Source organism: Lissotriton helveticus, chromosome 11, assembly GCF_964261635.1.
Source record: "Lissotriton helveticus chromosome 11, aLisHel1.1, whole genome shotgun sequence".
Taxonomy (NCBI): domain Eukaryota; kingdom Metazoa; phylum Chordata; class Amphibia; order Caudata; family Salamandridae; genus Lissotriton; species Lissotriton helveticus.
Window position 1 is genome coordinate 752,700,782 of NC_136072.1, and position 144,179 is coordinate 752,844,960.

Consider the following 144,179-nt stretch of genomic DNA (forward strand, 5'->3'; position numbering starts at 1 on the left):
GGCAAGCAAGTCAGCAAAAACAGCAAGAAATTTCCGCCTCATATTTGGTCCAAACCACTTTTATCCGTTATTAGAGCTTCACAGCAATGGCCCCAGAGCCCTCAACTCACCCGCAAAGAAGTAGAACACCCCCACAAGTGCTGAGTCTTTCTTCATTGGGCGTAATCCAGCCCTCTGCTTTGAGGGAAATAGGAGTCTGGAGGAGGAGGATAGAGGAGCATGTTCTTCTGAACTTGTGAACCTGAGAAATGTACACTACGGCACCTTCAAATCAATAAGCAAACAAGTGAAGACAGTTCTGCTGATGGGCTTGTTTTTGTCATTAGGTGATTAAAGTTTGAATTAAATTAGCTGTGCAAAACAAAGAGAGACAGACACACAGGAATAAAAGTGAATAAGGACGAAAAAGAAAGTTATTGATTCATTGTCTCATTTTCAGGGCTCGGTGTCAGGGATTAATAATAAGAGTTCGTCATCATACTCTGCGAATTCAGGCAGGATGCGGTCAGTGTCACCGAACAGAGAACAAATTCCCTCATCTACGTTGCTGTCCTCCTCGTCTTCATGCGGCGTGGTTTCTCATACTTTGTAATCTGGTGGTATGAGGTGCTGATTCATCTTTATCATTGTTAACCTCTCCACATTTTTGGGCGAGAGGCGGTTCCGTTTGGGAGTTACAATGCCACCAGCAGCACTGAAAACACGTTCAGAAGACACACTTGCGAGTGGGCAAGACAAGTAGTTTATAGCCAGGTTGGAGAGCTGTGGCCACAATTGTTTTTTCCCATGCCAAGACTCCAATGGATTATCATTAAGAAAGACCTCTGTTGAGTCATTCAGATAGTCCTGCACCATCGACTCAAGGTCCTCAACGGTTCCTCCACTTTGCTTACTTTTTGCTGTGCCTGTGACCTTTTTTCGAGAACCATACCCAAGCCAAGTTAGCCAATCCTCTTCAGCAGCCAATGTTACTCTTGTGTGTGGTGCAGATGATCCGGTTGCCGGTGTCTTTAACAGCTGAGAGGTCACTTGTGCCACAGCCACAGGTGCAGAAGTGGATTCTTTTGACTGGGGATGGCCTGCTGATGCTGATGCTGATGTACTGCCTTCTCCTTCAATATCCTGCCGTTCTTTTTCAAACCTCTTGGCTGACCTGGCTAGCCAAAGTTTGTACTTTTTAACATCTTCATTAGCAAAAGGAAAGAATGCTTGGCCTGCCAGCGCCTTTTTGTAGCGTGGATCCAGAATAGTAGCACAAATGTAATGCTGTTCTGAGTTGATCATTTTAAGACGTTCATCACCACGTAGGCGCTCTAATAATTTCTCCGACAAAACAAAAGGGTCTTTGTTTTTTTCATCTTTTTCTAACTCAGAAGACACCGCCTTCACTTGGTGCTCCAGCATGCACAACAATGGGATAGCTTTTCCCAAATTACAGTCCTCCTTGCTGACTGCACGCGTGAAGACCTCAAAAGGACGAAGCATTTCTGTCATGCTTTTAACTATGTCCCATTGTGCCGCATCCATCCTCAGGTCCTTCTGATCTGTACCCTGTTTTAAGAAATAGTGATCGAGTACCGTATACTGCTAATACAGACGCTCAAGCATGTAGAAGGTTGAGTTCCAACGTGTTGACACCTCCTGGATGAGTGCTTTCACTGGCATTCGACGTTGATGTAGCAGGCTCCTCAGATGCTTCCGGGCCTTAAAAGAATGGCTGAAATGGTTGCACATTTTTCGGCAGGTGGCCATTACCTCGCACGCTGGACTGTCTTTATCACTCAAGAATTTTTGAACTACCAGGTTGATACAGTGCGCCAAACACGGCACTCTGAAATAGTCACCCAGCGCCATGGCCATAACTACATTGGCGCCATTATCCGTGGACGATTCAGAAAAGGGGGTGGTGATGAACAGAGTGTCTGAATTAAGCAGACCACTCTTACCCAGTCCAAAGATCAGGGCTTGATCCATCACCGTTATTTAGCTCACTGCCCCATCCCAGCTCAGAACCTGGCTATATGATAATTAGTCTGTCCCTGGCCCAGTGCATCATGGGAACAGGGCAGACCAAACTACCAAGCCAATTCTTCACCAGAAAGGAGACAAGCTACCGGGGACCGGTTTCTGGCATTTCAGCCTCGTCGGCCCGGCTTGCTTGAATCCTGATGGAGCAGTGAGCAAGGGACTCATGTCTGAGTATACCCTGCCACACCTATAGTGGCCAAAAACGATTCAGAAAAGGGGGTGGTGATGAACAGAGTGTCTGAATTAAGCAGACCACTCGTACCCAGTCCAAAGATCAGGGCTTGATCCATCACCGTTATTTAGCTCACTGCCCCATCCCAGCTCAGAACCTGGCTATATGCAAATTAGTCTGTCCCTGGCCCAGTGCATCATGGGAACAGGGCAGACCAATGATCATCAGGAGGAGTGGCTTCCTCAAATGATACCTCGCCTTGATTGTCGATTTCCTGATGTGCCCCTACTTCGGGAGGAACAACTATTGTGGGCACTTGTGACCCTCCATGCACCTCTGCTTGCGCATCTCCTTGCGCTGCCTCTCCTTCCACATGTACTTGGGCTTGTACTTGCACATGTGGTTTTTGTTGCGGCTGTGGTTGTTTCACACTCGTCAGATGAGTTACAACAACCTGTGTTGATTGAGGGACATTGCTGCTACTTTCTTGCGATGAGCCAACATCACTGGTCGATGGTGATTGAACAACTAGACTAAGTGCATCTGCAGCAGTGAAGGGCTTGGACTTAAGTTGGCGTGGTGCGAGAGGTACCGACGGACAGAGCGGGGCCTCATATTCCCGAGCGGATGCCGGGCGAGGTTAGGTTTTCTCCTCGCAAATGCGTGGATTGAAATAGAATATTCACCTTCAACATGGACATTGGGGCTCCAAGTTCATGGTAGATATATGCTTTCTCTTAAATTAATTTTTTCACTTTCTCACTTTTTGGTTTTGATATTCACTCATACTTGTTGTAGTAGCTTACAATCTAGGTCCTGAAGAAAGCCCTGACAAACAATGTCTAGGAGGCTGAAACATGTCGACCACCTGCACAGCGCCATAGCGTAGTCATAAGCTTCAACTACCAGGCGTGTTTTTAACATTAACACTCAGACATGTCTAAATAAATTTTGTTTTGCCTGAGTCGCTAATTTTAACTTTTTCACCACAAGCACTGCACATTCACCCCAAATACCACCCTATGAGCAGCAGTTGGCTAGAGTGTATATGGTTTCATCCATTTCCGCACCATCACTGGATGGGTTGCGCGGTAGTATTGGATGTTGTAACAACTTTCCCACATGTTGAGACTCCGCCAAAAAAATGGGTGGTTTGATGGGAATATCTCAGCCCTCTGCGACTCCACATACTTGTTGTAGCCTGCTCTCACAGTTACTTATATAGACCACTCACCCTAGACCTTTCATTCTCTTTAATTAAAATGGCTGCCGCAACTTGGGAACTTTTCTGTGCATGAGTCTGTCACACTCACGTGACATGATGTACTTTCTCCTTTGGTGGGAAAACTTTGCTTCTGCGCACAAGAACTAAAGATGGCTGCTCTATGTTCTCATGCGCTAACGCTTGCATTGCTGGTTTTACTAACTTGTTCATTCTGCCTAATCCCTAATGCTTTAGTAAAAATAAAATAATGGGAATAGAGTAGAGAGAAGTGGTATACAGTGCATTCCTTTAATCTTTGTTCTAAAACTGTTCTTCTTTGACTTTGCTATTAACTCGTGTTTGGACCAATCAAGTACAATGTTGCTCCATCTTGGGTCCCGTGACTGCACATGCTCTACATTCTCAAGAGTCCACAAGTCATGGCATTGAACTCATGCCAACTCCTGACTTGCTGGAAGATGCGCATGGGAATCTAACCTTTTGACCCTTTAGAAGGAAGCTGAACAAATTGGTATATCACATTGTAATTCTTATTGATACATTCACTGCTGGGTGGAATAAAAGTGCATGGGAAAATAAAATTATGGGAGGGAACGTACATTTTAATATTTGAATGAATTGACTTCATTCTGGTGTGATGACCTCTCCTTGGGCCCGATGTAGGTAAAAGGGAATTTCCGATTCCAAAATACCGAGGCGGGCCGATTCGGTATTCTGTAATCGGAAAACGAGATGTAGGAAACAAACAGCGAAATAATAGGGAATCGGTCGGCATCGGTAATGTGAATCGGTACGTACCGAATCAGCACGGACCGAATCGGAAAGTACCGAATCGCCTACCACCGATTCGGAACTAGCCGAATCGGCTACCACCGAATCGGAATTAGCCGACTCGGAAAAATCAGAATCGGCAATTACCGAATCGGAGGTATGAAAACACACCCATGGCCAAAAAGCCCATAGGAATGCATTGAAGAAACCGAATCGGCTATCTCCGAATCGGATGATACCGATTCGGATTTTACCGAATCGGTAATATCCGATTCGGAGATAGCCGATTCGGTAAAAGCCGCTTCAGCCAATGAGGTGGCTCCCCCTCCCCCTCCCAAACAGGGAGTGGCAACCCTGGCAGGTGCAGCCAATTAAGAACTTTCTGGAGAGCCAGCCTGAGCTGAGCAGTCACAGTTAGCAGCAGTGGGAGTAGGAGGTAGTGAACTGTTCAGACCAAGATGGCAAACCAGAGTGAGAGCCAGAAGTCCAGCCAGAAGAGGAAGCCTAAGTTCAGCAGCACCGAGCTGCAGGTGTTGGTTGAGGAGGTGGTGAGGGTGCACCGGCAGCTATTCGGAAAGCTGTCCCTCAATGTGCCAGAAAGCACCAAGAGGAGGCTCTGGAGCGATATCGGTCAGAAGGTCAACGCTGTGGGTGTCACCCCCAGGTCCCTGGATGAGCTGAAGAAGTGCTTTTACGACATCCGCAGCCTGACCAAACGGAAGATGGCAGAGATCCAGAAGCAGGCTGGAGTCACTGGTGGTGGCAGGAACCCGGCGCCACCCCTCACCGAGCTGGAGGAACTGGTCTCCAGCACCATTGAGAGGGAGAGCGTGACCGGAATTGGGACCCTGGACAGCTCAGCCAGAGCTACAGCTACAGGTAAGAGGCATGCGCATCAGGACACACCCTACCAGACACCTCCCCATTAGACACAATGCATAGCCAAACCCCAGCACAGTACTGCAACCAACATACAAGAGACAAGCATCATGGTACATCCAGTCAGCAGTAGGTATCAAAATATGGCAGTGCAGAATCACAAGACATGAAACAGTGGAACACATTCTACGGAGATGCTAGGACATGTGGAATGCTTTAATTGTACTGACTGTAATACATCGGTACTCTATTTACAAATGCTTCTTTGTACCTAGGGGCACCATCAGGCGGACAAACACTGCCAAAGGAGGCAGCAGCACCATCTACCACTGCACTCGCAGGGCCGAGCACGAGTCAGGCTGCCGAGGAGGAGGAGGAAAACACCATAGGCCTGGATATTGAGGGAGACCTGGAAATTGACTTTGATGCACTTAACTCCCCACAAATGCAAAGCACACCCTCCTTGCAATTCTCCCCAGAGAACTCCCCGACAAGGGAGCTCTTTCCACCTACACCAGCTCCTGCCACTGTGGCTCCAGTACACCCTGTCCTGGGAGCAGGGGCTCAGGCCCCGGCCAGCACCACACCCCCACCAGTGGCACCCCAGCCCACGCAGCAGGCGGGCAGCAGCAGTACCCGGCGCCGTGCCATTCCCACCACTGCAGACCCAGCACGGGAGGCCAGTGTGTTCCGGGGCCTCGAAGGCAATATGGTGAAGATCCAAAGGCAGCAGGCGAAATCCATCATGGCATGCCAACGCCAGCTCCTGCAGCACAACCTGCAGATTGGGGAAATGGTGAAAGGATTTCAGGCCTTTGTGGCTTCCAACAAGGAGGCAGTAGCAGGTTTAGGCAGGCTAACCACTGCCATCACACAGTTATGTGGCAGAATGGAGGAGCAAGAGGTGGTGCGCAGGCGGGATGCCCGGGTGCAGAACCGCTCCTTGAGCCGCCTTGCTGCAGCAACGGCACAACTCTGTCAGCGTGGTGCCAACATGGAGTCTAGTCTCGCTCAAAATACCGCAGAGTTGACAAGGGGAATGGCCCGCATCACGACAGCAATGGAGGCCTTGATCATCTCTAACACTGCCGCAAATCCTGCCCTGGACCTGGGGGATGCTGGGGACAGCAGCAGCCGCAGCAGCCCGGCCAGCGCTGCGTCAAAGCCACGCAGGAGCACCAGGCGCTCCGCAGATGCGGCTGGTCATTCTGAAGGGGGTGAGGGACACCACAGTGGGGCTGCAAAGCGCTCAAAGAAATAGCCTAGCAAGGGCGGGTGAGGCAACCTGGACCCTAGACTTTTGTTTTCATTGACATTACACCTTTTTTTTGTTGCACATCAGTGCAGTAACTGTGTAGCAACAGTATTAAAAATTGCTAATTCAACACAACCATTCACCTGTCTGTGCATTTGTACTCACTCAGAAATAGTTTGCTGTTATCTCCTCACGTCTATATCTGCCATCACTTGGCGTACACACCCCAGCTGGCTGTGTTAGTGGCACAGCTTCGTCGTCATCATGGTCCTCGTAGTCACTCAACTCCACCTCAGTGCCCTTCTTCACCGCAAGGTTGTGTAACATTGCACAGACAGCTATGATTTTGCAACAGGTGATGGGGGTGTACTGCCTTGCACCTCCACTCTTGTGCAGGCATCTAAACCTGCTTTTCCAGATGCCGAATGTCCTTTCCACAACATTCCTGGTGCTTTTGTGGGCACGGTTATACCTCCTTTGGCTGGGTGTAGAGGGGTTGAGGTAGGGGGTGAGAATGAATGAACGGAGGGCATATGCACTGTCGCCTAGAAGGAAAAGGGGTAAAATTACTTACATGCATACATGTATTTCACTTTGCTGTTTTTGGTTATGGGGGGCTGATGATGTGTCTCACCTAGGAGGTATCCTTCTCCAAATTCCCCAGCCATCAGCCGTGCATAGATGCCGCTCTGTTGGAAAATGTAGGAGTCGTGGGTACTACCCGGAAATTTTGCTACCAGGTCTGTGATGGTGCATTTCGCATTGCAGATCACCTGTACGTTGATGGTGTGAGTGGACTTCCGATTGCGGTAGATGTATTCTGTGTCAGATGGTGGGCAAATCGGAATGTGTGTGCCGTCTATGCAGCCAATGATGTGGGGGAATCTTGCCATCTGGTAAAAGTCTGCTTTGGTCTGTACAAGTTCTGCCTGGGTTGCAGGGAAGGAAATGTAGTGGGCCATCCTCTGGATCATGGCATCAAGGAACTTGTGGAAGAACCTTGACAGGCTGCTCTGGGTCACCCCTCCTGCCACAGCGACTACACTTTGGTAGCTGCCAGACGCCAGCAGGTGTAGGCAGCATAGCACCTGCACCTGCACAGGGATTGCGTGTGCCCTTGGGGTGGGGTGCTGCAACAGGGGTTGGAGGTCCCTAATGAGGTCTGTGATGGTCTCTGAGTCCAGCCTGTACCGCTGTAGGATCTCTGCATCTGTCAGCATGACCAGGGTGATACGTTGTCTGTATACCTGCTCCTCTCTTTGCCATTCCCACTCTCCTTGCTGCTGTAGCCGTAGCCGCCTCGCTATGACATAAAAAGCTGCCATCCTGCAAGTTGCAATGCATTTTGGGGCTGTTTTTATGGGTTGGAGTTGGTTACCACCTGATCGTAATCCATGGTAATTGCCGAGTGGATTCTACCGATTTTGAGCCAAAATCGGTGTTTCTGTGTCTCCCTACATCTCCCCATCTGTCCGAAGCGGGGATTTTCCCGATCGGTGAATCTACCGAATTGGTAGGTTCTCCGATTTGCCTTATGTCCGATTCGGTGTCTCTACCGAATCGGTACATGCACCGAATCGGCTTATGTCCGAATCGGTGTCTCTACCGAATCGGTACATGCACCGAATCGGCTCATGTCCGATTCGGTGTCTCTACCGAATCGGTACATGCACCGAATCGGCTTATGTCCGATTCGGTGTCACTACCGAATCGGTACATGCACCGATTCGGTGTTTGCATCCGATTCGGTGTGTTACCGATTCGTACTGTATCCGATTTTCGGTATGTACGTATCGCATTCTTTTACATTCGGTAATCATTCCGATTCGGTTTTCGCTCCGATTTGTACTTTTTTTTGTGCCCTACATCTCGATGCCAGTATACCGATCGGTAAGGGCCCAGATTCGGTATTTTCGGCCGTTACCGATCGGTAACGGCCTACCTACATCGGGCCCCTTGTCCTTTTACCACTCAAATTGAGGGCATACACACATTTGCAACATTGAGGGGTGGTACACTGCCTTGGAAAATGGTGTAACTATGGTAGGCTTAGCTAGTTAGATTGTCCAACTTGTACGAATAGCTGACCTGTCACTGACCCAACGCACTCAATAGGCGATTGAGAACAGAGGTGCTGGAGGAGCACTCTGTCAGAAGATTCTGGAGCAGAGGTGCTGGCGGAGCACTCTGTCAGAAGATTCGATAACCCAATCGGGGTTCTGGGAAGGAGTTGGATAACCCACTCTGGGTTCTGTGGGAGAAGGTTCGAAAACCCAATCGGGGTCCGACTGTTAGCTGCAGAGAGGGGTGTGATGCTGGTGTTGCACTTTAGCTGTGGGTGCCGGTCCTGACCTGCAGTGGTCCTGTCCTAATCCAATTTGGTCTGTACATGTCCTGATTCTGGTCTGCACCTGTTCTATCCTGTTGGCACCGGCACTATCAGAGGTCCTGTCCTTTATCTCAGCCCGTGGCCAGGGTTGGTCTTCACACCATTCTAGGTAAATTTAAAGTTGTGTGGGTATGTCATTGTGCCTCTTCTTACCCTTCCTATGTTTCAATGCTTAAAGAAAGTTTCATAGTATTTTCACATCATCTTGCCTTGATTATATTCTTTTTAATTGAATGTGCTCTAATCAAATTGGTAACGACTCTGACATTTAAGTATTTACATAGATAAAGTGTTAAAACTTTCCCTGAGTCTGTGGTTATTTTATAAGTGTAAATGTTATTTACTACCTATTATCTTGTCAACTCCCTTGATCCCGTAGGACTCTAGGTACCGATGACTAGGATTGGTAAGTTAAAGGTATAGGCCCTAAAAAAAAGTAAAATTAAATCACTGATTAAGCGTAGGTTTACCTGTTCAAAGTGCGTATGTTTTATGGGCCCAGGTGAGTATGGTAAAATCTCGAGCAGGTGAACCCGTGCTCTATCAGTAACACAGTAAAAACAGCAAAAAACGGACTCCACATCAGGTGTAAATAATGATAGACAATCTTTATTTAAGTAAAGATGGGACCAAACAACAAAAATTCAACCAATACTTTACACAATACACATATTTTAAGCAGGAATGCCTTTCTTGTACTTTAGAATATTTAAACACTCAGGACAGCACGAATAACAATCACTCTTGCAGCTCGTGCGCGTCTATTGAAGTAATTATGATAGCTGCAAAATCAGTGTGAGGAGCACAAAAAAGCATGTTGCAACTGCTTGTGCTTGAATAAAAGGAAATCACTTTGTCTGCAAGTATTGCAGTAATCTCAGCTAACCGCACTTGCATGTTTAGAAAGCAGATAATGTGTTCTAAAGAAATTATTTCAGAACACAAATTTCAGGCACTCCTCTTAAGGGAGTTACGGTAATGTGTCCCGTCCCTCACCCCGGCCTTCTTTACCTCAGGGATTGTGGGAGCTTGGCCGAATGGTAACCAGAATGCAACCATGTAATCCCACCCAACTGTCCTCAAGTGCGAGGGCAGGCCGTGTACTCTCTCACTGGATCAGTAACTGAGGTGGGAAGTTGCTTCTCTGGGCATCGGCAGACCACACACGGTGCCCGCGTTGTAGATTTGGCTTTGGGATGGCTTGAGGAACACAGCAGGTTGGCAATCCAGTCTCACACATGTAGCCAACAGGGATAATGGGGAATCCCTCACAGGTGTAGGAGGGCTGGGGCTCTGTCACGGACAGTGGAATCTCTGCAAATCTTTGGCCATGGGGAACCTACTGAAGGCATAACCCCCAAGTTGAGGTTGATACGCAACCGCTCAAAGCTCTCAGAGCTTGACTGTGGCTGGGGCTCATATTCTCTCTGCTTGGCCCTCATAGAAGCTCTCTTACCTGGTGCCCCGGAGCGAGGGGAGCTTGGGCAAGCAGAGGATGGTGACTACAGGCTCACTGTATGCAGAACACTGATCTTGCTGCATGGAGCTTAGTTTGGGGTAAACTATGTCCAGCAGTAGGATCACCAAGGCTGGCTTGCAGGGGGTGCACAGGCTGAGCACAGAGACATCTTTTGTGCCCTGGGACATTTTAACAGGAGGCAAGCTTGACAACCCCTTGGAGTTTCTTTAGGTACAAGTGGATGTACAGGGCAGGGCTTCTTCCTCCCTCAGTGCAGAGGCAGCAGGCCAACACTGCGATGCACAGTGCTAAGTGGTAGTTCCTCATGGTCACACATTAATCAGCTTCTAGCAGGCCAGCGGTAGAGCAGTGGCAGAGTGGCAGTCCCTCCTGGTAGTGCAGCTCCCTGTAGTTGCAGTCTCCTTGGGAAAACAAAAGTAAACAGATTTTGGGGTGTCAGAGGTCCAATACCTATATCACTTTCTGGCTCTGAAGTAGACAAACTTCAAAGGAAAGTCTTTGTAAGGAACAAGACCCTGCCTTTACCTGGCCTAGCTCCAGACACACTATAGCGGGTGGAGACAGCTTTGTGTGCGGACAGGCACAGTCCTATTCAGGTGTCAGTGACAACTCCTCTCACCACTCTAGCTCTTGAAGGCCAATCAGCCTGGTGATGGGCCATCAGTATATGCAAGCCACATCTTAGCTCCCTTGGTGTGACTGTCTAGAGTGAATGTACAAGTGCCCAACTATCAGCCAGCCCAGATGTGGAATCTACAGAGAGGCAGAGGCATAGAATGGTTAAGCAAGAAAATGAAATGCCCACTTTCTAAAAGTGGCATTTTCCAACACACAATTTAAAAACCAACTTCAGCAACAGATGTACTTTTAAATTGTGAGTTTAAAGACCCCAAACTCCAAATCTCTATCTGCTCCCAATGTGAAATTACACTTCACATATAGTTCAAGGCACTCCCCATGCTAGGGGCGAGATAGTCCATGCAATAGTGAAAAACAAAATTGTTAGTTAGTTAGTTAAAAATTGCAGTGTTTCACTTTAAGAACATGTAAAACAAACCAGTATGTGTCCTACCCTTTAAAAATACTACACCCTGCCCATGTGGCTGCCTCGCAGCTACCGTAGTGGTGACTTACATGCAGTAAAAGATGAGTTTTGGCTTGGCAAGTGGGTGCCCTTGCCAGGTTGAAATAGCACTGTAAAACTGCACTCACAGACATTGCAGTTGCAGGTCTGAGACATGTTTGCAGGGCTACATATGTGGGTGGCACAATCAGTGCTGCAGATCCAGTAGCATCATTTGATTTACAAGCCCTTAGCACACCTGGGGCCAGATGTAGGTAGGCATTTACCGGTCGGTAACGGCCGAATTTGGCCGTTACCGACCGGTAAATGGAATTTGAGATGTAGGGGGCATATTTTTACAGAATCGGTAAATTTACCGATCGGTAAATTTAGCGATTCTGTAAAATACCGAATCGGTATTTTTACCGATTCGGTAAATTTGATATGTAGGTGAGACTCTTCTGAGTCCCACAAGCCTTACCGAATCGGTATTTTACCATCAAATTCAATTTGATGGTAAAATACCGATTCCGGTGTGCATGCACATGTGTGCATGCACATCTGTGCCATATGACAGGCAGACCTGCCCTTAGGGCAGGTATGCCTGCCACATGGCACCCGAGCCTGTTTTGGGGGGGCCAGAGGGTGTCAAAGTGACACCCCCTGCACCCTTGTGAAATTCGGTATTTACCGATTCGGTAAATACCGAATCGGTAATGCCCATTCATTCCTATGGGCTTCAAAGCCCATAGGAATGAATGGGCATTACCGGTCGGTATTTACCGAATCGGTAAATACCGAATTTTACCGATTCGGTAAAAAAACATCTGGATTGTCCTACATCTCCCCCCTTCATATTTACCGACTCTTAAATACCGAATCGGTAAAATTCGGTATTTAAGAGTCGGTAAATATTATTTACCTACATCTAGCCCTTAGTGCACTTTACTAGGGACTAATTAGTAAATCAAATATGCTAATCATGGATAAAGCAATCATTAATACAATTTAGACAGAGAGCACATGCACTTCACCACTGATTAGCCATGGTAAAATTCCCAGAATACTAAAGCCAACAAATGAAGTTAAAAAAATAGGAGGAGGAAGTCAAAAAGTTTAGGGATAACTCTGCAAAAAGGGCCAGGTTCAACACAATGCCCTTCTAGCCTAAAGCCAGAGTAGACTAATCAATACATTGATGGACTTCCCTGTTTAGGGCGATAGAGCATGGAGGCTGGCCCGCAACAGCAGGGGCAAGACTGATTTGCATATAGCTGTGTCTGAACTGGGGTGGCGAAGTGAGCTAAAGGATGATGATGGATTCAACCCAGATCTGTGACTTGGGGTGAGTGTCTGAAAAGTTTCAGTGCTCCGTCCATCACCTCCTTGTGTTTGCTTTGTTTGCCCTAAGTTGGCAGGGTATGCCCAGACATGGGTCCCTTGCTAACTTTTAGACTGTCCCCGGGTCAGGCCCTGAAGGGCTTGCTGGTCTGTAGGCCACCAGGTCCTGTGGGTTCCTTTTTCGAGGATCTGCAGACTGCCGCCTCTGAGTTGGCGCTGACCACACAGCACTGCATTGTGGCCGGTGATTTTAATTTCCACTTGGATGTGGCAGATGACTCTGATGCGGCCAAACTGCTGGATGTTACATCTCCGCTTGGTCTTGTGCCATGCGTGTCAGGGCCAACACATGAGAAGGGGCATACCCTGGATCAGGTGTTTTCATCTGTTCCACCTACGGAGGTTGCTACCCGGCAGATGCTCTGGACTGACCATCGGCTGATTAGCTTTTCGGTGATGGAATGTGCGCGCCCGGATTATAGAGCGCCTACTTTGCTTAGACCGGCCTCGCGAGCGCTGTATAGAGTGACACCTGACATGCTTGAGCAGGCGCTGCTGGATCACCCTTGTCATCTTTCGGGTGATTTGGACAGCGACACGGAGACTCTGCAGCGTTGGCTTACTGATAGGCTTGACGATCTAGCCCCTAAGGCTGCCTCCCGGTCCACGGTGGCTCGGCAATCTGCCCCGTGGTTTACGGAGGCGCTCCGTGTGGCTCGCAGTCAGTGCAAGGTGGCTGAGAGGGCCTGGCGCCTTATGTACGATGGGGAGGCCAAACTTGCCTATAAGGCGGCGGTTAAGGCCTACCATCGGGACATCCTTGGTGCCAAGAGGGATTATTTGGCCAGGAGGATAGAGGCATCGGCGAACTCCTGTAAGGAGATCTTTAATATTGTGAAGGAGTTTACAACCCCCAGCTCCCATCCGCCCCCGCCAGCTTCGGCGGATGCCTGGGCACGTGATCTTGCTGGTTTCTTCACAAATAAGATCAAGGCTATTCAGGCCACCTTTGTGGAGGGACCGGATGGAGGCAGTGGTGTTAGGGCGGACTGTAGTTTTCCGCAGATATCTGCGGCGGTGCTGTCCGATTTCCCTACTGTTTCCTGTGATGTCTCCCAGACGTTACTGCCCAATCTTAAATCTGGCTCGCCACTTGACCCCTGCCCTGCCAAATTCTTGGCCGGGATGGCGGCAGTGGTGAATCCTTTGGTCAATTCTATCCTCAATACCTCTTTGAGGGAGGGAAGGGTTCCCAGCTCTTGGAAAAGAGCGATGGTGATCCCCCTCCTAAAAAAACCGGGTCTTGACACCGAGGCTCTGGCGAACTACAGGCCAATCTCGCTTTTACCAGCACTGGCGAAGATAACGGAAAAACACGCCCACGGTGTCCTGTCGAGCTTTCTGGAAGCTAATAATCTGCTCCATTCATCTCAATCGGGTTTCCGTCCTAACTTTAGTACGGAAACGGCTCTGTTGGAGGTCACTGAGATTATTAGGGAGACCCTGGATGTCGGCGGTAGGGCCATGCTGGTCATGTTAGATCTGTTGGCGGCCTTCGACACCGTCCCCCACAAGGCGCTGTTAGCGAGGCTTCATGACATCGGCCTCAGGGGGACGGTGTTCAGGTGGTTTACTTCTTTCCTTGAAGACCGCCGCCAGACAGTCTGGGTTTCCCAGAGCTCCGCCGAGATGCCGCCATTGGGAGTTGGGGTTCCACAGGGTTCTGTGTTGAGCCCCACGTTATTTAACATCTTTATGTCCCCTTTGGCGGCCTTGGTGGAGGCTTATGGGGCCCAGATCGTCTCCTATGCCGACGACACGCAACTCCTCTTCACATGCGGGAAAGACCAAGAGTTTAATGGAGAGAGAATCCGGGACTGCCTTGCGCTGGTCTTCGACTGGTTCCAACGGAACAGTCTGAGGGCCAACTCGGGCAAGTCTGAGATTTTATTTTTTGGTTGCGTCGCCGATCCGGAATGGCAGCATTGGTGGCCGTCCGACATGAATCCTCCTGCTCAGTCCTCCCTGGTTGCCAAAAATTTGGGCGTCAAGCTAGACAACCAGCTGTCGCTGCGAACTCATATTCTTGGCCTGGCCGGCACCTGTTACGGAATCCTGAAGATGCTCCGCAAATTTTTGCCTCTGTTGTCGGAGGAGCACAGGAGGATTACCGTTCAGGCTCTTGTCGGCTCGAGGCTGGATTATGCAAACGCCCTCTTTCTTGGCCTCCCCGATTACCTGGTTCAGCGCCTTCAGGTGGTGCAGAACTCTGCTGCCCGGGCGATTTTCGGTCTAGGTAGACGAGCTCGTGCTTCGGGGTTGCTTCAGACGCTTCATTGGCTCCCCATTAGGAAGCGGATCCTGTTTAAATCCCTGACCTTGATGCATAAAGCTTTGCATGGATCAGGGGCGGGATATCTGCAGCGGAGACTGAATTTCTACCGTCCAGTCCGTTCCCTCCGTTCGGAATCCCTCTTTAAAGCTGTGGTCCCACGGGTAAGGAAGGCCCACGCCGGAGGGCGATCTTTTAGCTGCAGAGCTCCCCAGCTGTGGAATCTGCTTCCACTTCCACTGCGCAGTACTGCCAATCTGCTCCAGTTTAGGAGGGGCCTGAAGCCTTGGCTTTTTAATTCTTAGTCTGTTTCTTTGCCTACTGTTTCTTTTTGCTTTTCCTTTATGTTTTCTGTTTTTAGCTGTGTTGTGTTACTTCTTATGAGCCGCTGGTGGAAAAGCGTCGGGACACTCCTTTCGAGTAGCCGTACGCTATATAAAAACTACGTAACATAACATAACATAACATAACTTTGCCACAGTATTCAAGCTAGCCTGGCTGATGAGGGCCGTTAGCCCGAAACTGGTCCCAGGATGCTTATTTCTGGTCCAGGGAAGTCATGGCTTGGCAGTTCGGTCTTGACTGTTCCCATGAGGCACAGGGTCAAGAATGATTTGCATATAGCTGTGTCTGAACTGGGGTGGCGAAGTGAGCTAAAGAATGATGATGGATTCAACCCAGATCTGTGACTGGGGGTGAGTGTCTGAAAAGTTTCAGCGCTCCGTCCATCATCTCCTTGTGTTTGCTTTGTCCAGCTCCTATGCCCAGCACTTTAGGAAGGGAGGCCAAGGAGAAGAGGCCTCGCACCAGCCCAGTCCTAGTATCAGCACACCAGGCTGTGGGAGGACAGCAATAGCAGGCCTAATAGCAGACCAAGTTCAGCACAATGCAGGTGCAGGAAGAGTTTTCATGATCAAAAAGAGGAATAACTTTCCATATTCTCCGAGGTAAACCTTGAGGTGAACACTGCAGACAGCAGTAAAGCTACCATATGCCTAGCAGCATTTAAAAATATTAAAACACATAAAACCTAACAGAAAGTGAAGGAACACTTAACACCAGTCTTTAATGTTTGAAAGAAAGTGCGCCATTGTCCGAAGCACTGTTCAGAAGCCAGCTGCTGGTGCAATTAAATGGTGGCGTGCTGAGAACCAACACTGGTAGTCTTTAATCCTCTACCAGACATTTCCTGCTCCCTTTTCTCACTTTTGCTGGTTCCTGCTTTATACCTTTGTGATGGTTTCGCCACCTTTCTCGTCCTCTATCTTTCGAGCTGTGTGCTTTTACCTCTCTGTCACTCTCTAAATATCTGATGTAGAAAAATAAATGTAGGTCACTACAAATAAGTGCCAGTGGCGCCTCCCAGAAACCACTGACTCGTGAAGTACTGGTTAGTACTACCCCCAGGGTTCAATAGTGGTCTTTGAAAACGTTGGTGATAATAGCTGTTACAACTGCAGAAATAGATTCAGATTTCCTCAAAGAGGAATTTCCCCTTATTCTCCCAAGAAAAGAATTAAAAATGGTGGTGATATAGTGCATTTTAAAACTTAGTTTTCATAAAATATTGCTAAAAAGGCCATTGGCCAAGAGAGGCCAGTCATTAGATTTTCCAGTATTTCCATGGTGTTCTAAGGAGGCCAGTCTCATCTCAGAAGTGTTACAGGCTCACTGCCCCAAGATACTTTTGAGAAAACTGCCTTAAAATTGTGCTCATGTTATGACAGTTTCCAAAAAACAGGTGATAGAGGTTTTTTATACAATGACATGTCACAAGACCTCACATTTTCCAAAGCCTCTAGGGACACTTATGCATTTCACCTGATTTAGTTTACAGATTCCAACCCCTATGTTGTGATTGAGAATCTGCTTGGAAGGGGTGGGTAAAATAAATAATTTAACAAATCTTGCAATCTGGAAGACTCACAGCCACTGAGTGAAAAAGTGTTCAAGGGTGTGACATTTGCACCAAGTGAAATTGTATTTCCTTCAGGAAGTTAGAGGTGCATCCAATGAGTAAGGCTGTACTTCAAAGTGTAGGATGCACACCAAATGAACAAGCATGCCCACTTATTCGTAAGACTTGTGTTTAATGATATTGGGTAGGCTCTAAAAATATGCCTTCTAAACAGTTAGTGAGAATGTGCTATAAGGGGTGAGACTTACAATGATTGAGTCTATTCGGGAAGAAGGGAAATACACTGTTAAAAACTGTGCAGCATGGGGCAAAACGGATTTATGTCGTTACAACGCATGTTTTTTCCACGCATGCCTTTACAACGCAGGTTTTACAACGCAAGACGTTACAACGACTTGCGTTGGGGGGCGCTGGATAGTGGAATAGTTTAATTAACTATTCCAACTCCAGGCCCCGTGGATAGTAGGGAAGGTTTTGGATAGTAAATTAAACTATTCCCTATCCTACAGCGCGCTCCAGCGCAAGTCGTTGTAATGACTTGCATTTTAATACCTGCGTTGTAAAGGATGTTTCCCGGCAAAAATCTTGAACATTGCAAGTCTTGCACCAAATAAATTAGGCTGTGATGCAAGAAGTGAAGATTATAAACATTATGCAAAACTGTGCTAAAAGTAATAGTCTTTGCCACTGTCCACCAGTGCCAAGCCTCATTTGACTCAAGGCTAATGAGTAGGGATGTGGATTTGATTTCAGGGCCTATAACTTTAAAGTGACCAGTAGCACTTTTTTTTCATTAGCCCCTGCAGTACTGTCATGTTCATAGATCTATATTCTGAAAGAGGTGGGTTATGGTGAATATATTTTGGTGCACTAGATTCTTGTGGTTTTTGATATCCAAATACTTTTGAGCACCCGCTGCTATAGCTGCACAATTACTAATTCAGCGGATATGTAGGTGTTTCATGGAACCCTTCTGACTGGATTCAAGGTTCTGAAATAATGGAAAGTTTGGCTCATCACAAGAAAATCAGACATTTCGTGCCTGGAACTTTCAGGGGGCGTCAGTCTAGGTCTTGCTACACTTTGAAACGTGTTTACAAAATCTCAGATAAATCCAGATAGCAACAAAACCCACAATGGTGAAGTTCTTAAATCCAGGTGCATGGCGGCAGTGAGGTGTGCTGTGACAAAAGATAGGAGTTTTCATGGTGGACGAGCAAAGATTTTTATGTTGGTGCAGGGGAGCAAGTTTGCTAGAGAAAGTCACTGCACCAAAACGGATTACCCTCATTTTATAGATCACTGCTGTGTTTCTACCTTGGACCACTGGATCAGCTCCATTACAATCACTTTTCTCTAGTCTGACAGCATTCACCATTTCAAAAGCATGTGTTCCTGTAAGCTTTTGTCTCATGTTGGGGATGCTTTTTTGACTTCAAACAGTTCTTTTCCAGTTCGTCAGGCAGTCCTCTTGAGCAGAACAGCCTAGCATAAGGAGGTGGATGGGTTACATAAATAGTCCTATCCTGAGAAAAGTGCAGGTGCTGCTGGTCAAGGTCAACTTATGATACAGACAAACCATGGTCCGATCGGAAAAAGCAACAAGAGGCATAGGAGAACTGAATATATCAAAAGATCTCCTACCACTATATGGAAAAGAAGAGAAACAGTCTTGTAGATTCAATCCACAGTTATGGGGTTAGGGCACCAGACAGGATTTCAAAACCAGAAGATTAAGACACATACACATATTTGCATTTCTGAAAATGTAGTCACATACAAGTCAGTCCCAAACAACATTCTAATTTACATATTATATCGAAAAATCTTTGATCCACAAATGGATAAAGTGATAAAGATGAATGCTCAGAGAAGGTGCTCATGTAGATAAGGAGTATATTATTGTACATTGAACCTGTCCGGTATACAATTTCTGATAAAAAGTCAAGTCAAATTTGCTTTATTCGAGATAAAAACTCATAAAAGCATGGTTAAAAAAAAAACATTCATTTGTTAAAACAAGATCTTTCCAATGAACAATGTTTAGACACATTTAACAATACAATTAAAAGAGATAATGTAACCATAATAATAAAAAAGCATTTTGACAGCACTAATTTAAAAAAAAACCAATAAAAAACAATCACAAAATTCATATATTTACGGGATGATGCTGGTGGGAGGCCTATAATCTCTATCAATTTGCTTCAACCACAAATTTAGTACACTTAACATTTCTAAAATCATATACATATACACACTGAGGGAGCTCAAATTAATCACACCAAAAAAATGTTTCTGATGGCCCACACCCACCCCAGGTATTTAGCAACTGCAACTGAGATAACCGGTAAAGTGCTAGTGCAAATTAATCTTAATGCCACCGCGCTATCCCTTGTGCCTAACAGCTTCCACATTGCTTTTAACCAAACTCGTCTAGGGATATTGTAGGCCATACAGGCAAAAAAGAGATGGGCAATAGTCTCTTTGTCAGTTTGGCAAGCTGGACACATATTGGTACTACCTTCAGCCCATCTACCGGTTAATTATCTTATAGCGAGTGACCCTGCTCTGAGCTGAAAATAGAGCTTCCTATCTCCGGGTTTTGTAATGCCATCCCAATAGGGCTCTAGGCTGGAAGAAGATTTGAATTCCAGGAAGCGACCCTCCATAGTAGAGGGATCAGCACCATTCCAATTCCGGTACGCAACCATTTCCCAGTACTTTTCTTTTAGGGTATCTTTAGATAGAAATGGAGCTACCTTTGGGTTCTCCCACAACCCCTGCATGCCCATTCCCACCAGAGTTTTGCAGAGTTCCTTCAGGCAGGTTATCTTATGAAAATCATAATTTCTGATTACATCCAAAAATCCCTGGGCGTAATGGGCAAGTTCAGGGGTTACCCAGATCCGTCGCCAATATAATATAGGTCGCAATCTAGCCATATATACTAGGGTCTTCCTGCCTAAGTCATATCGCAGAGGTTTCATCGGTGTACTCTTGGGAAGACCGACAAGATTGCGCAGGAATTTGTTCTCAGCAAGTGTTAATGATGTTAGCTTTTCATAGCCCCATATCTCAGCACCGTAAAGTGCAGAACTTAGGGCTTTCGCCTCATACACTTGAAGAGCTGGCTGTATCGGCTTAGTCTGGGATTTCTTGTGCTCTGTAATTATCGCTCCCGCATTTTGGCGGAGTTTTAAAGCCGCCATTTCTACATGTTTCCCCCACTTAATACCTTTTGCCACATGAATACCCAGATAGATAAAATCCGACAATATTTCCACCTTTTGCCCATTCATAAAAAAATTCCCTTTAAAACTACGGTGTGGGTTGAATGTCATGAGCTTTGTTTTTGCTACATTGACTTCCAGCCCTTGGTCAGCACAGAAATCCTTAAAAATCTTCAAGGCTCGCTGAAGGCCACCAGGAGTTTTAGATATGATAAGGGTATCATCCGCAAATAATAAAATAGGGGTTTTCACTCCAGCCAAAGTAGGGGCGTCTACACATCCCAAGAGCATGTGTTCAACTACCCCATTGATATATAATGAAAAGAGCGTGGGGGCCATAGCACAGCCTTGGCGCACCCCACGTTCTACCCGGAATTCAGGTGTAACTTGCCCATGCCATCCCCATTGAATTTTTGCATAATTCGATTCGTGCAGCCTCATAACTATTGTTAAAATTTCCGGTGGCATACCCAACTTGTTTAACACGTTCCATAGCTGAAATCGTGGCACCAAGTCAAAAGCTGCACGTAAGTAAATAAAAGCGGCATAAATGCTGCCTTTTCCTAATAGTACAGTTTTCCAGTGAAGTAAAGTAAAGCGAAATATCTGATCAGTAGTACTGGTTAATTTGCGTAAGCCAGCCTGAAAGGGGGACAAAATGTTTTCTCCTTCTACCCAATCTAATATTTTGTCTAGGGTCATTTTCCCAATCACCTTTCGTACTGTGTCAATAAGGCTAATAGGCCTATAGTTCCCAGGCTGTGTTTTATCGCCTTTCTTGTATACAGGGATTTTTACGGGCCCTTGCCGTGATTTTGGTACTGGTGCCCCTAGAGCCACGGCATTGGCCAGCTTCATAATATACAGGCCCCAGTGCATTTTATCATGGAGAAAGACGTCCGCTGGAACCCCGTCTGGCCCTGGTGCTTTTCCCTTCGAAACAAATTTAAGCGCCACTACTACATCATTAATATTATAGGGTGGGTCTGAATATAGAATAGTATTTACGGATTCTCTAGACCTATCCTCAGGGCAGCATGCATATTGGGGGCCAAAGTGATCTATCCAATTTCTCTGAGTTACATAATTTATAGGTTGTTCTGGGTAGCCTCCTTTCCCCATTTAACAATACTCCAAAAGAGTTTTGAATCCTTTGCGGTACTGGCTATTTTGAGGTCCTGCCAATGTTGTTCGTCCCAAAGTTTCTTTCCCATATACAAACTTTTCTTTTAATCCTGCCTGGCTATTCTGACAGTATTAGGGTCTCTTCTTTTAATGGCAGTTCCTAGGGATGTTTTGCAGATCTACAAGCATCGTTATACCACCCCACTCTTTTCTGGCATATTTTCCTGCCCATTGGCTTCGTTACTACCTTAATGAAGTGACCTCCTATGTTTTAAAAAAAACTGTCATGGAGTTTGGTAATTTCCCGTATCATCAATTGGTGGAGGGAGAGAGAGTATAGATCCTTTCAATCTCCTTTTAATAATTATAAATCAAGGTGGAAAGGATCACTGGTCCTGCATAACCAAGGTCTGCAGGTGGATCGGTAGGTGTCTCCCAAATAAAAGACCCTCATACACGTGTTTTTTCAGAGTCGTGTAACGGTATATGATGTGTCCCCGCTTCTTGTAACACGTGTCCGTGCGTAATCCTTGGGTCAGTTTTTGTTTGCACCCTCCGCCAGGAGGTTGTACCATTGGTTAAAACAGTAGTGATGGTGAATAAGTGAAATAGTGCTATAAAGGTGTTCTAAAATACCCGGATAGCCAGAGGTTCAACTTGTCGCTATGGAATTATTTAGGAATTCTAGCGCACTAAACTTGTGAGGTTAAAAGTGGTCGACATGTTTCAGCCTTATCTGCCTGTTGGTCAGTCGGCTTTCCCCAGGACCATAAAGTGATTAAGTGAAAAAATTCCGGGTCACCAAGGGCAGAGACAGCACAAGCTGCTAGACGGGTGTTTGAAGGCTAGAGTGAAGCCTCCCCCTAACTGCTGTGGTTCCCGAGGAGACAAGTCTTACATAATGTAGAGGTACAATGTGACCTACTACCACAAAACGAATCAGGTTACAAATTTACCTTTTCCTTTTTTTCACTTAATCACTTTATGGTCCTGAGGAAAGCCGACTGACTTCTACTGTTTTAACCAATGGTACAACCTCCTGGCGGAGGGTGCAAACAAAAACTGACCCAAGGATTACGCACGGACACGTGTTACAAGAAGCGGGGACACATCATATACCGCTACACGACTCTGAAATAACACGTGTATGAGGGTCTTTTATTTGGGAGACACCTACCGATCCACCTGCAGACCTTGGTTATGCAGGACCAGTGATCCTTTCCACATTGATTTATAGTTTGGTAATTTCCCGCAAATCATTCTCTGCCCCAGCTATCGTGTCCATGGCGGAAATGGTTTTGTCCAGCTCCTCATTAATAAGGTCCAACACCCTTTTATTCATCATGACTTGTGCCCACCTCACCCGCCTCATGTCATTAGTTAGAACAATCTCGGATAAAGCCTGCTCGACCCTGTTCGCCCCCCCTTCCTCCACCCCCCAGAAATAATGGCTTATACATAGGGGGTTATGATCACTCTCTTGCCTGGCAACTACCTTCATATCCTTCATAAAGTGCCAAATTGCCATATTACAAATAACATAGTCAATCCTGCTTTTTGAGCGGCCATTGTCAAAAGTGTTTTCACCTTGTCCGTCACTCGTAGTTCTGCCGTTCAGTGCTCTGAGCCCTCTTTCACAGCATATCGCATTAAACTGGATTATACTATCTGTCCATCTATCTATTGGTTTTAATTCCAGTTTAGGAATTCCCCACTGGGAGTCCTCTTCTTCTCCTGAGTACCAGTCACCTATTGTAAGAGGCTCAAAGGTCATGTTTAGGTCGCCGGCGATTCTCATGTTATTCTCGCTCAGCTGTAGTCCAATCAGGGAGTCCAGGGCTACCAAAACCTGAGATTTCCCTCCCCATGACCCTCTAACGTAAAGGTTATAGATGTCCAAAGTACCCAAAGAACCCATTGTTAGCCTAACCAACTGGATATCTCTATTCTTAGTAGGGAGCTCTATAACTCTATCAAAGAGTTCTTGTCGTAACCAAATAGTTAGCCCCCCTTTTGGCCGACCTTTGGGGCCCTTAAGGGCTGGCACAAAAAAATTCAAGAAACCCTGGAGAAACTGGGGCTCACACGCCCAGGTCTCTTGAAAGAGGCAGATATCAAAACCATTTATAAAACTAAGCCATTCAGGGGATTGCAATCTAGAACCCAGCCCACAATATTCCAGGAGATAATCTTCCCCCATCCCCTCTAAATTTGTGCAATAGCCCTGTAGTGGCTAAATTAGATGTACTTAAATCTTTCAGACTTAAAAATTCCGTTCCTGGAGGACGAGTTGGAATCTGGTGTCACGCCTGAGAAACTCCATGCCCTGGGTCTAAAACAGTTTGCATATAAATCTCTGGTCACTGACGCTGCAAAGGTGATGTTTCGTGAGCAGCAGGGCAGATTGTACGATGTGGGTGACAAGGCGGGCAAACTCCTAGCGTGGTTGGACAAGAAAGAAAGAGTTAATCGTGTGGTGCCCGTGATTCAGTCTGAGAGTGGTGAGAATGTGATTGATCCGACCGCCATTGTTGATCGTTTTGCGGAATATTTCCGTGTGGTATATGCTCCCGTGTCTGTGAGGGATGTTGCCGACTCCCGCCTTCTTCTGCGTGATATCACTTTGCCCTGTGTCACCGACTTGGACCGTATTGCTTTGGACTCCCCTTTTACGAATGATGAGATAGCCAATGCAGTTCGATCGCTCCGTTCGGGCAAAGCATTGGGCCCGAACGGTTTGCCTATTGAGTTGTACAAATTACGCCCCGATAAGGTGGCGCCGTATCTCCGCGCCATGTTTCTAGAATCTCGTGAGCGGAACATACTTCCTTATGATCAGCGTCTGGCGACAATCGTCGTCATTCCCAAAGAGGGTAAACCGCGTGACCTCTGTTCCTCGTATAGGCCCATATCCCTATTAAATGTTGAACCTAAGGTGTTGGCTAAACTTTTGGCGACCCGTCTCCTTTCGGTTCTTGGGGAGTTGGTCCATCCGGATCAATCTGGCTTTATCCCGCATCGCAACACTGCTCTGAATTTACGTCGCCTCCACGGCGCGCTGGCGAGGGCGGGGCTTTTGACTGAACCGGCCATTTTGGCGTCCCTGGATGCCTCCATGGCCTTTGATACTGTGGAGTGGCCCTATTTATGGGCTACACTTGAGAAATTTGGATTCGGGTGCGAGTTTATTAGCTGGGTTAGGCTGTTGTACGCGGAACCTCTGGCGCAAGTTGTAGTGAACGGTAGAGTGTCGGCCACCTTCGCCTTGGGCAGGGGTACCCGTCAGGGTTGCCCCTTGTCCCCTCTGTTGTTCGCGCTCGCTCTTGAACCGTTGGCGGCCTGGCTCCGTTGGGAACCGTCCCTTAAAGGTATTCGTTGGGCCCCGGATTTCGAAGACCGCGTCTCGCTTTATGCGGACGACATCCTCTTGTATCTTACTTCTCCTCGCAAGTCTTTATCTGTTTTATTTGACGTTCTTGCGTCCTTTGGCGCTAACTCAGGCCTCGTCATCAACTGGTCTAAATCCTGTGTATTCGTTTTATCTGGTATCTTGCCTCCGTTGCCGAGTAGACTTCCTCTTCAGGTGGTCCGGGATGGTTTCAAATACTTGGGGGTTTTTGTTACCTTGGATCCGTCCCTTCGTTTTGATCGTAATCTCCTTCCCCCGTTGCTTAGGCTCCGTTTGGACGTTGCCCGCTGGCGCAAACTTCCCCTCTCTCCACTGGGTCGGCCGGCCCTGTTTAAGATGATGTCACTACCGCGGTTTCTCTACGCTCTCCAGAATTATTATGATCCTATCCCCAAGACCTATTTTCGGGAGATTGAGAGCCTTCAGAGGCAACTTATTTGGGATGGGCGACCGCGCATTGCTCTCGCTAAACTTTCCATCCCGTGGTACGATGGAGGCATGGCGCTCCCCGATATTAAGAGATACTACTGGGCTTCCCATCTGTCCGCTATTAATCACGCTATGTTCTCGCCGGGTCGTAATCCGGCGTTTGAGATGGATAAACTTCAGCTTCCGGGAGGTGACTTTAACAGAGTGCTCTATTCTCGCTCCGCTGGGCGCCATCTTGTGGGACCTACTTTGACTGCTTTGACGGTGTGGCGTGCTGCGAATGTGAGCCTGGGCTGGGAGGATCGCTTGACGTTGGCGACGCCGCTTTATGCTTCAGAACGTCTGGGCGGTCTTTGGTCTTCCAAGGGCTTTGACCGTTGGGACTTGATTGGGATCTCTAAAGTGGGGGATGTCTACTCTAAGGGTTCTGTGCGCCCGTTTCAGGCCCTCCAGGCTGACTACGGCCTGAGTAGTCGGGAATTCTTTCGTTATTTACAGGTCAGGCACGCTTTGGTTTCGGTGTTTGCTCCTGGTGAGATTCCGCCTGACTCTTCCCCACTTGAAGACCGTATCCTTGACGAACATCTTCCTGATAGCACTATCTCCCTGATCTATAAAAAGTTGATTAACAATCGGACTGACTTATTGGCCCGACTTCGGGAACAGTGGATGGGAGATGGGTTGGAACTTGATGATGAGGATTGGCAATCGGCCCTCTCCTCTCCGAAGGAGGTGGCTATACCGGCTCGACTCCGTCTAGTCCAATTGAAGATCCTTCATCGGGTGTACGTGACGGGACCGCGACTGATGGTGATGGGCTTTTCCTCCGATGGACTGTGTAAGCGTGGATGTGGTTTGCGTGCTACTTTCCTGCATATTCTTTGGGAGTGCCCGATGGTGGCTGCTTATTGGGTGGCTGTGCTTGATTTGATGACTGTGGTGACAGGGATATCCTTGCGTCCGGAACCTCGTCGCTGTCTTTTGAATGTTTGGGAGCCCACGGACTATTCGGTGGCACAGACTAGATGGGCCACCCTGGGCTATATGATTGCGAAGCGAGATATTGCGCAACTCTGGGGGGCCTCCAGGCCCCCTGCCCTCTCGCAATGGGAGGATAACATGGATTGGTCCATGTTCCGTGAGAAAACTGTCTATGTGGCCAGGGGCAGACCCAGGGCATGGGTGAAGGTGTGGGGTCAATGGAACGAATACCGTGGCGATATTTGTACTCCTCCCCTTGTGGACACTATCGAGATTACCCTGTCTCCTTAGGCTAGCGTTCCCGGAATCTTCATATAGGGACTGAGCTGGTGTCTCCGGCTCTCCCCCCTTCTTCTTCCTGATCTCTGCCCCCCTAACCCCCCCCACTCCGCACTCCTTAGTGCTTAGGATATTGCTACTGCACTTCCGCTGCTGTTCCCCCCTTGCGTCCCTTGGGCTGACCTTCAGTGATACACTCTCGCCTTTCTGTATGTTTGTTCTTTCATATATATAAAACCTGTTTTTGTCCTGTATATAATGTGGAGTATTGCATTGTTGATTGACGGCTACCTCTGCGGGCATATATGATATGTGTCTACTCCTTTTTAGCGGCTGGCCCGTGTGGTTGTAGGCCCATCCTTGTACCTTTTTGCTTGCTCAAATAAAGGTTTATAAAAAAAAAAAAAAAAAAAAAAAAAAAAAATTCCGTTCCTGTATTTAGAGCTAACTTTTGGGGAGAGGAAACCACTCCAACAGTAGTGGTAGGCTCATCACCATTTGCGGGTTAGTCCCTTGCCTGACCCTCATTATCAGTCCCCTCACCCACTATGGGAGTGCCCTCAGGATCCCTCTCTTTCATCCCCGTATTTCATTGAACAAGTTTTCCCTCCCAGTATTTGACAGTCAATCTATTGCTTCCCACCCAGAGCTACTTTTCCTAAGCCTGTTTCTATTTAAAAACAAAGGGGAAACACGTAAGAATGGAGGGGGGGGGCACCTTCCTCAACTGTATGTCAGAATAAGTTGGCGGGCTATATCTAAACTCTAGTTGAAATAAATTCTCAGCTAGTTCTTCGGAACACAGTGTTAATTAAATAACATCATGGCTTTCCCCAGGGTGACTCAATCTTGTCGTTTTTAATATGTCGTCTCTTATGACAGAACGACAGCCTCTGACATAACGCAGCCAATGAATGGCTTTGTTAGTCATGGAGTCCACCCCTTCTCTAGGGCAGTTGCCCCTCCTATCTAGTTTTGGGACGTTAGTCATGTATATTTTGTTTGTGGCTAAATTACCCTTCATATGTACCCCCCCTAGTGGGTCCTGCACTACAATTTGACATCCCCTTATTTTGATAGTTGGAGGTGCTACTCTGCCATGCCCCTACAGTCGAACTTATTGCCTTTCGTTGAGCCACCCCCACTAATCCACTGCCCCCACTATGGCTCCTTAGGATCTTCTGTTCACTAGTTGTAATCTGATTTTCTATTCTATTTTCCTTCGCGGAACATTGTACCCTGCTTGTGGTAGCCCTGGTGATACTTGACAAACTTTTCGCCCCTCCTTCTACAGGACGAGTCGAAGATAGTTTATTACCTATAGGGTCGCTTTTCCCCAAAGATAAATTGTTTCTTTCGATAGGTTTAGTTGAATACACCATGGGTTTCTTTTGTGCGACCCCAGATTGACACCACGAGTCGCCAGGAATGGGTTTTATAGTTGAAGTTAAGTTAATGATTAATGTTCTCATGACCTCAATCTCATCTCTCAGTAATAAGACTAGTTTAAATAAGTCACTGACAGTTCCTAAACTATCTTTGGAGTTTGTAAGGTCGCAATTCTTTCCTACTTCTCTACTTTGGGGCGGGATGGATATGCAACTAGGGATAGCATTAGACTCCTCATGCTGTATATCCACCAATATGGTAAATCTGTTGGAACATGGGATTAGGTCGTTATCAATTACAATTTTGGCAGGGGCTTCTCTATCTTGACCATGGCTTTCATCACCAGGGTGACCCTCCATCCTTCCCGGCCCTCTCTTTGACCCGATAGGTTTACCACAACAGATTTATTCTTTGCTCGGAACATGTCGGGGATCATAATAGATGGACCTACTGGCTCTTGCACTACTTCTTCACCCCTCCCACCACAGGGGCAGAGCCCGTCATCCCAGAGGCCCCCATTTCATTGGACAAAATTGCGTGGCATTCGTCAACGACAGAATCGATCCCGTCAATAACACAATTCATGGCTGCATGTTTTGGTGCCCCCTTCAATTGCTTTCTTTTGCTCAGTTTTGATGACTTTGCCGGCTCATTCACCCCCCCTCCTTCCATTGATTTCCGCTTACCCATGTCTTAACCAACTTTCAAAACACTTAGATTTCACTGAAACTGAATTGAAAGATTGATATTAACAAAATTTAGTTGGGTATAAAAAGCAAGTACGCCTGTAATGTTAGATTCACCAGGATTTAAGCATGGTCTAGATAGGCAAGACCACTACCCTCCCCGTTCAATTACGAGGAATGGAAGTAAACTCCTTCAAAACCCCTGGGTTCCCCTGCGGTCTCAGTCTCACCCAAAAGCTTGGAATCACCAAATGGTTTAGTAGGCCCGTCCTCTTACGTTCTCGGACAGCCACAGACGGCCCGCCCTTTGCCCGGGCTTAGCCCGGCACAGACCCGCGCGCGGGGGCTGTGCTCCTTTTTATGCGCCTCCTGGTGCGAGAAATGCGTGTGGCAGCGGCTTCCGCCGCGGAGGCGTCTGGGACTTGCAGTCCGGATGTCTGTGTGTCCGTGAGCCCCCCTCCGCACTGCGGCCGCTGTTAGATGTGGGCTGCGGTGGCGGGAGGGAGACAGACAGCAACAGCGGCAATCAGGGAAGGCAGTGGATGACAGTCAATTTCAGTCAAGGTATGCCCCCAAAGATAACATATATTGCATCTAAAAGTGGTCCAGTTGTTAAGTTACTATTTCCACTCTGCACAGATTTCCAAACGATCCAGGCTTAATGAAAGAGCGTTGATGTTTCGACCAGGGGACAACCAAGAGAACGAACATGGGGCAGAGGCAGGAAGCAAGTGCACTTCAATCAGGATGGCCATGGGGAAATACGGACTCGCAGACAGTATTGCAGGTGGTGAATTTGCAAACCACCAACCCCTGTGAATCTTTTAGATTACACACTGACATCGGCAGAGGAAAGGGTTCTTTCCAAAGGACTATCTTTTGTTCCCACTACCTTGCCCAACTCGGTTAACTTTAAAATGGTACTCCACCAGTTCTTCTGGAAAGTACGCCTTAAATATTATATCAACAAGATTCCCTTCCGGCCAACTGTGTCTAATACTGGACTGAATTATCCATCTACATTTACACCTCCGACCCACCTGATGACACATACAATTGTGGCCTTTGAGCAGGTGGTGATGAGAGATATTATGAATCTCATCTCCAAACCAAAATATGTGAATTACAATGTAGCCAAAACTGAACATGAGGCTTTAAAAACCAATTGACAAGGGAGGAGACATTGTGGTTCAAATCCTGTCTGCTGCCCTAACCTCATAACCGTGGATTGAATATATGAGACTGTGTTTCTTCTTTTCCACTTAGTGGTAGGAGATCTTTTAATATATTCTGTTCTCCTATGCCTCTTGTTGCTTTTTAAGACCGGACCACTGTTTGTCTGTATCATAAGTTACCTAGATCCTTCTGGTTAATTTTGGGTTACAGATAAAGTAAAATGTCCCTGACTCTTTAGATTGGCAAAATTGAAATGGCCAACTACATATTTATGGACACGATCTAACTTTATAGAGATGAAATTCTATCTTTTCTGTGGATTACAGTGATCTCCCACTAGGCAAAGTTGAATTAATGGACTACGACTTGAATCAATTAAACACACAACTAAATATAGTACTAAAACACATAAGTCATATAAAAAACATAGAATTTATTATTACCCTCCCAATTGGGTTACATTCTAAAAAGTAGTACCATCCATACAATTAAAAACGCCACCTGGCGTGGTCACACAATGAAAAATTGTTAAAAAACAGTCAAAGTTACAACAACAGTCGACGCAGCGTTTCGGTGCTTTATTTTCTTTTGACACCTTCTTCAGGACTTTAAAACATTTGACTCCAAAAAATCTCTACAAATAAAATGAGAGTATTTTAGTATTTATTATTATTGTGTGGGTACAAGTCATTTGCCTAGTTTTACACTACTTGCTAATTGTAACTCTTTATGCATGCTAGACCTGTAGTCCAGAAAGGCTAAGAATTATTTTTTTGGGGCACTCCAACCGAGTACCACTCTGGAGGTCCTACATAAGGTTCTCCTTGTTACCACAAAACATAACTTTTACATTATTCTGTTTTGCTCTATACATCATTTTATAGGTTTTTTGGTGCAGCTATTCAATTCATACCTGTGTTCTTTATGGTAGTCTCGTTTCAATTGATCACTACACGTACTATGGATTACTCAGGTCTATCACATATCCTTGAGCTGTGTAAATCATGAAATACAAGAAACACCGATTTAGTTATTCGTACCCCCAATATGTTAGGTATTTTGGAATTGTCAGAAAAAATGATTACTTCTCTTATATAAAATATCGACTTATAGTCGCACGGAGGAGCCACCGTCGGTGGGGTAAGAACTTCTTTTGATCTTATATCCCAAGTCTCTAAAAACAAATTATTTTAATTTTTATTGGTAAGTTGCTCACATCTAAGCACCCTCTAATTCTGTTCTCATTTTTTTCTTCTATTTTACTGACCTGATTTTGAATTTGGCCAATTCATACAATGACACTGTTCCTTCTTGTCTTTTAGCCACGGGCTGTTCTCCTGGTTGGAGTTTTTTCACTCTAGAATAGACGTTTTAAAACATTTTTTTACTACCCAGGGTTTTATTCATGATTTATGTGATCTTATCTAAGTATATTGCAGCTTTCCATTCCTTATTTAACAAAGTTACGCAGACAGGTACGCTCCAAGAATTATATAAACGAGCGTCTCAACAGTTGCATTAATTGCTCTAACCCTCGATATCCATACTCTGCTTTCAGAGTTTTCTTACCCATTCTCTATGTTATAAGCATTAGCATTACCGACTGATGAGAGATATTTTACTGTTAGCGGGCTAAATACTTTCAAAGTATAAGATTTAAACGACAACCTTGAAGGTTCGGTTTTTGCTAAGTTATTTTGCATGGGTCCTCTGACCTAGCCTCACCTTGTCTTTAAAATTCGGCCTCCCTGCTCCTCCGTGCTGTCGTCTTCTTGGGGATGTGAAGAGTAACTACCCTGTTCGTATCTGGCCGTTTTATGTATCCGGTACACCACGTGAACCGGAAACGATTCAATTCTCGCTTATACCACAATTGTGTATTTATAATTTACAGATTTCATTAGTATATTTTCTGTTATTTTCTTTATTGGTGTCGGTGAGTGTAGATACCAGCCGTTTCGATTCATGTATTTAAAACTACGCGTGCGGTGACCCCGGAAGTCATCGAACATCGCGATTTATTCATTTATTTATATTTTCACAGCGACGTAAATGACTTTCTCTTTTCCATCTATACATATTAAGAGGGATGGCATCGGCCTTGATGAAACTATATAACAGAATCACTCTGTGTGTGTCTATGGTTTTTGCCGACATTCTGTGGCGGCCATCTTAGAACGGGCTGCTTGGTCCAAACTTACTCGTAATTATCTAAGCAGACCCACGAAAGTGCTAACTCTAGGTTCAAAAATCATGACACTGTATTTATATTGTAATAAGAATCAACATTTTCATTTAGGCTGTAACAAATATTTGTTGTTAAATAAGGAAGTCATGTCAACAATAAACTCATGACCGTTTACCATTCTAGCCATTCCTATTTTCTATGGGGTTGTCACATCACAGCTATTTTGAATAACACATTCCCAGCCCACATGCATATGTCTATGTTGACAATATTATATTTCTTTATGGTACATTTTACATGTTTACTCTAACTTTTTACACTTTTCATTGCATATAAGTTCACTGAATTTGTAGTGTCACATGCTGACAGTTCATTTATAGTACATTGCTCACATCATCCGAATGGATGGAACATACATCAAGTCTAAAATTACATCCATAAGGAGTTTGAACTGCATTTTATATTATTAGAGCTTGGTTTGATTCCATCAGAATGCGGACTCGACTTAACTATTGGATCTATAGCTCAATGTACTCATGTAAACTAGGGTCAATATTGGCATGGGCATAGATCAAGGTTTGAGAGCCTTACACATTTTAGATTAAAATTTAATTTAATCAATATTTCAAAGAATCAATCTCTCCCATTCCTCCCTATTGTTTAAACCAGTACGGAAGGTATTGAAAAGGGACATATAGAACTGTTCTCTTCTTTTCCTTTAATTTTGGGTTACCCCATTGTTTTGTGATTGCTGGTCAAGGTCAAACACAGCTGCAATCAGAAGATTGATTTCTTCCTAAAACGTGGTGTCTAGCATAGGGGTTAGAAACCTGTTTAACATGTCACATCTTGGGTGGATTATCCCAACCATCCGAAGGCCTGGAAGTCCAAAGGTTTTGTGAGTTCCATATTTTCGGGAGCGGGTATTTGGGTAGGTTGCTGCTGCTTGAATTGAGAAACCTGTTGTTTGCATTGAGGAAGCTGCCTCTCAAGTAGAACATCTCCTTGTGCGGGAGAAAGAAGCTGCACCCTCTTTAACTGTGCTTGGTGCTGTTCATGCTACCCAGAACCTCATTAACGGCAGTTGGGTGTCAAGATTACTCCAGAAAAGGCCACCAACAGGATGCAGGTCACGTCTGGTTGGATCTGGTGAGCTAGGTGCCTCAGGAAGAGGTCTCATGAAGCCGTTGGGAGCCCAGTAGCCACACAGGGGACCAACCAACTGATCACCGGAGTCCACCTCTTTGTAGTAGGTACAAGGGAGAGCCTCTTTGGTCGCAGATAGCCAGTCCAGCCCCTATCTGTCCTTCATTAGATATATAATTCATTCTGAAGAAGGTACCTGGGGTTGCCACATTCATGCCTGGCACTATTTAGTGGTTGGGGTGACTCCTGGTTCCTCCTTAGCCAACAGGGTAAAGGTTCCCACGGGTACCCCTACATATTTCTGCAGCAATTCCTCTGTGCTCTAGCCCAAACAAACTCACAGTGGCCCTCAATCTCAAAATTCAAGAGAAAGGAATACTGCACCCCTTGTGCAGAGCCTGTGTGCCCGCCCAGTGCTGTGTCCAGGGTAATGAGCCATGCCCTCCTCCTTGGTCAAATTAAGTCAGTTCTTAGGGCAGCTCTCCCCACTGGGCTGGGTGCCTGCTTGACAGTGAGGACAAAAACTGGTTCCTTTTCAGGTGTGACCTAGCATTTGCTTGTGACAGGGTAGACCCAGGCACCTTTGCAATAAACTAAGATCCTCGGTGCAGTCCAACTTCCTGCCATGAGAAGAGGAAGCATCTCACTACACCTAAGCCATTTTCTTGGCTCTAGGAATATTTTTCACACCGCATTAGGGCTAAGCACTCACTTGGCTACTGCTGGAGGGCAACTGCAACTTAGCTTTTTGGAGCTTCAGACATGAAATATGTATCTTTCTAAAAATTATTTCTCCTTATTATTTATTAAAATTCCAACTTCTCCATTAAGTTTGACTTTTAATTAATATTAGAAATTGTGATTTAATCAAATTTCTACATCGCCCTAATCCAGAGATCGCATAATGTTTATTTAATATTGTTTCCAAGTTTTCTCAATGGGCCAGCCAAGCTTCCTACAGTATAAATAGCCTTTGGGTGCTTGTCCCTGTAAGGGCAGGTTAACTCTAAATGTGTACATGTCTTACTTTTTTTAATAACATATTTTAAACTCACTAAAGAGAGAAGAACTAGCAAAATAGGGACAAGAGTGTAGACCTGGTTTGGAATCATGCGGTTCCTACTCCCTGTTATATCTAAAAAGTCTGTACTACTGGAAAAACGAGAGACAGGAAGAGAGAGGAAAAACAACAAAAACTTTTCCTAATAATGCCCTCACCCACAATGAGGTGGCATGCTTCATCATTGAGCCACTGCAGACGTCCAGGAGCAGACCAACACACTGGACGGAGTGCTGCTTTTTTAAAGTATAAAGTGGTGAGGGAGAAAGTTAAAAGAAAGAAAAGAGATAGATTGCTAGGGAAGACTGTTCCCTGAAGAAGGGATCTCGAGTGCAGAAAAAAATAGAGTAAAACTGTCTAAAGGAGATACCTTGCAATTACCTTTATTCTTGGTTCTCCTTGGCAGGGTTAAAATAAAATTGGGGGTTTGCAGGAGGGGTAACTGCTCCTATATCCCCACTGCAAAACCCAACATGTTTCGGCCTCCCATTTTAGCCCCCTTTGGTCAATGAGGCCTTCTTCAGGGTGTGGATCCCTTAGATATTATGGTCTTGACCCTCACTGTGGTCTTCTGGCATTCATGGTTTCGTTTAAAAAGTTTACAGTTTTTAATGCACCTTTCTACTCTTCTAGATAGGTGAACATTTTCCGAGTTTACGAGTATTTCTCTGAATCCCGGACCATTGTGGGAATGCTGTCTTATAGTCACACTTTCATCAAAGACCGACATTCATCCTTTCCCCCATTCGGGTCCTCCTACTACCATGCATCCTGCCTTCTGGGCTAAAACACCTTCTTAGGGGAAATGTATTAATATTTAAAAGGGAGGTGTTCTCCTTTCAAAAAAGGTTTATCTTAGCAGGTTAGGCTGCAGGTTTAAAATTTCAGCTGTCGGGCTATGGACGTGAGCCTGGAGTCATGTTTGTCTGGTCACACTAGTTGATGTCCCACCATTGCTGTAGTTCATAGGTGAGTATATAACAGTGAGCAACCCGATATACCCTTGAGGGCTTGGGTACGGATGTGAAAGGGTAGGAGATGCCTCCAAGGGAATTTGTTCAGTAAATATATCTTTTGAATTAATTAGAAACGCTTTTGGAGGACAAATCAATGGTCCTGAAATGGAATGACTCAATAATCATATATTCTAGTAAACAATACACATCAATGTTCAACAGTAAACATACATCAAACAAAAACAGAAAACAGGTGTATATGAAAATCTTGATTTTATCAAAAGATTAAGAGGCACATAAAGTTATAGTACACATATATAAACAGGCCTACAGGGAAACCAATAATGCAAAAAAACCTTATGCTCTGTAGGTTCTGCTAACACCTTTCCTATTTCATAGATTTATCAATTAGATAAGGAAAAAGCGAAGGTCGACGTTTCGGTCTCCTATGTGTGTATCTGTGAGACCATCTTCAGGACTGTTGGAATAATATTTGTAATGCCCTATAGTAAAATGAAACACAAATATTTACAATTAAAATTAGATCCATCATTGTGATCTGAATCCTAAATAATACACCAGTGTTATAAAACATACAAAAACATACAAAACGGACAACATCAAAACATACATAGTCAATTATTTAAATTGTTACATGCTAACATTAGCTGATCTCAAGAAAGTAAAAATATCAACTTCCAATTAACTAATTTTCTTATGCCATTCTCATAATGATAAACATTCTGAGTTGTCTGGTGGGCTGAATTCAAGTGCCATTAGGTGAATAATTATTTATTACATCTGGTGAGATACATGATTTCAACATTGACTCTGCTGATCAGAGTTAACCTCATTTGGGTTAAAGAAGGTGATACACGCTATCCCAATATCAATCATATAGAATTGGTCTTGCTGATTTAGCTTTATCAACTTCAGTGATTTTACCTTCATTGATGTTATTATCCCCTGTTTATCTATAATATATGTAGTTTGGGGGTCTATTAACATACCTCTATGGTAGCGAGATTCGATATAAGCAATTCACTGATGAGGAAGTGTAGATTTAAAAATTCAGCAATTGACAGAGCTGAAAAAAGATAATAATATTTAGTAGAGTTATCGTTTTGTTTTAATTGAATTGCCAACTAAAAAGGAGATGAGGTTGCCCAACATATATATATACCTGCAAGTCCGTTATGAATCACAAAGAAGAAGAGCTTGCCATTGGTTAGAGATCAATATATGTTACCCTACAAAAACATACATATTTGTTATGTGCTAAATATACTGTAAAGATCAGTCTGTCTGCTGCTTAACATCGTAGGTGTTTTAAAATTACCTTCTTTCGATATAGCAAGCATTCAATTGGGCTTTGCAACAATAATTGTAGCATAGACTGTTGCTGCTGAATAGTGCAGTTTGCTTGGCGTATAGACTGAAGCACACCGATCTGAAAGATGTATATATATATATACACTGTGTCAGAATAACCGCTGGAGTAAAGTAGCTTATCGTTAGCGGGCGGCTCAAGTATACAAGATTAATTACCTTAGTTTTGCTATATTAGTCTTGATATGGGTTGAATGGACGGCCAGTCGCAAAGTGCAGTCTGAAACAATAGATAAATGGGCTCTATTAGATTTAAATTTAGGGCAATTTTTCACAAGAGGAGTCGCGAGTAAATAGCAACGCTTTTACCTGATCACTCGGTCACAGCGTCTGCCAACCACAACGTCAGGTACGTTCTGAGTCAGGAAGCAGCAGTAAACATGCTGCCGGCTCGATCTTAAGCTCTGTTTGGAGCGCGAAAGACGACTGTGTTTATTACATTGGCGCCATCTTGGAACCGCCCCTGTTTATTTGGCAAAGCAAAATCTTCATAAATTACGAAAATGTGACTATAAAGCTCTTCCGAGGGTCGTCTTTTACAATTAGCTGAAAAGTATCCTATTATAAATGTTTTTAATTTTATCGATATGATGTATTGAAATTTGTCTATCCTGAGGTAGTGTGGTAAATTTAAGCCATGGTTACACTATTGTATTTCAAATCTAGTATTGGGAAAGTCACTAAACTAATAAATGTGAGCAATGAGAAAAAAAAGGGAATCACACTTTACAAAAAGTTAGACCACCTAACAAAGTTATTTCTGTCGTTTTAGAGATGAAAAACACAGTCATCAACAGAGGGATAAATACATACAGAGTTTGTTATTGACCCAGTATATCTACATTTTAACTGAACCATTCTGCATTGTCAATGTTACATGTATACATATCTATTCGGATGTTCAAAATATAGTGGATACAATAGATCTTGTTTTCACTAAATATAGAAGCATCACATTAATCATACATGAATCACAATTGATCATCCATGTTTCAATATCCAATATATAAACGTACCCCGCAAATTTTTGAAAAACATTTTTTTTTTTGCCTTGGGGGTCCTTGTGGGACCCCCTGAGCAGGCCTAGGGGGTCAGGGTGCTTCTACCCTGTCCCCTTTTTGAGTTCTACACATTTGTTTTTCTGCTTTCCTGTACCTCACTCTACTGAGGCACAAGATGGCTGCCCACAATTTCTGTTTTAGAGTGTTGACAGACAGTGGCAGCCAATCAGCATGCAGCTCGTGCACGTAGGAGTACGCGCACGTACGCGTACCGTACGCATACCGTACGCGTACGTATGCGTACGGTACGTGTACCGGTAAGCTTAGGAGTAAGCTTAGGGTGAGCTGCTATAGATATATATGTGTTTTTGAAGTTAATTTTCATAAAAACCACTGGAGCAATTTTCACCAAACATAGCAAAGGCACATCTGCGTACCAGTCCCTACAATTTTGCCAAGTTTGGTGTAATTCCGTTCCGTTTCTCAGCCCCCACTTCACGAATCCCCCCGAAACTTCCAGGGACGGAGCGCAGCGGAGCTGGCCAAAATTTTGGAAAATTACACACAAATTTCTCAACCGGCGCCAAAGTTATTCCCAATAGAATGTTGCGGATTTCCTATGGTAGCCAATCCTAACTATAACTACCTACTGTCGACCGCCAGTAGGTAATATATACATATATATATATATATACACCATAGGTTTCAGGCACGTTATAGTTAAAAATTAGCATTTAAAAAAAAAACTAGAAATTCACTGAAAACACCATAGGTTTCTGGGGTGTTATAGTTAGCTGGACATTTCACTCATACAAAAGCATAGAAATCCCTCTGTTACAGTTAGTTCTGCTAACCATAACTTGCGCCCCTGCAATGCACTGCTGATGACGTCACATATTACATCACTCATGACATGGTCAAATGACATCACTGATGACATCATCCAGTGACTATGTGTTTCTGTAAAGTTTAAATATGTTTAATATATATAGGGAAAGGCATATTGAAGAATGAGTGGATTTATAAGTGTCTGAATGGATGATTTAGTATGTGCGTGACTGACTCTATAAGTGAGTGATTAAACGTATCTTACTGAATGCATTGGTTAGTGACTAAACTGTGTAAATGTCTGTATACGGCTGTCTGTTGGTGTGTAACCGGCTACATGGGTTTGTGAATAGCTACATGAGTGTCTATATGTGTTATTGATTGGTTGTCTGAGTATCTGTATGGGTGTCTGAGTGTTTATGTTGGTGGGGTGTGTGACTCTGTGCATAGATGTGTGAGTGGGTGATTCACTGGGTGCATGGTTTCAAGAGTGCATCTGTGATGGACTGTAATGGTGGGTGACTGTGTGTATGGCCATGTTTGTGAGTGAATGTATATCTCAGTGGTACATGTGTGAATAACTACATATGTGAAAGGCAGTATATAAGTGTGGTGGAGTATATAAATGGCAATAAGTGAGAGTGTGTGATTCTGAGTGTGGCTGTATGGATGGGTGTATGCTTGTATCAGTGATTGTATAAGAGCGTAAGAATGTCTGAATGGATGATTTAGTATGTGCCTGACTGACTCTATAAGTGAGTGATGAAACATATCTTACTGAATGCATTTGTTAGTGACTAAACTGTGTGAATGTCTGTATCCATCTGTCTGCTGGTGTGTAACCGGCTACATGGGTTTGTGAATAGCTACATGAGTGTCTATATGTGTTATTGATTGGTTGTATGAGTATCTGTATGGGTGTCTGAGTGTTTATGTTGGTGAGGTGTGTGTGACTCTTTGCATAGATGTGTGAATGGGTGATTCACTGGGTGGGATGTATGACGTTACAACGCAGGCTATTACAACGCCTGCCTTTACAATGCGGTTTTTACATCGCATACCATTACAACGCATATCGCTTTTGGGTGCTGGATAGTGAATCGTTTAATTTACTATTCCAACTCCAGTCCCCGTGGACACTAGGGAAGGTGTTGGATAGTAAATTAAACGTATTCCCTATCCTAGAGAGCCCCCCCAGCGCAATGCGTTGTAATGGTTTGCATTGTAATGACCGTGTTGTAATGGTAGTGCGTTGTAAGAGTGCATCTGTGATGGATTGCATGGGTGGGTGACTGTGTGTATGGCCATGTTTGTGAGTGAATGTATATCTCAGTGGTACATGTGTGAATAACTACATATGTGAAAGGCAGTATGTATGTGTGTTGGAGTATATAAATGGCTATAAGTGAGAGTGTGTGATTCTGAGAGTGGCTGTATGGATGGGTGTATGCTTGTATCAGTGATTGTATAAGAGCATAAGAATGTGCTAGTATTTGTATGAGTATTTGAGCTGGCTTGGGTATAACTGTATAGGTGAGTAAATGGCAGTGTGATTAATTATTTGCATGACTGACTAGGTGTGTGAGTACCTCTATGGATGAGTGGTGGTGTGTGAGTGTTTATATGGGTGTATGAGTGCATACGATAGTCCTGTACTGAGTGACCATAAATACAAGTGACTGTACAGGTGAGTGAGTGGATGTGTGTGTAAACCTAAGAATCAGTGAGTGTGTATGTAGTTATTACTGTTGGAGTGTCAATGGTTTTGAGAATGGCTATCTGTAATTTAGAGTGGGTGTATCAAAGGTTATATTAGGGTGTGAGAAGATGCATCAATTTATCACATGGATGATGTCATCAGTGATGTCATCAGTGATGTAATTTGAGATGTCATCAGTGATGTAATTTGAGATGTCATCAGTGATGTCATCAGTGATGTAATTTGAGATGTCATCAGTGATGTAATTTGAGATGTCATCAGTGATGTCATTTGAGATGTCATCAGTGATGTCACTGACCATGTCATGAGTGATGTAATATGTGACGTCATCAGCAGTGCACTGCAGGGGCGTGAGTTATAGTTAGCGAACTAACTATAACGGAAGAATTTCTATGGTTTTGTATGAGTGAAATGTCCAGCTAACTATAACACCCCTGAAACCTATGGTTTTTTCAGTGAATTTCTAAGGTTTTTTAAATGCTAATTTCTAACTATAACATGCCTGAAACCTATGTTTTTTTCAGTGAATTCCAAAGGTTTTTCAAATGCTATTTTCTAGCAGTGCCTACAGAGGTAGGACATGTGAAGAAAGAAGAAAAACGCACAGAAAGAAGCAAAAGAAATGCAGAAAGTAGCAACAGAAGTCCACAAAGACGAAGAAAAGTGCAAGAAGAAGCAAGACATGTGCAGAAAGAACCAACAGAGGAGCAGAAAGAGACATTGTTACAAAATCATCCTGTGCCTACAACTTTTTCAGACAGGTACTGGTGGTAACTGATTCTGACTAACCAGGCCTAGAGCCAGTGGTATGCTAAAATACACTTAGAATACAGTGAAAACACCTACATACACTAGGGAACACTATGCGTTGAGGTACCCATGTGATTAGCATGACCTCCTTTGTAAGGCCCTAGTACATAATAGGGCAGGGGGAATAAAACTACCTCCTAAAACGCGCTGCGGGGCGCGTCTGCACAGTGGTGAAGGGAGGGGGGCCTGAGGTGACGTGTGCAAACATGCCCTGTGGCCGTTTTAAGTTGGGAGATTAAGTCCCCTTGAATCCTGACAGTCCCTGGGGTCCAACTAGCCAACCAGGTACCTCCAGTAAGCGCCACAGAGCTGCATTGCGGAGGTGTAAAAAGGGGCGTGGTCTGGACCACCTCTCTGCATTGCAGGCCTCTGGCACTTACTGGAGGTACCTGGTGGGCTAGTTTGCCCCCATGGGCCCTCAAGATTGAATGGGGAATGAATTCCCCAACTTAAAAGGCGCCACAGGGCGTGTTTGCACACATCACCTCAGGCCCGCCCCCTCCCTTCACCACTGTGGAAACACGCCCTGTGGCACGTTTTGAGTTGAAGGATTAAGTCCCTTTGAATCCTAAGGGTCCCTGGGGTCCAACTAGCCCACCAGGTACCTCCAGTAAGCGCCACAGAGCTGCTTTGCAGAGAGGTGTAAAAAGGGGCATGGGCTGGACCACCTCTCTGCAACTAAGGCCATTGGCACTTACTGGAGGTACCTGGTGGGCTAGTTGGCCCCCAGGGACCATCAAAATTGAAGAGGAATTAATTCTCCAACTTAAAACGAGCCACAGGACGTGTTTGCACACATGTCACTTCAGGCCCAGCCCCCTTCCTTCACCACTGTGCAAACGCGCCCGTGGCGCGTTTTAAGTTGGGGAGTTAAGTCCCCTTGAATCTTCAGGGTCCCTGGGGTCCAACTAGCCCACCAAGTACCTCCAGTAAGCGCCTCAGAGTTCAACTGTGCTACTGCTTAGCATGTTCTAAATAATTTCTACTTTGCACAAACTGCCTGCAGAAATATCAGTGACAAACCTTTGAAAAAGGACTGAGGCACTTTCATAGGTTTGAAGGGGGGGCTCAATTATGTGACATCGCTCTAGTGAAATACTTTTCCTCAGTCCAGAGGCACGGAAACAAACTATGCTAAAAGCGAAACTGTGAAACTGCAAACAGACATGTTTGTCAAGAAGGATACGTAACGAGGCACTGCATAAATTCCTAATCATTTAGGGGGTCGTGCTGGGGTAGGGTTTTAGGGTTTAGGGTAGCACAGTGGTGTTTGGGTAGTATAGGGGGTAGTGCTGGGGTAGGGTTTTAGGGTTTAGGGTAGCGCAGTGGTATTTGGGTAGTGCAGGTGGTCATGCTGGGGGTAGTGTTTTAGGGTTTAGGGTAGTGCAGTGGTGTTTGTGTAGTGTAGGGGGTAGTGTTTCAGGGTTTAGGATTGTGCAGTGGTGTTTCAGTAGTGTAGGGGGTCGTGCTGGGGTAGATTTAAGGTTTAGGGTGGTGCAATGCTGTTTGTGTAGTGTAGTGGGTCGTGCTGGGGGTTGGGTTTTAGGGTAGTGCAGTTGTGTTTGTGTAGTGTAGGGGTTAGTGTTTTAGGGTTTAGGGTTGTGCAGTGGTGTTTATGTAGTGTAGGGGGTCGTGCTGGGATAGTGTTTTAGGGTTTACGGTAGTGCAGTGGTGTTTGGGTGGTGTAGGGGGTCATGCTGGGTGTAGTGTTTTAGAGTTTAGTGCAGTATAGTGGTGTTTATGTAGTGTAGGGGGTCGTGCTGGGGGTAGGGTTTTAGGATTTAGGAAAGTGCAGTGGTGGTTGTGTAATGTAGGGGTCATGCTGCGCGTTGTGTTTTAAGGTAGGTAGTGCAATAGTGTTCCTGTAGTGTTGGGGGGTCGTTCTGGCGGTAGATTTAGGGTTTAGGGTAGTGCAGTGGTGTTTATGTAGTGTTGGGGGTCGTGATGGGGTAGATATAGAGTTTAGGGTAGTGCAGTGGTGTATGTGTAGTGTAGGGGGTTGTGCTGGGGTAGATTTAAGGTTTAGGGTAGTGCAATGGTGTTTGGGTAGTGTAGGGGTTAGTGTTTTAGGGTTTAGGGTAGTGCAGTGGTGTTTATGTAGTGTAGGGGGTCGTGCTGGGGTAGTGTTATAGGGTTTAGGGTAGTGCAGCAGTGTTTGGGTGGTGTAGGGGGTCATGCTGGGGGTAGTGTTTTAGGGTTTAAGGTAGTGTAGTGGTGTTTGTGTAGTGTAGGGGTTAGTGTTTTAGGGTTTAGCGTAGTGAGGCGGTGTTTGGGTGGTGTAGGGGGTCATGCTGGGGGTAGTGTTTTAGGGTTTAGGGTAGTGTAGTGGTGTTTGTGTAGTGTGGGGGTTGTGCTGGGGGTAGATTTAGGGTTTAGGGTCATGCAGTGGTGTTTGTGTAGGATTAGGAGGTCATGTTAGTGGTAGATTTAGGATTTAGGGTAGTGCAGTGGTGTTTATTTAGTGTAGGGGGTCGTGTTTTAGAGCTTAGGGTAGTGCAATGGTGTTTGTGTAGTGTTGGGGGGTCGTTCTGGTGGTAGATTTAGGGTTTAGGGTAGTACAGTGGTGTTTATGTAGTGTAGGGGGTCGTGCTGGGGTAGATATAGAGTTTACGGTAGTGCAGGGGTGTTTGTGCAGTGTAGGGGGTGGTGCTGGGGTAGTGTTTAGGGTATTGTAGTGGTGTTTGGGTAGTGTAGGGGTCGTGCTGGGGTAGATTTAAGGTTTAGGGTAGTGCAATGGTGTTTGGGTAGAGTAAGGGTTCATGCTGGGGTAGTGTTTTAGGGTAGTATAGTGGTGTTTGGGTAGTGTAAGGGGTTGTGCTGGGGGTAGATTTAGAGTTTAGGGTAGTGCAGTGCAGTGGTGTTTGTGTAGTGTAGGGGTCGCACTGGGGTAGTCTTTTAGGGTAGTATAGTTGTGTTTGGGTAGTGTAAGGGGTTGTGCTGAGGTAGATTTAAAGTTTAGGGTAGTGCAATGGTGTTTGGGTAGTGTAGGGGGTCGTGCTGGGGTAGTGTTTTAGCATTTAGGGTAATGCAGTGGTGTTTTTGTAGTGTAGGGGGTAGTGTTTTAGGGTTTAGGGTAGTGCAGTGGTGTTTGTGTAGTGTAGGGGGTCGTGGTGGGGGTTTTAGGGTTAAGTACAGTGCAGTGGTGTTTGTGTAGTGGTGAGGGTAGTGTGTTAGGGTTTAGGGTAGCGCAGTGGTGTTTGGGTAGTGTAGGGGGCGTGCTGGAGGTATATTTAGGGTTTAAGGTAGTGCAGTGGTGTTTGGGTAGTGTAGGGGGTCGTGCTGGGGTAGTGTTTAGGGCTTAGGGAAGTACAGAGGTGTTTGGGTAGTGTTGGGGGTCGTGCTGGGGTAAAGTTTTAGTGTTTAGGGTAGCACAATGGTGTTTGGGTAGTGTAGAGAGTCGTGTTGGGGGTAGTGTTTTAAGATTTGGGAAGCGCAGTGGTGTTTGTGTACTGTCGGCGGTAGTGTTTTAGGGTTTAGGGTAGCGCAATGGTGTTTGGGTCATGTAGGGGTTGTGCTGAGGGTAGTGCTTTACGGTCATGCAGTGGTGTTTGTGTAGTGTAGGGGTCGTGCTGGGGGTAGATTTCGTTAGTAGGGTAGTGCAGTGGTGTTTGGGTAGTGTAGGGGGTCGTGCTGGGGATAGATTTAGATTTTAGCGTAGTACAGTGGTGTTTGTGTAGTGTTTGTGGGTTTGTGCTGGGGGTAGTGTTTTAGGGTTATGGGTAGTACAGTCGTGATTGTGTAGTGTAGGGGGTAGTGTTGTAGGGTTACGGGTAGTGCAGGGGTGTTTGTGTAGTATAGGGGGTAGTGTTTTAGGGTTTAGTGTAGCGCAGTTTTGTTTGGGTAGTGTAGGAGGTCATGCTGGGGGTAGATTTAGGGTTTAGGGTAGTGCAGTGGTGTTTTGGTAGTGTAGGGGTCGTGCTATGGTAGTGTATTAGGGTTTAGGGTAGTAAAGATGTGTTTGGGTAGTGTAGGGGTCGTGCTGGGGTAATGTTTTACTGTTTAGGGTAGCACAGTGGTGTTTGGGTAGTATAGGGGATCATGCTGGGGGTAGTGTTTTAGGGTTTAGGGAAGAGCAGTGGTGTTTGTGTACTGTAGGGGGTAGTGTTTTAGGGTTTAGGGTAGTGCAGTGGTGTTTGTGTAGTGTAGGGGCAAGTGCTGGGGGTAGTGTTTTAGGGTTTAGGGTAGTGCACTGGTGTTTGAGTAGTGTAGGGGGTAGTGCTAACTAGGGAGGTAACTGGAAGTCTACTGCTGGTATTGAAAGCGATTTTTCAGTCTGCATGTCAGAATTTTCAAATTAAATAGAAGAGGATTTGAGATCTCTCTTAAAACATGCCCTAATTTTTCTTTCTACAACAATAAGCATAATTTCTATGACAAAATGAACCCCCTCATTTTTTTCCTTTTTAAATTAAATGTTTTAAGTGTTACCAGTTTATTCCAATGCAGATGGCTTCAGGTGTGCCCTAATCTTGTCATAAGTATGACTATTATCGCTCTAGCTGTTCTTTAGAACACTCTGGGTAGCTGCAGTAGAACACAAAGGAATCAACTGCCAGGCTGTGCCTGTTGAAATATAACAGGAAGATATTTAAGATCTCACTTAAAACATGTCCTAATTTTTCTTTCTACAGCACTAACCATAATGTCTACGAGAAAATAAACCCCCTTATTTTGTTCCTTTTTAAATGTTTTAAGTGTTACTAGTTTATTCTAATCAAGATGGCTTCAGGTGTGCTATAATTTTGTCACTAGTAAAGCTGTTAGCGCTCTAGTTGATCTTTAGAACACTCTGGGAAGCTGCAGTAGAACACAAATTAATCAACTGACAGTCTTTGCCCTTGTTGGATGTACATGTTTTACTGAGAATGTCAGACTTCATTATCACATGACTGAGAAAGATAATGTGAATTTACAGAAAATATGCTCTCATTTTAGCTTCTGGAGCACCTTCCAAACCTCTATGGGACAAACATGAGAAAATTGTTTTCTCTCAAACATGATTCATGATATCCCAGCAGAAGGCTTTTTCACATGATAAAATCACCTTAGAACACACCACAATTCCTAAAATGAGTATGGTACCATCAACAAATGATTTATAATGTAAATAAAGTCTTAAAACCTTCTATTAACTGCAATGCTTTTTAATGAGGTGCTATCATGTATATTGGTCCCCAGATGGCTGCCAACACTTCTTGGATGTAGTGCTGACAGCCAATCAGATCTCACGATGAGATGTGTCGTTAGGCTCCGTCCAGATATATATGTACTTTTTTTCATTTAATATCTAAAAAGCTACTGAACAAATGTACACCATTTAAGCAAAAGGCACTAGACTGAACTAAGGACTACCTCTTTGCCAAATTTGGTGTAATTCCGTTCAGCATTTCGGGCTGTAGCTGCGGCTAAAGGTTCCTATAGCAAATTGCATGGGGAAAACATGTTTTGGGACCCCCGTTTTTCTCGGCCCCGCTTCACGTATCACCCCGATACTTTCAGGATAGGGGCAGAGCGGACCTGGCCATTAGGTTTTAGGTTTGATAATTTCGCAAAGATTCGTCAACCAGCACCAAAGTTATTCCAAATAGAATGTTGCAGATTTCCTATCGAAAATAGGTGCTAACTATAGCGACCTACTGGCATCCGCCAGTAGGTAGTACGTTAAAAATGCATATTTTTGCATATCTTTTTTCGATATTTGTGTACACCAATATTTTTTTCCATATATTTGTACTTGCCTGTATATGTATAGGGAAAAAATATTGTTGTGCTCGATATTTTTGACACAATATTTCTGTTGCACCTTATTTATGGTGTTGATGTCATGTCAGTGAATCGGATTGCCATCCACTACAACTAATAATTCACAATATAGTGTTTGCTGGTCAGGTACACTTCCTATGCTGTTTTTTGGTGCCACCATTTATTTTCCTCCTCAGACTTTGACACAGAGCGAGAGAAGGGAAAAAACACAATAGAGAAGAAGAAGAAAGAGAAGGAAGAAAAGTTTGTGACAAAGGAAAAAAACAGTAACATGCAAGAGTGAGATAAAAAAAGAAATGAAGTGGTATTGGGCATCTTTGCCAGTAGGTAGCAAAAAAAACTCTGGGCCTGACATTTTTTTACAATTAACAAATTAAGCAGATAAGTACGCACTTTACATACTTACCTGTAGTTCTGAAAAGTTAGCAGAATTTTGAGCAATCAGGCTTTACAACTCTAACACAATAGTCAGTTTGTTGTGTGCTCCGTGCACATGCTGGTTTTGTAATATAACTCCAGTTGATAATTGCTGCTGTTAAACATTGTTTATATGGTTTCAGTTCCGCTGCATCAGTATTTGCATGTGGTTCGTTGCTCACAATCGAGTAACATATTCACTTAGATGAAAAAATAAATTGTTTGCTGTGAGCCTAAAAATTCCCATTAGGATTTCAAAATGAACCACTTTGGGAGGTCCTGAATTAATCAATGTTGCACCCTCTCATCAGTCTTTTTAAGCCTTCATCTGAAAAAATGCTGATTGCCGAAAACGAAGTTAGACCTAAGTAGTCTTATAATAAAAACTCATTTTAAGTACTGACCTACTGTTTTTTTTCCATATGAACCGATAAACAGATGCTGAATGTTCAGGCTTCCACGTGCTCATCTTGATCCAGGTCGAAGTACCCTGTTTGTCCGGGACAAACTTGTCTATAAACATTGCCTGGAGGTCTGAACACACTGTTTTGGAGCATGGCTGCTGAGATTAAATTAGACCTTGTTTTCAGAACTCCAAACTTACTGACAGCGGGCTGTAGGAAAAACTGGGAGGCACGTTACCTCGCTCTTCATGAGGTGTAAGGCAGCACAGTGCCACTTCGGGCTAAAGAACCATGAAATGGTTCCATCAGCCGAGCTTTCAAGTGTTTTTGCGCGGCTGGTGTTTGCGAGACGAAAAAACGCTCTCAATCTCTTTCGTTCCTCCGGGGAAATTTGCGACATCAGTGTCCTGGACACCACTGAGTGAGCCGGTGATTCTTATCATTATGAAAAGAATATATCTATCGCTCACGACGGCTGCACTGAAACATACAATTAAAACCTGGCTAATCCACAGATTGTGGCCTTGATCCGCTGTCTCTCTTTGATTAATTTACCCTGGTGTACAATATAATAATAAGCTTGAGTCCATGATAAGATGCCTGAACTCATACATGACTGGTCTGGAACGTGTCGCTCCTTTCCCTTTCACACAAATGCAGCCCAAGCCACATTTTTGTTTTCCACTTTAGGCGATGTGACTAAGAAATCAAATACTCGCAAAAAATTAAGCATTGGTGAAATCAACAGGTCTGACTTTTGCAGAAATGGCAAAGTGAAAATATAACAAGCACTTGTAAATGCAATAGGTTTTGCCTATGTGATTAATAATAAGATAGTTTTCAGCTTTGTGAGTCATTGTGCAATATAAGCTACAGAAACTGTGTAAAAGTGTTAGAACTTGTTTATTGAGAAAAGCAAAACACTTTGCAGTTACAGGTGGTAATATAAAGTGGGGATATTAGGTGAAGGGCTGAGGATTTAACTAAAATGAGATGCAGCCAACATAGTTCCGCAAACAAAAATGTGATAAACATGTTTTAGTACAGTTGTGATTTAGGGGGTGGAAAGGAGCGTCATAGAAACTATGAGAAGATGAGTTAAAAGGACTCGTAGAAAGAAAATCATACAGCTCACAAGCTCTCTTGAAATGCATGCCGACACGAGGATATTTAAAAATGCAGCTGAAACGCGTGCAAGTGATATGCAGTCTGAAGAACTAGTTCGTTCACAAAAGATCACACGGTGTCTAACACACACAACAGTAGGTGTTGGTGTGTGGCGCATTGGCATTGAGGAGTGCATGCTTTGATGTGAATTTACGCCTTTATTGGCAGTAAACAGAAAAGATACGAGATCCATACAGCAGGAAGGCCACCTAGAATCATGTGTAGGGAAAAACACATAACACAACTAAAGTCATGGAAACTAAAGAGAGAAGACGGATAATAGGGGCTGAGGAAAAATAAAAGAGACTGCCATCCCTGACCAGTGCTAACAAGAAAAGTGTCCTGTATGTTGCAAGTGGTGGCCATCTTGGTAATATTAATGTAAAGTATCTGCACTTCTCTGATGGGGCGCAATATTTTTAACAGTAGAGTACTTGCACATTTCAACAGGAAGTAGACACTCACAGTGGTGAGTCCCTGCTGTTCTAGATTTTCATTTGCACCATTGAGCAGGTGCATTAATATTGGACGTGTTTAGCCAAAGAGAGAAAAATTCAAGAAAGATATGCAGAGAAAGCATCTCCAAAAATGCTTTCCATAGGAATGTTTTTCAATGGTATCATATGTAATCACATCTTAGCAGACCACGCGGTGTCCCCCACTCGAATGAAGTCACCCACATGCCCTTACACACACAAAAGCCTCAATATTTACAGGCATGCTACTTAAACATGTGCAGACTTCCACACACAAATCTAATTCACACACATTCATACTCACGAACACACGCTCAAAAAAGTACCCACAAGTGTATGTCCAACACACACACACATACACACGCACACATATACACGCACACACACACACGCACATGGCCTTACGTTGTCACTTTATGTATTTTATGAGCTTGTTTTGTATACCGGACATGGAGGCGTGGGTTCGAATCCCAAAGCTGCCACCAATGTGAGAAGTTGGCCTGATATGTGATGTCCACTATTCTAGTGGGCACCCTATATCAGTCCAAACAACCCTTATGATGATGGTTGTAAAGTCAACCTTATTGACCAGCTATCCTAGTGGTAGCATGGACAAAGCAGTCTTAGGCTAAACTCAAGAGGGCATGTGAAGCCAGCTGTTTTACCATAGTAACCCCTTTGATACCAAATGAAAGGACACCACACAGGTTATATATGTAAAATATATATGTATTTATTACTAAATGAATCCTCTGAAGTCTTTATGAGATCAGAGGCACAAGAACATAACAAGATACTTAATCAACATACAATAACTTGCACAAAATACAGTAATGCCCTAGGGGCACTTCGAACCATATACTAAAATAGTGGTATAAGAACCACGTCACGAACAAAGGATAGGCCTAGGGCCTAGGGAATCACTGGGGCTACGCTGTACTACTAAAGGATAGGGAGCAGGAGGCCCACAGGATGCGTGTGCAGTGTCTTTACACACACGCAAGTTACAATAGAGTTAGAATGGGAATGAAAGAATTGGAAACTAGTTCTTTTAGGTCACTTCCGGATGGACTAGGAGAAAGCTACGGGAAACTAGGACACTAGGATAGTCAATACCCACAGGAGTACCGAAATACTCGCTTTACCTCACCCACAGGAAGCAGGTGCATAGGTGTCAAAGTGTGTCGGGTTTCATCGCTGATTCCTATGGAGCCGTGAAGAAAGATGCTGCAGGCGACCAGGAGGGAAGTGTCCGGTTGGATCCAAGGGCGGATCGAGGATGAAGAGTACCTGAAAGCAGAGGTGACAGAGTCTGGGTCACTAGCCAGTGACCAGGATGGAACCAGGAAGGAACCAGGCGATGTTGCGAAGCAATCAGGTGATGTTTTGAAGATTGTCTCTGCAGCCACGTAGACCAGGAGGTGCCGACGACAACCAGGAGCTGGATACAGACTGTCCCACAAAGGTTCTCGCTGTCGGCGGTGTCGGCTTCCGGATTGGAGACACCAAGCCTTGGCAAAGGCAACCCACACAGGAATCATAGATGGCTTACGGATCAGACCAGCAAGGTCTGATGGGCTTTTCCTTTTCAGGGAAGCACAGGCCAGTCTGAAGCAACCAGACCAGAAGTGTAAATCAAAAGGTTCGTTATCACAGAGGCCACTAGCCAATGGGCAATTGACCGGACAGATGCGTTGAGCAGGAAAATGCAGAAGGGCCCCACACAGAACTCGTAGAGTGTGGAGGACTGATCTTCGGAGCAGTTGGTGCTCGGGGCTGAGGCTTCCGAATCCCCAATGCACAACTTCTAGGGTGCCTCAGAAGTTGCACAGAAAGCAATTCGCTGGCTTTCCAAGATGGCCGGTCCCACGTCTCTCGTCACCTCCACGGGTCTCAGCTCTGCTGCGACTGTAGATCGGGCTGTTGGAAGTCTGGAAGTCTGGGTCTTGTCAGGCTCTGTGCTTGGGCTCCAGCGGGAGCGTCGAAAAAGCAAACTGTTGATCGCTTGATGGTACCTGCTTGCACAGGGTGGTCACTCCTTCACCACAAGGGAGATTCTTCAGTCTTATATCGTCAAGTAGAACGTCGAATGTCCAGAATTTTGTTTCAAGTTTCAGTCAGGAAAAATCTAAAGTCTTGGGACTCAGCTCCTACCTATATACCAAATTTAGGGGCTGGATTACCTTCTGGGTCCCTCCTATGGGCGGGACCAGGGAAGGGGGTGGTTACACCCCTTTCCCTTTGTCCAGTTTCATGCCAGAGCTGGGACTAGAGTGCCCCAGCGCCGGTTTGAACCGGACTATGCATGGGACACCTTGTGTGCCCCAGGCAGTGTCTCATTTCATTAAGCCCTCCCTGCCCCAATACACTATGGCCTGTCTGGGGTGGTGCTAGCACCTCCCAAGGCAGGAAACCTATTGTCCAAGCCTCCCTCGCTGGAAGGACTCCCAGCAGGAGGTCAGACTTGTGTCTGTGGCAGCAGCATCCATTTTGTGATGCTGAGGCTCTGGTTAACTTTAACCGGGATTAGTAGGAACAACATGTCTTCTCCCTCTAGAAGGATGGAATGCTACCCCCGTCGCCAGAACTGGCAAGGGGGTAGTATTCCAAAGCGTATGACACCTTACACGACATGTTTTGATAAAGCCAAACCAAAGTTAGCATTTAACCGCGAGGTTCATAATGCACTTAAGAGTATTTGGTATGGCTATATCCTAGAAAAGCTATAAGGACATGGTTCTGAAAGCTGCAGACAGGCTCAGCTCATGCTAGAGCCTCATCTCACATAAAATCAAGCACTCTGCTTCCAGGATTGCATAGGAGTGACTTATAGGTGTATATGTGTCTAGATATAAGGTTAGATATAGAAATACTATATCTAAGCAAGGAGTGATTACACGATCTTGCCCCAGCTGAGTGATCAGCCAGTTGTGTCAGTTTGGATGGCCAGCCAGGGGTGGCAAAAGATATGCTGCAGCCCCTGGTAGGCCTTGCGTGCACCTATGCCCTGGGTACCTATGGTACACTGTACAGGGACTCACAAGAGTGACCCAAGTCTCAATTGGTGATGTACCTAAAGTACATGGAGTGAATTTAGAGAGAGAACAGCAGGGCTGTGAGTCTGATTAGCAGGCCCACAGCCACATTAAAGTCGAAAACCAGTGAAGCAAAAAGCAAAATGTGGGGTGACCATAGGAAAGCAGACCCTACTCACCTACAGTCAGTAATGAGAGACCTGACCAGCGAGACCCTTTTTTCTCCAGGATGCATTAGCGCTTTACTTTAGAACCAAGCTTTTCCTCAACCACTACCTTTTTACAAGAACACTGACACACTGAGCCTTAAACTACGAGACTTTCTGCCTTGAGAAAACCCTTGGCCCACCTTCCATAGGCCAAAATACTTGTCATATCGGCTGTTTCTTTGATTTATTTCTGTCAACTAATAAATACAGAATAATATATTGAAAAAGACACCGGATTTTGGGATTTCTCACCCCAGGAACTTGCATACATACACTAGGCACCAACCTATCACATGTGTAAAATAATCTACTTTAATCTGGTGGTCTTTGGGTGAAGCCACCTGATAGGCACGTGCCACATCAAGAATTGGGCCCTGTCCCTTTGTGTGTGATCCCAGGCAGCACCCACCCCCTGAACGAGTTAAACGAATGAGAGATAGCAGGCTTACTTTCTCCCACCAAGAGATGTGGCCCACCCTCTTCCGGCCGATGACCTGCGGGAATGCCGCACCTCAGGAGGTGGAAGACGCTTTAAGAGCATGGCATAGGAAGAAGTTGGAGGCCCCTCCTTACCAGGAGCTATGCAGTTCTATGACAATGATACCTCCAACAAGCAGCAGAGTCTCCTCAGGTCTCTCCCCAACGGGCGGCTACGGTAAAATACAGGTCAAGTCAAAAATAAAAATGCACTTCTGTGTAAAAGGTAGCCTTACCAAGAATGACAGAGAGAACCCAAACACAAAAGCAAGGGGGGTGGTGCTGCCCTGGCGCTTCCTGGTGCTGATGGGTGCAGAATGGTCCTACCATTTGTCCGGGCTTGGATTATCTCCGATTTAGCGGCAGAAAACTGCAGCTAAACCGGCGATAATTGGCTTGATAATATGCCCTTGAGAATTCTAATAGATGTCCATGTTCTGGTGTGAACATGGGCTTCTATTGGACTTCTCCAGGGCATATTATGAAGCACCATTATCGCCACTTTAGAGGCAGTTTTCTGCCGCTAAACCAGCGATAATTTTAATGCCGTTCTTGATAATATGCCTCTTCGAGTCTCTGCAGCAGAGTAAGTGGCCTGGATATCCCGCACCATGAGAGCATGTTGAGTGCTTTTTAGTGGTGCAGCAGCGGGACAGAGGAGCAACAACCCCTCCTCCTCCTGGGGCAATAGATTATGGGACTTAGGCCCCTGCAGCAGAGTAAGTGGCCCAGGTGAAAATGTCACTTACCTTAATGTTTCCCAAACTATTTGCCATGCGTATTGAAATGTATAGAAACATAATCAAAATGTTGCCGTTGCTTTCTTTCCGAGAAAGATTGTGTATATTTGGGTAGGAGTGATGCCCTTGGCTCCGTGCTTAACCGCATGCGTGCGGCCGTTTTTCCCGCGGTATGCGGCATTTTGAAAATTACCGCGTTACATGACGAGCTGAGCTCGTCATCAGCACACGGTAGGTAACGCTGATGATGAGCTGAGCTCGTCATCAGCATGGAAGGGGTTAAGGGCATCAATTTCCTACTGAACAAGCACATAATGAGCCATCTGAATGTAGTATAACTACAGACAATCTCATACACAGAACAGTGAATAAGTAGTCCAATATGAAAAATAGTAAATACATGCATTGATAAACCAATGGGGTACGGCTGCTCCTCTTTTTGTCCTGAATTTTGTACCTTTGCCATGAATTTTCGTCCTGGTTTTTTATACTTTGTCCTGAATTTTTTACAGTCCTGTCCTGAATTTGACTCCATGCTAGGTGGCCACCTGATTTCTCTTTCCGTCAATCCATTCCCTGTCTTTCCTCACTACGGGCTCCCCTCTGTTGGCTTTCTCTCTACCCCCCCCCCCCACCCTCTCTATCTCTCTCTCTTGAAGCTTCCCCTTGCCTAATACCGCTGAGTTACCAGGGCCGACCCTGGGTTTTCGAAACCGGCCTCCAAAGACTCCAGACCACCATCGAATTGCCAGGTGAATAAGAGGCCTGTCCAGCCCTGAACCCAACCTGCATTTAATAAACATCTACCTTGCTAATGCCTATCATATGCTCCCCTGACTTTTGCTTTGATGGAGAGAGCCATTCCCTCCTCTGACTTGTGGACGTACAGACAAAAACCTTTTATTGACTCCTTCCATACACGCCCAACCAGACGTAGATGGTGATTAAATTAAAAAGACACCCTTTATTCATTTCAGTTAGTTGATACTTTTTTCAAGAAGTGTGCCGATCTTTCCTTTTCTATGCTTTTATGTTTTTACCTGAACAACATTACAGTTTCACTTAAAACTTTTAGTGGTTGTAATAAAACCATGTCACGTTTTCCTTCTTGAATGCACTCCTTGATTTTGTTTCCATTTGAAGAAAACAACAGAGTAACAATAACAGCAATAACAATGTTATTTAGTGACATTTTGCGTTAAATAAGTAGGAAACGTCCAATCCCATCATAAACAAAGCAAAATCCATCAGTTTCCATTTAATAAAGTGGAGCATGTTTGGTTTATGGCTGCCTGTATTCATCAGACTTCCACATTTATCTTCTTACCCTGCAAACTTCGCTTTCCCTATTTCATTAATGCCCTTGTTAATGAACTGTGAAAGCTGACATTTCCAATAAGGAGCAATTAGATGTGAGAGCGACTTTAATAAACTCAGTCATTTGCCAAAATCATACTTCAGTTTCAGTATCTGACAGACTGTGCGATAAGTAAGTGGTAAATAATTTCCAGCGGTACAAACTGGTGGAGAATTTGAAGGGGTGGGAGGACCCAAGGGACTGGTGAAAAGAGGAGGGAGCCAATCAGGTGTGTCTCAGTTTTGAAACATTATTACATACATTACTGAGAAAATATAGTTGCTAATATCACACTTTATCCATTAATTAAATACGGATTCACTTCTACAAATACTGGGTTTTTTTTAATCTAGGGTCCCATTAAATTCCTTGCAAGAATACCAATCATGAGTAATATTTAGTGCATCCCATTGTTTTTCACCATTCACCATTGAATTTTCACCTAGCAAAAACATGACTGAACTAGTACAGGCTCAATTCATCATTGCCAGTGTCAGCAGCGTGGAATGAAAGAAACAGCTTTACAGCGTTAACCCACATTCCAAGTTTGCCCAGACGTGAGTCCCATGCACACTTTGTCACTGAAACCAAGCTATATCCAGCTGATGAACCCAGAACAAGGGTGAAACCTGTCCCTGGATGCTTGTTTCTGGTCAGGGAGGACCAGGCCTGGCAGTTCAGTCTAGACTGTTACCATGGAGAGCAATGTCAAGACTGATTTGCATATGGCTGTGTCCAAACTGGAATGACTTGGTGAGCAAAAAACTATGGCTTTAGGCCCAGATCTCTGTACTGGGGATGAGTGTTTGACATTGTTCAGCATTCTGTCCATTAATTGTTATTTTTTTGCCTCCCAAAAATAGCGCCATTGCGAAGCTCCAGCTTAACTGCCCACAACAGGATCTTCGCTCTACAGCGACAACTGTCCGCAATGCCAGGTCTGCACTTTGGGCTACATTGACGATCATCCTCAACACTTCCCTGCACCTTGCGCCTCCCTCCTTCATGAACTGGACTAATTGCACTTGACTGAAAAGGTAACATTCAGCTGTACTAACCTGGACCCTGTATCTGACACATGCTCCATCACAATCAGCCTAAACTTGTAACTTTCTCCCGGTCTCGCATCCATATAGTCACGAGTGGTACTTTGGGGTTTTGGGTGCTATTGTACCCTAAGTCTTTTAAATTGCCTATCTTTAGTTCTTATGTTTGTATTTTTGATGTGTTCATTTATTTAGTAAATGTTGCTCTATTTTTCAAAATTGATGTGGGATACGTATTGCGTTGTGTTTTCACTTTATTGCTGTTTGAAGTGCTGCATAAATACTTAAGACAATGCCTCTAAGTTAAGTGTGACTGCTCTGTGCCAAGCTATCAGAGGGTTGAGCACTGGTTAATTTAGGGTTTGCTTGTTCCTCACCCTTACAAAAATTGAGGTTGCTGCTTGAGTAGGATTTATCCCCTTCAACCAGTAACCTAGTTTTTCACAGTAAGGGACCTTTTAATTTGCACTCATCTCTAAACAGGTGGATGTGGTTAAATGACCATAGCCACAGTTTGTACCCATTTTAGCACTATTGTCACTGTCTACATTGTCTAGTTGTTCCTTCCTACTTGTCAAGAGGCTGATTTTTTTCCCCTTCTAAATCAAAGACGTAGGCCAATAGGCATGTTCAATTGTGCACTTCTTTGAGAGACTAAAATGATTCTGAGCTTTTGCATAGATCTGTTAATAAGTTAGTATTCGAAACTAGAACTTTACATTGCTACTATTTCTGCTGATGACATGACTCTGGAGAGCTTGGGTAGAAGGAAGATGAAGTTCATAGCTGTGATGTGTTGATGATTTAGGAAAATGTGTCCTTTTTTTCTTCTGAATATCTGAGTGGAATTGTTTCAATGTGTATAACTTGTTAAGCAGTTATAAGGTTTTTAGTTTTTTAATGAAAATGTGTTGGTCACTAAGAGGAGAAGTATTTTTTTCCTAATTCTGTAATTGAGATACAGGAGAATGTGTCTTTCTGATTCCTCTCTGTAAAGGTGTATAGGAAACTTAGCACAAACCATAAATATGACTGTTTCCCACTGCAGATCAGCCGCTAGACACTCCACCGCTATCGCCGATCTCATCCTAAAGTTGGATCTTGACTTAATCATCCTGACTGAAACTTGGCTAACAGAATCTTCTACACCTATAATGGACATTCTGGTTCCCCCCAACTACCACATCACTAGACTTGACAGGTCTGGCAATAAAAAAGGTGGCGGAATCGCAGTTATATACAGGAGCAACCTCTCTGTCCTGAAAGTTCCTTCCCCTCCCCTACCCTCCCCAACGTCCTATGAATACATCAGCCTAGATATTATCAGTGAGGGCAAACCGATCTGCACTCTTCACGGCGTTTACCACCCACCCGGTGACAACCTCACCTTCTCCCAACAAATCATGGACATGATCTCAACCAACTCAGGGCGGCAACTCACACAAATATACCTTGGGGACTTCAACCTCCACTGGAACGATCATAAGGATGCGGTGGTAAAAGGCCTGAAGAATTTCCTTAACGCCCTAGACCTTACACAAATTTGCAACAGTCCAACACACAAGAAAGGCTCTACCCTCGACCTTATCATCTCCAAAGAGGCCTCTATCCAACTCGAATCTATCCAACCCTGTGACTGGTCGGACCATCATATTATCACGTTCTTCATCAATGAAAAAGTTAAATTTAACCCTATTCAATCCGCCGGGCCCAAAGTCTGGAAAAGAGACATGAAAAAACTAAACTCAGACTCTCTGCCCCCAAACAGCTGCAACCTACTACTTCCTCCGGCTGGCGTTAAGGACGTCCAATCCCTGACTGATCACTATCTTAACAATATGACCGCAATAATTGATGAAGTCGCACCCTTGCAGCTAAAAAAAGCCACCACAAAAATCTCCAATCCCTGGTACGACGGGAGTCTCAATGACGATAGACGCGCCATGCGAATGGCAGAGCGCTCCTGGAGATCAGCTCCCTCTGCACTGAACTTAAAAAACCTGAAGAAAAAGAGAAATGCCTACTTCAGGAAAATAAAACGATCAAAATCAGACTTCTTCAGCCGTCAGCTCGACCAAGCCAAAAATCGTCCGAGAAAGCTGTTTGAGCTTATCCGAACACAAACCAAAGAACAACCCCAACCTCTCAACACTATATGCAAAGCTCCCTCCTGCGAAGACTTCGCCTCTTTCTTTAACCAAAAAACTGACAACATAAAGAATGATCTCCTTATGGACGCAAGCCTCTATCCCAAACCCCACCGCATAACACCCACTAAACCAAAAAACAATGCAACCTGGTCAACCTTTGTCACCTACACGGAAGAAGAAATTGGCAAACTGCTCAGCACTCTGAAACCATCCAATCACCTCACGGACCCCCTTCCTGCTAATGCTGTCAAGGTCCTTACCCCGGCGCTCCTTCCACTCTGGACCAAAATCATCAACAGCTCACTTCAACAAGGGATCATTCCCGACTCCCTCAAAGTTGGACAAGTAACACCTTTGCTAAAGAAACCTACAGCCGACCCCTCTGACCTAAACAACTACCGTCCCATTACCAACATTCCGACTCTGGCCAAACTGCTGGAAAAATGCGCACAAATACAATTGACTAAACACATTACTCAATTTGATCTTCTCAACTCTCATCAATCAGGCTTCCGAGCTAATCACAGTACGGAAACTGCCATGATTCACATAATCGACGACGCCCTCCAAATCCTAGACCATAACGATACCTGCCTCCTCATCCTCCTTGATCTCTCCTCCGCATTTGACACCGTCAAACATGAGAGCTTACTCGAACTATTAAACACAAGAATGGGCCTATCTGGAACTGTGCTCAAATGGTTCACTTCCTTTTTGCAAAACAGATCGCAGAAATTCAAGAGCAACAACTTGATGTCCGCTCCAAGACCCGTATCGCTAGGCGTACCACAAGGATCCTCCCTATCCCCAACTTTGTTCAACCTAGTTATGGAACCTCTCACAACCTTGCTGCAAGAATCTAATGTACACTTCCACATGTATGCTGATGACACCCAACTTTATCTCAAACTGCAATCACCCAAAGACATCACACTCCTGAACTCAACGATCAGAAGCACCCAATCCTGGTTGGCCACTAATCACCTCAAACTCAATGCCCTAAAAACAGAGTTCCTTCTGATCTCACCTCCAGCGAAGATCACTACCGCACAAATGTGGCTTAAAGACCTAACGGCGCTCAATGTCCAACCCACCATCGTGGACTCAGCGAAATCTTTGGGCATAACACTTGACACCAATCTCAGCATGCAGGAACACATCAACAAAGCAACTAAGGGAGCAAACTACCAAATCAACACCCTTAGGAAACTTAAACCTTTCCTTCCAGCCAAAGACTTCCAGACTGCGGTACAATCACTAGTCATACCTCGGATAGAATATGGCAGCACCGCCCTCTGCGGCCTCCCCCTAGCGACTACGGCACCCATAAGAGCCTCTCTAAACGCCGCAGCGAGACTTATCACTGGATCAAAAAAACACTCACACATTTCCCCGGACTTCAAATCATTGAACTGGCTGCCGTTTGAAGCCAGAATACACCTGAAAATAGCTTGTTTGACCCACAAGGCGGTCCACCTGAGCTCACCTAGATACCTCGCTCAGAAGCTGACGATTTCTGGAGGCTCCAGAAACACTAGAGGCACAAACAACCTTTTGCTAAAGCCTAAAAGATTCCGCAAGGAAAAAACTTTTAAACGCTCTTTCTCAGGAATGGCTCCCAGGATTTGGAACTCGCTCCCCCCTGAAACAAGGCTTATCACCTCCACCATACTTTTCAAGAGAGAAGTAAAAGCGATCCTCATGGCTAAATACACTTGAATGACTACTGAGGAATAACTACAAAGACTCGTTACTCATCTGTACTAATTGTTCGAACACTTATAGTTGTTATTCTTGACTTTTAAATTGATTTACTTGATTGTTTTATGATATCACTTCAATGTACTGTTAACATGACTGATGTATCTGCGTATACATGCTCCCCTCCGCTGTAAAGCGCTCTGATATCTGCGAAGATCTTGTTCGCGCTATACAAAACTTTCAAAATAAAATAAATAAATAAACAGCATGGTTCTGTATGCAGAGTGCACTTTTGGATACAGTCTGTTGAAAAGGGCAAGAGGGGTAAATGGTGGGGTACAATGTATGTTCAGCGAGGTGTCTGTGCCCATCTGCACCCTCAATTAAACTACAAATCCCAGTGATGAAATTCAGCTGAGAAAAAAGAAGCACTATAAAGATAAAGTATTAACTAGGCGTGGGCGGTGAACTTTGCACCATTTGCTCCATTTGCGGAGTTTTCCGTACGCCACAGAGCATGAAGAGTTCTGAAAAACTATGCTCCGTATAGGGAAGCTTTTTTCTTGCACGCCAACATCAAATTGGTGCGTGTGAGCGACGAAAATTCACCTTCAACTGCGATTTTGCAACACGGGGTCCAAGTACTCAATGCAGGCGGTCGTTGATGGTTGCGACCGCTTGAGTTGAGATACTTTCCGTTCCAGTTGAGAAAGCTTCATCTCAGGTTCAAAATCTACTTGATTGGCAAGAAAAGAGAAACAGCACTATCTTGTGCTGCGCATGGTGCCATTCACGCTGATTTTACAGCGCAAGACAAACACGCAGCACTGAAAATCAACATGAATGGTATGACCAAACGCCTTCAGCTGTTGCAGAACTCTGTGTAGTGCAGCCGAGTTCTTTTGGTCCCTTCACTGAGTCCTGCGAAACTGAACTCTGCAAACTCCACCCAGGTCTTGTATTAAGTTCATGTCAAATCATACCTTCAATAACCACAGAAGTTGAAGGATTCAGCTCGGCTCGGGCTCATACACATTTATGCGACAGTGAGAAGACAACTTCTGTTTTACTGAAAATGTCTCAGGATGCTTTTTGCCAGTCAAGGGAAGACCTAGCTTGGCAGTTCGGGCTGGGCTGCTCCCATGAGGTAAAGGGTAAAGACAGATTTGCATATGGCTGGTTCTGAACTGGGGTGGCTAACTGAGGGAAAGAATGATGATGGATTCAGCCCAGATCTGGGACTGGAGGTGAGTGTCTGAAAAGTTTCCGCGCTCTTTCCATCATCTCCTTGTGTTTAGTATACAGTAACTTAAGAAATTGACTGGGATCTACTCAAGCTAGTAATTGATAGTTTCATTATAGCGCAAGTACAACATTTGAGAGAGAGTAGTATTAAGCTTGTGAAGAAGAAGAGTAATATAGGCAGGCCCTCCTGCATTGATCTCTTCCTATCACATATCAATCTCTCTTTTTCTTAAGCCCCTCTTCAGCTTAGATTTCTCAATGATTTTGCCAGTGTTGACCTTTAAGGCATGGTTGCATCATAATCATGGGAAATGAATAATTAAAGATGCTCATAACAGCGCAACCACTGATTCAGCGGTTCACCAACAACAGATACTCCACTACCACATTCTCATCTGGGCCAATAAAACTCACAGTGGTTAAAACGCTGGTGGGGGTTCAAGTTTTATGAATTTCACCAACTGCTTAGAATTAGTTTATTCAATACCTCAGTTCAATTTTCAACTAACCCTTCACAGATCAACAAGTTCTTTCCTCTGGTCGATGGAGCATTAGTTGAATCTAGTTGATGGCGATAATTAAAATAAACTAACTTTCCTATACTTTAAGTAGATCACCACAGACTCAAGAAGTTTAAAAATAGTTATCTAAATTTATAGATGCATGAGAAAAATCTCAATACAGTGCAGTCACCGTCATTCATAGGAAATTCAATTATTAAACACAATGCATTTATTTCTGACTCATGAAAAAATTGATGCTGGAAAGGGAGAGAAAAGATCAAAAATATTAGCAATTAAACAAAAAATATATATTTGCCAAGGATAGTGTGGAAGACCAACCCCCTGGCCAAAGGGCTGGTGGGGTTCCCCTGGAATAGATTCAGGTAACAAAGACTTCAGAAGCGGAATCAGGACAGATAGTTACCCTCACTAAGATATCAACGGTTGTGCCGCACCACTCTCTGAAACTCTCTTCCTCCTCGAGATTCTTCCGCAATCTTCTGATCTAACCAAATTAATTTAGGATAGAAAGTTCTGCTTCAGGTTCTGCGATCAGGTCTTCATCAGCATCCCAGCAACTCACAGCATCAGCTTCTCTCTCCAGCATTCAGCAAGTCTCCATCAGCATCTCTCCTCTGTTCTAACTAACTAACATTATCTTAAATATACCTTTCGTTCTGCATGTTCCACCCATAAATGTTTCAATATTGGGAAAATACGAAATTTGATTTGTCTGGCAAAGGGAGGTCTTCATCACACCATGCTTACGTGTCACAAAATATAGTTAAACCATTCTCTGTAAACCCAACCCTTTACTTTTTATTCATAAATTTTATTCCCAAATACTACATGTATCAATATTGAAACATTAAGACACTGCGATGAATCGAATATTTCACTGTTGAACTCTGCACAATCCATTCCCAGGCTGTAGCACTCAATCTTGGCTCCCTTTCAACTACTGTGTCATTGACCTTCATGGCTTCACTCAGTAGGCTTGCGTAGATGTTGCGTCATTCAGCTCATTCAGTTATGCGAGAAGGGCCCCAAATATGCACTAATAATAAAAGTCAAAAGACAGATGTAATTTCTCAACATAAGTGTTTTCACTGTATACCACCCATCTCTTCTCTATCCCATTTTATTTATTAGACTTATCCCCTTGTTAGCATTAGTAAAATAGCTTCCTTTAAATTCAGATAAGCAGATGCCATGCATGAGAGTCTACAAGCTGCCATGTTAATAGCTTCTGCTTATGCGCCCGAATTTCCCACCAAGAATTAACTTGTCATACTACGTAGATGTAGTTGACGCATGCGCAAAACAGATTTCCCGTTTAAAGTGGTATTAGTCCTTCTTCAATGTTATCTGCGTTAGTACATCCCTATGCAAGCTTCATTAATTCACAAATGTTTGAGTGATTCCGTATTAGTTTCCACAAAACTTTATTAATTACTTGTTATTGAGTTCAACGAGCAGATTGCTCCGAGCAATTCTCTTCTCTCCGAGACCTTGCTCCGTCACCACAATGAGCTACATATTTGGAACTGTTTAGAATTTGTCTCCCGATAGGCTACATAAAATACTGATGCAAGTCCAACCCTTACTCATACGGTCGTACTGCTAGCTGCTAAGTGGTCTCAAGTTGGAAAATGTGGCTATTATGGCTGCAACTCTGCTTTATGAGGTAATATTCTCAAGCTTAAACTTAAATGCCCCAACTTCCACAATCCATCACTTTTACCAAGGACTCTCCAAAATAGTTAGTTCTGCTCAAACCAGAAAAATAAAAAACCCTACTGGAAATATTGATGCACAATGCATTGTTCATATGGTCAAAATGCATAATGCCATTATTGAGTTACAAACTGACCATTTGTAACAGTACCTTGACTACTGCTTCAGCAGCACTAATTCCTCCCAGTTTCCTTGAGCTGTCTTGATAGATGAGACAGCATAAGGAGAGTGTGAGGAAGACCCTGGGGAGGAAGCCCTGCATTACCCCCGACCCACTACCGTAGCCCCATGGACCCCTTACCGGCTGGAAGACGAACGCCCATCTATGCTGGAAATTAACAAAGACTTCTCCCTCCAACAGGATGCGTCCATTAACCCGGAAGAGGAAACCCTGAGAGGAGGCGGGACCCCCGCTCGACCAATCCACGGCGTGGCCCGAGGTCAATAGGAGCAGAAAAGCGGGAGAGAGAACATCGTCAGTGTGTCAGGCCGGAAGAGGAATCCAGAAGGAGAAGACTTCGGGAGAGACGCCGAAACACTACCTGATGCCGCGGGAACCAGTGAAGAAGGAACCTTTGACGAGGAAGACTGCGAGGCTCCTGAAAAGTGAACGGAGAACTGGTGGATTCTGGAGGACGCAAAAGCTGCCACAACTCTGGAGAGTTGTGGCTTTTAGCGGTACATGGCGGGGCAAAGGGATGGGAGGGAGACGACATTACGGGATGGGTAAAAGTAGGAGAAGGATCACTGACAATATCGATTACACTAATATAGAATTACACAAATATCAAAGATAAAATATCGAATACAAAATATCGAATTCCTATCTACAGACAGGTTAGTACAAAAATATCGAATCAAAAATATAGTTTAAAAAAATAGTCAAAATATCGATTTTTTTTAAATGTCTTAAAAGTAATTTAAAATTAATGAAATATTAAAAATAATTAACTAAAATATACTTAGCAATACTTAAATAACCTTAAAATTATTAAATAACTAATTTAAGTTATAAAACAAAACATACATTTTTTTTCCAATACATATATATATATATTAACATAATATTAATAAAAAAATATACAATATTTTTACCGTATGATAGCGGGAGGGTAAAATTTACTCTTACCACTCCAGTGAGTACAACAGTAGGGAAAGCGTTGGATAGCGTAGGGGTAAAAATTACTTTTCCCACTCCAGACAGTGCAACAGTTGGGAAAGCGTTCGATAGCGTAGGGGTAAAAATGACTATTCCCACTCCAGTGAGTGCAACAGTAGGGAAAGCGTTGGATTGTGTAGGGGTAAAAATTGCTATCCCCACTCCAGTGAGTGCAACAGTAGGGAAAGCGTTGGATAGGGTAGGGCTAAAAATTACTATTCCCACTCCAGAGAGTGCAACAGTAGGGAAAGCGTTGGATAGCGTAGGGGTAAAAATTACTATTCCCACTCCAGAGAGTGCAACAGTAGGGAAAGCGTTGGATAGCGTAGGGGTAAAATCTACTATTCCCACTCCAGTAAGTGCAACAGTAGGGAAAGCATTGGATAGCGTAGGGGTAAAAATGACTATTCCCACTCCAGTCAGTGCAACAGTAGGGAAAGCGTTGGATAGCGTAGGGGTAAAAATTACTATTCCCACTCCAGAGAGTGCAACAGTAGGGAAAGCGTTGGATAGCATAGGGGTAAACATTACTATTCCCACTCCAGTGAGTGCAACAGTAGGGAAAGTAAATATTTCATATATTAATAAAAAATAAATTAAATATTAATACCAATAAAAAATATTTTAAAGTAAGAACCAATTTAATATAATATAATAATTAATCAATTAAAAATACAAATAAAAATTAATTATTAAAATGCATTACCTATTAATACAAATTAATTACCAATTACCAATTAATAAATTAGCAATTGAAAATGAATTCATTAATTCAAAATAAATACCATTAAATACATTTAAATATTTAATTAATTATAATTACATTACTTCCCACCCTATTCCCCTATAAACCCACAACCCACTACAGAATTAAATTACGCAAAAATTAAATAACATAAAATTCATTTCTTAAAATAAATTATAAAATAAATATACACTTTTCACACATATACTAACATACAAAACACTTTATAAAAAATGTGATATTATTAAAAATTCGATATATTTAATACCTATAATATATACTTCGATATTTTGACTTTCTTTATTTACGAAAATCGATTTTAATTACTTACCTTAAATTCGATATTTTTTTTTTACTATATTCTGTCCATTCAATATTTTGTCTATTCTATATTTTGACTTCGAAATTAGTGCTATTCTATATTTTTGATTCGATATTTTGTCTGTATACCGTAGGAGAAACGTCTTGGTTGTAGCTGCTTCTATCGTAATTCTGCCCTGCTCCTTTTATTTTGCCTCGACTCTCTTGAGCACAACCCCTGCCCCATTCTCACGCAAAACCAACACCCTACCACATAACACCCCCACTTAAACCTCCAGACAATGAAGGGACCCTCCTACTGTTAGATAACTGTGGTTCTCAGGCCTTTATATTTTTTCCAGCGATTCTCATAAGTGGTGTGGTGACGGTAGAAACAATTAGTGAACACCCTGCTGACCGTGTCTTTTCCATTTGTTTTTTTGAGTATATTCCAGGACCCCATCTATGTTCCACCAACATCCTTGACACCTGGATCTCCAACCCGAATACCAACGTCCCAAAGAAGAATACTCATGAATCCTGTACTGGAGTGGACATCATCGTCTTCATTTGATCCCTTTTTTGACATCCTGAGTTACTTTTTTCTCTTCAATAAAATCACATTATTCACCCTATACGGCCTCCTCGCTTCAGTTTCCGACCGTCCCTCCAACATTTGGGGGTCGATTCTGATCCGGTAAAATCCCCGTCCGTACGAATCGTATCCGGAGCCGTTTCCGTACGACTCGTACACACACCGTACGACTCGGTGCGTACCCCATGTACGCTGGGTGTACGGCGCGTCCCCCCCATGATCGCAGGGGTACGCGCCGTACCCCTGCGATCATGGGGGGTACGTCCCGTACCTGGGGGGGGGGCGTTCCATACGTGTTTCGGCGCGAACTCTGCGTTTATGACTGTTTTCAGCTCCCGTAGGAAAAGGGTTGTACGGTGCGTACCCGACACGAATCGTACTTGCTGGGTCGTAAAAACCAGCCGCGAACCGTAGTGATGTCACGTACAGCGGGTTCCGAATTAGACTCGTATGGAGATTTGAGTCGTACGGAGTCCTGTACGACTCGTACAGAGTTCGGCTCCTTGTACGAATCGTACTTCGTCGTACGTACGGGACGTTTACGGGTACGATTCGTACGGGGAAAAAACGCTCCGTACGACGATTCGGAGCGCATTTTACTGGATCGGAATCGACCCCTTGGTGTCAGAAGTGGGATTGGAGGAAATGGAGGCCGTAGTAAAAAAGATGGCACAAGGACAGGACCGCCTCGAGAAGATAATGGCTGTGTTCCTAGAAACCGCAGAATCTGAGAGGGAGGCACTTCACAAAACTCTCATGGGACAAAGCCAAAGTCAAGAAAATACAATGGGAAAATTGGCAGAAGCCCTAGGACAACCTCGGGAATACACGGCCCCTCCTTCGATAGTGGTACAGAAATATGTTCAAGGAGAAGATCCCGACTTCTTTCTCTCCAATTTTGAGAGGATGGCAAGAGCAGCCCAATGGCCGTAAGATCGCTGGGGACAACATCTTGGTCTTCTTCTCAGCGGCGAACTCCAAGCGGCCTACCAAGCCGCCTATCCCCTTGGTACCACACCTTATCCAGATGTAAAAAGATGTATCTTAGAACGCCTGGGGATTGATGAAGACACCTACAGAATGTGTCTTCGAACCATCCGGGAAGGACCATACAAAAATCTCAGAGCACTCTGTTATCATATACGGGACACAGCAGATTGTTGGCTAAAACCTCTTACTACCTCCAAAGAGGCGATATTGGAAAAAATGTATTTAGAACAATTCCTGTCTTCTTTACACCCCCTATTCCGAGGTGGGTCCGTCAACACACTGATCCATCTCTGGACAAAGCTGTAGAGGTGGCAGCAGCATATTTCAGAGTACAAGAGTTTCAGAAGGGTAAAGAAGAAACAACATGGAAACAACCCAGTAGTCACCCAGTGAGAAACACCCGGCCACAGTTTAACCCCCGCAAACCTGTAACTATGGTAGCCAGTCCTTTACCTCCCATTCCTAGACCTCCGGCCCCTGTAGGACCCTAATGCTACCACTGTGGAACATTTGGTCATATCGCACGTTCCTGCCCTCAGAAAGAGGAACCCATGGAAGTAGGTTATACCCGAGCCCTAATGTGTTCCATAGAAGGTGAGCCCCATCCTTTCCACCACCAAATAGCCATTAATGGAGAACACCGAGAGGCTCTTATAGACACAGGGAGCCGTCAAACCCTACTGAGACCACAGGTCATACCAGGCGGAACCACAACTCCTACAGGAGTAGTGAATATTCAGTGTAATCATGGAGACAGTAAGTTGTATCCCATGACTAATGTTAAGATACAACACCAGCCCACTCAACCCCCTGTAAATATGAAAGTCGGGCTTCTCTCACACCTACCTGAACCGGTGGTGTTGGGTACCGATTATCCACATATCCATACCTTACTAAATGAAAAGAAAACACAAGGGGCTGACTGGAGGCATGAGTGATATCTACCAGCATGACTTGCTTTTTGAACATCCTAGTTATCTCATTATGTAACCTCAGTGTTGACTGCCACTTGTTAGTATTGTATAGCGTTATTCTGAAGCTAACAGTTCCACTAACTTAACTACCTCTCCCTCACCACCCTTGTCCACTATCCCCCCTACTCAACTGTCTACCATCCCAGTTCTCTTAGGAACAAGCAGACTCCCCCTTCCTCCGACCTCCCCTAGACCAGCCCATCAACTTAGACCCATCCCCCCTTGTCCCCCCACTACTCGCCCAATAACCTCTGAAGCTAACAGTTCCACTAACTTAACTTCTAGCAACTACACAACCAGCACCTTACCCACTCAACCTTTCTTAATCGTCACTCCCTACAATACCAACATACAACCGCCAAAACTTGGTACTCCCCCAATAACCTCTGAAGCTAACAGTTCCACTAATTTAACTACCTCTCCCTCACCACCTTCGTCCACTATCCCCCCTACTCAACTGTCTACCATCCCTGTTCTCTTAGGAATAAGCAGACTCCCCTTTCCTCCGACCTCCCCTAGACCACCCCAACAAATTAGACCTATCTCCTCTTGTCTCCCCTCCAAATCGCCCTACCCCACTCCCCTCTGTTGCATGCTGACTAATTGCCGATCCGCCTCCTGCCACGCTACTGTGATTGCTGAAACCATTCTCAGTGAAAACATTGACATTGCATTCCTAACTGAAACCTGGCTCACCTCCCACTCCACTCCCATCCTCGACTTGCTTATCCCCCCTGGTTACTCTATCATTAAAAAAGATAGAATCGAACAAACAGGAGAACTCGGCATCATTCTTAAAATTAAACTTAACATCTCGCTTGTTTATCTACAAGACCCTTCATCCTTTGAATACCTTTGCGCTGATCTCATTATGCCTGACTCCCCCACCACCCGGTTGCACACTATCTACCATCCTCCTGGAAATAACATCCCCTTTACGGAAGAGTTGACTGATCTTATTATACAATCATCGCTCTCACATTCTAAAAATCTCTTCCTCGGTGACTACAACATCCATTGGAACAAAAGTGATGATCCTGCTGTCATCCTATTTAATGATACCATGGACATCACCAATATGACGCAACTCTGCCATTCTCCAACCCATAACAAAGGTGCCACCCTTGATGCTATTATGACTAGCAACGATCTGGCCTCCCTCTCAAATATACTTCCGGTAGACTGGTCTGACCACTACCTTATCCTCTTCACCATGAATAGACTCGCCCCGCCCCATCAGATCTTTACCTAAGAAATCCACGCGCAACCTTCACCTTATTCCTCCTGGCGAATTGGAATCCACAATTAAGGCCCACTTACTTCTCCCCCCTCTCTCTGACAGCACCACCAACCTAACTAACCATTATAACAATTATATTCTTGAAGCCCTCGACAAAATTGCTCCAATCAAACTCAAACAACAAAAAAGCAACCCTCCTAAGTCTTGGTTCAATTCTAAACTTAATAACGAAAGACGGACCCTTAGACATTCTGAACGGGTTTGGAGGAATCATCCAACCGTTGACAATCTGGCTCTCCTTAGAACTGCTAGAGCCCAGTACAAAAAACATATCTTTAATGAGAAAGCCTCCTTTCTACGATCACAACTTGATCAAGCCAGAAACCGCCCTAGAGAACTCTTTAACATTGTTAAAAAACAAACCTCCACTGGCCCTCCTAAAATATTAGCCTCTATTGACAGATGCAAAGAAATTGCCAGTTTCTTTATGAACAAATTCAACAAGATCGAACTATCGTTCTCTTCCCTCCCACTCTCACTTCAACTTACTCCCATCCTATACACCCTCCCCAACACTCCTGACTCTCCTCCGTCCACTTTTTCCACCCCTCTCGATCCTTCTCATCCCCTCCCTGCTCTCCCCCAACAAGATACCTTTCCGAAACTAAGCCCCCCTGCTAAAAGCAATGCCTCGTGGAGTGATTTTAGTCCAGTATCTCAATCTACGATCACTAATATCATTGCCAAACTAAAACCTTCCTCCCACTCCAAAGATCCTCTTCCCGCCCTTTTGGTTCAAGAACTTAAATTTATCATTGCCCCTATATGGACCAAAAAGTTCAACTCCACTCATTCCACTGGCTGTGTCCCCACCTCCCTTCAGCTTGGTCAGATCTCACCCATTCTCAAAAACACCACTGCTGACCCCAATGACCTTAAAAACCTTCGCCCTATCTTTAACCTTCCATTCCTCTCTAAAGCCCTCGAAAAATTTGTCCTATTGCAATTAGAGAAACATATCGCCTCCTTCAACCTCCTTGATGTTTTCCAATCTGGCTTTAGAAAGAGATGCAGTACAGAAACTGCTATGCTAAATATCACTGACGGCATTCATCGCTCCCTAGACAAAGGGGAATCCTCATTACTAATCTTCCTCGACCTCTCAGCTGCATTTGATACCGTCCGCCACCCCACCCTTCTCAACACTCTCAAAGACCGGTTCGGCTTAGATGTCAACATATTCAAATGGTTCTCCTCATTCCTTCAAAACAGATCACAGCAAATCAAGCCCAGCCACTTTCTCTCTAAACCTCAACGTGTCTCACTCGGCATCCCTCAAGGATCCATCCTCTCCCCAACCCTATTCAATCTGTTCATGGACCCACTCACCCTCATCCTCAAACAAGCTAATATCAATTACCACCTCTATGCCGATGACACCCAATTATATTACAAGATCAAATCCCACAAAGACATTCTCCACCTCAATGAGACCTTGACCAGAATTCAAACCTGGTACCATCGGAACCATCTCAAACTGAACCCGAATACAACTGAAATCATCCTTTTCTCCCCCAAAAACAGCCCCCTTCCCATTCAACTCTGGATAAATGACATCAAAGCTCTTAACTGCACACTCTCCACCTCTAATTCTGTCAAATCCCTAGGCATCAGTATCGACCAGAATCTAAATCTCATCCCCCACATTAAAAATGCAACCAAAAGTGCGCTTTTCACCCTTCTTCACCTCAAGAAACTTAAACCATTTATTCCAGCAGAAGATTTCAAACTTGTTGTCCAATCGCTTGTCCTTTCCAGGATTGACTATGGCAACGCCACTTTGGCTGGCACCCGTAAAATCCATCTTGCACCGATGAAATCTGTCCTCAATCTAGATGCGGGACTCATCTCTGATTGTAAAAAATTTAATCACTACTCCCCCGTCATCAAAAATCTCAATTGGCTCCCAATAGAAGGAAGATCCACCTACAAGATTGCCTGCATCACTCACAAAGTCCTTCACCAAAACACCCCTTCTTACCTTACAACAAAACTACACAAAGCAGGTTAATCCAGGTCCCTGAGGAGCACACACACTCCCTTGTCTTGATCCCACCCAGACTCAAATGTCAAAAGACCCAATCCTGTGCGTTCTCTGGTAACGTTCCTACAATTTGGAACTCTCTCCCTAAGGATCTTCGCTGCAACCCCTCTTACCCTCTCTTCAAAAAGGAACTCAAAGTACTTCTTCTCAACAAGTATTGGGATATCTAATGTTACTGACTCTGACCATGTTCACTCCTTTCTCTTCCTTTGTCCACTCCTCTTCCCACCCCCTCTCAATCCCTTCATTCTCTCACTCCCCCTCTCTTCACCCCCCTCCCTCTCCTAACTTTTAATATTCATTTTCCACTTAATTTTATCTCTCTGTTTCTTTGCCCCCTTAGCCCCGTTGAATGCATTATCATACTGTAACTCTTTTTCGCTTAAATGTTAATTTTATCTCATAATGTTCACCATCCTTGTAAAGCGCTCTGATACTATTGGGTCCAGTAGCGCTATATAAAACCTTTGAAATAAATAAATAAATAAATAAATTGTTTAAACATTAGACCGTGTGTAGGCCTTTGAGATAAGCCACTTTCTTCAGAGGAGTGTACTAAGTTAGGTGATGTTTCAAATGCATAGATTTTAGCATTTAGGTTCCTGGATCAAGGCCCCCGTATTTTAGCTCATAGTCAGGCCCCATCCCCACCCACTTCATGTAACTTAGGAAGAAAAACCTATATAATATAGTCACATAACTGCGCTGAGTGTCCAGTAGATGTATTGTCTTGTTGAGTTTGTTATACATTTGTTGATGTCTTTGCTCCACAACTTATGTAAATATCCATGATTTGCTAAGTAAATAATGTGTCCCCTTATACATCATTAGGGCTAGTTACTTCAAATCCTTACATGCCCAAGATTCAATTATATTGTTGTTTAGGATGTGACTTCATCACCCTCAGTACTTTGAACATAGAAGACTAAAGAAACATTAATTTGTACTATACTATAGCATTATAGCCCATCGCAACCGACTATATTGGCCATTAAAGGCCCGCTCCATCATTAAAGGCCCAAGCTGAAGGCGAGTGCCTCTAACAAGGGAGCAGGACTTTAATGGCCGGTATAGCCCGCTACAGAGGGCTATAAGGCTATTAAAACATTCCACCCCTAGAGGGCAGAATGTTCTAAATAGTAAAACAAAGGCCTCATGAAGCCTAAGGGGTTTGAAGTCTCCTGAGCTCTGTGAGGCGTTTGTTCAGAGAAACAGCTGTGAGCAAAGGCAAACATGGGAATGTTGGTGCTCAAGGCTTCTACCAGCCATTAGAAGCCCAGAACACTCTATTGTCTTCAATGGCGATCCCAACATTCTAATGTTCTAATAATATTTATACTATTGCACACTTACCAGTGAACAACAAAGTATTGCTGCTGATTTTTACAAAGCAGCTAAAAGACCATCAGGGCTCAGAGGGAATCTGGGATGCATATCATACTCAGTCCTGGCCTCAGGATAGAACTGTGATTGAACCCCTCTCTGTTGAGTGGGCTTCTGAAAAACTTAGATAAGGATCACCTTCTTATGCCGGTTCTTTGAATTCTGAAAATAGCATTCAATACAGCATACCATCCCACTCTTCTTCAGACCACCACTTTCTGCCGAGGCCCTTCATGGCCTCCTCCAAATGCAGCGCTCTGATGGTCCCCTGCTATTGTTGTTCAATTTCAATGTGCATATTAATGCCTTTTTGTAGAATTCTCTGAAATGCAACCAGCATCTGGAGCAAAATCCAAGCATACGTCACAACCTCTCCACCCTGCTGCAATTTAGGAAGGATTTGAAAAAACAGCTCCTTAAAGAACTATGTAAAGCAATGCAGGAATAGTCCACTGTTTTCCACAGAATCTAGCTACAACTTCAATTGCTTGTGTAGTGCTCCTTGACTTTTGGCTAGGGTCATCATGCTATAAAATATCACACATATACATGCATAATTATTCACAACTGTATTATTAGCTTCCAGTTACACACTAGTGACAAACAGGTCATTCTGAACTTTGAAAGTTCCCTACATCATTTCAAGCATTTCTTTATTGGTTTGTATGGTATGAAGATCTCAATTCACAAAAGGTGGCTGCATTCAATTCTGCCAGACGAGGTCATCATTTAGGAGACCGAAGCGAATCCCAAGAATTCCTGCATTACTGGCAAAATACAAATGATTTGCAAGCTGAATACTACAGTAGTATACACAGTAAATAGCTAAAACTATATCCACATTTACTGCTCTGAATGAGTCCTCAGATGAATTTAGCCAGGTATTTCCTTTCTCCATAATCCTATCAACCTACACAGATCACTTTCGTAAGACTGTTGTCTGTTAATCATAATGGGTCTGATTTATGAACTGCATTTTGTAATATGTAAAATAGTACTGCATTAATACCACTTACATACTGCAAAATACAATACCCCAAATTAGGGAGGGACAAGTTAATTAAAAAAAAAAAGCCCACAAAGATTAAGTCCATTGCTGTTCCAAAACTACACTTCTAAACTTACTACTGCCACAAAGGTGACAATACAGTAGAAAATGTACTGCAACCCAAGTTTGGAGCAAGGCTAGCACCACACAAGGCCACCCACAGGCTCTTCACTACACTCCCATTGAAATAACAGAGGTATGCTTCAATATAACACTGCAGAGGAAATAATGTTAAAAGGATTACAATATTGTATCTTTTTAATTATGTTTGTGTGTGTACATATGTGTGTGTATAGTCTTAAAAATAAGCAGAATGAATAATTAAATATGATATTAGAATACAAATGCTTGACTTATTACTAAATGAATTCCATTTTTATGCTTTTATTAAAAATGTAAATGCAATTTGCAAACTAAAACAAAACCTTAAATAAAATTGACTTCATTTTAATTTAATATAAACTTCAGTGTTTTATTTTATTTAGTTTAAGAATTAATATCTACAAAATACATACATATATTTAAATGATGCAACTATTAAATGAACATTTATTTTGAAGAAATAATGTGCTCCAACATTTTATTGTTTTAGTGCCATGATAAAAAGAATTGTTTTAATTTACTTTAAGTATATATCTTTTACAATAGAATAAAAGGTTGAAAAAAATTGATACACTTTAATCATTTTTCCCATTTCTTCCCACAGGAAACACTCCATCACAGTGGCAGAGATGCCCATCAAAGTGGCAGAAATCTCCACGAAGGTCATGGAGATGTCAAGCTATGTGTGAAATGTTACTCACACATTTGACTTCACCTACTGGTGTCAGATGGTGGAGATGTGTAATTTTACATTTTAGAGTATATTAATTCAGAAATGGTAATTAGCTAAAAGTAGTATATTCACACCAAAATGTAAGAGTAAATTGTAAATATACAATTGCAGGTTTACTCACGTGTTATTTTGCCTTTGTTTATAGGCCCCAATGTTGGATTCATATGCACATTCAGTTAGAAAGAAGAGGGTATGCTTCAGAAGCAGTGTAGAATCATCACTGACTCAAGATGCAGAACATAATTTCATTTAAATATCTCTGTCCATTTTCAATATTTGCATGTATATCACCATCCTATCTTACCTGCTCATCTTACATATAAAATGACATCTCCTACATATGTCCCATATTTCTGCCGAAAATGGATTCCAGACGGTTTCATATAGTCCACTCTCCAGTTTGGGAGACAGAAAGTTTGCATTTTTAGACTGCAAAATTTTGAAATTGCTTGATACACTCATGCACAATGAATGCTTCCATTGTAAAATATTTCTGTTATTACAAAGACCTCTTTACAGCTTGGAGTGGTGTTTATTTTTTGATCGTTTGCCACCGTTTGTCTTCTTTAGTGGTCTAAAGTTTAGGTGTGTATAAATGTGCTGTGGCCATCTTGCTATGGATTTTCAAAAATCATTAGAAACAGCTTTACAAGATGGCCACGATTGAATTTGAAATTCCTGTAAAAGATGGCCTCTATAAAGGCACACCCATATATGACAGCTTTCTTGTAATGGAAATGTAACAGACTCCATTACATGATAGCTATTGTGCACTTGTGTATATGCATCGAACCATTTAGGGAGGCAAAGAAAAAACATTGGCAAAATCATCCAGCAGGTAACCTGTAGCAAAGGTGACATCTATTGGGTTTTCCAAAGCTTGTGTACATTGCATGGTTAGTTAGCTCTTAGAACGCCTCCCCTGCACCCTAACCTAATGAGAAACCCTTGTTTAGTCCTTATTGCCAATGTAATCACAGTAGCTTTTGATGAAAGGGAAGAATCTTGGAGGATAGACTGTCAATTTTCATAGTTTAAGGCCCCAGTTTTCCATAGACGGTACCAGGGTGAAAGCGAATTTACACCATATTTACAATTTTGTGAGAACTGAAGAAAGTTAGTGAAATATTGTTAATTTACATTCTTGTGGGTTTTCTCATATGTTTTTCTTGTAGCTATTCCTAGAGTGAAATGTTGCTAATTTACATTCTTGTCGGTTGTCTCCTAGGTTTTTCTTGTTGCTATTCCCAAGGGTCTGTCTGAAGAGTGGTCAAGGAAATGCCATCCAAATGAGATGAACACCTACTGAAGTATGCAAAAGTAGCGTATAAGCAGTTTCCACTCACATTAAAGTAGGTGTGTAAAAATATGGTATCTGTGTTTTGTTAGTAAACCCCCAAATACTTGTGACTGTGCCGTCCAAATATCGTAAGTGGTGCCTGTTTGGATAGGGAAGTTTAGAAAATTCCCAAAACATTGTGTTCATGTGTACGTTACAGATGTCGGCAAACGTTTTGACTTGGTAAGTGTACAACGGTTGTATGATATTCCATAGCAACGCATGCCTTTTCCACGCATGCGTTACAATGCAAATGACTTTCCCAAGCATAACCATTAGCAATAATATTCTTTTACCTCACATATTTTTACAACGTTTTTCGTTTTAAATGTATGCATTGTAAGGGCATACTCTGGTAAAGGTTATTCCCCTACCCCTAAACCCTTCTTACAAATACCCCTCCCCTGCCCTTTACCCTAAATTTGGACCCCTTTGTTTTTTTTATTCTAAAATTCCCCTTACATCTCCACTTTGTCTCGTCTGTCGTCTGTTCTTCGTGTTCTTTTTTTTCACGTGGCACATCTTTGAGAGGAAACGAAAGTGAGACTTCTGTTTCCTCTAACGATGTTGATTGCCTTTATCAGGTGCTGTTTTTTGGGGGGGGACCCCCCAATCTCCCTTTTCTTTTCGCCCGCTTTTTTTTATCAGGGGGGAGACCCCAGCACCCCCTTTTTCACGAATAGCCTTTACCACACATGCTTTTACTACATATCTTGTAGTAAAGGTATGCGTGGTAAAGGCTATTTGTGTTAACCACGCATGAGTTGTAATGCATGCGTGGTTAATGTTATGCGTGGAAACTGCCTCGTTGTAGTTGACGTTTCCCGTGTACAACTGCTTCTGCCTGTTAAACTAAAATGTGGCTCTTCTGGCTAGAACATTTTAGACCCTAGAGTCAAGCTTCAATCCATAATTAATATGCAAAGAAACATAAAGTTTGAATAGTAGTTTATTTTTAAAAACATCTCTAGATGGCAATGGCTTACACCCTGTCCAAGTAGGGACCCTTATTCTAGTCAGGGTAAGGGGATGAGACAGCTCAGATAAACTCTGCTAATTCCCTTGGTAGCTTGGTATGAGTAGTTAGGCTTATTTCAGAGACATGTGTAAACATTTGTACAAACACACACAATAACACAGTGAAAACACTACCAATGTATACCTCACCAGTTTAGAAAAAGAACCAATCTTTAGGTAAAACAAGACCTAAATGAAAAAAAATCCAAGATACATAATCAAAGATATCACTTTTAAAAGATTAAGCAAGTTTGGTCCATTTTTGACCATAGAGGCTATACCCCTAGCTTTAGCCAGGGCAAATTCCATTACATAAGTCATCTTAATAATAAACCACCAGTCATGAATTGTTGGTGGTAGGGGGGAAACCCACATCCAGGCGATAGCCAACCTAGCTGCTACCATCATGTTAGTAAATGGCCGTGCCGGAGCAGGTTTATCTGCCTTATACCCCAACATGATTTCTAAAGTAGTAAATGTAGGTCCCATTCCAAGTTTGCTATAACACACCAGGCCGATCTTCTGCCAATAAAGTTGTAATTTCGGGCAATCTATAAACATAAGGCCCAGAACTATAATTTACACCACTTGGCAGTTCAAAACTTCCAGTGGGGGAGTTCAGGGGCTGCAGGTGAAGTATTTGATGGCCCTGAGACTTCTTAACAGCAGGCAAGCACACACAAGCCCTTGGAGAATCTTGGCAAGCAGGACACAGAATGCACAATTCAGTCATTTCACTGACCAACACAGAAACAGCAAGCAGTAGGCCAGTACAATACAGCAACAAGCAGAGTGGCAGTTACCCTCCTATAGCTTTTCTAGCTTATCTTCTTGGCAGAATCTCCTCTTAGTCCAGAAATATTCAGAAGTTTTGGCATCACAGCTCCAGTACTTATATCAGTTTCTCCCTTTGAAGTAGTCAAACGTCAAAGAGAAGTCTTTGTAGTGTGCAAGACCCTTCCTTGGCCTGACCTGACTCAGACACAATACAGGGGGTGGAGACAGCTTTGTGAAAGGACAGGCACAGCCCTATTCAGGTGTCAATGACAATTCCTCATACCACTCTAGCTCAGAAAGACCCATCAGGCTGGTGATGGGCCAAAAGAATATGCAGGGCACACCTCAGCTCCGGTTATGTGACGGTCTAGAGTGAATGCACAAAAAGCCTAACTGACCACCTCCCTCAGAAGGGAATTCCACTAGCAGGCAGAGGCGCAGATGGTAAAGCAAGAAAATGCCCACTTTCTAGAAGTGGCATTTTCAAGCATGCAATTTAAAAACCAACTTCACTACAATATATATTTTGAAATCATGAGTTCAGAGAACCCAAACTCCAAATCTCTGTCCCTTCCCAATTGAGTGTTATACTTGTAAGATATTACAAGGCAGATGCAATGATAACCTATGGGAGATATAGTCCTTGCAATAGTGAAAAACTAAAACGAAATTAGCAGTATTTCACTATTAGAACATGTAAAACACACCAATTGTTGTCCTATCTTTCACATACACTCTACCGTGCCCATGGGGCTAGATTGGGCCTACCTTAGGAGTGCCTTACATGGTAAAGGAAGGTTAGAGCCTGGCAGGTGGGTGCACCTGCCAGGTCGACATGGCAGTTTAAATCGACCCACACAGACGCTGCAGTGGCAGGTCTAAGACATTGTAGGGCTATTGAGTTGGGTGGCACAACCGGTGCTGCAAGCCCACCAGTAGCATTTAAGTTACAGGCCCTAGGCACACCTGATGCAATTTACTAAGGACTTACAATTAAATCAAATATTCCGATTTTGAATAACCAATCACAATCACAATTTACACAGGGAGCACTTGTACTTTAGCACTGATCAGCAGTGGTAAAGTGTCCAGAGTTCAAAAGCCAGCAAAAACGAAATCTGAAAAACACAGAAGGAAGGCAAAATGTTTAGGGATGACCCTGCAAAAAGGGCCAGGGCTTTATTTTTATTCAAAATAATATTATTGAACCTGGCAACAATTTACACTATTTTGAGGAATTCGGCAGTTCATTTCCACTCTGCTAATTATCTAGAATGCCTGGGACAGTTTGTCGATATTAGAAAAAATGTAATAAAGACCCAATAATTACACAGCTATCATTTTTACATGATTTGCATATCACAACCACTATACGTTGCCCATGCCCTGTGCTCCCAAAATCTTACAAAAAATACTTAATTTGACGTTAATCCAGGCAAATGAGGTTCATAATTTCGAACAAGAGTATACTCTTGTGTTTTGGTGATGTCGCTCTTCTGAGCCACCATGATATTTTTTGTTTGTATTGACAGGAGTCTGACCAGTTATTCATTTGAAAAAAATCATAATATTAATTGCAGATGACCAATTTGTTTCTTATGAGCCAACTGTAGGTGCTGCTGAATGCCAGGGTTCCAGAATAACCAGGCTGACTAGTCTTGATTCCACTACATGCCTCTCTCTTCTACTACCCTCCTCTTAGTATCGCTCCTGTGGTTTTTTTTATCCCTGCTTTCTCTCTTTGTGATTTTTTTCCTATATTTTGTTTCCTCATCTTTTCTCCATGTTTTGCCTTTCTCTCTCTTGCTCTGCATCAAAGTCTAATGAAGAAAACACATTCCAAGTTCCTGAAAATGTGCACGGCGGCCCCCCTCTGCAGTCACCGTCATAACTGAAGCACTGCATAATACATATATGTAAAATAGGAATTATTTTACAGCCGGCTAGAGGACAGGCTCACACACGGTAACCAAAAGGATGGTTTTACATTTGTAAAAAACGGTTTAGTTATTTGTCAGTGAAATTACAGAGTTCAAAATAGCCAGTATTAAACGCCTTAAGCTCTCTGTAATATTTGTTTCCTCCCCTTGCCCTCTTGAAACATAATGAATGCTGCTGGTCATGTTTGCTCTGGCAGACATAAATAACTGGTCTGGGTAGGCACTGGGGGCCACGCAGCTGCTGCTCCCCTTCTGTCGCAGTTTCTAATGGATTTCACTATGGCCTTTATGGCAGACATTTGCAGACTTGCATGCAATTAGTGACTGAACTTTCAGAGAATCTTCTAGTACTGCAATAGCCTGCAGCCATCTAAACTTAACATTAAATCAAACATAACGTAGTATTAGTACTATTTCAACAATCAGATAGCCCACATTTTTTTTCCTCTCGAGTCGTTTTGCCTTCGGCAGAATGGCCTCAAGTAGGATTCAACTTACTTTCTTTTACAAACGGTGAAAGGTGAAACGGCAGAGTACAATTAAGCAGAACAGGTGTCTGAGGCTTAAAGAAAATGTCTGGTTCTGATGTTTTTACGGACTGACGAAAAATGGAAGTCAAGCACATTGCATAAATCCGACATAAAGCATTGCAAATTAAGTTTCGAAAGGGTGCACTGAAGACAAATAGTTCAAATCCATCAGACGCTTCCCGAATCTACTTGATTTTTGCTGTGATTTTACGGAATGGGGGTTTTATGCCAAAATGTAGGGCCTCATTTATGAGAAGTGACGCATCGCTGCGTGAAAGCAGCGATGCGTCACTTCTCAGTGCGCCCTCCTTGCGACATGATTGATGCGTCATATTTATAATATGATGCATCATGTCGCAAGGAGTTACAGATACGTCAGTATTTCTGACGTATCTGTATGGCGCAAAAGTGACGCACTGCTGGAGTGTGTCACAAAAGTGACGCAACTCCAGCAATGTGTCCTTTCACATGGGGCAAGCCCCTTGTGAAAGGGCCTGCGTCAGTCTTACGCCTGCTGTGAGGCAGGCATAAGATATTGACGCATTTGCGTCCTAGAAGTGACGCAGTGAAATCTCATAGATTTCACTGCGTCACTTCTACGACCCTTTATTGCGTCAATACGCCCCCCTTGCATACATTATACCTAGCGCAGGTATAATGTGACGCAAGGGTTTACAAAGTGACGCATCTACCTAGATTTGTCACTTTGTAAATATGGCGCAACAAGGCGCATTTTTTATGCCACTGGTGCGTCACAAAAAGTGATGCACCGGTGGCGTAAAAGTGACGCACAGCCTCATAAATGAGGCCCATAGTGTTCAGTAATGTCAACCTGCTCATAGTTCGACTACACTACACCTATTATCAACATATCATCTAGGTATACTTACATAAGGAAGTATAGATGTACTAGGCATAACGCTACATCTTTTTGCCGTGATGGCATGTTGATATTCGATATTATGGAGTCGGCGTGGAGATCGATTTTTAAACGTCAATATTAAAGTAGAACAACTGAATAGTTTTTTGAAATACCAGCAGTAATTAGTTGAGTCGCTAGTGATAAATAACACCCATCTCAAAAGTGTGAAATACCATACACAAATACTAACAAAAATCCTCACCCAATAAACAGCACAGTCCTAAACTAAAGGAATTAACCTCATCAAAATAAGATAAGCCTCATCAAAATAAGATAAGCTCTAAACAAATCTTAACATGGTGAAACATTCAACTGACACTTTCTGTCTCGTCAATAAACACTCAAGCAAAGATGCAGTCGCCAAATATTGGGAACCTATGGGTCCACCAAGAAGAGGTACCATCCACTGGAAGATGAAGCTTCCCTAAGCCACCGAGTATTACAAGTCTATGGGGCTAACCAGTAACAGCTGAACCACCCAAAATTTAAGACCGCACGTCAGAAATAAGTAATGGAGTCTATGGGGGATATTACCCACAAATTGCGATATTTATCGCAATTCGCGATTAGCATGAGTTTTTTATCTCCGCCGATTGCCGGAATCTATCCCCGTATTAGCGGCGTATTAGCAACACGCCGCTAAAAGGCAATAGCTTCCTTTTCCGGTGGAAATGGACGTCAATAGATTTAGCGTGATAGCGATAAAAAATCTCACGCTATTGTAAAAAAAGTGGCAATGGGCCAATTAGCGACAGAAACCGATTGCTAATTGGCACCAGGTCTGCATTTCTCCCGCTCAGCGCGAAAATGCACTACAAAAGGCCCGCTAAGCAGAAAAAAAAAACTGGAAAGTAGCAGTGGAGCCATGGATGGAGCTGGGACCAGTGCAGAGGCCACAAAAAACCCCACAAATACCCTAGAAGAGCAGCCAGAGACCCATGTGAAAGCCGAGAGGAAGAGGAATCCCAAGTTCAGCCAGCAGGAAAACCAGGTCCTAATTGCGGCGGTGACTGAACACCAACAAGAACTGTTTGTCACCTCCACAGTGGCATTGGCAAGAAAAAAAGAAATATGAAAGGACATTGTGTCCAAGGTGAATGCCGGCGGAGAGAGGAGGAGGACAGTGGACGGACTGCAAGAAGGGCTGGCATGATACCGAGTGCAAAACCAAGGAGAAACTAGCAGCCAACCTGAAAGCAGCAAATCAGACTGGAGGTGGGAGTCCAGCAGCACAGGAGGAGCTGGATGAGTTGGATGAGGAGGTGTCCCGAGTCATCAGTGAGGAGATGGTGGTGGGAGTCCAGCAGCACAGGATGAGCTGGATGAGTTGGATGAGGAGGTGTCCCGAGTCATCAGTGAGGAGATGGTGGTTGGAGTTGCGGGCTAGGACACTGCTGAACGTGGCCAAACACAACAACAAGAGAGTGAGCAACAACCAGGGACTGGGGGGACGGTTTGTGGATGGGCCCAATGGCACTCATGTACAATTAAATATATTGCAGTGCACACTCACAATTACTGTGGACCATGTTCCGGATACCCTTGTCCATGGTGACATAGACACTTATCACCCAACTCAAACAATACATGACAAGACACATATTGGCGCACACTGACTTGGAAATGTGCACAGGAAAGTAAGCCCAACACAGTCCAAGATCAACATCAGACCACTAAATAAATCCTACAGCAAATGGCAAAGTGGCACATTAACCTGACATGTGACAGAGTGGCAAAATTGCCCCCTTGCCTCATCACCAAGCATATGGAGATCGGCTGCACAAGGGCGCATCGCTCCCTGACTCCAAAATGAGAATGCACTGTGAATGTGACTGATCATGTGCACAAAGAGGCATGCCACCACCAATGTCAGCACACCTGTAACATTGTGCACATGTGTCTCAGTTGTGTGCAAGGTTGTGTATGTGCAGTAAAGTCCACCTATATGAACATGCACATTCCCGCACAGAATTCAGACACACGTGCACAAAGTTGCAGGTGTGCTGACACCGGTGTTGGCATGCCTACCCATGCACATGATCAGTTACATTCACAGTCCATCCTCATTTTTGCGTCAGAGAGATGTGGCCACGTGCAGATGAATTGGACATGCATGGTGATTAGGTAAAGGGGAATTTCTGACATCCTCCTGCATTTCCAGGCAATATGCCCCCTTGGCTGTTCATGAGATGCAGTCCTGTGAACACCAAGTGGGGAAGCATCTAGTGAGTCTGCATACCACACACACATTCAATGTCACAACAAAGTGACCATGTAGGCTGCGGGATAAAAGATGTACATCCAAAAATGAACACAAAGAGCACACTTCACTCAAAGGGTGATGGAATACAATGAGCAGGTGGGCTATGCCTACAACACCACAGTACGTGGACAATGCAGATCAGGAATGTGTAACACAAATATGTCTTGCATGCCTTGTCTGTGTGACATACTCACAGAACCACGATGTGCCTGTAAATCAGTATGACAACCAAAGTATGATAACAAGCAAGGATAGAAAAGTTGCCATAATTAATGACAAAGGCCCAAATGGCACCCTCAACTCTTCGGTCGAATTGCACTCATCCACACCCAAGTGTACACATCTGCCATACAGAAATCAGCAATCCACATCAGTACTGATATGTGTTGCCCATTACACCATCATGTGCAATTAAACTTAACTGTTTGGTAAGTCAACTGTGTCAGTGAAACAATATGCAGTCAGGTAGTTATCACCCACATCTTAAGCCAGGCATTAAATATCAGAACCAGGACAGCATGTATCATCCATGTCAGCAGCTGTGTGGCACATACACAAACACACATCACCCTGTCATTTGCATCTCTTGTGAGGGTGGCGGTGACTAACCCTGGGCGAAGCACTACGCTACGCTTGCGGAGTTTGCAAAGTTTTCGCAATTTCGCACTATGCGAGCTGCACGTAGCACAGTGCGAACAAGCGTAGTGCAGCGTAGCGTAGTGCAGCCGTCATTTTTTGGTTGTTCGCGGTCCTGAACATCATGTTCGCGACCGCGAGCAAGCAAAATGACATCCCGGCGAGATTCTCAACGCGAGGAGGTCAAGTTTCTCATTGTGAGTGGTTGCGCATGCTCGCGACCACTCTCAATGAGAAACTACCTGTTCGCGTTGAGAAAGCTGCCGCTCGAGTAATAATCTACTCGAGCAGCAGAAAACTACAGTTCGCACTGTGCAAGATGCCGTTTTCAATGCTTGCACAATGCCGGATGCTTGTCCGCACTGTGCAAACATTGAAAACGCATCTTGCACAGTGCGAACATGCTACTACGCAGCTCACGTAGTGCTACGTGAAGTTCGCGTAGTGCGAAGTGCACTACGCGTAGCTTCGCGTAGCGCTACTTCGCGAACTACGCCCACCCTTAACGGTGACAAGGCTGAGCACCATAAATAGGCACCATGTAATGCACATACATCAGATAACTGACCACTTACACACCACACGTGGGGTCAACCTTGAGGGCAATGGGTGTTGACACAGTCTGTTCAAACAGCAACAACAATAGAAACTCATGTTGCACAATACTCACAATGGGTAAGCCAACAGGAGGGAAGAAAGCAATGCATGCAAGAGAAAACAAGTCAATAGACATATCTCCCTGGGAGTCCATGTGTACCACATAGTGCAGCACATGTTGAAACAGCAAGTAGGCTCTCAGTACCAATGTGCCTAAAGGGGGCCCTCCTCACACATAACTCATCTTGCACAAAACACATGCACATGTGCAGTACCCTGCAATGCTGCATGTCCGTGAGACACATTGACCAGGCAAGTGACAGTGCATGATGAATAGCATGCCTGCAGGCTCAACATATTAACATGGTGCAGGCCACCTCACTGAGGTGGCTGAGTGTGGACAACATCCTTCAAGGAGCAGGTCACACTCTGACACATTCTCATGTACATATCAACCCCTAACGTAAACAAGACATTTGATGTCAAATAATGCACAAGTCTGCCAACTCTGACCATGACCCATATTCCTCCCAGTTTACAACTTCTCAGCATTTTAAAAACACAGAAGTGAAAGGCTCACTGACTTAAAGGTATACCGGGCAGCAAAACCAAAGCTGCAGGTGCCACCATCACACAATGCAGTGCACACACATACAAATCTGAGCTCATCAACATTGACTACTATGTGGTACAAACTGTATTACTCACACAAATGAACAGAGGACACAACTGGTGCTGCTTGTGTGTAGAAATTGTACAATCACATTAGTCATAGCTGTAAACTGTGAGATGACAACGTACAACATCACATCACACCTGTGATGTCCTGAAAATTATTAATATCCTGCTACAAATAGGCATCTCCTCTAAAACTGTCTGAATGTACCCTGTCCTGCAGTCTGCTTGAAAAGTTATACAATGCATGATCATACACCGTTGAACTGTATTCCCCTATCACATTGCAGAGGGAGAGCCATCACCTCAAGGACAGCAGACTGGCCCAACCTTCACTGATGACGAGGATGATTACCCCACCATAGATCAGGAGGAACTTCAAAATCTGCTACACTCCTTCGGCATCCCACTTCCATGAGCAGGGCAACCCAGCAGCATTCCGGCAACCCCACCCCCTGCACAAACCAACCAGCAGCAAGCACCTCCCACCACAGCTGGCTCTCAGGACATCGAGGACCCACATCTGGCCTTTTAACACCGTGTGCTTGAGGTCCAGTGGGAGATGGCTGAACAGTTGCGGGTGGGGTTTGAGATGCTAGCGGACAAACTTGAGGCCAGACGTGGGTGTCTGAGTCCCATCCGGGACCACATACAGAAGATCATAGATGCCCACATCCCGCTCAATGCTCTCCAACAGTCCATTGATGGCATTGCTGTAGTCATGATTCTGAGACAACAACAACTGTCTGGTCAGAGTGGCTTCAGCAATGTCAGCCAGGATTTGGGCAATATTCATCGGATAATGGAGAGCATGGAGCGGATGCAGGCACAAGATATGGCTGCCAGTGCAGCACACCAGTGTGATGTAGCTGGAATCTATCATGCCCTGAACCTGCTCATCATTTCATTGCTGCCCCAAGGTCTGGCACCGAAGAATGCTGCGGCTGCTTCTACATCCTCAGCTCCGCCACCTGATGTGTCAGTGCCTCACAGTGCTGCACCCACTATACCACCACCCACATGTGAGGCACATGACAGATAGTGCCTTTGTGCTAAGGAGAAAGCAGTAGGATCCATTGATGACAAAAGGCCTGTTTCTTCTTGGTGCCAGGCTTAGTATCATGCCACAGAAAATCATCTTGCACTGTCTTCCACTGTCCCCCCGACAATCACCTTGAATCTCCACATGGATTGCCATAACATTTTCTCTTACCAATGACAATGCAATCAATCTGCAGACTGATCTCTACCTCTTCCCATGGAGCTGTTACCACCAAAGGACTCTATCTGGCCCTCTAACGGGCATCTATGCAATGTGTGCTTGTATGGCCAAGCACTGGTCCAGTCTTCATCCTTTGAATGTAAATACAAATACTTAACTCACACAGATGTGTGCTGTCCATGACCACTCAAGTATAGAAGTCTGTAAAAAGTGTATGGACACTGAATTCACCAGAAGCTACACCAAGGGAAATACGAGCAATGTACATGTTTTAGCTGACACAGAGAGGCAGTGTGTGAACTAGCTGTGCCCTCATTCCTCCAAAACAACAAACTAGCAATAAACCAACCTAGCACTACATCCATTAAGGAAAAGGCATATGTGCTAAAATGTCCACATTCGTTGCATGCCACAGGTAGTGTCCCCCTTAACAATTGCAAACAAATATCCCTTGGCATATCTACTCACACACACCGGGGTGGACAAAGCCTGTTGTGATGGTGCACATTGCATGTCACATCCCAAGATGTTGCACACCATATTCATATTGGTGAAGACACGGAAGAGTACAAGTCCACCTTACAGATATGGAACCACAATGTCTGCCTCAGTGAAGTAGAGTTGCAAATAGGGACTCACTCCAAAGTGCAAGGCATCACTCAGCCCTTCCCGGTAGAAAAACTATGCATACAAAACTGTGATCCCTCTCATGCTGTGACCACTGTGAGCGTATCAGGCAATGTGTGTAGAGATGTGTGGTGCACTTCACTCAGCATATATTCAGATGCACGGGCAACATTTCAAGGGTGGCATCACTATGAGCCAATGGCAGAAGTGACAGCTGGGACAAGTGCCTATGACACTGTCACTACAGGGAGCAATGCAACATTTCCCACTTGTGTGCAGCGGAACAGTGTGTCTGCACCTAAATGTTAGCTGGGACAAAATCATAACTTGACAACTTAAGTGAGTCACGAAAGGCATTTAGGATAAGTGAAGTCAGTAAACCTAACTGCACTACTCCTAACTGCCATTTGTGAGTACCATAAAATGTTAAGTCATTATTTACTCTCAGATGACTTTTGTGAATCAGAAACACTGTTGTTCCATGTGCTGTTCACAATGGACACAGAAACAAATTTACTAAATCATGCATGGGCCGGAGATTGAACGTCCATGCACAAGAACATATCTTGCAAAGGAAGCTAACACACCGGCACTACGCAGTAAGTGTTCCAAGGTCTGTGCAATGTAGATGGACTCAGAGCCAGGAGCATCTGAGATGCAGGTGTGTGACGGAATCTGTGGTACCCCAAGCATACATCCATCTCCATGATGGATAACAGTAGCTCACTGTATTTCCTCTTCATGCCATCTCTCTAGGTTGTAATGTAAATGGGCAACAATGTGCGGTCCAAATCGGTGAGTCACACTGAAGATGTAGAACGTCACAAATGACTGTCCGTAGACTAGGCCATAAATCCAAATTGCCACCCTGTCATCCATGCAAATTCACTGTGGTCGCATCTAAGGTATCCTGACACAATACATCCGGCGAAATAAAATGTCATGACCAGACTTACACATTCAAATGGATGGTCCAGTGATGGTATGAGTTGCATACTAGGGAATAAGCCACACTCCCCAACATAATCCCTGACATAAGTGCAAGCGGAAATCTAAAGTAGAAAACATTTATTCGAACAGTAAAAAGATTGAACTAACCTAAACTAACACTGATCACTAGAACTACTACTAAAATCTAAACTAACTCGAAAATTCTTACTTACCTAAACTATCTACCCTAACTAATCCTAAACGCGCAACAACATATCCTAGACATCAACCCCCCTCCCACCCTTAAGGCACACCACGAGACAGGACAAAAACATCTAAACTATACATAACCTAACTACACATGTAAGCTACACAAATATACATTTTTTTGTATTTTTCTTTACAACAAATACATTAACTCCCCCACCCAAAGGAAAAGGAAACTTATCCCCAAATACGGCATAATAATAAATATCTAAAATCTATCTTAAAAGCTTACACTAACTATAACTTACGCTAAAACTACACTACCTAACAATTAAAAGAACTAACCTAACACTACCTAATATCAGATTCTAAAACATTGGGGGAAGGGAGAAGAGGGGGATAGGGTCCAACATGTCCAGGCATCATGGCAGTCTAAAGTGTTATTTCACGTCTGCGATATGTCTGTTCAGATCAGCCATTTCTGGACGGATCTCTGCCAGGAACACATCGTTATCATGCAGGATCCTCCTGTCCCTCACTGTAAATGGCACCACCTGATTGCCAGGTGCAGGTGGGACTGTCACTTGGGGGGGTGTGGCCATAGGGGGATGTGACACCTGCCCGGCTGGGACCCACCACTGATGCCAGAGGGGCCTGGGATGGGCTGGGTGGCAGTTGTTGCAAGCTCTGGCACCACCTTCCGTGTACCTTTCTTCCGTTCCTCCTGGTCCCTCTTGGCCATGTTGTGGTACCCTTTTGCCACCTTCTTTACATGCTTGAATCTGTCCTTCCTCACCTGGAATGCATGTTCGTCGGCTGGCGTCATGTTGTCTGTAAAATATCAACAATGGAAATTTTGAGTCCTTTAGACTATGTCAATGTTCTCCAATCACATCTGTAATACAAGATCACTTAAACATGGAGCCTACACTCCAGCATAACTATGTGAAGTCAGGGAGTGACGTGGACAACAAAATGTTGAAGCCTGGATCAGTGACTACATGCTGGGAAGACTGACATGACAGTGCATGACATGGGACATGTACTGTCACAACTAAATGAGACTAAGGGGGAGCGCGTCATATTGTCACGGACCCGAGAACTTTGGCAGCTTTACCGGCACTACCAGCACCCTTGGGGCATCAGCAGGAGGCACCAGCGCTTCACCGGCGGGACTCCAACAACCATCGTCCCTTGCGCTGTGAGAGTGCCAACGAGTGCAGCCAGCGCCAGGTGGCGCATAAAAGCTGTTGCGGCTTCCCGCGGGCGGGAGCGCGTTATATTGTCATGGACCTGAGAACTCTGACAGCTTTACTGGCTCTACCAGCACCCTTGGGGCATCAGCAGGAGGCACCTGCGCTACACTGGCGGGACTCCAACAACCATCGTCCCTTAAGCTGTGAGAGCGCCAATGAGTGCAGCCTGTCAGAGCCCGAAGGAGGCCGGTCCACACCATTTGGTTCGTGTGGGCAGGATTCATCCATTACGTGACATTGGCCCTTGCTGTGGAAACCAACACTTTGACTGAGATTTGCCATATAAGATATTGGACGATCATAGACTTGTTGTGTGTATAAAAGTAGGAAAAGTAATTTCACCTACATTACTATGGCACAAAAAGAACTAACCAAAAAGAAACCGCTAGTAGGCCAAGGGGTGGTAGGCCCACTTGATGGTTTTCTCCAGAGGGCTGAATCAGTCGTCATTCAAGAGATTGCCCTCACAGACCCCTGACCCTGATTCAGGGCCGGTCGCTCCACACACTGCACGGCCCCCCCGTGAGTGTTTCCAGGTCCCATCTACCGCGAGCCCCTGCTGCTAAGTATCGCCAGTTTTGCTTGTGCTTGTTAATTGCTGCCCGTGTATTCGTGTTTCTGTCCATTGCTTCTGTGTATACTGTATTTGTGCCCGTGACTCTGCCGTATTCTGCCCTTGTTACTGTTACTGTGTTGAGTGCCCGCTCGCCTCCGTTTCACCCGCTCCCCGCCGCTGCTCCCCTGCAGCCCGCCCCTTTTTCTTTCTGTACCCGCTCCCGCCTTCCCATTCGCCGCCCCGCTCCCACCTCCCAGCTGCTCCTCCCTCTCACTTCGCCATAAATGGCGGGGACCGAGCGGACGCGCAGCGGTCACGTGCAGTGGGCGCACCGATTGTGCGCCAAAGGTGTGCCAAAGGCAAGCCCGGCTGCGCCCGTCCGCGCCTGGACCGCACCCAGCGCCAGGACCCCTGGCCCCGTGGATGCCAGCCCACACAACGGACCTACGACGCCGGCATTCTCAACGCACTCAAACCCGACCGGAATCCCGTCTGCTACTGAGCCACCCCGAAACGCACCCACGGACCCTTCACTGCCAAGCCTGCCAGTTCACCTCCCTCCGGACCTGCACCGCACCCGCCAAGCCGAGCACCCGCAACAACCACCTCAAGTGCATCCTGCTGAACACCCACTCCGTCCACAGACACGCCGTCGAACTCTGGAACGTCCTCGACACAACATCACCGGACGTCGCCTTCCTCACGGAAACCTGGATGAACGCCTCCTCAGCACCCGACATCGCCATAGCCATCCCGGACGGATACAAGATCACCCGGAGGGATCGCGTCAACCAGACCGGAGGAGGCATCGCCATCGTCCACAGGAACACCATCCGCATCACGACCAACTCCGACGACACCCTCACCGCCGCCGAGCACCTCCACTTCCAGATACACACCGACCCCAAGACCACCCTCAGAGGCACTCTCATCTACAGACCCCCTGGACCACGCACACAATTCAGCGAAGCCATCGCAGACTTCATCAGCCCGCACGCCCTCGCCACCACCACCCTGCTGGACAACCTCGCCAACCTCGGACTCAAGCAACTGGTCAACACCCCGTCCCATTACGCCGGCCACACGCTTGACCCAGTCTTCTCCTCCAGCAAGCACATCTCCTTCAGCCACTCCACCAGATTTCATTGGACTGATCACAGCTGCGTCCACTGCAGCTACAGGAGAAACACGAGCCATCACCATCCACAACAAGTTCCCCACAGGATCTGGAGCAAGATCACCACCGACCAGCTTACCACCTCCCTCAGCCAGAACCCTCCCGCCAGCACAGCAGACCCAAACGAAGCAGCCCGCTTCTTCACCCAGTGGCTCACCAACTGCGCCGACAACCTCGCACCACTGAAGAACCCTCCCAGCAGACCCGGCAGCAAGAAAGCCTCGTGGTTCACCGACTAACTCAAAACATCCAAGAAAAACTGCTGCACCCTTGAAAAAGCCTGGCGCCTTGACCAGACTACAGAAAACATGACCGCCCTCAAGAACGCCACCCGCAAACACCACCAACTGATCCTCACCACCAAAAGGACAGCTTTCAAAGAACGACTGGACAACAACACCCACAACAGCAAGGAACTCTTCAGCATCGTCAAAGAGTTCTCCAACCCAAGCGCTGGAAACAACGACATCACTCCCTCGCAAGACCTCTCCGACTCACTCGCCTCCTTCTTCCACCGCAAGATCGACGACATTCACAACAGCTTCGGCACACCAACCACGCACCCCACCACCGAACCAACGCCCCCACCACCACCCTCCGCGCCTGGACCCCGGTCAGCACCGAAGACACCACCCGCACGATGAACACCATCCACTCCGGATCCCCAACAGACCCCTGCCCCCACCACGTCTTCAACAAGGCCGACTCCATCATCGCACTCCAACTACAGGACATCATCAACATCTCCTTCAACACCGTCACCTTCCCGGAGAGCTGGAAGCACGCCGAGCTCAGCGCCCTCCTGAAGAAACCGACAGCAGACCCCACCGACCTCAGGAACTTCCGCCCCATCTCGCTCCTCCCTTTTCCTGCGAAAGTCATCGAGAAGTCCGTCAACAAACAGCTTGCCGCCTTCCTCGAGACAAACGGATCCCTCGACCCCTCACAGTCCGGTTTCTGAGCCAACCACAGCACTGAGACCACCCTCATCGCAGCTACTGACGACATCAGATCCCTGCTCGACAATGGGGTAACAGCTGCCCTCATCCTCCTGGACCTCTCTGCAGCGTTCAATACTGTCTGCCACCGCACCCTAATACAGCGCCTCAGCAACGTCGGAATCCAAGAGAAGGCACTGGAGTGGATCATCTCATTCCTCGCCGGAAGAACCCAGAGAGTCCGCCTCCCCCCGTTCAGATCCAAGGCCACCGAAATCATCTGCGGCGTACCACAAGGATCCTCACTCAGCCCCACCCTCTTCAATGCCTACATGAGCCCCCTCGCAGCCATCGCACGCCAACACAACCTCAACATCATCTCCTACGCCGATGACACCCAGCTGATCCTCTCCCACACCAAAGACCCCGCCACCGCCAGAGCCAACCTACACGAAGGAATGAAAGAAGTCGCCGATTGGATGAAGAACAGCCGCCTGAAACTAAACTCAGACAAGGGATCTTCCCCCTCCACCTGGGACGACTCCTGGTGGCCCCCTGCCCTGGGCACCACCCCCAAGCCAACGGACCACGCACGTAACCTGGGCTTCATCCTGGACTCCTCCCTCTCGAGGACCAGACAAGTCAACGCCGTCTCGTCATCCTGCTTCAACACCTTGCGCATGCTCCGAAAGATCTTCCGATGGATCCCCACCGAAACCAGGAAGACGGTCACCCAGGCCCTCGTCACCAGCCGTCTGGACTACGGGAACACCCTCTACGCGGGAACCACAGCCAAACTACAGAAAAGATTCCAGCGCATACAGAACGCCTCCCCACGACTCATCCTGGACATCCCCGCCACAACCACATCTCCGTCCACCTGAGAGACCTGCAATGGCTTCCCGTCAGCAAGAGAATCACGTTCAGACTCCTCACCAATGCACACAAGGCTCTCCACAACCTGGGTCCCAAGTACCTCAACAACCGCCTCACTTTCTACGCGCCCACCCGCCAGCTGCGATCAACCAGCCTCGGCCTCGCCACAGTACCACACATTCACAGAGCCACCGCCGGAGGAAGATCCTTCTCCTACCTGGCGGCCAAGACATGGAACTCCCTCCCCATCCACCTACGGATGACCCACGACCATCTCTCCTTCAGGAAGCAACTCAAGACCTGGTTTTTTGAGCAGTAACGGACCCCCCCTCCCAGCACCTTGAGACCCTCCCGGGTGAGTAGCACGCTATATAAATTGTTTGATTGATTGACAGAGCACAGACTCTCTCTAGAGCCCCAACAACCCCAACTGCAACTACCACATTTACAACCCAATATTTCTGACTGTACAACCACGGGGTGCCCCTCAATCCTTGACCCCCTGTCAAGCCCCCATTAGTCCCTCTACCCCTTATTTCGCCCCTTCAGGTTCCTATGCCGAGTACTGCCCAACCTACAGGCGAAATGATTGTTGGATCTAAAGTACATACTAGAAGCCAAATAACTAAATCTATACAAGGAGGCAGCAGTCTACCTCAGTCTAAAAAATGAAAAGGGCCAGGTCCTAGTACACAATTATACCCAATATCTAAAAGAGGGCGTAGGGGTGCAGCAAGGGAAGTTGTTGATGACTTGGAGGATACCACTGGCTCAACAGCGGTTAACACTTCCATTTCTCCTTCACTTTTACCCTCGCAGTTACACATTGTCGATGAAGGGTTTTGGGCTAAATTGGGCGATGTTATCTCAGTTTTATTGAATCCTCTGAAACAGAAGCTGCCTAAATTGGAAAAGGAAATCAACACATTAACTAGTGCCGTTTCTTTAGATACACAGAAACAGTCACACCATAAAAACACTCATTCTTTACACTTATCCCAGGATAGATCTATCTGCTCTAAGCCTGTTCAGTATACTGGGCTGACCCATAGCTCTAAAAGTAACTCGGCTACTGTTGGGTCGGGCCTGGGTTCAGCTATTACAGCGGCCGCTCCTAAAAGCAATGATACCATTAGTGTGGGGGCACCACATTCGAGGGTGACAGACTTAACGAAGAGCCCAAGCACATAAGAACAGCGCCAATTTATTCCAAAAACAACTCTCCCCAACACGTTCAAACATGCCCGCACTGATGAAATACAGTCTCAAAGGAACTCAGGTACTCTAAAAAAAACGGGAAGGGAACACATACTATACGATGTACTGGATTTTCCCCCGGAAGCTACTCCGTATACGATAATATTAACCAACGTTCCTAAACTGTCCCTGGGAACTTCGGAACACTGGTTCAATTTGAAAAATAAATCCCTATTTGAGCTAAACAGGAGGACAGGGTTAGGTAATCCTCTTTTTTCTAATTTTAAAATGGTGAGACGGGTTGGTTGGGTGGGGAACTCGAACAAGTCTAGAGAAGGTGACTGTGTTGTAGTCTCCTTTGGTTCCCCTGACATAGTCCATGCAATTTTAGAAAGGGCAGGCAATTGGTCACTGACAAATCAGGGATTAGTGTTTTACCCCTTGAATATTTTCTACAAGCATCATTGTGTGAAACGGGCACCTTTTGGGGAGTATTTAATGGGTAGACAGAGGCAAGTTAGATACAGAATTCCAGTATAACCAGTTTGATATTTTCAACCCTTTAGACAAGAACGATTGACTGTTTCCCTTTAATCCCATTAGATAGTGGTAGATTGGACAATTTGGCCATGGGAAGCGGTAAATTGCCCATCGCGAATCAAAATTTCAGTACGGAATATTTGAGGTTTTTTGACTCTGGGAAATTAACAGGGGCCCTAAATGTAAAATCTATAATTGGTAGCCCACACCAGGAGTTTGTATATATCACTGATCTACACTCTATAGTGTCATCTGTAGTCTCTCTGAGTATTGACAGTGCTGAACAGCATGAGTCACAGGATGGTAACTCTTATACTGGACAGGGAGCTACAAACTTGCCAACTATGACCGTTGAGGATGGAATCATACACATAGTCAATGGTGAAGCAGACATTGTGGAGGGTGTTCCTGTTGATGGAAATAGGTCAAATAATAATCTAACTTTATTATCATGGAAGTTAGCAGGGATACACTCAAAGCTCCTTGACCCCGAATGGTTCATCGGCCTAGGAAATGCTTATATTTGTGTTTTTCAAGAAACCTGGGCAGTTGACAAGGTGCATATCAATGGCTTCACCTCATACTATGTGAAAGCTCTACCACCGAACATGTCAGGTAGAGCCAGAGGCGGCCTGTTAATCTTGGTTAGAAACATTTTAGCCTGCAGACACAAGCAACTATCGATAAACTCACTTGACATTATGGATATGCAGCTTACATTTCCGTCTGGCTTAGTCCTGACTGTACTAAATGTCTATGCTAGGACAGAACCTCCTAATAGCAAATCCATAGTGGTATCTTTACTGGATGATCTAGTAGAGGGTTCTCAAGTGAATTCAAAATGTATAGTTGCTGGGGATTTCAACGCTGTGTTTGAGCCTTCCGCTGTATTAAGCACTTCTCTTGAAGAGGAGGATGAGTTATGGGGCATTCCTAATGTAGTAGCTGGTAAATATAGTAAACGCTACTCTAATGTTGCATTACAGATTGCTTCCCTAACTGCTGGTAGGAATCTGAGGGCTTATAACGGAAGAACCCTATCAGACATAGGACGGAATGCTACCTTTAAGAGGGGTGCCTATGCAAGCACAATAGATTATAATGTTATTGATGTAAGAATCTGGCCAGTAATAGAGGACATAATTATTGAATCAAAGTCAGATAATGACCATAAGTCTTTGCTTTTAAAATTAAAGGGCAAGGCTCTAGATAGGGATGTTCATCGTCATTTTTTCAAATCAACAGAGCCAACCCCAACTAATAATTGTAGAAGAGTTACTTGGCCTAAAATCCAAGCCGATCAGGATCTATATTCTAGGATATGTGAGTTCCTAGTGGCCTCCTTAGTTAACTTGTGTGGCCACAGGGATAGTTTTAATCTAATTAATGCCCCAAATGTTACCTCAGTACACAAAGAACTTTTCAAGGCCCTAGAATCAGCTTTTTTTAAAACAGAGAGGCATTGGAAAACCTGCCAGTGTAAAGGACTGTAATTGGTTCAACAATGATTGTAAGGAAGCCAAAAAGGCACTACTAAAAGCAGTTAGAGAGTGTTATAGAATGGATATAATCTCAGCTCGTAATAATTATAGATTAGCACTTGGCAAAGCAAAGCGCCAACACGCCAATACAAACTGTAATGATCTGGTTTTAGCAGCCCATGCCAGAGATAGCCGCATATTTTGTCTTATTGTGTCTAAGGGCAATGCGGAAAACCCTATTTCCAACAACCATCATATACAACAGGAAGATTGGGTGAAACATTTCTCACGCCTATATTCCGATGATTTGGCCATTACGGACTTACACACTAATCAGAATGCCCCAATTGTAGACAACACTGCTATTGTCAAGACAGTAAATAACTCTTTACTAGTTTTTAGTTTAGAGGATATCTTGTCTGCAATCAGCAAATTAAAAGCAGGTAAAGCCCCAGGACCGGACCTGATACCAGGGTATTTGTATAAATCCGAACCAATGATATAGGGACCATACATAAATCTTCTGTCTAATAGTATATTGGCTGGTGGGGACATCCCGGAAACATGGAGGGGAGCAGAGGTAATAACTATCTTCATAAAGGGAGATCCTGCTATCCCCTCCAATTATAGGCCCATCAGTCTAATTGATAAGCAAGTTTTATATAAACTCCAAGAATGGATGGATGCCAATAAGGTGCTCTCCCCTGCTCGGTAGGGCTTCCATGCTAAAATTAGCACATGCAACCAAGCCTTCAGGTTTTCCCTGTTGGCATGGAAATACGTGCTACACAGGAAACAGCGGCTCTACGTAGCATTTGTGGACCTGCGAGAAACTTTTGATTTGGTCCTGCGTAATTTATTGTGGGAGACCATGCTTGAACAAGGGGCCCCGGAAAATTAGGTGTCCATAATTGCTAGATTGCATGAGGACAATTATGCCCAGATCAGGTGGGGGAAAAACTGGGAATTGACAGAGAGGATTCCGATCAAACTGGAGATGTGACAAGGGTGTGTTCTTGCCCCCACACTGTTCTTCCTGTTTATCAATGATGTGATTAGTTGTTTAATGGGCTGTAAGAACAATGCCCCTTCAATGAACGATGCAAAAGTCCCCATTCTGCTCTTTGCAGATGACTCTTTATTAATATCTACAACTTCTTTGGGTCTACAGGCACTACTGGACACATTTCTGAGCTTTTGCAACGAGTAGAAATTGGAATTGAACACCACTAAAACTAAATTGATGGCCTTTGGAAAAGTACGGGGAGGCGTAAGAGAGGTTAAGATTTCACAAGCACCATTGGAGTGGGTAAAACTTTTTAATTACTTGGTCATAGGTTTAAATGAGACTCTTAGCTGGAAATATCAGCTGAGGAAGAGCTCCCTGATACTATGAAAAAGATCTAGATCAGTATTAAGATTCTTAAAAAAATCATATACCCAACCTCTTTCACCGGCCCTTGAAATTTATCGAGCAAAAGCCCAAAGTGGTGCCTTATACAGAGCAGAGATATGGGGATTTAACTCGGTAAATAAACTAATGATTTTCGAGAATAATTTCGCAAGGGCTCTTATCTCGCTACCTATTACAATATCACTCACTCCACCCTTTTGTGATCTTGGGATAAAAAGAATAGGCGATTTAGCTGCCCTGAGACCATTAACTTATTGGCTGCTCCTTGGGACCATCGCAAACTAATTGACTACCGTAATTCTTTACGGGAGGTCCTAGCACTAAATGGGGCAAAACAACTACCGTGGTTCAAACATATTGCCAAATGGTGTTAAACACTGAAACTGACAGTCTTGTGGGAGCACCCAGAAAAGGCAATCTAACGCGATATTCTAACTCTTAAAGCCACGTACTAGAGTGCAACAGGGGGGCTATATACCAATAACCAAAGAAGTGGACAGATAACATCCAACTTTTTAAATGTTAAAATAAGTTTTTTGTTTGAGCCCTTCCTTGATCTGATTACACCCCCCCTTGCCAAGAGCTTGTATATTAGATTTAGATATGGCAACCTGCTACTGAAATTTCCGGGGAAAGAGGCAACAGCCTGGTTTTAGATCTTTGTCCTGCTTGCCATGAGGTTCATGAATCTGAAGAACATATCTTGTTGTTGTGGAACGCCAACCACAACACCCACTGCACGCCCCTTTCACGCTAAACACAGGGTGAAAGGGTTCCTTATTAACAAGGAAGCATTATTACACGTGAAGTGTATTAACGCTGCCTCGGGCATGATGCTAGGCCCCTATTGACAACACAACTTCAATAAAAGTGACTTTGTGTTGGCGATCGGGTCTCGATTATATGCACCTTATTTACAATGTGTATCACTAACTGGGGATGGGCAAAGTTACAACTGTGAGACCAATGCATTGCTCAAACTTCCCTTACTGATTTGTGCACACTTCTGACTTCCATAGTACATCATCACAATATAGGCAGGGGACATGTGATAAACACCCATACTGAATACTACAACATTGATCATTTGACCCAGATATCCATGACACTGCACTATGCCAATATATGATGTCCAGACCAATAAATGCTGAGTTGGGACAAACCAGACTGTAATGCTAACTAACATGCACATAATAGTATTGTGAGACACCCACAAGGCACCATTACTACATGCATCATGATGTTATACATGCTCTTTGTACGATTGCATTGCTACAGATCGCACAAGGCAGTTTCACAGAGGTTGTTGGTGTATGACAATCTGGAGATGTCAGATTTCTTTTGACCATTTGTTCATATAAAATACATTGTCACGTAGTGACTATGTTCACAGGGCAGCGTAGCTAACGTACCACAATTCAACAGCATTTTAACACTACCTTTTGGCCAGCACACAGCTCACATAAACAATTCCTCGGATAGTTCATGTACATTCACCCCACCATACACAAACAATCTTCTGCCTGCATGCACATTTTGCACAGGTGTGCCAGCTATGGCACTACAGTGCTAAGTGTTGCTCCAGCGCAGTGGGTGACACTGACTAGCCCTATATGCTTGTCAATATGATGCAGCATTGTGTCTCGGATGTGCCAATATTATGTGTGAGTGCATTACGTCTCTCACCTCACTCAGCAACCTTTTTTCACTTTGACACCAGTGTCACACACGTCATAATGTTTTTTCATAGATGCATTCTCAATTAAATGTGGAGTTTGTACTTACCACCCTGTAGACTAGTCATGACTCCCATGTAGTCTAGAAGGTCAGCTTCACGGGCCAGGAGATCCTGCCAGCGGTGTTTCCACTGGTGCATGATATGGGCTACTCCAAAGAACCGGACCATCTGCACCCACACATGCTCCAACCTCCTCTTCTGCACACGTACATTGTATCCTTGAAGGATACGGCCTCCTCTCTCCAACATCCAGGGCAGGTAGAATGTTATCTTTCACAGGAAACCCCCCAAAGCCCACTCGGACATCCTGAGTGACCTGCCCCCAGCAGGCATCTCCCTGCACACCTGTGATCCCACAGCCAAAACAAGAACCCTCCAAAATATCCCTAACAACAACAAAAAAAATTAACAACCCCAAGACAAACACCCGACAAGATTGAGTACAATGAGACAACAAAACACATACATTCAGTACACAACAGTTCACAGACACTATCAACAGAACACAGGACACAGCAACACTCTCCAAATCTCAAAACTGCAGCACACACCACCAAACACCTCCAACACTCTCCACAATCACCAGCAATGTGCTCAAAAGAGAAAGTGAAAGTTGAAAACGCTACTCCAGTAGACAGGAAGCATGCAGACATCACTTCCTGTCTATTTGCAGCCCATTTTTTAATAAGTGTTAAAAATCTGCACGCAAATAGGCTCATGAGTAATATTTTGTATTGTATTATGTGTTGAACAATGTATTTTTCCATCGGGCGTTTGAAAAAAGCATTGTGTTTTTGTTTTAGTAGCCAGATCTGCAAGCTAAGAGCAAGTTCATACACAGATGTACATTCTAAATATCTAAATATCATATTTCAAAACACATGACACCCTAAATTGCAACTTTCACCCCTGATGACACCATAATTGCATATTTCACGACAAATCAATCATTCAATCTGGGGAATTGTAAAGTGCTACTTACCCTTGGGAGTCACGAGGCGCAGATCTGTTGGCCAAAGAATCAGCTCTTGAGCGGCTTCATGAAAGTTTTCAGGAGGGTGCATGTCTGATGTCTGCCAGTAGCTCGGTCCAGGTCTTGTCTGCAATGTGAGAGAAGGATCTTCAGCATGCTCTGGCTCTGTGGATTCAAGGGGTTTCGGCTAGTGAGAGTTTAGTAAAGTGGAGTTCATTTTTGGGTACGTGGAGGTTGATTGAAGTATTTGTGTCTGTTGTTGTGTAGGCATTTGTAGGCGTGAGATGAGGCTGTTGAAGCTGACTATTTTCTCCTCTGTGAACCGGTGGAGTCATTGTAGGTTGGCTGATGTGTTTGTGACAGAGGATGCCGAGGACGGGTCTGGCGGCGGTGTTCTGTATTGTCTTGAGTTTGCAGAGTATTGACCTGTTGATGCCGGCATAGAGTGCATTGACATAGTATAGACTGCTGGTGATGAGTGCATGGGTGACTATCTTCCTTGACTATGGGGGATCCATTTGGAGGACCTGCAGAGGATGCAGAGGGCATTTAAGTAGCTGTAGGTGATGGTGTCAACATGTTGGTTCATGTTGAGTGATGTGTTGAGTATGATGCAGAGGTTTTTAGCATGGTCTGCGGGGGAGGTGGTCTTCTGAGGGCCTTCAGCCACCAGGTGTTCTCCCATGCTGAAGGGGTGTTTACAAGGACGAGGTAATCTGTCTTCTCGGGGGTTGCCCTTCATGTAGCTGTTGATCATCCAGACTGCTCTGTGTTGCATTCCTTTCTGGAAGTTTATTTAGGCGGTGGTGTGGTCTTTGGTGGGATAGAGGATGAGCTGTGTGTCATCAGTGTAGGATAGGGTGTTGAGACCGGGTTGTTGGACGATGTCTGCAAGGGGGGCCATGTAGACTTTGAAGAGGCTCAGGCTCAGTAATGACCCCTGTGGGACTCTGCAGGTGATTGTCATGGGATCGGAGATGAAGTGTGGCAGTCTGATCCTCTGCCTTCTTACGGTGAGGAATGATCGGATCCAGTCCTGGGGTGTACCTTGGAGGCCTGCATCATGTAGTCTGGTGACTAGTGTGCGGTGGGAGATGTTGTTGAAGGCTCCTGCAATTAAGAATTTAGCACAGAGGACAACCAATATTTCATGATTTGCACAATAGGACACACAAAATATTTGATTTTGGTCGCACAATGTACACCATGAAAGTCTATTTTTGCACATTGACCACACTGAAGAGCATCTCTGAACTGAGGAGACATTCCCACCATGATTTGAGTACTCCTTTCAGAGTGATGTATTTATGCAGGAGAGTAACTTGCAGACAGGGTATGTGTTTTGTGTTTTTTTATTGCCACTAACCGTGATTGGGGTCATTTTGCACTGATATACATTTGATGGGGACTGTCACAATGTGACTTGCTCAGTTGAAGAAAGTGTTTATTATTCGGTTCCTTCGGGCAGTTCCTGCTGCATTAACTGTGGGGTGTGCTCCACCTGCCTCATCTTCATCATCATCATCCTGGTCATCGTCCGGTGCAGCAGGCACTTGGATCCATGGAGCATTGGTGTGCACATATATATTATGCAATACACAACATGCTTTGAGGATTTTGTTCACCATTTCAGGGCTCTACAGCAGTCTGCCACCTGTGATGTCCAGGCTACGGAACCGTTACTTTATCATGCAAATGTGCACTCCACAATGGACCGGGTGCTTCTGTGGCCGCTTTATACTTCCTCTATGCCTGGGTAGTGAGGTTTCAGAGTAGTGTCATTATCCACGGGCAGAGTGCATATCCTTGGTCACCTGGAACATGTGATGGAGAGATGTGTCCATATGCTGGTAAGCAGTCATAAGCAACACATGGCTTACATGAAATCCAACATAGCAAGGCTGTGTTATTAGTGTTGATGGTTTTGTGGTGTGTGAATTGTGCTATGTTGGATTTCATGTTAGCCATGTGTCGCTAATGACTGTTTACCAGCATCAATGCTAATTACGTTGCATCACAGTTGATCCCCCGCCCCGAGCCAAATAAATTGTGTGTGCTGCACATTTGCATCACTGGCACTCCTACTGTGCAACAATGTTAAGGCCATCTGCGCATATCTGCAGGCCTAACACACACACCACCAGGCACCCTGGCTCTCCTACGTCTAGCGATAGCACTCATCCGCACTCCTCCCAGTCAATGCCATGAGAACATTTAACTGGCAATAGTCCACACCAGACATGGATCCGTTCAGTTCTGATGCTGCCGCTGCCACCAGACCTGCCCCACAGCACAACACATGCAGTTTCATGTCCAGAACTGCCACAAAGCAACACTCAGCAGCCCTATGGCCTGCAGGGTGCACTGAGGTCAGGAATGCTTCACCCATACCATCAACATCATCAGACGCCACACCGTGCACTCCCTGACTATGTACTCATTTCTGAGTGGAGCCTCCAACTCACATACCACTACTACTCATAATCCATTACAATCTGTGACATGTTTGATGACATAAGACTGTCCTAAATATTCACCACACTGAGCAACAAGGCAGGGCACACCTTTGACACCTTCTTTGCATGTGTGAACTTCGTCCAGTTCTTCAACCCCACAAAAATCACATGTAGTGACCACAAAGGCATACACTTCCTTGTCGGTCAACCCCAAGCCAGCTTAGACCATATGCGGACCCACACAAAGTTAATGGAGCTCAGTCAACGAGGAGATGCTACGCACCCCTATCAATAGCAACACCCACAACACTGCAGTTTGTCACCAATGGCGCTATAACGCACATATAGACATGTATCTCCAACTGTGCATACACATTTACCCCAAAATGCAACTGCAACATACAGTGTGCAATACATGCCACCTCAGTCACAATCAACCTCAAAGATGGCAGATGCATCTGCTGACACATGGAGAAGAATTGGTGCAAGATTGAGGATACCATTAAACATCATCACCCACAAGGACACAAAGCTCATATTCTCCCTCTACAATACGCCCACACACCAAACTGGGCTTCCAGGAAGGATTGCTGGTAATTGCAACATAAATGATCAACAGCTGGGGGGTACTATACAAAGAGGAGACATGAATCCTCATCCTCATAACAAAACGATCAGCATGTGGTATCACCTGGTGGGACAACAGCTTCAGTAGCCCCACCCCCAGCTCTAGGTACCTAGGCACTGTATTTGACTCTTCCCTCTCCATGAACCAACAGGTCTACGCAGTGGCCTGCAGCTGCTTCGACTACCTCTGCATCCTCCATGCAACCTTCCAATGGATTCCCCCATTGACATATAAGAAAGTCACCCACACAGTCATTGCCCTCAGGCTGGACTACGGAAACACACTATATGCCCACATGGGCAGGTCTGCGCTCAGCTTAGTCCTGACTGTCCAGCACAATTCCGACACACTGGGCCTTGTGTACATACTTTCCTTATTGATCGAGTCTCTCCGTCGCAGATACTTGGTTAACATCCCTCCCCACATTTGCAAATAAGTGGTGGAGGGGCTAAGCCTTTAGGGGTGGTTTGTCTACAAAGCTAGCCACAGTTCCCACAGTTCCTTGTGTTGTTTTGTCTGGTAAGTGGGCATGTTGATTGCAATGTTGTATGTGAGATTGTGACATGTACATTCTAACAATTGTGAGTTGCTTGTAAGTGAAGTTGAGACGTGTGGTGTGTTCAGTTAGTACTTACCAACAAGAACTGCATTTCCATATGTGCCATCCTAGAAGCGGTGGTTTATGATGGACTGTCGGACGATATAGGAATCATGCACACTCCCTGGAAACTTGGCTATGACATTGGTGAACAGTACCCGGTGGTCAACTTTTGCCTGCACATTCATAGAATGGGTGTGATTTCTTTTGCGGTAAATGTGTGTGCTGTCCGCAGGGGGCACAAAGAGGACATGTATGCAGTCAATTGCCCCCAGAACCTGCAGGAATCCAGCTATGGTGTGAAAGCCTTGCTTAGTCTCAATCTGTTCCTGCACAGTGTTGGGGAAGTGAAGGTGGTGGGGTATCAGGCTGAGTATGCCATCCAAAACAGTCGGGAGGAAGATTGAAAAGGCTGCCTGTGAAACTCTGCCGACTCTGGCCGTTGTTGCTTAAAAGGCCCCAGAGGCCAACATGTGTAGCACAGCCAATAGCTTTGTCTGCGGAGGAATGTTGGTTCTCTGCTGTGTTGGTGCCATCAGCCTGTGGGCTATCAGGTTCAGGATGTGTTGGATACATGTCCTTTTGAGCCTGTAGTGGGCAATGACATTCTCTGGCGTTAGGTCTGCGAGGCTGAGACGTCTGCACAGGGCCCGCTGTCTTCTTCCGCACTGCCTCGGTGGTGGTCCTGTGGAGGTGGCAGTGGCGGTGGTGGTTGTTGCCTTCGTGGGGCTCCAAGCTGAATGATTAGTACCTCCATGGCGTCAGTGAGTCTTCAGATGGGACCCTGAGCTACTCTCCCTTATATACCTCGCTTTATCACCATTTTTAGACCAGCTTTTTTCTGGTCTTAAGTTCCTGCAGCTCTAGGGCCTTAGCGTGACTTTTTTTTATCACTTTGCAGGTCCGAGCCGTCATTGCTAATAGTGCGATGTGGTGTTAACGACATTTTTCGTGAAATTTTGAGAAGGATTGCCTACTTTACATATCATTAGCGGAAACTATCGCTGGCATACATGGCAATAAAAAAAACGACTGTGATCGCCAGAAAGCGGTCGCTAACGCTTGTTAGCAACAGCTTGATAAGAGGGCGATAAAACCGGCTTCCGTAGCTACAAAAAAGCGTACTAAAAAACAAATAGACGGTGAGACGCTACTAGCAGTAAAAGCCTCAATGAAGGGCAACTATGCGGCGTTACCTCTAAATTATCCACTCGGAAATAAATGCATAATTAATGCAAACTCCGTTCCTTTTGCTCAAATCCCTGGAGTGGGGGATAGAGTAATTCCAAACACGAACTGGAGGGCTTACTTGATTCAAGAAGCGCACATGGGACAGGGTCTGAGGCACCAAGAGATCTTGAAATCTCTAATAGAATTACAATCAGAGTACTGGTGGCCGTGGATGAGCGTGCAAATGTACAACTTTGCAATGAATTGTCAGAACTGCAATAGAGTTCGCAGTTGTGAACCGGACCAGACTATTGCCAGGACACCTTTGTTAGAAAGCATTAGGCAATCTATACGCAGAAATCCAGCCGCAGAAATGCGTTCCCATAATTATTAAGACTAGATTCACTTAAGATGTAGGCCCCAGCGCTCGGCTGACGCCAGAACTGTTATAAAAGATTTGCGAGTCTTTATCGGCACATACGCAATTGGCATGCTACATTCTGACCAGGGTCCTCCGTTTAGCTCTCGAGTTTACAAAGAGGCCATGACCAGCATGGGTATTGCATTGCGGTACTCTTCTCCCTTCCATCCTGAGGGTAATGCGGTATTGGAAAGAAAAAAACGTGACATAAAGCAATCTATAACGGCGAGGGTATTAGGTTCGGGTGATGGGTGGGTAAAACATCCAACAAGTGTCAAAAGTAGTCTTAACAATCTGCCAAGAAATTCTCTAAGAGGTATCACTCCATACAAACTATTGTTCGGTACTAGAATGATAATCCAGGACTTAGATTGTCAGACTTCAGTGGTGAAAGAAAAATCCTTTGAAATCAAAGATCGTTTGGCTGTTTTACAGGACTTAAATGAAACAAGAAGAAGTCTAAGTAACATAAAGTTAAAGCCAACAGCCACTGAAGAAAAACCACCTGTCCCAGCATGACCTGTCTGGATTCCAAAGATTGGGGATCTGGTCAGAGAAAAGATTGTGGTAAAGAAGGAATTTGGGCCTTCTTACAGAAAAGCAGTACCTGTCTTAGCTGTCAGCGGAACAAGATCAGTAGTACTACCGCCCCTTGCTGGTAAAAAGGAGAACAGAGTTGTATCCATCGACCTGGTAAAACCACAATCATGTGGCCAATAATAAGTAGTAGGCCCAGTGGACTCCCAAGAAATAGCAGAAGACCAAATCTTGCTACAATCCAAGAGGTTCAAACTGAAAGACTAATCACTTTTGATAAACCTGCAGTGAATAAAAAAGGACTATGCAACAAAGCCATGGAACTTGTGCCTCTTGAAACCCAAATTGCAACAGTTCGTCAAGAAACACCTATCTACAACGATGTAGCCTCAGACTGTGCTAATGAAACAAAGAAAAATGCAAAGACTAATGAGAATCCGGAAGCAATTCCAACAATTGACAGAACTGCATCTGGCTACTTCATCAATTTCGATGACTTTTCTGATGATCCAAGCGAACATGAAGAAATGCCAGCAACAAAAACTTTGATACAAAAAATGACTGAACTTTTTCATCAACTCGAAGAAACATATCTGATCTCACCATGGATTGAATTATGGATTATGTTAGGTGTACTTTTCCTCCTACTTTGGCTCATCATGGTTCTATGTTTGGGTAGATTTATTGATGGAAAATATAGTACAATGGACACAGCAAGTCAGAACATTAACTTGGTCCTAAAGCCTCAAAGATCTTCACACATCGAAAAAAGAGAACTGTCATCAGTGAACATCACAGCCAATCCTACACCTGGGGGTGTAGCATGGGACAGAACTGATTACGAAATCTATGGCCCGATTGAGCTCTTGAAATATCCACATCAGTTCAAGGTTTCGTTAAGTGACTTTGTGACACCAAGTACTTTCTCTGATGATTGGGACTTTGAAAATCTTAATCCCATGATGTCAGATTTAGTAATGTCAGCAAAATTCACAGAACAGGATTATTTGCAGGGTTCATCACACTATGAAGAAATGTACTGTTATAATCATTATGGTCATCACTATTTGCATAAATCTGCTAATCCTAGAAATGTTTTTACTTATAACCAATGGGAACATTGTCCAACTCCCCCAAAAGGCAGTTCAAAAACATTTTATGAAAAATTCCCATACTTCTCAGGGTTTAATATTCATCATTATACTTTATTCGATATGAATATCATTAAAGTACAGACATACATACATTATGACAAAGAGAAAAACAATTTAAAAAGGGACGATTTGTAGCTATTACATGCAATAAAAAACACATTTAAAAGACAATAAAAAGCACATATATACAAGTTAAAAACAAGGTATTTAGGCAATCTCTCAATTATTAGCAGTAGTGCACATACAAGCATTCAGTTCCTGCAGGCTCTAAGCATTTTTGTGGTTTAGCGACTTGGAGCAGATATACCAAGCACTTGATAGATATTTAGCGACTCCGCATACAACAACTAGGGAGCTTGTATTGGTTAAGAGGATGCGAAGAGCAACTCTAAAGTCTCTGTCCCCTAACATCAAGCATACCGGTTTCAACCATTTTACTCTCGCATTCTTGTATGCTTTACATCTGAACAAGAAATGTGGTAAGGATTCAATTTTACATGGGCAGCATGGACAGGAGCCATCTATGGCCCGCCTTCCTTTCCAGCCCTCCACAAATTTGTTGAGTGGAAGTGTCCCGTATCTCATTTTTTAAAAAATGGCTCTATCTTTAGGTTTTTGAATGAAATCTAAGAGGGGTTCAAACCTCATGATTGGCTTATGCTCTAGGAATTGAGCAGTTTTGGCTCCCTGTGAGTTCCTGAGTTCCTCAGTCTGGCACCACCCCCAGCAGATTTTCTTAATTACTTGTTTTGGCGGAGGGGACTGTGTAGTCCAAAATTCCGCCAATCCAAGCTTTGTGACCATCTGTTTCAGTTTGGTTAGCCACTGAATCTTGTTAGCGCCATTTAGTGCGATAAGTTCATCCATTGCCAGGGCGTAGTTTGCTAGTTCTGGGGTCCTCCGCAGGCGCACCCAGAACAGCAAAGGACGAAGACGAACTATATCTAATATCGAACATTTATCCATATCGTGAAGAAGAGGCTTCAAGGGGGTGGAGGTGGGGAGAGAGACTAGGTCCCTTATAACTTATTTTCCGCTCTAGTCAGATCTATTATATTTTCACTGCCCCAAAGTTCAGATCCATAAACTGCAGAAGCCAGTGCTTTTCCTTCGTAAACTGCAAGCGCAGGGGATATGGGCCTGCTTGCTGACATGCGCTGGCTCCTCAGAATAGCACCAAACACTCTCTTCAAATTAATCAACATCTTGGAAATGTGGGAGTCCCATTTCATTTAATGTTTAACCTAATTCCCAGGTAGTCAAAATTCTCCACCACTTCCAGGGGTATCCCATCAAGAGTAATGTTAATTTTGTTTGCCTTCTTTGAAGGGGGCAGGACCATTAGCTTAGTTTTAGATGTATTGATGGGCAGCCCACGTTCCTAACAGAACAAACTGAATCTGTTCAGCAGTTTCTGGAGTCCTGAAGGAGTTTTGGAAAGCAAAAGCGTATCGTCTGTGAAGAGGAGTGTGGGTGTTTTTTCTCCCGCCAGGACAGGGGCATCGCCATTGTCCTCCCTCAAATGGTCTACCACCCCATTAACAAAGAGGGAGAACAATGTCAGGGCCATCACACAGCCCTGGCGTACTCCTCGATTCACAGGTACTTTCTCTGTTAGCTGACCCTGCCTACCCCATCTAATCTTGGCATAATTATCTTGATGGAGTTTGGTTGTAAACTCTAGTAGGTACCGCGGGAACCCCAGCCAGCGCATGTACAGCAGCACCCTCCAGAGTTTATCGCGGGGCACCAGATCGAAAGCACTCTTTAAATCAATGAAGGCCAGGTATAGGTTCCCCTTCTTGATGGTTACAGTTTTCCAATATGTTGCCGAGAACCGAAATACCTGGTCCATTGTGCCCAAGTTCTTTCGAAACCCCGCCTGGAAGTGGGACAAGATATTCCCCCCCTCTAACCACGTGTTTACTATATTTATCATGACCCTGCCAACTATTTTTTGAACAGCATCGATTAAGCTGATTGGCCTGTAATTTGCAGGGTCCTCCTTGTCGCCCTTTTTGTTGATTGTCACAACTTCAGCCCCCTTCCATGAATCTGGAACAGGGTAACCATGGAGAATTAGATTCATTAGCGGGGCAATGTAGTCGGACCATAGTTTGGGATCGTGCAAATAAAGGTCACCTGGTAGACCATCAGGGCCAGCGGCTTTAGAGGGGACGATAGTCCTGATTGCCTCAGAAACTTCCTGTGCTATAAAGGGCTCTGCTGATGCTAGCTCCTCGGTAGATAGGGCATCCAAGGGTTCTCTCCAAGATTGGCATTTCTCCTCTTCCACGCAATATAGACTAGAGAAGTGGGAGTGCCATTGGTGCTCAGTTATGTGGTTGGGGAGTGGCTCTGCTCCTTTCCTATCATACTTATTTATCAGAGACCAGAACTGGGTAGAATTCTTCAAAGTGGCAGCGTCCTTAAGATGCTGCCAATAATCTTCCTCCTATTCCTTCTTTGCATTAGTGATGCAGACTTTATAATCCCTTCTGGCCATCCGCACGGCAGTAGGGTCATTATTCCTAATTCCATTTGCTATAGCCTGCCTCTTTATTCTGCATCCTGCAGTGTACCAAGGTGTGCCTGCTTTTATCGTATTATTCTTGATGCCTACTTTGGTGTTTTCCATAGCAAAAAATGAGCCAATTTTCTCTGTTAGGTCCTTATAGGCGTCCATAAAGTTGGCACTTTTTTCATTGGTATGCAGCAGGCTACAGGATATGAGTTCCATGGTTCCTATTTCTACTAGCTCTTTGATGCGAAATAGGTTCTCTTCTTGACATGCCACCTTATTCCATTTTAATTTACGCTTGCAGTTAGACAGAGTCACCTCTTTTGTGGTCATTAGTGGGCCTATGATCCCTGCCCTTTCATTACCCCAACTAAATTCCATACAGAGCGGATTGTGGTCACTATCGTGTGTCTGCCTTACTTTCATGTCAATTAGTTTACTCCATGAACCTATGTCAAGTAGAATATAGTCAATGCGGGATGGACAGCTGAGTTTGTTATACGTCATTGCACCATTGGGATCTGAGATTGTTCTACCATTAAGGGCACGTAAGTTATGTTCTTGTGTCAAGGCATTTAATTGAGTTACTCTAGGTGTCCATTTTTTGATAGGCGGTAGTGATAGGGACGGGATAGACTGATTAGAGTCCTCTTCATTATATCCTGTCAAGTCTTCCTAGCTAAGGGGTTCATATGTACAATTAAAATCTCCCCCTACAATTACTCCAGATTTTGGGGAAATGGTCGCTAATTCTACATTCAAAATCCCCAAAGTAGGTGAGGTCTGACCTCCCAGAGACCCTCTAGCATACACATCAAATAGCTCCATTGAGCTACCACATTGGGGGGCCTTCACAGTAATGTGAAGTATGTCCTGAGAAGATAAAGTGTGCACAGTCACTGTCCAGTTCAGGGCCACACTAATCCATACCAACAAACCTCCCGATGGGTGGCCCCTTCCTGTGCTAGAAGCAGGAATAAAGTGAGTCGAGTAGCCACACTTATACAAAGGAGATGTGCTCCACGTTTCCTGGAACATGCAGATGTCAAAGCCGTCTACAAAAGCATTCCAATCAGTATTTAACATATTTTTTTGGAGCCCCGCTATGTTCCAGGAAAATAATTTGATGGTATTTGTATTTATATTTACGGCCCTCTCCGTGTTAACCACTTCAGATCTTATTCTTTATTCTGATATTCAGTGATGATTCGGGGCTTTAGCCACTTCCTTGTTCTTTTCTTCCCCAGATGATGCAACCTCATCATTGGGCTCATCATTAAGTTTCCTCGCCATCATATCAGAAGGTCTTGTGGTGCGATTGAACTGATGATTATATTTGTCCACGGTATGTGTATGGGATAAGTTGTCCCAATTAATATCCTCTGGCAGTCAATCTATATTGTTGAGTCCTGACGCTTCATCGAGACTTGATCTAGTCCATAAAGGATTATGTCTAATCTGAATGTTAGAATACCTAGGGGGGTATGTCCTAAACTCCAGGGCTGCTAAATTTTCTGCTATTTCATAGTTAGCAAAATTTAGTTCGATGCAGTCAGTTACTGAGTTAGGAAAAGAGAGTCTTTTGACATTAATCAGGTCCTCCCTAATCACTGATCTGCACCCTCTTACATTACGAAGCCAATGAATAACCTTATTGTGTATGGACTCACTATTTTCATAAGAGTTGTTGCCTCCAAGTTTGGGGACCCCGGTCATATAAACAGTGGCACTAGAGGGTCTATGTGGTGTAACTGTGGAGTTGGTACTCCACTTTGTTCTCCTAGCTATTTCATTTACCCCCTGTATGTCCCTATGCTGTGGGATTGGTCTACTCCCTTTTGTCATATCAGCATATGAACTCCGCCTAACAGGTGTTTTAGCTACAGTATGGTTAGCCAAGGTTGTGAGTCTTGACTCCCCTGTAGCTTTGGAGACTCCTAAGCTGGCCGGTTGTGTGTTATGTTTGATTATGGCCTCTCCTCCTAGGTGTTTAGGTGCGACTGTTCGCACAGGCATATGTGGAGTTTTTATGAGGGCTGATTGTGCTTGTGATGGGCTTTTTTTATGCAGTTCCTCCCGAGATAGGAGATCCACTGTAGTTTTCTTTATAAAAGCTATATCCCTTTCCAAGCTTTCTAGCTTTTTCATAAGTAAAACATTAAAATTCAGACATCTACAACAATCGCCCGGATTACTCTTCCCAATCTCTGCAGCCTCCCCTAGGCCTTGTAATAGGACCTCAGCTAATTCTCTTGTTTCCCCTTCCAATACAGAAAAGCGATTAGAGCAGGTAATGGCAGCCTCGCATGCTGTCACATTAGAAGGCCCATCAGTATCCCCCACTGTTGTTGTCAACTAACAGACACTGGCATTTGTGTTTGCCCCCCTTTTGGCCTCTATGACATTAACTTCAATCGGGATTATGGGGGTGGTGAATTCACCAGGGTTTTCATCCACTATAGGCTTTGATTTCCCTTTCTTAGCAAAAATTGCTGGGATCCCTTTATCCCTGCTATTCTGTCCATCTTCCCCTGTAAGAATGGGGATCAACATGTCACTAGGCATGGGGGCCGACAGTAAGATATTTTCACACTCGTTAACAATGTTTTCAATGTTTGTCATCGTACAATTAGTGGGGGCATGTAGTGCCTTTTTCGACCTCCTCCTCTTTTTAGTAGTGATGGAGAGGGCTCCCCCGCCCTCCATTGCCTTCCTCTTGCTCATTATTCAGCTCGGGATTTCCTGGTAAATGTGTTGTATCTGGCAGACCTGGGGAGTTCCGTATAACAGTCAAACAATGAGGTACTGAACCTGAATGGATGCACAGTTCCTTGTTGTCGATAATCAGTGTTGTCTTACGTTAGAGGGGTGGCCCAGCCCAGCCTCGTCCAGCCCCGGATGGCCACAGAAGGCCCGCCCTCTGCCCGGGCTCAGCCCGGCGCCGCCCGCTCGCGTCCCGCGACGCGGAAGGAGCCTCCGGTGTTTGAGCATCTCCGGGCGGGCGAAATGCGTGGCTGTGGGCGGGGCAGTCGCTGTGCTGCTTTGGAGCTGTAGTCTCCCCCTCTGCGGCCGCGGGATATTGCTGGTGGCGGCAGGGAGACCAACAGCGTCAGGGACCCAGGGACGACTGGAGCAGCGATGCGGGTAGATCTTCTTACCCCGCTAGACTCTGGATCTCCCCCGCTCCTCAGTGGGAGCCTCCGATGTTTGAGCGCCTCCGGGCGCGTGAAATGCGTGGCTGTGGGCGGGGCAGTCGCTGTGCTGCCTGGGAGCTGTAGTCTCCCACTTTTTGGCCGCGGGATGTTGCTGGCGGCGGCAGGGAGACCAACAGCATCAGGGACCCAGGGACGACTGGAGCAGCGATGCGGGTAGGTCTTCTTACCCCGCTAGACTCTGGATCTCCCCCGCTCCTCAGTAGTAGCCTCCGGTGTTTGAGCGCCTCCGGGCACGCAAAATGCGTGGCTGTGAGCGGGGCAGTCGCTGTGCTGCCTGGGAGCTGTAGTCTCCCCCTCTGCGGCCGCGGGATGTTGCTGGCGGCGGCAGGGAGACCAACAGCGTCAGGGACCCAGGGACGACTGGAGCAGCGATGCGGGTAGGTTTTCTTACCCCGTTAGACTCTGGATCTCAGGGTTTAATAACAGTGATCCAGAAACGTTTTATTTTAAAATGTTAAATAAGACAGGAATGAAAACAATGTTGACAAATACTAAATTGATTTATTCTGAAAAATGTTATGAAAAAATGGCTACATTTGGTTTTGAATTTTGGAAAAACAACATTGAGACAAAAACCATCCGGGGTACAAAAGACTGTCAGGTACAAGGTCTAGAAGCATTATTTAGAGCCTGCATGATCCCAGAACAGATAATATTCCTGAATGACACCATTCAACAAACAACCTGTCTTGGTTTAGCCAAGATAAAAGACTTAAACAAACCGTCTATTCCAAAGCCCATACCTTATAGTTATAGCACTACAGATGTGGAGATAGACGTATCCCATATTTTACACCAAAACAGAACAAATCCTGATTGGAAAAAATGGCTGATCTGGCCCACAGACAAAAATACCTGTCAAGATAGATTCCTGAACAAAACACAGGGGTTCAAACAGAACAGACCAGACCCAAGATATTCCCAGAGACAACATCCAGGGATAGTTACAACATATAGGGCCAGATTGTGTAGGAAAACTATGCCTTGAGTGGCTACAGAAATCCACACTGCCTTAAATTAAGCAACACTTAACTTTACTTAAAGAAGGTGCTGACTTGCGAGATTTCATACTGGGACCTCGCAAACAGCGCCAAAAACGTTTCATATACGCCGGTATATACACTGCTTACAACAAAGCATGGAAAGTAATGCAAATTGAAACTGCAGAAAAAATACGAGAAATTGATTGTAATCATTTGGAAAAATCACTGTCTGTAGTAGACAATGGGTTAACGAATCTGTCCTCCAGAATTTATTCACTGGACAGCATTGTATCATCTGCTATTGATATAATAGAGCAGGACTTGCTAATGTTACAACATGGCCAGTCCCAATTGCGTTCTATTGTACAGCTAGGCTGGATGTTACAAAACCTGCGATCAGGCTACGTGCCATGGCGTCTAATCAACACAACGTCATTATTTTCTATCTTTAACCTTACTGATAAACAAATCAGTTTGGCACAAAAAGGAGCAGACTATACGATTCTGAGCATTGAAAAACTTGAGAGATTACCATTGACAATGTCAGATGTCAGAGCGACCTGTCATTGAATGGATAATACATGGAACAATTACAATTCCGATAACAACTTTTCAGTTTCAATATTGCCAAAAGTATATACCTGTATGAAAGGTTGGGTAAAGGATACATCAAATCAACCTGGAATTTACCTTACACACATAAATGTTATAGTGAAGGAAAAAAAGAAGTATTTCTTTGTGGTAACAACTGTAAAAAATCACTAAGCGTACACTTCTGTGTTAAGGTATTAACTTGCATGGAGCCTGCGAAGGTTCATCAAATAACCTTTCATGTCACCTGCACGGCACCCCTGCAACACAGATAGAGCCTTTTTTCAGACAGCTTTCCAACGGCAGCTATGTTATAATAAGTGACCACAGCTGTTGTGGCTTAGTGCCAGGAAAAGCCTATCTCGTAACCGTTACTTCCAGGGTCATTTGCTGTATGCAAGTATTGTATCCAAACAGCAAACCAGACAAGGAGGCAGCAATATGGCCTTCTCTGAATATCTCTTCTATTCGAATTGATACTTTAAGCAGAATAAAGTCTATTCTTTTACAGACAACTGTGCCTTTAACCTCGTCCAACGAGACGTATGATCTGCAAGTTGCAAGGACAGCAGCAGAGATACATACCCTATTACCGACAAATTGACACGTGCATTTTGTAGAAATGTTAAGCCAAATTCTAAACATGTCTGATACCAGTGGCATCGCACATGTATTTAAGACAATTTTTTCGGGACTGTTAGCACCCTTTGAAACAGTTCTGGGCATCTTCCCGAATTTTGTGCATTCTTTATTCGGCGGCCTGCCTCTTCTTTTGGGATTTGCAGCAGGATTTTTTTTTTTTGATCCTTCTGCTCTGATATGGCAAGCCAAGCCACAGACAAAACTCAGGCTACAATGGAAGAAGCGATCCTGGCTATACGTTACAGAGAACGGATCACGAAAGACCTCGGCTTTGCCCGACTAAGAGATCTGAGTACTACCTGGTTTCTTTCATTCAGACCAATCTGGAAAGATTGCATCTTAACTGTGCTTCGATGTCTGCTATGCGGAGAAGAATGCGTGTTGGACGTCTGTCTTACACTACCATCAGCAGTACCTATGGATATCGATACTTTGCTTGGTTCGGTAACGGCTCATGCAACGTGTTGTCCCCAGCGGCTACCTATTCTGATGACGGCATTCGTTGAGACTTCACCATTATGATTAGGTGGCGGTGAAGTACGAGATGAAAGCAGCACTACACAGGTACAACCTTCTGTGAGCATTGCTGATCCAGACATCGATGATAGCAATGATTCTCACATTTGCACTATTTCAGCTTTTTCGAACTTGGTCGAACTTTCACCTACTGTTGTAGACCAATTTTTCGCAAGCCTGTCTGATTTAATGTTGTCTCCTAACAACGAGAATAACTTTTAAAAACAATGAGCACACAGCGTTCCCTGAACTCTGAATTCAGCCTTCTTTTACAGACAACTGTGCCTTTAACCTCGTCCAACGAGACGTATGATCTGCAAGTTGCAAGGACAGCGGCAGAGATACATACCCTATTACCGACAAATTGACACATGCATTTTGTAGAAATGTTAAGCCAAATTCGAAACATGTCTGATACCAGTGGCATCGCACATGTATTTAAGACAATTTTTTCGGGACTGTTAGCACCCTTTGAAACAGTTCTGGGCATCTTCCCGAATTTTGTGCATTCTTTATTCGGCGGCCTGCCTCTTCTTTTGGGATTTGTAGCAGGATTTTTTTTTTTGATCCTTCTGCTCTGATATGGCAAGCCAAGCCACAGACAAAACTCAGGCTACAATGGAAGAAGCGATCCTGGCTATACGTTACAGAGAACGGATCACTAAAGACCTCGGCTTTGCCCGACTAAGAGATCTGAGTACTACCTGGTTTCTTTCATTCAGACCAATCTGGAAAGATTGCATCTTAACTGTGCTTCGATGTCTGCTATGCGGAGAAGAATGCGTGTTGGACGTCTGTCTTACACTACCATCAGCAGTACCTATGGATATCGATACTTTGCTTGGTTCGGTAACGGCTCATGCAACGTGTTGTCCCCAGCGGCTACCTATTCTGATGACGGCATTCGTTGAGACTTCACCATTATGATTAGGTGGCGGTGAAGTACGAGATGAAAGCAGCACTACACAGGTACAACCTTCTGTGAGCATTGCTGATCCAGACATCGATGATAGCAATGATTCTCACATTTGCACTATTTCAGCTTTTTCGAACTTGGTCGAACTTTCACCTACTGTTGTAGACCAATTTTTCGCAAGCCTGTCTGATTTAATGTTGTCTCCTAACAACGAGAATAACTTTTAAAAACAATGAGCACACAGCGTTCCCTGAACTCTGAATTCAGCCTTCAGTTTTTGATAAACAACACTACTGAAAACAATTGGAACTACTTTTTCCCCTGAAAACAAAATTATTTTTTCCTTTTCCAAAATATTTACCTTTTTCTGGCACATGGTACTCTGCTTAAAGTAGAACTATTCCTAGAGAACAGAACTTCTATTATTAGAGACTCTAGAGACAATATTTTGACTTAGCCTCTAGCACATGTACAGTATTGTATAAATATGTGATGAAATGGTCTCGACCTTCTTTTCTGTATTAAGAGCCATTTCATAAATGTAATTTTCGCAATTCATTCAGCCGATATTTATATATGCATTCTCTGAATGATACCACTGCTTAAAAAACGTACAGTACAAATACTCATTTTCGTTTATATACCATATACCATTTCAAATGCAATTTATGTATTTTGGGGTGGGTTGGAAAACACACATGCATTGTTATATGTTTAGTATTGCTTAGTATTTAGTAACGATGGATATTATACGTGGAGTGGGTGTTGTGAATGTATCTAGGCCCCTAATTAAATATTCCCGATTCATGCCCTTATGTGGTTATAACAAATAATATACTTATAAAGGCATAAAAATCATATCCATATTTAGTAATAGCCAATGCAGTCCAAATATGGCAAGGCTACTCCCATAGACTCCTAGAAAGTACATTGCGTTCTTTAAACAAACCAAGCCTCCAGCAGCTCGGGAATTCCCCCTGCTTTTGTTTTGATTTGAACAAGAACTCCTGGAGTCCAGAAAGAACTGTTAGTTCTTAGTGATGTCTTATGTCCAACCTTACGTCAAACTCGGCACCTTTCAGGTATAAATATACCAACACTTGCCTTAAGCAAACACACAGTGGTTTGGAGCAGAGCGGCTATCTACTTGCCCGACGCCCAGCTGATGCGAGTGCCATTTTACGCACTGAGAGAGACGCTGTCTTTTCTCCTGCCGAGAAATCCAGCCCCAGTGTTTCAGTCACCCTTGCGGGTTGCTGGGAGATCGAGTCCTGAGAGAGAGATACAAGACCTCCTTCATTCTATAACCAAGGTACTGAGCTGATTAGAACCTGGGAGAATTCTTGATTCAGATTCTTGTCAAAAACTAACTTAACTTAAACTGCAATTTTTCTTACTTCTTCCCACGTATTAGGCTTAGGTCAGGTACACCGGGGTAGGCCTATCTTAGAAGCACCAGTTGAGTACGTTTAGTCAATGATTTTATGTATATATATATTTTATCCATTTTAAAGTATCATATGGCTCAGAAACCATATCAATGCTTTTACAGTATTATTTCATAATACTCCTTTTACTGTACGCACTTTACTTCATGATAAGCATTGCAATTGTGGCAATTCACTTCTCTTGCATGAGAAAGAGGACTGCTCAATAAATAACACCTTTTATTGAAAACGCCCGTCTCTCTATTTCTCTGCACTCTGCTGAAACTAAGCATGCACGATTGACTGAGTGAAATAGCTGTCTATTGTTTTCACACGACTCTGGAGATATACTCCTTATTCTGGGGGAGAAAAGTTGTCATGTGTGTGTGGTTGTCAGAAACTAATCCCTTCTTGTCTAATCAGGAAAGTTAACTCCTTCCTGTTCATTCGAGAAAGTTTCTAGTGACCTCTGAGCTAGCTGGCAAACCTAATTAGGTCTAACATTTTCAGTAGAGACCTAGATGACCTCAGTCCTACGTCTAAACTATCGTTTATGTTATTCCAATGCGCAGAGCCTATTGGGAATATAGGAACTACACTACAGGGTGTTGTGGTCCTGTTGGGGCTCTGATCTCCATGATCAGTGGCTCCATGGCATCTGTTGCCCTTCAGGTGTGGCTCTGGGCTGGGTTCCCTTTTGTGGTGCAGGCTGTGGTTACACCAGGTCAGACCAGGTGTTAGTTTCCTGCTGCTAACGCTCCTTATTGCATGTTTTGTAGTCGTATCGCCGATCTGGCTGGTCGTTGAGAATGTTGTGGAGTGGTGTTGTTGCAGCTTTTTGCACAGGAACGCCTACTCTGCATGTCATTAGCGATAGTTGCGGGGGTCATCTGTGGTGATGTTTTTTGTGGCTGCTAACTCAGGTAAACTGATACTAAGGGCTGTTGGCACCAGCTTGTGAATTGAGTGATACATTTATTGTAACTCAGCGATAACTCCTTGAGAATATGCCCATTGATGTTTTATATAGCACGAACATGAACCTCAATATGGTATCAGAGCACTTTACATTTAAATAACTTTAAACTTAGAACAACATGAACGCCATGCAGATTTAAAAATAATCAGTGTACAGCAAGTTTCTAGAAACAGTTATGCTACAAGATCATAGGTAATTGTACATTGATTTGTGGGAGAAACATTTGAGCTTTAGTATTCATATATACAAGACAAAAATTAGGTTAGTGTTCGATGAGAGTTAGCATGTATATGATCAAGAAGGATCTCTGATAATGTCTAGTCTGTTGAGATTATGGAAGAAATGTACTCATAAAAAAATATTTGACTTCATTTTTGAAAGCAGAGATGGACAAAATTCTTCTAATGTTAGGGGGGAGAGCATTCCAAATTCTTGGTGCTGCACCAGAGAAAGCTTGGTCGTAAGTTGTTTTCTTTCGGAAGAGGGTTGATTTCACTAATAGATCTCCATGACTCCGGGAAACACAGCATCCCCCTGATATTGTGATTTTCTGGGCTAGGTACACTGGTTTTTTATAGTGTATCACTTTGTTAGTGATACATGCCATTTTTTGTTGTCGTCTTGCTTCGTAAGGCAGGCAGATAATCGCTTTCAGATGAGGGGTGATGTGGTCGAATTTTCTAGAGCCAGTTATAGGTCTTATGGCCACGTTGAGACAGGTTTTTAGTGGTGCTGTTGAAATTTTGTGAAGACCGACTAGAGTTGTGCAACCGTACTCGATCCTCGATATGACTAGTAGAGTTATTTATGAAAGGTTTAAGTTTTCTGAGGTAGATTAAATGGAAACGGGCATGATTTGCCATCGTGTTAATATGTGATAGCATGTTCATGTTTTTGTCTAGCATAATTCGCAGGGATTTGGTTGAATCTACAATCCTCGGAGTAAAGTTTACTACCTTGATCAGTTTGATCCACTCTAGGATGTTTGTACCTCGTTTCTGGGTGGAAATCAGAAGGAATTCAGTTTTATGCTGGTTAAGCTTGAAGTGATTACAGGTTAGCCAATGGGCGATTCTCTTTAATGCCTGGTTCATGAAACCTATCTCTTCCATTGAAGTGATCTTGATGTAAAGCTGTGTGTCATCTGCTTCCATGTGGAAGAAGATGTTTGTTGGTTGTAAGATTTTTGTGAGTGGCTCTACATACAGTTTGAATACAGCAGGGGATAGTGTTGAGCCCTGAGGTACTCCAATAGAATTTCTGGATGATGCGGATGATTGGTTGACTATGAATTTTTGCGATCTGTTCTCTGAGAACAAACTAAACCACTTTAGGACTGTACCCTCAAAAGCCCATCCTATTTTTCATATGATCTAATATTTTGGCATGGTTTACAGTGTTGAATAACAAATAGAGGTTGAGCAGGATTAGGAGACAAGTTTTGTTGTGGTCAAGGGCAAGTAGAGTGTCATCCATGATGTGCAGAATTGCTGGTTCAGTACTGTGGTTTGGTCTAAATCCTTATTGGAAGTCATTCAGCAGTTTGAATTCAGAGATGTGTTGGCTCAATTGTTGTTGTATACATTTTTCCAAGACTTTGGCTAGCATGAGAATGTTTGTTACTGGTCTGAAATTGTTAAGGTCTGAGGGGTTCTCTGTTGTTTTTTTTAAGATTGGAGTGACTTGCCCTGTTTTTAGGCAGTCCGGTAGGGAGCCTTGTGATAGCGAAGTGGTAATGATCTTTGTCCATGAGGGGGTGAGCAAATGGTTTTTTGTAGACCCGCAATTTGCAGGTAGAGGATTGTTGAAATGATTGGTTTTCTGGTCGAGATAATATTGGCAATATCTAAGTCAATGAAAGGCTTGAAATCTGACCATAACGCATTATTTTTAGGCATTTCCAGAGCTGGTTGATATTGAGGTTTAGCTGGGGTGCTCTTTTTGATCAAAGGGCATTCAGCTACTTTTTTTTGCTCCACCACCTCCATCGATCCGGCTTTGGCTATAAAGAAGGATCAGAAATCTTCACTGCTTATGTTCGATTTTGAAGTTGTTGGTGCAAATTTGGCCGTTTTATTGGATTGATCTTTTAGCAGTTTGAATAGTTTCCTCAGTCTGTTTTTTGCATTATCCAGTTCTTACCTAAAGAAGTATTTTTTTGAATTTAAAATGCTTTTATTGTAGGCCTTTCTGGCCCGTCTTAATTGGATTAAATGGGGTGAGGAAGTGTGCTGTGGCCATTTCTCCTCTGTGAATCTGAGTGATCGTCTTTCTTTGTTAAGGGGACCATTAAACCAGGGTTTTTTATCTTTGTCAGGGTTTAATTTGAGTTTTAAAGGGGCTATGTCCTCAATTATGCTTGTCGTTGTATTGTTGTAATAATCGGTGACGTCACTGACATCTACCATGTAATTAGGAGGTTGCTATTCTTTCTCACAGCGTGTTGCGAGATTTTCCATATTGAGCCCTCTCATTTCATGAATCCATTTTCTGGCTTGTCGTTGTATTGTTGTAATAATCAGTGACGTCACTGACATCTACCATGTAATTAGGAGATTGCTATTCTTTCTTAAAGCGTGTTGCGAGATTTTCCATATTGAGCCCTCTCGTTTCATGAATCCATTTTCTGGGTTTTATTGATTGTGAGGAGGTTTTCGTTTTTATGTGGGGTATTTGGAAGGTAATGATGTGATGATCACACCAGTCGGAAGGGATGTTCTCAATTTTATCGACAGCTTTTTCTTTAGAGATGATCCAGTCTAAGGTAGAGCCTTTTGAATGAGTTGGTAGATGGCATTATTGAACCAGCGATTGATCTTCCAGGAAGGCTTTGAGTAAATTGTTATGATTGTCAGAATGATCCTCCCAGTGAAGATTTAAGTCTCCTAGGAAAATATCATTGGAATGGAGAGTAGAGTTTGCTGTGATGATTTCTATCAACTGGTCTATGTACATGGTATTTTTTCCTGGGGGGACATACCAAGATATTCACATGACTCTAGGGGGCCTGATTGTACTTTCGTAATGGCGATGTCAGATTTATGTATACAGGCGATGCCTCCGGCCTTTTTGTTTAGCCTGTCTAGTCTCACAATGCAGTAGTTCGGGGGGGACTAAAAGATCTAGACATGGGGAGGAAGAATTAGATAGCCATGTTTCTGTTAGGATAGTGAAGTTGATTTCCTGGCTTAAGATGATGTTGGCTACGTCTGCAGCATGCTTTTTTGCTGACCGACAATTGAGTAGTAGATACAGAATGTATTTCACTGGTTTGATCGTTAACGAATCTTGCTTTTCAGGAATTAGTATCAATTTGTTTAGGTTGTTGAAGTTTGTCATTCTATTGCTAGTCTTAGCTAATCTGCTTGTGTTAATTGGGACTGACTGAATGATATGTTAATCTAACAGTGGGAGGATTGGGGGATGGTTCATATAATAGCAAAAGGGTTTGTATCTCATTGTCTGTCAGATATCTAAGGTGATTGCGAGGACGACCTAGTCTGTTTGTCGCTACCATTGGGATAGACTTTAGTTTATTATGGACTTCGTGAGTGGATTTTTATATATATATATATATATATATATATATATATATGTATACATTTAAATATATATTTTTTAACCTCATACCCTCTTAAACCCTAAAATTTCCCTACCCACCAAAAAACCCAAATCCACCCTAAACCCTAAAATTGTCTGTCCCACCCAAAAACCCAAACACAATCTAAACCCTAAAATTACCCTTCTCACCCAAAAATCCAAACCCACCCTTAACCCTAAAATTGCCCCATCCACCCAAAAACCCAAACCCATCCTAAACCCTAGAGTTACCCTTCAGACCCAAAAACCCAGCCTAAAACCTAAAATTACCCTTCCCACCCGAAATCTCAAACCCACCCTAAACCCTAAAATTACCCTTCCCACCCAAAAACCCAAACTCACCCTAAACCCAAAAATTGCTCTTCTCACCCAAAAACCCTAACCCATTCTAAACCCTAAAAATACTCTTCCCATCCAAAAACCCAACAACCACCCTAATTCCTTAAAATGACCCTTACCACTCAAAATCCAAAATCTAACCCTAAATCCTTTAAATTACCCTTCCCACCGAAAATCTCAACCCACCATCAACCCTTCCCTCCCAAAAATGACCCTTCCCTCCCAAAAACCAAACCCCACCCTAAACCCTAAAATTACCCTTCCCACAAAAGAACCCAAACCATCCTAAAATTGCCTTATCCACGCAAAATCCCAAACCCACCTTAAACCCTAAAATTTCCGCTCCTACCCAATAACCCAAGCCCACCATCAACCATATATACTTACCTTACACTTACATGTAATACACATATGCCTTTATCATTCATGCCTTTACAACAAAAACACAAATATGGCCATCCAAACTTAGTGAAGTGTCTTCCTCTGCACAGGAACATTTGTCACCATGTTTTTAGTAACTTTTGATCCGTTTAAGCTGGAAACAGTTTATTTTGTTAAGATATGCAAATTATGCAGCGCCGTGATGTCCCATGGGACGAGTGTCGCGCTTTACAAAAACCATAAATAAATAAATAAATAAATAAATGATGGTTTATGTGGCAAATGCAACAATTCCACTATATTGTGGAAAATTATGCATCATCACATAATTCCAGTGGCCCAAAGTATAGGGTTGCAAACCAGTACCCTGAAATGTATGTAGCTTGTGTATGGCATCAGTGACAAGGCTACTACTGTTTGCCACTAATTTCATTTCAAGACTGGAGACTACCATTATGCAATATACTTTTATTTCTGCCTCAACGTGCATATAGCATAAACATTTAGAATGTTCTCGAAGAAGTATAAGTATCCAGTGTACAGGCCAATCTTCCCCTTTTATTAGCTGCATCTGAACAACATAGGTAGAACTTTACCTGATCCTTTTGTACTATACTCTAACAACTTTTTAACTACAATTATCTCATAATGCTATAACTGATTAAATTATTATGATGTTTGCTCGGTATGTATTTTTTTGCATTTTCAGGATTAACAATCAAGACAAAGTCGACCTGCAAAAAGACAATGTTACTTGTTTATTTTCTATTATACGATTATATCAATTTATTTGTTGAGTACTGTCCGCCTTCCAATTTACGGTTGGCTTAGGTAACTATTAGTGTTCACAAACTACCACGTTAATTGAATACATAAAGTGAGCTTAAATGCTGCAGAGTGCAAGAAGTATTGCTGATAAATTGCCAATCCTTAGTTTACTAGTTAATAACATCATGGACTCGAGAGCCGTCTTCGCCTAAAGACCGCTAAGTCCATTTTTTTGCTCTTTCAATTTTTAAAAAGTAATATTGTGAGTCTTTACCTGGTGTCCATGCCACGTGAGCTAAGCATCTCACAAGACGCCATTGCGTCCCTCCAAGCACCACTCCTACGTCAATAAAGGAAGAACTACCCTAGTCCTTCCTTCCTGTTGATGTCCTCTTGCAGCTTAGCCTTGACAACAACCCACATGAGCCGTAACGGTTACACTGCAGCAAAGGACCGCGGATGGCAGGCAAGAAGCTCGCTAGTGTAAAATAAATAACTAGAGTTTAACTCTTTGACCTCACATGGTAAGCTTTTTGCTAAAATATCAGCAAAACAAATTAAACTGTCTAGATCTATAGAACAATAGTGAGCAGCGCTTTAAAAAGCCTGACGCAAACCTCATTTAAGGTATATATATATTTTTATATATTAAATACCGGCCATCAAAAAATAAATAAAAGGATAGCACTATATTAATTAAAGTAATTAATAATTTTTCCTTTTACAATGGTAAAAGCCAGTACCCAGAACCAAGCAGACCCTGAGCTCTTGGGGAACAGCATTAGAAAATTCTTACAAGAGGAGCTAAGATCCTCTGTTAGAGAGGCAGTGGATGCCGTAATATCTAAGAGAAAGAGGGGATCTCCCACAGAGCAGAATTATTATTCTCTCTCTGATGAAGAACCCCCTTCTACCTCTAAACCCCAAAAAAGTGTGAAAGTTTCCCAAAAAAGGAAACACTTGGAGAAGGCATTTAATCACACCTATGGCACTGGTAGCCCCCGCGCTACCAGTGCCATACAACAGACAATACAATAGACAAAGATGCTCCTAGCAGCACTGCAGAGGATGGCCACCTGAACGGTGCACAAAGAAAAGTGGCCCTAGGCGGCATAACGAGAACAAGTGACCATATTGGTACAATCGATCCTAGAGATAAGTTCAATTCATCGGCAGGCAATACTACCTACGATTTGGACATTGATGAGTTCATCGTTAATCCACAAGACACGTTTGACTTATTTGATGATGTAGGGGGACACACAGACCAACCATCTACCTCTCAAGAGGTCAAGGACCCCTTTGGGGCAAAATGTTTAACCCTACCACAATTAAACAACCCCACAGTGCTGAATGCTGGCCATTATACCACATCTCAAAATACCTAATTCATTGGGTAAGGAAACCTCTAGATAAAAATACACAAAACTTCCTGTGAAATGAATGCCCAAGACCTCCACGGGAAACAAAGTGTGTAACACACCTAATTTAGATCCAAAACAAATTAGCTTTCTATTTAAAATTGGGAAAGATCCTAGAAAAGTTATCAAGTAATGCCTTAAACAATCTCAAGACAAGCTCCTCGAAATTACACGTATCCTGGATATGGCGGACGACGCAAGAGGGAAGAACATTCATTTTAATAACGTACTACTAAGAGGCTGGGTGCAAAGGGCATTATGCATGTTAGGCCATGCGAACGCCAAACTAATTATGGAAATACGTGATGCGGTCCTGATGGGAATGAATCTTAAGTTGGCGTATCTATCTTCCAAGGAAAACATGGGTGACACTAAGGGATTCCTATTCAGAGAAAATGTTATTAAAACACTGGGTAAATACGTTTCCACTTTCACAGCCTTCAGTAAAGCACAATCCAATATGCTAGTTTTTGGCTCGTGTTCCCTTTATGCAAAGGCGGAGGGGACTTGCTGTCAGCCGTGGAACCTTTGGGTCCCAGTTCTATCCTCAGGAACATCGAACCCCCATGTTCTATGGGAGAGGTTACCGCCAGAACTCAAGATTTTACCCACAAAGGGAAAGAACCCCAAGAAACCGTTGGGGAAAAGTCAGACCTTCAATCCAAGGATATCAAGGTGAGCAACAATACTTCTTCAACCTTAAGGGTAGGGGGAAGTCTGGGAGAGTTTGCCCAGAACTGGAAAAGGATAACTCAGGACCCTTGGGTATTGGAAACAGTTACCGGATTCAAAATAGAATTTTGGGAGATCCCATACCAATTAAAGAAACCCAAAGAATTACTCTTAGACAGAACAAAATGACTCTTATAGATGTAGAAGGGACACAGATGCTAGACAAAGAAGCTTTAAGAGTAGTGAAAATTCAGGAAAAAATACAAGGCTTCGTAATTACAATCTTTCTAGTAAAGAAGAAAGACAAGGGCTAGAGAACAATCATAAACCTGAGAGACCTGAGCAAATTTTTAGTTTACAGACATTTCAAAATGAAGGGTCTACACCTCTTGAGGGATATACTTCAGGCCAGCGATTGGTTAGTAAAACTAGACCTCAATGATGTGTACTTTACGATTCCCTTGGACGAGGACAGACACAATTATCTCTGCTTCACACGGAGTGGTGTGCTCTATCAATTTCTTTGCCTCCCCTTTGGGCAGTCCTCGGCCCGTGGTGTTTCACAGAACTATTTCACCCAGTAGTCACTTACCTCTTGGAAAGAGCAGGGCGGTTAATCATATACCTAGACAACACCCTTATCATGCCACAGGACAGACTGGAAGTTCAGAAACACTTACTATTGACAATAGAAACTCTTTGAAAAACTAGGATTTATTATAAATACAGAGAAGTTCGTGTTGATCTCTACTCTCCTGGGCTTTCAAGTGGACTCCATTCTGTCCCAACTAATTGTACCTCACAAAAAGGTGGTAAAAAAAAGGAGACATGAGGATGGTCCTATCCAAAGACCTAATCCTACTCAGAGATCTGGCAAGAGTTCTGGGACTCCTTTCTTCCTCCATTCAGGCCATCTCTCCGGGCCCACTACACTACAGAGGGTTAAAGAGACTAAAAGCTCCAGTACTAAGGAAAGGGCTATGGCATGGAGACTATGTAACCCTTTCACCAGACACACAAGAGGAATTAACTTGGTGGCTAAAAAACCTCAAAGCATGGAATGGCAGGGCCGTTTTCGGGAATGCCCAGGCTTGTTAATAGAGTCAGATGTGAGCAACAGAGGATAGGGAGCCCGGATAGAGAATCTAGAGATTGGGGAAAGGTAGTCCCTAGAGGAACAGTCACTCCTTATAAATTGCCTAGAGATGTTGGCGTCCCAAAATGTCGTTATGAGCTTCAAGAAACTTCTAAAAAATTCAAACACACTGATTCACTTAGACAGATTCTCTGCAGTGTCATATATAAACAGATTTGGGGGTGCGAAATTCAAAATGCTCTCAGATTTAGCTAAACAAATATGGTATTTTTGTTGGGAACACAAAATAGTTCTAGGAGCAGAATTTATTCCAGTGGTTTAAAATGTAAGAGCAGACTGTAATTCTAGATTTCTTAGGGATTCCAGTGATTGGAAATTACAAATTACATCCAAAAGGCTTCTCACTGATACATGACCTTTGGGGTCCAATACAGATACATCTATTTGCTAGTAGGTTAAGCTTCCAAGTACCAACTTACTTCAGTTGGAAACCTGATCCAGGGGCATTGGCAGTAGACACCTTTCTTCAATCATGGGGTAAGAACAAAGCTTATGCATTTCCCCCTTTCTCCCTGATTCAAAGAGTTCTATGGAAAGTGAGAGTAGACACCTGCAGTATTATTCTTGTGACTCCCTTCTGAAGGTCCCAAGTGTGGTTCCCAGGAGTGATGGAACTAGCGATAGATATTTCACGCCTAATTCCAGAATCCTTAGGCCTCCTTCAGGGCCCAGATGGAGAGGAACACCCATTGGTGCTGGAGGGGAAAATTAACTTTCTTGCCTGGAGGATCTCAAGAGACCTAATAGATGTTCAGACCTTCTGTTTACCCTTCATTCTTCCTATCACTCTCATTTTGTGTTTCCTTATCTTTCTTTAGTAAACTTACTCCAACCCTCATTCCTAGTTCTTCTTTTCACCTTTTAATGCCAGTCTGTGATGGTTACAATGATTGTCTGGCGGTCTGGCTGAGTTGTCTAATCTTGAGTTTTGCATGTGCAAATTTAGGCAATTCGAAAGGAGATGGAGAAGTGGAGTGGTGTGGCTCACTGGTTAGAGGCGGCAGACCTGGAAGCAGAAGTCGGCCCGGGACCAGGGTTCGATTCCTGACACGGCAGGGTCGTGGACCAGGGTCAGCGGACTCTTTAATTCTCGCCTCGGTGCCTACTCTACCCAGGGGTCCCACTCTGCAACTCTGGGCATTAGCTTGCCTAATCTCCACATCGGCCCCATCAACGCCGGGGATCACTGGCTCCACCATGGGGATTCCCAGCAGGGACCATCCCACAGGGAAAGCCAGGACGGGTTCCCCAGCAGTATACAGCGCCAGGACGCCGACTGGCAACAGTGCGGTTTACAAGTATAAACATTACATTACGGTACATTACATATAGAAAGGGAAGAGAGACAATCTGGAGATCGGTTGAAAAGAAGAAATAGGAATAAGGATAAGGGTTGGAGAAAGTTTACTAAAGAAAGAGAAGGAAACACAAAGATGAGAAAGAGTAATAGAAAGGATGAAGACAAGAGCAATATTTAGTAAAAGACGGGAGGATTCAGACAGGGAGTTTCAAAGATATAGTTAGGGAAACTAGAAAGGAAGAGACTGAAGAAAAGGACAAGAGTGCATACGGAATGATGAGAGGAAAGAAGATTGGAAAAGCACAGTTTTTGATAAAAAAATTGGTTACAAATGCAAAACTTTAAGGGGGGTTCTACCTTCCTGAACAAGTGACTTGGCTCCATAATTCACTGAAATACCATTTTTCCTTATATAAATTACACAATGAAATGAAGGACAAAATGAAGCAATTATGGCTATTCATGGTAAATATTTAAAAGAGGCTCTTGGTCCCTTCACAAATAAAAAAACACAGGAGGAACTATGAATACAATTTCAACTTTGCCATTATGTCAGGTGGCTTGATACACCATGGGATGAAAAAAAAATCATCAATTCTCATTTTTGTTCCACAACCTTTTGTTGTTGTGCTTCTAATACTTTACATCAGTGTTCTTCATTATTTTTTAACTTTTTAACGGACTACTACCATGTTAGGTGAATAAACATTATTATCGAATTTAAGAGAATTACAAAAGTTACTTTTAAGAAAGCACCATAGCTGAATAAACAGTAACAATCTAGATAAGGAGAGTTGAAATCTGTCAAGAGCTTTCCTCTCAACCTTACCAATAGCTCCACCCCAAACTCCACCCTTAGTCCATGGTTCAATTTGGTGAGTACCTGCACTTATTTTTTCCCATTTAAAGCACTATCATCAGCAATGTGGCACAGGCCTCCCCAATGCCCTCTGAGGTAATGCCTGGTTGAGGGCTGACACATAGAACATTTGTTCACTGTTAGATATGGACTGTTAGTCCATGCTCAGCACCAGCAGGCAGTTCCTCTGTAATGGTGGAGGAGTGTTGCATCACTGCTCGACCAGCAGATGATAAATAAAATGATAATAAAACAATGTTATTATCATTTTATCACTGTCTGAGCCTCTTACCATTGGAGTCCAGAGTCTAGGGTGGGGTGGGGCAGGGCCACGGCATGGAGCAGAAAGTGTGCATGTCAGTTTGGTTGGCCAAGCTGACACGTGTACTTATGTTTCTCCAACCCAGCTGTATTTCACAGCTAGATGGTTGAACAGCACAGGCTTGCTGTGTCTGAGCGAGCATTAAACCTGCCCTCTCAGGCCAATCCCTGCGCTGCTCTCACGAGAGATGTGCATGAATTGGATGGGGAAACTGTGCTCTCAGGCCAATCCACTTCTGGGATGAAAGGCGACATAAGAAGGCCGGCATCGGCAACGGAGCGGAAGGTAAGGGATTTTTATTTGTATTTTTGATTCTCTGACCCTCCCCTCATCACCCCCACGCCACCAGACCACCTTCAATTGGCAGCTTAGTACAGTCCTTTTATTAACACAGGCTGCCACTCCCAGCCCACCATCATTCGTGCTGTGTCATCACAAGATGATAGGTTGCACACTGTAGCCAAATGGGAAAACAAGGAACCCTGCACTGGTTTCATACGGCGGGATTGTGGTGCTGTATATAAACTAACCATGGGTGTAGTTCGTGTAGCAGCACTACGCAAGTTACGCGAACTGCATAGTGCGGTAGGAAAATCCTTTTCACACTGATTACACAGTGCCAGATGCTTGTCCCCACTGTGCACTCATTGCAAACCGCATCTTGAACAGTGCAAGCAGTTGTTTTCTGCTGCTCGAGTAGATTTCTTGCTTTCTCAACGCGGACTGGTAGTTTTTCATCACGAGCGGTCGCGAGCATACGCGACCACTGGCAATGAGAAACCTGACCTCCCCACGTTGAGAATCTTGCCGGGAGGTATATTTTCCACGCTCGCGGTAGGCAACTTGATGTTCGTGATCGCGTATGAGGAAAAAGTCTCGCTGGGATGTTAATTTTGCTCACTTGCGGTCGCCACCTTGGCGTTGACGACCGCTGATCCAGCGGCCTATAGAAAATATATCATAAACAACGCTACCCAACTTCATAATCTATAAACAAAATTCTACACTAAAATTTGGACCCACTTATAAACTTGACATATTTTGGGCCTACTGAATCAGGTGGTCAGATTAAATATATATACACATTATCTACAAACTATATACAATTTTATACATTTGCGTAAAGAATATTGTCATTAGAATAAAACTTGACCATTTAAATGACCACCATTGGCGACGTGATCTAGCTAATAGTAACCTACACTCCTGAATAACCAAGACCAGCTTGTTTGTCAAAAGTAAGATTTTATTTACTAAATTATGGTATATAAATTGATAGTTTTATAAATGAATTTTATTAGCAATAAAGTTAGCATGTTTGTAAAGAAACGTGAGTAAAATACATTTTAAGCAAGTAAATCAAAATTAAAGTAAATGTGTAAAGTTTAGCATTTCTAAAACCTAATTCCCTAGCTGAGCTAAATAGATAGAATTTAAAGTAAAGTTCTTTGAGGATTCTTACGTGCTCCACGCAAAGTCCGTCAGCACATCACCCTCATCGGAAAGTCATTAAGCAGCAGCCAGCCCATCCCTAAGGGCATGACTTTTTATACCTTTCTACGCTAACTAAACTACGCAAAGGAAAGTTTTCAGAAATCTTCGACGTCCCATTGGCTGAGAGTGACAAGTGACATGTCACCCACTTTTCAAAAGTTCCATTAGATCATGTTTCATAAAGACCATTGTCTCTTCCACGTGAAACCAGGAGCTTCCTGAGTTTGTAACAAATGTTCAAATTTGTTCTCGCTACGTCCAAGCAACTTCCGCGGATGCCAAGTTAAGGCTGACAAAATGTTCACTTTCGACCTTGGCCACGTCCGACAGAATGATGACAGCACATCAGTTTTTGCTTTGTGAATGCAGTTTTGATAAACGCTTTAATTCAGAATGGGCGTCTCGTGACTTTTGCAGAATTACAAGTCAGCTCTTTTCTGCGACTCAAGTGACTAGGCCCAAAAGCAGGCAACTTATGTTTTCTAATATAAAACAAACACAAGAAAAGTATTAATGTAAGAAATAATGTAGATTCTGTATCCACCCCAGGATTTACTAATTAATTAACCCACCCGATTAATCAAAATGTTACTTAGCCATTGCAAACAAATAAAGCAGCGTTTATATCTACCAGTCTCCGTTATTCCATGAGACTCATATGCACCTAGAATAGTAGAAGTGACATCACACAGACAAGGAAAAGCAAAACAAGCACATGCTTCTTTTAAGTTTGCAGCAGTTAGTAATGACAAAAACGAAAACAATAAATTATTTTATTATTTTGCACGAACAAAAAGATGCAACAATTATGCACGTTTATGAGCACACATGTTAGTCCCCCCATGTGTAAAGTTTAATCTAAGTTGTATTAGCACGACAAATCACAAATCATTAATATTATTATTCATGTTATGGAAATGTGACTTCACGAGTTTAAACAAAATTTTGTTTTCTATCTCGCTCCATCAACTCCCTCATCTGGTGATTAACAAATCACCACACCAGCACTCAAAATTTTGATTATTTAAATTTTTAAGAAATCGATTCAAATTCATTTGTATCAGTAAACCTAAAAGTTTGTTTCTGCATAATCTTTGGAATTAGCATAACGCTCTCTATGTAACTCCTGTAATTCGATTTCTCTTTCTTCTTCTTTTCTGAGTTTATAGATTCTTTTCTTTTCTTTCAACTGTTTCTTTCTTTTATGTAACAAACAACCTATTTTGGTCAAAATAAAAATGAATACTATTATAATTAAAGGTGCCAGAATCTTGCCAAGAATTGAACTTCCGATATCATGAAACCAGTTTTTAATTGCTTGAAACCTTTTTGAAAGTTTCCCTGTAAAATCATCTTCTTCTAAAGGAATTATCTCTGAATGCATTTGTGTAATATTCTTAATATACATTTCAATATTTTTACTTTCATCAGGTATATATGTACAACAATGTTGTACATGTAAAATGCCACAGACTCCTCCCTCTTTTGCTAGGAGTATGTCTAAAGCAAGGCGGTCTTGGATTACCATGGATCTAATTGCAATAACTTCAACATTCACTAATTGAAACCCATCAGCTGTGTCAGTTGATAATCTATCAACTATAGTGGACAATTTTCTGATTCTCCCTGCATTTAGGGTTATACCAACAAAAGGTATTACAGCTTGAAAAATATCTCCCAGAACTTCAGTAAAAGTTTCTCTTTTAACTCTATTTACATAATTATGAATTTTAAACAATCCTTCTGAATCTCTGTCAACATGAAACACTTTAGGAAAAACAATTCCCACATAACAAGTTCCATACCAGTGGTCTGGAAGGTTGTAGTAGGCTTTGTCACCACAAACAAAATAAATCCCAGGAAAGATAGGATCTTTTCCACCTTTAAATCCCCAACCTCCCAAAATCTGATAAGTATCTTCACAGTTACTTGCACCTACAAAATAATTATCGAAAAGTGTATTATCTCTTCTAATGCAAAGTTTTCCACTAACTGGTTTGTCTATGTGAATTGCAATATTTTCAAGCATTTTGCCATTTAATTTCTCATCCTCTTTCTGCCAGAAACTTGACTTAGTCTGCTTGACTAATTCATTCCTCTTATAAATTGCTCTTCTCTCTTCAACCATGTTCAAAAATTTCTTTCCTTCAGCACTTAATTTACATGTTAGATTATTCTTGTAAGCATACTCGTAAGTGAGTTCGTTAGTAACAAGGAAAAATTCTCTCATTTGTTTTGCTTTCTTATGCTTATTTAAAGCATTATCAATCTTAATATTTGCAAAAATTTCATCATAATTTGAATAGTAATATTCTAAACGTCCAGTTTGATAAAATAAACTAGTTAATACACTACATGTTACAGCATAAGTGAGAGGAAGCATATTGTATGTTACTCCCTCAGAAACAGAAGCAGGTAACTTAACACAGACGTAGCAGTCTTTTGCATCCATTACTTTAACATATTCACTCAATAGCTTTGTGAATGTATTACTTGAAAAATCACCAATTGATTTATCTTGATGAATGTTAGGCTGATGATCAATAACTTTTGCAGACTGACTATGTTTAGTTTGGCTAACCAGAGCTTTGCTTGTTATGTTAACTTTGTGTAATTCTCTATTCATCTCCAAAGGGATAATTACAGCTAGAACCAACCAGAGCAGAATTAAAATGAGCAGACACACCAGAGTCATCTTACAGCATCTTTTAAAAACAGAACACTTTGAAGTGCTCTCCTTAACATAAGGCATTTTTGGTTAATTTTAGCCTCAAATTAAAATAAAAATAAAATAAATTTTAAATTTCTAAATTTATATTTACACCCCCCTTTTAAAATAATTTTTTTTTTTTTTTTTTAAAACCCTAGACAAGATTTCTTCGACCTTATGTCATACATAAGTTTTCTTCAACTAAACAGTTTTTCTTCGACCTTGTGTCAACTAACAAATTTTCTTCAGCCTTTTGCCAATTTAATATTTCTGTACTTCAATCATTGTCACTAATTTCTTGGATTTCGTTTTCTTCTTCACTACTATCATATATGTCAATAACAGGTGGAATTACTAAGTAAGTCCACTCAGGAGACTTGTATTTTTGGTTTGGTCTTATTATTCTCTTCCCTTTTCTCGATATCACTTCGATTTTTCTTCCAACTCCAACTTCTTTTCCAGGACTCTTTTGACTACTGATTTCTTCAACTTGTTCTTTTGGCTTTTTAATCAATCTGACTCTCAATCTTCCACCTGGCCAGTAGTCTGCTTTTCTCACGTACTTCTTCTTTGGTTCAGAATTATTTGATTCTGACTTCCAAGTCCTTTTCTTTCTGTTTTCACTTTCACCTTCCACGTCACTTTCTTCAGTTTCGTAGTCTGAAATTTCTATTGACTCAGGAACTTCTCTATTCGGCAATTTCACTCCTTCAGGAACTTCACTTTGTCTTCCATCACTGGTACTTGGTAATTCGTTTTCCTCCTCTTCCTCAATTACCCCCAACTTCCCAGATTTCGGATTTTTGTTCCTTACTTCAGAGTTTGTTCTCTGCCTTTCGATACTCTCCTGGTCTGAAACTTCTTTTTGTTCTGTTTCTTTGTCTTCAATGGAGACAACCGAATCCTCAGTTATCTTTCCTTTTAACAGATTCTCTTCACCTTCAGAATCTATTTCAATTATTTCCAAGTCTTTTCTTGTCAAATTTCCATTCACTGGCACAGTTTCCAGATGTCGACTTTCTTGTCGATCTTCAGAATCTGGAATTATTTCACCTTCTGTTTCGCCTTCTGCTTCAGAATCAGAATCGTCTGTTGTATCACTTTCAACATCAGAACTCTCAGGAGTTGGTACTGGAATAGTATGACTAGGATGGATCCAACGTTTCAATCCTTTGCACTTTACAGCATTAGTAGTGATCAAAATTATCTGTCTAGGTTTCTGCCATCTAGGAGCTAGACAATTCCTTCTCCGATGTACTTTCGTTCTGACCCAATCGCCAGGTCTCAGATCATGTGTCAAAACTTTTTCATCTGACTGAGCTTCAGTTCCCACCTGATTAGACACAGAAGTTACCATATCAGATAACCTTTTACAGTAATCCAAAATTGCACTGTCATTTATGCTCAATAGTTTACCTACAGGTACAAAAGCCTGTCTCATAACTCTTCCCATTAAAATTTCATGAGGACTCAAACCTGTCTTTTTATCTGGTGTACTTCTTAATGACATCAAAACAAGTGGAAGAGCATCAGTCCACTTTACACCTGTTTCAAGACACATTTTTCCAATTCTGTTTTTAATTGTTCCATTTATTTGTTCAACCACTCCTGATGCCTCTGGTCTGTATGCACAGTGTATTTTCTGCTCAATGCTCAAAGCTTCGCAAATTAACTTCATCAGTTTGTTATCAAAATGGCTTCCTCCATCACTCTCAATAGTGACTGGAAAACCGTACCTTGGGATGATTTCTCTGAGCATTAGTTTTGCCACTGTAATTGAATCACAATGTCGTGTAGGGAAAGCCTCTACCCATCTTGAAAATAAGCACACAATTACAAGCACATATTTCAAACAATTGTGTAATGGCATTTCGATGAAATCCATTTGTAATCTGGTAAAGGGACCACCTTCTCGACCAATTATTCCTGTCCCCACCACTGATTTTCTGTTTGGATTCATTTGTTGGCATGACAAACACCTCTGACAAAAAGATTCAGCAATAGTTCTAAACTTGGTATTGAACCATGTTTCTCTGAAAAGTCTAACCATAGAATCTCTTCCGAGATGTGCTGGACCATGATATAATCTGGCCATGTCAGCAATCAAACAATTTGGTAAGACTACTCTGCCATCTTTGTAAACCCACACTCCATCTTCTTCACGTGGTCTACAATCTGATCTTAACCACAAGTCTTTTTCTTCATCTTCTGCTTCATTTTGTAAATCTCTAATCTCATGCCATGTTTCTACAACAGTTGTTAGCATTAATGAATTTGAATCAGTTTCTTTACTCCTCTCCCGATTATATGAATAATTTTTCCTTGCGCAGTATTTAGCTGTTTCATCTGCGAAGGCATTTCCCTTGGAAATATAATCAGTTCCTCTAGTGTGCGCTGCACACTTAACAATGGCGATTTCTTTTGGCAATTGTATTGCTTCAATTAATCTCCTAATGAAAACTGCATTTTTAATTGGTGATCCTGCTGATGTCATGTATCCTCTCTGTGACCAGAGTTGTCCATAATCATGCACAACTCCGTACCCATACTGACTATCAGTAATGATGGTAACTCTTATATCCTTTGATATTTCACATGCACGAATTAAAGCAATCAATTCAGCCACCTGTGCTGAACGAACTCCTTCAAGACATGATGCTTCTTCAACATCTACGACTGTACAAACTGAATATGAAGCTTTTAAGACACCTCCTTCGGATCTTAAGCATGACCCATCTACAAAGTAGACAAAATCCGATTCAGACAAAGGTCTGTCTTTGATGTCTTTTCTTGGTTTTGTGCAGAATTCCATGACATCTAAACATTCATGTTCTGTTTCAATGTCATCAACAATTTCAGAATCAGGCAGTAATGTAGAAGGATTCAGATTTAAACATCTTGAAATCGAAACATTATCTGCTCCTAGTATGATTTTCTCATACTTTGTCAATCTACTACTTGTTAGATGTTGAGTCTTACCTCTTGTCAGTAATATTTCAACTGAATGAGGCACAAAAACTTTCACAGGAAATCCCATAATGATCCCCTCACTTTGTTCGAGGCTGATACTTGTAGCTGCAATTGCTTTCAAACAACCTGGTAATGCTTTTGCAATTGGATCAAGAACTGCAGAGAAGTATGCAATAGGTTTCTTTAAATTTCCATGTCTCTGAATTAACACAGATAATGCACATCCTTCTCTCTCACTGCAATACAGTTCGAAATCTTTCTCATAATTTGGCATACCTAAAGCAGGAGCTTGGCATAAGCTCTTTTTCAGGTTCTCAAAAGCATCCATCTCTGCATCATTGAGAATAATTGGATCTTTTACATCTGACTTTGTCAGTCTTTGTAGTGGTTTTGCAATTACTGAAAATCCACTTATCCATTGTCGACAGTAACCAACCATTCCCAAGAACATTCTGACCTGTCTTTGTGTTCTTGGTGGTAACATTGCTTGAATCATTTTTATTCTTTCTATTGTTACTTGTCTTTTTCCCTTTGCAATTCTGTGACCAAGATATTTTACTTCTTGTTTGCAAAACTGTAGTTTTGCTGGGGACACTTTATGTCCTTCTTCTGCAAGGCGATTTAACAGAATTATTGTGTCTGTTACACAATTTTCTCTTGTCTTTGCAGCTATTAATAAATCATCAATATACTGCACTAGCGTAGACCTACCAGGTAAGTCTAGGTCTTCTAATGATCTTTTTAACAGTTCGTTAAAAATTGAAGGACTTTCTGTATAGCCCTGAGGGATTCTTGACCATCCGAGGGTCTTACCTTGGAATCTGAAAGCAAAGATTTCATAACTGTCTGGATGTAAGGGAACAGTAAAGAATGCATTACAAAGGTCAATAACTGTATACCATTCAGCATCATGTGGAATCTGAAATAGAATTACTGCTGGATTTGGAACCACAGGACAACATGGAACGACAATTTGATTAATCTTTCTCAAATCTTGTACGATTCTAAATGTTCCGTTAGACTTTTTAACTCCCATAATTGGTGAATTACAAGAGCTACTCTCCATTTCCTTTAATACACCTTGCTTGATGAATTTTTCAATTATAGGTGTAATACCTTCAATTGTTTCTGTCTTCATTTTATATTGTGGAGTGTTTGGAAATTCTATTCCCTGTTTCAATGTAATTTTTACTGGATCTACGTTTTTCATCAGACCCATCTCATTTCCAGTAAAATCCCATATTTCAGATTTCACTGTTTCTTTAAGTTCTTCAGGTAAATCTTTTTCTTCAAATGCAGGAAACAATTTTGTTTCTTCTGCTTCTATCATCATCATTGTCATTCTATATAAACCATCTTCCTCCATTGTTTGTAACTCAACTCCATCAGGAGAACAATATATTCTACAATTCATTTTACATAGGATGTCTCTGCCCAATAGATTCACTGGACTACTATTACAAACCACAAATCTGTGTTTGTCTCTGTAATTTCCAATTTCAACTGGTACTGGATCAGTTAAGTCAGTTTTAATTTGCTGATTACTTACTCCGACAACTTGGATGGTATCCCCAGAGAGAGGTAGGTTTTCAATTTCCACTGACCTAACAGTAGAACGGGTAGCACCAGTGTCCACTAGAAAAGTGATGTCTACATCATTAACTTTCCCGTTTACAAAAGGACCAGACTGGTCGACCTCAAGAGTGGCTCCAACAACACACTCTTCCTCCTCTCTCGGGCACCGTCAACAATAATCATCAGAATCGCTGTCTTGACTTTCTGCTAATAAAAATTGTTGTGAAGCATTTTGCATTTGAACCCTTTGCTGCTTTTGCTGTTTTTGTGGTTTTATTACCTGTTCACTTCCCTGAAATCCCACGTTAGGATTATATTTTTGAACTCCCCCACAATTCGGAAAAGGTGGTTGTGGCAATTGGTCTTGACGATTATTCACCTGTTGTTGTTGTTGTTGCTGTAACTGTCGCTGAATATTAAATTCGTTTAACCCCTGTTGCATCTGTAGCTGTCGCTGCAGGTCAACACCATTCTGCATCTGTGGATTCAATAAGGGATTCTTTAAGTTTTTAGGAGGATGAGGACACTCGTCTCTCCAATGTCCAATTTCGCCACAATTAAAACAAGGTAATCTTTGTTTCAACTCCTCAATCTTTGGGCTAAATTTCTTTGGGAAATTATTACCTTTAAATTTTCCTTGTATCTGGTTTGTATTCCCAGTTTGAACAAAATTAGTGTTCTTATTACCCATGCTGGCAATTTGTTGCTCAGCCACTTTTACCTGAGCCCACATGGCTTTCTCCTTCAGCTTCTTCTGTTTTACTTCTATTTCATCGCTACAATACTTTGCTTTTCTTAGAATATCATCTACAGATAGTGATTGCCATCCGACAATGCTATTTCTGATCATTTCTCCAATTTCAGGTTTTAGTCCATAAACAAATCTATAGACAAAATGGCTCATGTCTTTTTCATCTAATTTTTCATAACCACTGTATTGTTTAAAAATTAACAGTAGTCTTTCATAAAAAGAATGAACTGATTCTTTTGTTTCCTGTTCTGTCCTTTCTATTTTAACCCAATCAACTTCTTTGGGTGGAATTTTGTTTTTCATCCAAACAATTACTTTTTCATAAAAATCCATTACAAGTGGATTTGGAGCACCTGTTTCTTTAATTCGCTCAGGTTCTGTTTTTGGCCAACTAATCGATATTTTACATTCTGTCCAAAGATCAGATGGAACGACAATATCAAAAAATCCATCTAAATCAATCCACAGAACTTTTGACACTTTGATAAATCTATCGACTTGCCTGTACCACTCAACTGGTTTCTCCCTCAATTTCGGAAAGTCATTTGTAAATAACAGAATGTCCTGTCTCGACCAAGGGACATGAACATATCCTCCACCTGCAATTTCTCTCATTGGAAATTGTTTTGACAATTTTTCCAATCTTTCATCTTCCTTCTTTTTCGTCCATTTTACTCTCCACTTATTCAGTTCTCCTAGCTTTTTGATATAGACAATCAAATCTTTAATATGAACTATTCTTCCCATTGAGTTCAAACTCTCGATGTCACTTTCTGAAAAGTCTAATCTGTAATGTTTCGCAAAATTCTTTTGTTTACTCACATCGATTTCAAGTTCTGCTGCTAGATCCTCTAGTTGATCATATTTATTTTTTGTTTTCCATTGTATGCTTTTGCAAATGAACAGTAGTTCATCATCTCGATAGTAATTTAAACTATCTGGACCAATTGTTCCAATTATTAATTCTTCGATATTCGCTTTTAATTTGGCCACATCAAGTTTTGGTGTGGTTACCCTGACTTCAGGACTCCCTATATCTGATATAGCACCCATTGGTGTTTTTGGAGATAAATCCTCATTAAAGGTTAAATCAGGCATTCTCGATTTAGAAGAGTTTATTTCAGATAAGTCTGAATAAAATTTTTCAGCAGCCTTTTGAATTTCTGTATTTAAAGGAATAGTTAATCCAGTTTTGTTTGTTTCCTTTTGGTCAAATACGGGCTGAACAGGACCAATTGTTACTGGAACTGTCACAGCTTCCATGCCTTTTGTCATTCTTTTTATTAATTCTTCTTTAGATCTTAAATATTCATTATAATCAACATCTTCAACATTTCTTGCCTCTCTTGTATAATCTTTTGGAGGTTCTCTTGCTCTTGGAGCCATTGTAAAATGTCTACCTTCATTTCGAGCATTCTCGAATTCTGATCTTCTAGGAGTTTCAATGATTTCACAATTATTTGGATAAAGTTTAGGAGCTTCATTAATTGGAGGTGCACTCGGTGAAGATTCAGTAGAAACCACCGGAGTAGACCATGATCTAGGAGGTCTCAAAGGCTGATTCTTTCTAGCAGTTGTATATATTTCTTCCATTACTGCATCCTCAGATTCACTTTCCATAGATTTCCCTGTAGGAGTACCCATTACCATTTCATGAATTAAATATAATCCTTCACTCATGTTTCCCTGTCTCCACATTCGCAATCTATCTTCATGAGTTTCTCTTCTCCAAGGTGGATTTTTAGAAGGTCTTTTAATTCCACTAGCTTCTCTTTGTAATTGATACATCTCGTCTTCCCACTCAACTAAAGCTTCAAATTGAGTTGGTCTCGGTTTCGGAACAAGAGCATTCATTTTCTCTCGTAAATTTCTTAAAACTTTTACATTAAATGAACCATCATCAGGCCAAGTTAAAACACCGTCGTTCTTAGTATAGCGTTTCCAACTATCGAACCATAAGACAGTATGATATCCATATTCACCTTCCATATACGCTGCAGGTGTTTTATACTTATGAAGTAGTTTACCACCTCGCGTTTCGATTTTCTTGTCAGGTGAAAATAAATTCTTAAACTTCTGAAATAATGTTGGCTTTTTCTCAACATGTTTAAAATGATAACTCATTTTTAAGAGTTAAATTTAATTCACAAAATCGTTCGTAAAATATTTCCGGGATGTTCCGCAAAACAACCAATCCGTGCGCGAAACACACCAACAAGCCAATGACAGTTGAGCTACGTCACTTTTCTGCTCAACCAATAAATTTGCAGTTTTTCCGAAAGACCAATCAGCTCACAGGTCGTCAGAGACTCAAGAGCCAATCAGAATATAGCTTGTGACGTAGGTCACCCAATCCCAGCGCGACTCTGTGACGTACACAGCAGCTGCGGTTTCTCGTTTCTCACTACTGGCGCTTACCCCTCCTTCACAAAATCTTTTCACAGCGCCATTTTAAGAACACTTTTCAGTGTAAATTAATTCTTAACGATGACTATAAGGACAACATCTGTTCGTTTCACTATTTAGGATAGTTTACATACATTCAAGTATCCACACTTTGGAATAGACGGCGCTATTCACACTAAGGATAATATTCAATCGTTAGTAGAGTAACCTTACCCCACCCTTCTAACATGTATAATTATGAACTCGCTTTGCTCTGAACCCACCGCGAAGTGAAAGTTCTAAGAGTTCCACTTGAACATAAAATACAATTCAAACTCGCACTTTCATACTGAAATTTCCCTAATTTCAAACACACATGAAATCCGTACAGGACTCTCACCTGTTTATAGAAATCATGCACCGTTAGCAAAATAACGACGTTATCCGTACAGGGCTCTCACCTGTTTATAGATATGAAACATGTACCCGTACAGGACTCTAACCTGTTTATAGATAGTCATGCACCGACGCTAATTTACCCTTCATTCGAGCTCGGGTATAACTAATACTCTTATCACAGTGAGTTTTATGGAAGGCGCTTTGTCCCTATTCTCATGCTGCTTTAATTTCTTAGAAAACCCTCACTTTACAAGATTCAGACCTAGCCCTAAAACTGTGCTGCTCGGCGACAACACTATGGTACACGGCGATACCTCTTGTGATACTCGGCGATATCACTACAAACAGAACAGATGACTTGCGTGACTAATTTCTCGCCACACAATCTATACCGGTATAGCTTACAGATAGCACGAAAAACGAACTTAACATGTGTTAAAACATCGATCCTATTTCCATACCATAATACTTTAGTAACCCTTAGCAACCACCATATTACCTTGGTTCCTCTTAGCAACCATCAATTTCTGCTACCAGAGAATTGATCCAGCGGCCTATAGAAAATATATCATAAACAACGCTACCCAACTTCATAATCTATAAACAAAATTCTATACTAAAATTTGGACCCACTTATAAACTTGACATATTTTGGGCCTACTGAATCAGGTGGTCAGATTAAATCTATATACACATTATCTACAAACTATATACAATTTTATACATTTGCGTAAAGAATATTGTCATTAGAATAAAACTTGACCATTTAAATGACCACCATTGGCGACGTGATCTAGCTAATAGTAACCTACACTCCTGAATAACCAAGACCAGCTTGTTTGTCAAAAGTAAGATTTTATTTACTAAATTATGGTATATAAATTGATAGTTTTATAAATGAATTTTATTAGCAATAAAGTTAGCATGTTTGTAAAGAAACGTGAGTAAAATACATTTTAAGCAAGTAAATCAAAATTAAAGTAAATGTGTAAAGTTTAGCATTTCTAAAACCTAATTCCCTAGCTGAGCTAAATAGATAGAATTTAAAGTAAAGTTCTTTGAGGATTCTTACGTGCTCCACGCAAAGTCCGTCAGCACATCACCCTCATCGGAAAGTCAGAAAGCAGCAGCCAGCCCATCCCTAAGGGCATGACTTTTTATACCTTTCTACGCTAACTAAACTACGCAAAGGAAAGTTTTCAGAAATCTTCGACGTCCCATTGGCTGAGAGTGACAAGTGACATGTCACCCACTTTTCAAAAGTTCCATTAGATCATGTTTCATAAAGACCATTGTCTCTTCCACGTGAAACCAGGAGCTTCCTGAGTTTGTAACAAATGTTCAAATTTGTTCTCGCTACGTCCAAGCAACTTCCGCGGATGCCAAGTTAAGGCTGACAAAATGTTCACTTTCGACCTTGGCCACGTCCGACAGAATGATGACAGCACATCAGTTTTTGCTTTGTGAATGCAGTTTTGATAAACGCTTTAATTCAGAATGGGCGTCTCGTGACTTTTGCAGAATTACAAGTCAGCTCTTTTCTGCGACTCAAGTGACTAGGCCCAAAAGCAGGCAACTTATGTTTTCTAATATAAAACAAACACAAGAAAAGTATTAATGTAAGAAATAATGTAGATTCTGTATCCACCCCAGGATTTACTAATTAATTAACCCACCCGATTAATCAAAATGTTACTTAGCCATTGCAAACAAATAAAGCAGCGTTTATATCTACCAGTCTCCGTTATTCCATGAGACTCATATGCACCTAGAATAGTAGAAGTGACATCACACAGACAAGGAAAAGCAAAACAAGCACATGCTTCTTTTAAGTTTGCAGCAGTTAGTAATGACAAAAACGAAAACAATAAATTATTTTATTATTTTGCACGAACAAAAAGATGCAACAATTATGCACGTTTATGAGCACACATGTTAGTCCCCCCATGTGTAAAGTTTAATCTAAGTTGTATTAGCACGACAAATCACAAATCATTAATATTATTATTCATGTTATGGAAATGTGACTTCACGAGT

At 43.4% G+C, this 144,179-nt stretch overlaps 1 protein-coding gene across 1 annotated transcript; it reads left to right on the top strand.

Annotated features, from left to right (window-relative positions):
• The first annotated feature begins 4,901 nt into the window (after positions 1-4,901).
• LOC144790887 (uncharacterized) lies at positions 4,902-75,767 on the top strand. Its single transcript, XM_078665535.1, has 3 exons — positions 4,902-5,075; positions 5,351-5,913; positions 75,687-75,767. The coding sequence occupies exons 1-3, from the start codon at positions 4,919-4,921 to the stop codon at positions 75,765-75,767; spliced, it is 801 nt and encodes a 266-aa protein (XP_078521661.1). The 5' UTR covers positions 4,902-4,918.
• The last annotated feature ends 68,412 nt before the right edge of the window (positions 75,768-144,179 follow it).

Coding starts and splice junctions, on each gene's coding strand:
- LOC144790887 (XM_078665535.1), top strand. CDS start 4,919: ATGGCAGAGATCCAGAAGCAGGCTGGAGTCACTGGTGGTGGCAGGAAC. Junction 5,076..5,350: donor AGCCAGAGCTACAGCTACAG/GTAAGAGGCATG, acceptor CTTTGTACCTAG/GGGCACCATCAGGCGGACAA. Junction 5,914..75,686: donor TGGCTTCCAACAAGGAGGCA/GTAGCAGGTTTA, acceptor GTTGTCTCCTAG/GTTTTTCTTGTTGCTATTCC.